The 144,179-nt window shown below is 40.4% G+C and overlaps 2 protein-coding genes and 1 non-coding gene across 8 annotated transcripts; 1 reads left to right on the forward strand and 2 right to left on the reverse strand.

Annotated features, from left to right (window-relative positions):
* Window positions 1–3,327: 3,327 nt before the first annotated feature.
* On the reverse strand, window positions 3,328–81,166 carry Pikfyve (phosphoinositide kinase, FYVE-type zinc finger containing). Of its 5 annotated transcripts, XM_045147386.1 has the most exons (43): window positions 81,092–81,166; window positions 76,271–76,451; window positions 73,608–73,757; window positions 73,326–73,361; window positions 69,898–70,016; window positions 68,662–68,833; window positions 67,491–67,698; window positions 65,962–66,051; window positions 63,951–64,089; window positions 60,649–60,806; window positions 58,761–58,872; window positions 56,669–56,816; window positions 55,973–56,140; window positions 51,674–51,733; window positions 49,164–49,293; window positions 48,573–48,753; window positions 47,878–47,952; window positions 46,399–46,506; window positions 41,064–41,204; window positions 39,748–39,874; window positions 38,365–39,521; window positions 34,855–34,955; window positions 33,280–33,351; window positions 32,328–32,499; window positions 29,508–29,686; window positions 27,632–27,745; window positions 27,172–27,280; window positions 26,922–27,076; window positions 25,680–25,770; window positions 24,681–24,741; window positions 22,979–23,116; window positions 22,112–22,232; window positions 19,382–19,477; window positions 15,678–15,761; window positions 14,782–14,876; window positions 12,958–13,122; window positions 11,268–11,327; window positions 9,819–9,995; window positions 8,592–8,695; window positions 7,565–7,693; window positions 5,818–6,079; window positions 5,223–5,297; window positions 3,328–4,191 (listed from the first exon to the last, which is right to left on the reverse strand). In XM_045147386.1, the coding sequence occupies exons 2-43, from the start codon at window positions 76,440–76,442 to the stop codon at window positions 4,076–4,078; spliced, it is 6,327 nt and encodes a 2,108-aa protein (XP_045003321.1). In that variant the 5' UTR covers window positions 76,443–76,451; window positions 81,092–81,166; the 3' UTR covers window positions 3,328–4,075. The 5 variants fall into 5 exon arrangements, with proteins under 5 accessions (XP_045003321.1, XP_045003322.1, XP_045003324.1 ...); XM_045147387.1 differs by lacking the exon at window positions 73,326–73,361; XM_045147389.1 differs by lacking the exon at window positions 55,973–56,140.
* LOC123460506 lies at window positions 64,927–65,007 on the reverse strand. Its single transcript, XR_006637055.1, has one exon.
* A 9,445-nt stretch (window positions 81,167–90,611) lies between the features above and the next one.
* Idh1 (isocitrate dehydrogenase (NADP(+)) 1) lies at window positions 90,612–111,592 on the forward strand. 2 transcript variants are annotated; one of them, XM_004653529.2, is made up of 10 exons: window positions 90,612–90,736; window positions 91,729–91,797; window positions 94,985–95,122; window positions 98,287–98,578; window positions 100,403–100,508; window positions 102,090–102,267; window positions 103,203–103,354; window positions 106,341–106,481; window positions 109,203–109,365; window positions 110,652–111,592. In XM_004653529.2, the coding sequence occupies exons 3-10, from the start codon at window positions 95,001–95,003 to the stop codon at window positions 110,740–110,742; spliced, it is 1,245 nt and encodes a 414-aa protein (XP_004653586.1). In that variant the 5' UTR covers window positions 90,612–90,736; window positions 91,729–91,797; window positions 94,985–95,000; the 3' UTR covers window positions 110,743–111,592. The 2 variants fall into 2 exon arrangements, with proteins under 2 accessions (XP_004653586.1, XP_045004167.1); XM_045148232.1 differs by lacking the exon at window positions 90,612–90,736 and adding an exon at window positions 91,403–91,540.
* The last annotated feature ends 32,587 nt before the right edge of the window (window positions 111,593–144,179 follow it).

The following is a 144,179-nucleotide window of genomic DNA, read 5'->3' on the forward strand; positions in this document are numbered from 1 at the left end:
CAGTCACCACTGGGGCACACCCAGCATGATCACACTCACCCATAGGACACACCCAACATCAGCACAGTCTTCACTGGGGCACAACCTGCATTAGCAGTCACCCCTGGGACACACGCAGCATCAGCACAGTCACCCCTGGGACACACACAGCATCAGCACAATCATCTTTAGGACACAACCAGCACCAGCTGTCACCCCTGGGGTACCCCCAGCATCAACACAATCACTCCTGGGACACACCCAACATCATCAGTCACCCATGGGACACACCCAGTATCGTAACAGTCAACCCTAGGTCACACCCAGCATCAGCACAATCATCTTTAGGTCACACCCAGCATCAGCACAATCACTTTTGAGACACACCCACCATCATCACTGTCACCCCTGGGGCCCATCTGGCATCAGCCCCTCCCCAGCCGCTGGCAGCTTTGTCCCTGAAGCCAAGCAATGGGGGCCTGTAGGACTCAGTGACAGTGAGATGGACCAGCTTCAGGAAATAAGTGGACTGATGGTCAACTGAACACCACCTACCCACAAATGCAGCCAATCTTGGGAAGGCCCTATTGCCTTGAATATTCCTTCAAGAAAATGAAAACCACAGGAAGAATGGGAAGGCAAAAACAGCCATGGCCACTTCTGGTGAAAATGAAAGATGTAATTTCCCATTAGAAACAGAAGGAGAAGAGTGAACTTTACCAACAGCCGGCAGCAGCAGACCAGGGACTTGTTTGTGCATCATACTTCCTTTCCTTTTGTAAATTTCCAGAAACAAATCCAAAACCAATTCCAGTTTATTGTTAAGTCCTCTTTATTTACAGTACAAGGGGTAGTTATCTTTTAAATAACATGTCAATCATATAAAACAGCAGGAACCAAAGTACAGAAATATATATATATGATAATACATGAAGTACTTCCAATATTGTTAAGTGAGGTTTTTCATATTAAATTAAGAGGCTATTATGTTTACATTGTTAGTTCTCTAGTTTAAAATTCAACTTTTCAAAAGATATTATGTACATTTTTTTACAAAACTGACCCAGCAATATTAACAAAACCACTCATGATTGTAATTTTCATTTTTTTCTATAATACATTGCACCTCTGTTACAAAAACAAACAAGCAAACAAAGGCATTGCACCAAAATGGTTTGAATACTGCATAAGCCAGTGCATTAACACTTTGGGAAGAACAAGCCACCTGTCCTGAATCAGCAGTGGGCTCCTTGCAGCAGCGTTCACACTTGGAGCAAAGCTGGCTTCCTACAGGCAGATACTCTCCTTGGCACAGTCATACAAGTCCATTGCTAGAGGCTAAAATGGCAAGAAGCTGATAGCCACAAGGCCATCACAAAAACTAGTGCCCATACAACCGATCCTACTATTTACAATAGACAATGAGTGCCAAAGACAGAAAACTACTGCTGAACCAAGAAAAAGCTTCTAAGACATTCCGTAGAAAACTGGGAATTATCTACCAGGTACTCAGTAAACTACAAAAGTGCTTGTAACAGCTATCTGTCCTTTTTTTTTTTTTTTTTCTTTCTCTCCTTATGCTGAGATAAGTAAAAAGTAAATCTTTTCTGGATTTAAAATAAGTTTTGACTTCATCAAAAACTTCACATTTACAAATAAGATTTTTCTACAAAGCAACATGTTGACATGATGTTCTCATGTTATAACATTTCTTTTCAGGATGCATATTGTATTCTAAGGAAGAATTTCCAAGTATGAAATTTCTTGTACAACCCCAACTTTTCAGCATTAATATTCTCGATGCCATGAGAGGGAGTTCAAGGCAAAAATAAACATTCAATGCACAGAATTTGAGACATTTTATATATATATTACTGTAGTGGCCAAAACAGAAGCAGCAAGAAGTCAGGCATATAGTTGTACCATTCAAAACAAATGGTTAAGTTGTGCGTTTCCCCTCCACTGATGCAGTCCAGACATTAACTCTGAAAGGAAAGATCAGCCTTTCAAAGCAGTGATTATTACTTCAGAATGTTTAGCCAATAAAAAAAACAGAGGCAGCGGTACTGTGCCAGGAGCAAAAAACTCAACATGTCACACTACAGTTGGGAGTTACTCCTATGGCACTCCAGCCAAGCACTTACACTGAAACTAAAAACAAAGAAACAACTTTATTATAGCTAGAGGAAAGGTGGTTTTCTATTCCTGTGGAAATGAACAGGATACATAACCCTTAGTATCATGGCCAGGAAAAAAAAAAAATGACAGAGACAAAACAGTGAAGGCATTTCAAATCAGACACAAAACCCTTTGTTCCTGGATGCATACAAGTTAACATACTTCCTTCGCCTCTGTACAGCTCTTTACTAGTCTTTGATATGAAAGCTCAAACCATCAGTGCCTGGTGTTTCTTCAAAAGGCACATGCACAAGTTTAATGATGGTGGGGGCTTGACGACAATCAATCAAAAGCCCTTGGTCTACTTGCTACCCGCTCAAAATTAGCAATGTTGTTAATAAGCACCAAAGCACTGCCTTCATACTCAAAGTAAACTTTCCAAAATGTCCCTGACTCATGTACATACTACCTTCTCTGAAACTAACTGCATCCAGCTCCTTTTTTTTTCCCTCTTCTAAATAATGTGCTATTAGGGGAAATCACAAAAGAATGGAATACTTAAAACTTTATAACCTCTAAATTCTCCTTGTTTGCAGAAAGAAGAGGAAATATTCCTGCATTTACAGTATTTCCTCAAAGTTCTGTACTTCTTCTGATCACTTTTTATAAACAGACAACATTAAACTGACCACTGAACAAGAAGTTCCATAACAAAGAATAACTATTTCTCAACAGAAGTAGTCACTGTGTAGAAAACTAGAAAATGGAATGTCCACACAGAAAATTTTATTTTATAGCTAGCACTTGCATTGCTGCTGGGTTGGATCTAATCTCTTTTTTACTATGAAATATCCTTCATTATTAATTCTTCCTCTAGGATTTAGTGGCTGCAGACTCATTCACTAATCACTATATTTTCTCTGAAAATGATAGTAAAATCTACACTATATGCAAAGAGTTGTTGTTTGGCATATTATGCAAAAGTTAAACAATCAGAGCCAGGCGTGTTGGTGCACGCCTTTAATCCCAGCACTCGGGAGGCAGAGGTAGGAGGATTGCTGTGAGTTTGAGGCCACCCTGAGAGTACATAGTGAATTCCATGTCAGCCTGGGCTATAGTGAGACCCTACTTCAACAAAAAAAAAAAAAAAAAAAAAAGAAAAGAAAGAAAGAAAGAAAAGGAAAGGAAAGGAAAGGAAAGGAAAGGAAAGGAAAGGAAAGGAAAGGAAAGGAAAGGAAAGGAAAGGAAAGGAAAGGAAAGGAAAGGAAAGGAAAGGAAAGGAAAGGAAAGGAAAGGAAAGGAAAGGAAAGGAAAGGAAAAAAAAGAAAGGAAGAAGAGTGAACAAAGGGCTGAAAGTTCATACTTCTGCACTCTTGTCACCCAGAGAAAACAGAAGGCTAATGCATCCAACATACTTGAAAGCAAGGAAGCTGGGAAGACACAATACACAGCAGGATGCCCAATTCAAGTCAAGTTCCTCAATACCAAGTGCCAATCTGTTTAAGTGGCCATTAATGAGATAAATCTGACTTGTCCTACATGTTTCATAAATTCTAATAATATAAACATTAAATTATTTTATATGAAACACAGCACTTCAGCAGCTGCGCAAATGCTTTCTAAGGAAAGACTTTCAAATGTGATGCCAGGATAGTCACAATCTATTAGTTTTCCTCTTCAATTAGTTAGCAAATATGACAGCTCAATTTCTCACCCTACCTACTCATCTCCAATCCCAGCCCTGTGTCAAAGATCTGATTTAGCTTCAGTGTAATTCCTCAATTGATAGACAGTCCATTTGCAGGCATCAAAGCCACAATGCATATCCACAGATTTTTACCCCTTCAGTCATGGACAACCCAAAGAGCTCTGTGTCCAGCAATAAAATCGATGGAAGAATTAAACAAAGTCATTTATTTTGGTTTCTTGCTCCTGTCCCCTTATCCTTCATGATCCATTTCAAATTCTCTGCTTGATTTCAGCAATTCAGATCCAACCCTGTCCAGTGATCTGGTACCATCAAGAAATACTTGTCCATGGCTTCACAAAATCTAGTCCTATACAACTCTGGGGAGACCACAGTTGGCATTTTACCTAAAAAAAAAAAAAAAAGACAAAAAGGAAAAATACATATTATATACATTGTGTGTGTGTGTGTGTGTGTGTGTGTGTGTTAAACTAATTGGGCCACTGACTTAATTAACTACAAACTACCATATATGTCAGAGTACATGAGAGAGGACATAGGGTTATTTGCTATGTCACCTGCCATGGGACAGGGCCCTTTTAAGAGACAAGCTCTTGCCTAGAACTTGTCTAAATTGACAAACATGGCTAAGAGTTCTTCTTAGAGAAATTAGAAGATAGCAGGTCTTAAACAAAAGATTCCTTCAGAATTTCTGGCTTGACTTTTTTTCTTTACTCAGAAAAACTCTGACATTTTAACATAAGTCTAAACCCAATAATTCCTCACCTACACAATTCTTCATACTGATTAGTCATTTTAGAAATGAAAAAAATCAGGGACAATCATGTTGTTTTTTGATTGTTGTTATTTGCTTGGTTTTGTTGTTGTTTTTGATTCAGGGTCTCATGTAACTCAGGCCGGCCTTGACCCTCCCACGTCAGCTCCTAAGCACTAAGATTATAGGCATGAGCCATCATGCCCAGCTACTATGTTTTTCAGAAGTTTTTTGTTTGTTTGTATGTTTGTTTTAAATAGGGGGCTGAGGAGATGGCTCAGTCAGTGAAGTGTTTGCCTTGCAAGCATGAGGACCTGAGTTCAATGCCCTGTACCCATATAAAATGACAGGCATGGTCACATACACTGGGGACACAAAGACAAGTGGATTCCTGAGGTTTACTGTCTAGCCAGTTTGGCTTAATTGGTGAATTGTTGGCCAATAAGAGACCTTGTCTCAAAAACAGGTACACAGCATCCCTGGGGATGTTACCTGAGTTGTCCTCTGGCCTCCAAATGTACAGGCATGCACATGCACCTGCACACACATGAGCCTATACATTTACAAACACTCAGACACATGCATACTGAAGCAAAAAAATATATATACTTTTAAGTCTTAATTATAAGGAACAGTTAAAAAATTAAAACAAAAATTTCTGACCTTGTCCTCCTAAAATTCCTGTTGATTTCACAACCATCTCGAGTTTCTTGTCCCACGTGAAAGTTCGGATATAATCTAAGGGAGGAAGGAGGTGGGAAACATGAGCAGTAAGACTGAAGCACATAAGCAAATGCAGCAGGCTTGATGACCATGGCCATTTCTTATTGAGTGCTTTCAATATGCCAGCAGCTGTTCAAAGGTCTTAGCCACATTACTTTGTATAATCCTCACAATGATACATTTTCCCCTCTTTTTTTAAAAAAAATCACTTGTTGATTTATTTGGGGAGAGATAAAAGTAATGAACATATAATCTCACCAGGGCCTCTTACCACTACAAACAAACTCCAGACGCATGTACCACTTTGTGCATCTGGCTTTACGTTATTACTGGGGAACCATACCTGGGCCAGAAAGCTTTTCAAGCAAGTGCCTTTAACTACTGTGTCATTTTCCCAGCCCCACAATGAGACATTATTTTAAAATGAACAAACCAAACAAAATGAACTATATACTATTTTTGAAATTATAATTGAGAGCTTCCAAAAACATTCAAGAAGACATTACTAAACCATATTGAACAGCAATTGACTTACCTATAATTCCAACTACTAGCTCATTGTTAGTATCATCTCGCCCAACCAGCAAAGAATAGTCTATAATGAGGTGGCTGGAAAGGAAATGGGAGTCGCTGTGGATGGAGGTTCTTAGTACAGCTTTGGAATGAGAGCGAATGTACAGGGGGTTGTCTCGAACCATTTTTAGGAGGTTTTCATCCAGCAGGACCACATCACAACTCTCTTTCCCAGTGTCAGTTTTTACATTTCGATTTCTAAGTGAACCCTTCAAGTCAAAAACCTAGCACAAAGAGAATTCTCTATTATTTATGTGTGAGTTGCCACAATGGTAATTATTTAAAGGGGAAGAAAGCTGCATTGTAGTTACTACCATTATACACACTTTTTAATCTAAGCACAAAATATATAATGGTATACTATATCCTATGAAATAATACTTGGGTCCTCAACTATTGAAACAGTTCAGAAATACTCTGGTCAGTTTAATCAATTTGAAGCTATATTAACAAGTAACTTCAAAAGTATGTATGTGGATCATCAAACACTATAGGAGGAAAACAGTCTTATGAAACAAAAGTTTTCATAACAAAATGCTATATAATAACTTTAGGCAGTGTTCTAATAAGGGCATAATTTTCTGAATATTTCAGTGGTAGGAAAGTTCAGAGAACCTGATGACTAGGACCAGCATGGACTAAAGGGTAGTCTACAGCCCAGTGCTATGCCAATACAAAGAGTAGATTAGATCAGCTAATGTTCCTATACGAAGGTGTTCTCCAGGAAGAAAGCAGTGCACTGAATTAAATGGAGGCACAAGCTTATATCATCATACTGGAAACAGTTCAAGGACTAGTACTTTGAAAGTAGCATTTAAAATATAGCCAACTTGAGCCGGGCGTGGTGGTACATGCCTTTAATCCCAGCACTCAGAAGACAGAGGTAGGAGTACTGCAGTGAGTTTGAAGACACCCTGACAGTACATAGTGAATTCCAGGTCAGCCTGAGCCAAAGCAAAACCCTACCTTGAAACACCAAAAAGGAAAAAAAATTATATATATATATAAAATACATTATAATATTAAATTAAATATATTAATTAAAATTAAATATATATTATAATAAATTACACACACACACACACACACATATATGGCCAACCTGAAATCTAAAAATGGCTATGTGATTTTGATACGGTACTTACTTTCTCTGGGCCTCAGCTAATTCATTTTTATAGTTAAGATAGTGGAAGTAGATCTGCTTTTTAAAATTTTTTTTAACTTAACTTTTTTTTATTTTTATTTATTTATTTGAGAGTGACAGAGAGAGAAAGAAATGGGCACACCAGGGCTTCCAGCCACTGCAAATGAACTCCAGATGCGTGTGCCCCCTTGTGCATCTGGCTAACGTGGGTCCTGGGGAATCGAGCCTCAAACCGAGGTCCTTAGGCTTCACAGGCAAACGCCTAACCGCTAAGCCATCTCTCCAGCCCTAGATCTGCTTTTTTTAAAATTATTTTTATTTATTTATTAGAGATGGAGAGGGAAAGACAGACATAAGAGAATGTTCAGATATAGGACAAATACATATCAATTTTTATTTATTCTTCTAACAAGTCAATAGTTAAATTTGGCCATTATGTACCAAAGTTAAATATGTACTATAAGTATGTTATTATTTAATATTTATTATGTTTAATATATCATATTCAATAACAGAAGTATTAAAAGCTCTCATAGTTAAATGTTCCATAATCCAACATCTTTACCTGTGCCATCTTCCGCCCATAGAAAAGATTTTCCATGACAAGAAGATCTAATTTCTTCTCAGTGTTGTTCTGAGAGTTCTTATAACCAATTCTGTAAACTCCAAGAATTTTGGCCAAGGCAGTGGGCCTCTAATGAAGAAAAGATCAAAATAAATGATTCTCAAAAAAAAAAAAAGATTATTTGTAATTCAATATTAGTACTGAAATTATTCACAATACTCAAGCATGATCTCCTAATAATATAAACAGGCAGAATATTTCCAACACTAGAATGTTAAGACTTGAGTACAATTAGCAATGACAATAAAAACAACAGATCCTCAAAATCACAAGAACAGTCCTTCAAAGCAGTTCAAATTCAAAAACTTTACTGTGACCTGGAATTCTCTTCAATACCATACAATAAACTATAGCTTATTAATAAGTATAGAAATCTCTGTAATTCCTTCATGAAATTTCATAGGGCAAGGGTAACTTTTAAGTAACAACTGACCAAACCTGGGTCATTGGCTTCTACTCATGTTAAAGAAGACATCTTCTTACCAACATATGCACCAAATGTTTTTCTCAACAAAATTACTAAATGTCAAGTTAATCCCATCCAATCTTAACATTTTAGGCTGACATACATACATACATACCACCTTTCAATAATAACTTGCAGCCAGGCATCATGGCACATGCCTTTAATTCCAGCACTTGGGAGGCAGAGGTAAAAGATCAGTGTCAGTTTAAGGACAGCCTGGGACTATAGAGTGAGTTTCAGGACAGCCTGGGCTAAAGTAAGATCCTACCTCAAAAAAAAAAAAAAAAAGTTTGCTGGAGGTCACTTGATTCCTCAACTGGCAGGGGTAGGAAAAATATATGAAAACTTGGAATCTATCACACCTCAATAGCATAACAGAGATCTCAGTCATGTCCTGCTCAAATTTTACCATCTTACCACAAAGAAAACTGTCATTAAGACTCACCCACAGGATGTGAAAAGGCCCAGTCTACTATGACTGCCAAGATTTAGAATTCCTACCTTTTGTTGAACAGCATTCGTAATATAATTGAAGTAGTGGGGTGCAAAGTCGAGGAAAGACTGGACTTCCAGACGAGGCATTTGCTTCAAAATAAACCTGTCATCTACAAGGCAAAAATCTCCCATTTATTCAATTATAATTTGTCTTCTGTGATAAATCATAAATAAAATCCCTATTTTTTTCCTGTTTTTAAGAGGCATTTTCTGATGTCCCTGCTAAAATTTTGGTCACAATAGAATTCTCTGGTGATTAAAAGGCTGGAAGAATACTTCGTTTCTGATTGATTTATATGAAGAACCTCTAGTTTTGATAGCACCAAATCTAAATGCAAAGCATGAATTCTTTCATTACTTTTTAAAGGTTATAAAAGAAATTTTACAAACTCCTTTGTTAATCCAGTAGCAAGAAAGTTATTGAAATTTTTATCAAGCAAGAAAACTGTTACATTTTTTTTTAAATTTTGCTGTCAGTGGGTATAGAGAATGAAATGCTAAATATAAATGGTCACATTACTATGTAAGCCCTTGTAGGCAAAGAACTGGGTCTTAGTATTTTCTGGTCAAATATTTCTAGTAATACCTTTCTCTCAACAATTCTGAGACACCCAGTTGAATTGTGTACAAACTCTCTGCTATGGTTTCATTCTGAAATTTGAAATTTGAAAACTCAGGCTCAGGTTTTGAAGCTTGTTCACTACCTGGTGATGCTATTTTGGAAGGTCATGGAACATTTGGTGGAGGTGGATAGAGAAAGTTATTCTCAGGCCCACTTCCTGATCTACTGTCTGCTAGGATATGAATAGATGTCCACCACATGCCTCTTTACCATTATGATCTGCTCAAGCACTTGGGACCAATCAGGCACTAAAACATGAGCCAAAATACATCTTTCCTCTCTTAAAGTGTTTCTATAATGTATTTTGGCCACAGAATCTCAAAAAATAACTCACATAGTTTCTACTTACAATTGGAGAGCTCAGAACTAGAAAGAGTTCAGTAAGGACTTGACCAATATCTGAGTCTCATTACAATCATGTTTCATTACAATCATAAACATCTACATTCTTTTAAGTATCTTATTACATCTTCTCTAGAAAGAAACTGGGAAACTTTGTTTGGCCATAGACAATACCACAGTACCAAAGTACTTCACTTCAAATGATGTATAAATTATGTAAAAGGAAAAGGACGGTGTATGCTCGATCAGCACACAACTGAATCACTCACCTTCTGTGGCGTAGAAAGCCGCTCCGGATTTGCCTCCCCGGGCCTGCCAGGGAGATGAGTGGGAAAGGGAACGAATGAAATCTTCCTCACCGCTGCCCAGAATCACCTCACGCATTTTATGGAATTCTCCCGCATAATATAGCCGGCAGTAAAACTTGGCATTCGCATCAGAAAATTCTACAAAGAGAGTGATTTTTTTTAAATTATTTTTCCCAGGTTTTTTTTTTTTGTGTGTGGGGGGAATCTTTTGTGATTTTTTTTTGAGGTATGAGGACTAAACCCAGGATCTACGGAGCTAAATCAACAACCCATAAAAAAGTTATTAAAGCAGAAAATACTAGTACCAAGTGCAACTATTTAAGTATGGTACAAGTATAAAACCCTGTTTATCACAATTTTTAAAAATAATCTTCAGAGAGACTAGAGAACATCCTATGACTAAACTTGTATATTTTCAAAATAATCAACCATAAGACTCAGTTCTAACTTAACACTGGCCATTGTACTTTCATCATTGTACTGCTATAGCAATCTTTAATAAATACCTTGTGTTTGTACAGTACCAGGGATTGAACCAGGGCCTCTCGAATGCTAGTCAAGCTCTCTGCCCGTGAGCTACATCTCATTTTTAATAAACATCTTAGTGGGCTGGAGAAATGGCTTAGTGGTTAAGGCATTTGCCTACAAAGCCAAAGGACCTAGGTTTGATTCCCTAGGATCCACGTAAGCCAGATGCACAAGGGGCACATGCATCTGGAGTTCATTTGTAGTGGCTACAGGCCCTGATGTGCCCACTCTCTCTCTCTCTGTCTTTCTTCTCTCTTTCTGTTTGCAAATAAAGAAGTAAAAATAAAAATAAATTATAAAAAATAAAATAAACATCTTAGTGTTTGTCAAGCTCTGTGTCTCTCAATTGCCTAATAGGAAAGATTTAAATAGCAAAAATTAAAGTACAAATTATAAATTTATTTATAAATTATTAATTATAGTTTTAATTAAACTTAGAAAATAAAAGTACATATTTCTTATACTGAGTAATGCATTAAATTAAATTTGTACCAAGACTTAACACTCTTTTGAAAAAAATCAGGATATTGGGCTGGAGAGATGGCTTAGCGGTTAAGCGCTTGCCTGTGAAGCCTAAGGACCCCGGTTCGAGGCTCCATTCCCCAGGACCCATGTTAGCCAGATGCACAAGGGGGCGCATGCGTCTGGAGTTCATTTGCAGTGGCTAGAAGCCCTGGCGCGCCCATTCTCTCTGTCTCTACCTGCCTCTTTATCTCTCTGTCACTTTCAAATAAATAAATAAAAATAATTTTAAAAAATGAAAGAGCAAGCTGAATATTTAAAAAAAAATCAGGACATTTATCTAAAATGGAATTAGAAATTTCAAGTAATAGTTATCAACTAGTCCCTCTCCCCAAAAGGACAATGTTACTTCATACTCACGAAGTTCCACATGAGGATTTGTAAGTTGCTTCTTTTGTGTATCTCCTCCATCTAGTTCATCTAAAAGGGTAAATGCCAGTAGTAAAAGCAAAGCATTAGTTACAAGTTCACTTTGTCTTTCTTTTTTCCCTGACATAACAACAAAAGTTAGCAAATCAATGATACATACACCCTAGTCATACCTACAAAGCAAACATTAGATAGACAAACTGTGAAAATGACAAAAAAGTATTTTTAAATTTCTATTATTTCAGATTTGATAATTTTTCTTAAACTGGATTTTGAGACAGCAACATAGTACCTCAGTCTTTATAAATCCTGTGACTTCTTTATTCATGCTTATGACCCAGTTCCAGGAATACATAGAATAATGCTTCTTCAATGTGTTAGATCCTACTAGGGGAGTTTTGTATTTGCCTGATAATTTGGCAAACCATCTGCCAGATTCACCTTGCTTACTACAAGATTTGAAATACACATTAATATCCAGAAGAACAAATCAACCCCTAAGTCTCACATTTCAGTCATTTCTTAAGCATCAAAGCTTTTCAAAAATCACATTATAAACACCTAAAGGTGAATAGCTACCTACAGATCCCTAAGTGGTTTTTCAGGCACTATTTTTGCTTTGTTTCAAGGCAGTATATTGCTATAAACTCGTAATCCTCCAGCTTAAGCCTCTGGGATTAGAGGCATGTACACCAAGCAAGCCATCTGCAGTTCCTACTTTTTACACTAGTAGCTGATGGTGTAACCTTGGGTCATCCAACAATTTCTCTGAAGAACTAGACAGGAAACGTTTTACTCAGCTGCAACTACCCAACTAGCTAATACACTGTGAAAGCAACCAGACAAGAGAAAATGAATGTATATGTTCCAATAAAACTTGATCTACAAACACAGGTCAAGTTGGTAGAGTCTGTCAAATCTGTCACACCCAGACATAATGAGGTAGACCTATTTTTTTAAATACCAAATGAAGATAGGCATCAACAGCATCCACCTTAGGGGAGCTGAAAAAGCAAGCACACATCTGGAAGGGGCAATGATGGAGTCAAAGGGCTGAATCCATACACAGAATTACATATATAGGCGCTTTACTTATGTAATGTTAGCCTTCAGTAAACCTCAGAAGACACTGTTTTCAACAATTTTTTTTTCTTTTCAACATCAAAGTATATTTCAAGCACTTCAGTGACAAAAGATTTAGTCTATTATTTTAGAGAGAGCAAGAAAGACAGAGAGAATTGGTGTGCCTGGGCCTCAGCCACTGCAATTAAACTCCAGATTCTTATGCCACCTACTGGGCATGTGTGATCTTGTGCTTGCTTCACCTTTGTGTGTCTGGCTTACATGGGATATAGACAGTAAAAAATGGGTCCTTAGGCTTTGCAGGCAAGCACCTTACCCACTAAGCCATCTCTTCAGCCCTGTTTTCAACTATTTAAAGCTATGGAAACTAGGGATTTCTGATTCTATCACACAGTAAGCAACAGCAGTAGCTGCTGAAGCCATATGGACTCTCCAAGTACCATGTTTCTGGTCTACTCCACTGAAGGGAAGGTGAGGACAGACAGAATGGCCTTGGCTGCAGCAAGAATTATCTCCTTCAACCTGTAAGAAATATGCAAAGCTAACTAAGATAAATTAATTAAATCCTAGAATAAGCACAACTGTTAACTTTGCACACCTTGAGGCTCGATGCCTTGATTCTCCGTCCCCTCCTTGCCAGTCTGCCCAACCTGGTAGTAAGCACTATCTGCTCCACGCAAGGTCTCCCTCTTCTGGGAAGAGAGATCAGGACTCTTTCCTGCTGTCCCTCTGAAGAAGGACAACATTCCAGAGGCTTTTTTGGCTAAAAGTAGAAGGTGGCATGTTAAGTATAGGCCAAAAAAAGCAGACAATGAAAGCTCAACCCTCTGTTAGCAGTAGCCGTGACACGAAGTTAGTGAAGCTGAGCTCTGCACAGCTGTTTTGTGCGTTGTTGCTTTGCCATGTCAAGCACCAGTACCATCGTAAATGAGAAAAATTCTCAGCTAAGCATGGTCAAGAATGTGAGAAATTCTCCTGAAAGTCTTTCGAACATGTCTTTCAGAAGCAGTCTTGTCTTAAACAGCAAGAGTGACTTATAGCTAACATCTTATACTATTACAATTTCACCAGTTGAAAGAATTCAGAGTAAAGGTGACATCTTTGAATCTTTGCGTTCTGTGTTTTATTTAGCACAGGAAAACTTTGTTTATAGCACAATTCAAAACCTAAGTATCACAGAAGGTCAAAAACTTATAAAAGCTTGCTCTTTTAAGTTTTTAGTCTCATTCATCATATTAGTACGAATGACTTGAATAATGTAAATTTTTAATCATCATAAATGTACTTAATACCTATTCTCACATTGATCCTTGCTAGCAAAACTCCAACTTTTTGTAGGGGTAGCCATGTGTAAAGAGCCAGCAATTGGACTGTAATCTGCAAAAGCCCTCCAGGAAAATGCTGCCCCTACTTTCTCCATCTCCTTGACATTAGGAGTGGCTGTTAAGAGTCATTTCTGTCCAAAGACCAAAGGGGAGGTCTAAATAATACAATTGTAAAAAGAGAACAGCTACACCTTCTACCAACCTTCTTTCTGCTTCAAAGGCAAGAAAACTTGGAATATTATTGTCTATAAGGAAAACTTAGAATAAAAGCGAAATTATCTCTGTATTATCATAAAAATGCAGAGTAAACCAATGCCAGCAACTGTCTCCTCCAGCAATGTTATTTTATAATTATTTTTTATTAAATAATGTTATTTTATTATTTGCTTAAGCCTCTGCAGTTCATTTTCAGTTACTTACAGCCAACTGTATTGCCAACTGAGAAAGTTAACAATACCTAAGTTCAAATCCCAGCTCAATCACTTTCTAACCTTGAGCAAATTAATTAACCTAACCTTAGCTTCTGTCCTAAAAATATAGAAATATATCAAATAATTCTAATGTGGTTATGGTGGAGATTAAAGGAGACATTATGAAATTTTATTTTAATAATGCCAATAATAATGTAGAAACTCAAAAACTTATAAATTTTTGTACATCATAAACTGAAATTATGAGAAAGCCCAAGGTGTTTTCTTTCTAAATCACACAAGAAGGGGCTCCTAAGAGTTTCAAATTCTATAATTTGAATCTACATTTCAGGTAAGAATCAAATAAAAAAAAAGTCATCTATTAAAGAAGAAATTAAAAATATTTAAATCAGCCAGGTGTGGGTGGTGCATGCCTTTAATCCCAGCACTTGGGAGGCAGGATCGCCATGATTTTGAGGCCACCCTGAGACTATATTGTAAATTCCAGGTCAGCCTGGACTAAAGAGAGACTCTGCCTTGAAAAAAACAAAAAAGTCTAAATCCGTATTTTCCAAAGCCCAGAAGTAGTAAATTATTGCTTGATGACATTTCTCATTGGTTGTATTTTCTTCTGTCAGTCATAATCACAAATAAAATAATTATAAACTTGTGTTTCTGTCATCTTACTTGGCTGTGGCTCTGCTTCTGCTGTGCGGTTGGTCTGTCCACTGATGTCAGGTAACCGAATAGGGCTATTACTCTTTGGTCTGTTATCTAGAGAGCTACATGAAAGACAACAAAGAAATTTGCTTTAAATTATTCAGAAAGAAAATAGCTAGTATCCTAATTCCTATATTAATCTACTTCTCACCTGACCCTACCCCCAATATCAGACAATGACACATAATTTGAATGAGTAAATAATCAACATAAAAGAAAAATTTGAATGATCTATTAGATTTAGGCAAGCAAATGCTATATAACTATAAAAATTTATAAAAACAAACTTTTATAGTAGTTTCTGCAAGTCCATTAGAAACATAAGTCAATTACAGACAATACCAATTTCAGTTTTCTAACTCTAGTCACAAATAGTAATTCAAATCAAATTTTATCAGATTAGTAAAACAGAAAAATTGACTCCCACAATAAGAAGCCCATGCCAATTTCTGCCAATACTGAACATGCTTAAGGCACTGATTAGAGTGGTTTTTAAATATAAAGATATTTAGTAGTATGGAAAATTCATAAGCACAATTATAAAGCCAAACAGCCACACACTAACTGCACAAGTGATCATCTTTAACTTTTAGTTTTTGTTTTAATTTTTGCAAAAATACTTCAAGCTTAAATCTGCAACATACACTAAATGATTATAACAACTGGCAGAAGCTATATCACAAGAAACTGTACAAGGTAACTACACTTGACTTTGTTGTCTCGATAAATGGCTGAAATGAATGGCACTATCTGGATCATAGATGTTCTACACTGGTAATATGCTGTGGAAGAACTGAAGCAAAAGGAGACAGAAAGTGATGACCCAGATGAAGGAAAATGGATGTTACTCCACCATGAATCACCTATTTGCTGGAAGCCCTTCTTCAGCAGTGCTCCACAAAGATGCTTTGGACAATTCCTCTAAGGCATTTCGGTATTCTTTACAACTTAGGGTAGAAATAGGTTGAAAAATGGTAAACATTAACCTCTTCTATAAAAGTACATCATAAGCTCTAGAATGTTTTACATTACAGAAACACAATTATTTAAGTGTCCATAATTAAACAAATACATTTGAGTTAACTAAGAAAAATCAAATAAAAGCTTCACGAGGAAGGTTGATGTCTTCACAGGCAAAAAAGACCTACCAACTCATCAGCTAGTATCAGTAACCTTAACAGTGATCCCAAAATCTTGTACAAGGGTGGGGATGTAGCCCAGTTGTAGAGCTCTTGCTCAGCACTGGCAAGGCCTTGGGTTCAAATCCCAGTACCACACAAAGGAAAAGAAAAACCTAGTTGTTAATTTTTAGATCATGAATAAGCAATTTAAAACCAAGAAACACTGAGGTTTAGTATAATAGAGAGCAAAGGAACATGAGAGCACTTTTCTAAACTTTAAAAAGAAAAAGATTAATGTGGGGGCTGGAGAGATGACTTAGCGGTTAGGATGCTAGCTTGCAAAGCCAAAGGACCTCGGTTCGACTCCCCAAAACCCACATAAGCCAGATGCACAAGGAGGCACATGCATCTGGAGTTCGTTTACAGGGCTGGAGGCCCTGGCAAGCCCATTCTTTCTTTCTCTATCCGCCTACTTCTGTACCTATCTCTTTCTCTCAAATAAGTAAATAAAAAATATTGTTTTAAAAAAGAAAAAGATTAATACTCTACTAGCCCCCCAAAATAAGTCTGATTCTTAGACCAGAAGCCTAGAAGTTGTGCTTTTAAAAAATCACATTTCAAGCCAGATGTGGTAGCACATGCCTTTAATCCCAGCACTTGGGAGGCAGAGGTTGGAGGATCAACTTAAGCTTGAGGCTCCAGACTACATAGTGAATTCCAGGTCAGCTTAGGCTAGAGTGAGACCCTACCTTGAGAAACAAAATAAATTTTAAAAATTAAAAATAAAAAATCACATTTCAAAATGACTGGAAAGATGGCTTAGCAGTTAAGGCACTTGCCTGCAAAGCCTAAGAACTCATGTTCAAATCTCAGGTCCCATGTAGCCAGAGTACAGTGATGCAAAGCATGCAATGTCACATATGCACACAAGAGGGCACATATGTCTAGAGTTTGTTCAGCAGCTTAAGGCCCTGGGGTACCCATTCTCATTCTCTTTCTCAAAAATAAATAAATAGGGGCTGGAGAGATGGCTTAGCAGTTAAGGCATTTGCCTGCAAAACCAAAGGACCCGGGTTCAATTCCCCAAGACCCACTTAAGCCAGATGCACAAGGGTACGCATGAGTCAGGAGTTGGTTTGCAGTGGCCGGGGGGTCTGATGTGCCCATTCTCTCCCACTGCCCCTGCCTTTCTCTCTCTCTCTCTCAAATAAATAAAAATAAAAATAAATATTTAAAAATAAATAATTTTTAAGTAAAAAATCAAATTTCATGGAGTAAAAGAAGCATGTCAGATTGCATTATTTTTCTTAAGACAATGAAAGATGAGCTCAACTAGAATACTTGCTTTCTATTTAGTCTCAGGGTGGCCTTAAACTCACAATGATCCTTTTATCTCTGCCTCCTGAGTGCTGCATTAAAGGCGTGTGCCACCCCACCCAGCTACTACTTGCTTCCTAATACTACAAAAGTTCCCACTTTGATACTTTTCTTATCTCTTGATGCATTATGAATATAAGGTGAAAAGCAAATATTCTATTCATAATGCTGGAGAGTACTGAAGGAAAAACTTTCCCAATACTTAATGTGTAGCCCTCACACACACAAAAAAAGAAAAAGAAATACTACATCTAGTTCCAGCAAAAGAAGGTGGGGAGGGAACGTTTCCACACCATGGTTCAAAAAAGCAGACTGACCACAAATTCGCCACAGGTAAAGGAAACAACTGGTGACAAAAGCTACTGGCCAGAGTGCACCCACTACTAGAGGGGTAAGGTAATATCATCGTTACCAATCTGGTATTGTTGCACTCCATGCAATTAGACACTAGAAAAGTCCCCTGAACTTCTGATTTGCAAGCTCTCCCTCCAGAAGAAATTGCTCAGGACTTCAAAACAGATCTGCATTTCCAACCTGTGCACTAGCAATGCCAAATGTAATAACTATGCCAAAATGATATTCAGCTAGGCACACATGAGAACGTGGTTAAAGTCCATTACGATGGAAAGCATTTCATTCCCTAAAGAAAAATAATTGTTTTTCTTCTTATCATTGGTAGTTCTGAATGTTAGACATTTTTGTCCTGTGGGGTTAAAAGGTACTTAGGTGTATGACTGTGAGTGGAAAACTAGGCAACAGAGATCAGGTACTGGCAGTTGTCTCATTTACAATTACTTGTGTGTGAACCTTTAATATAAATGTGGGATCTAAAACATTAATTCAAATCAAAATGTTTCAATGAGCAAGAGTCAGTATTTCAACTTTATAACAAAGATAATTAAACCAATCAATTAACTAAGGGTCTGCCTCGGCTGACCCTTGCATATCCAATGCCACATATAGCAAATTTTAGATTTAATCATACAGTTTTTCCATGAACAAGACATGTTGTAATGCCTTATATTGGAAAAAAAACATTAAACACCTCAGCTGCTACTTCAACTAAGTTTGACCACGACTTAGATACTTTTATTACTAAAATGATGGGTTTTAAATACAAATATTTTAAAAGTGCAATGCTTCTTTAACACAAATGATAATTGTGTAAATTTCAAATGGCGGGGAGTAGGGGTTGGAGATATAGTTCTGCAGTTAAAGCACTTGCCTGCAAAGTCAAAGGACCCAGGTTTGATTTCCCAGGATGCCCATGATTCAGATGCAAAAGGTGGTACAATGCATCTGGAGTTCATTTGCAGCAGCTGAAGGCCCTGGCATGCCCATTCTCTCCCTCTCTCTCTCTCTAATAAATAAATATTTTTTTAAAAAAATTCAAATATGGAAAAAAATTTAAAAATCCAAATATGGGGCTGGAGAAATGGCTCAGTGGTAAAGGCACTTGCTTATAAAGTCTAACAACCGGGGTTTGATTCCCCAATGCCCACATAAAGCCAAATGCACAAAGGAGCACATGCATCTGGAGTTCATTTGCAAGGGCTACAGGCCCCGGTGTGCCCATTCTTTCTATGTCTCTCTTCTCTCTCTCTCTTCTTGCAAATAAATAAAATAAATATTTTAAAAAATTAACTCAAACATGTCTATGAAGGATTCTCTAAGTAGGAAAATTTCAGCCAGTATGTGTGGGAAGTAGAGAGAAAATGATATTCAGATATTCAGATAATATAAGGCAGTATGTTTCAAGTATTATGTTAATAAGTAAACCAAATAAGGGTTACAAATTTTAACAGCAAGAATGGTTATCACATTTCAAGGATTAGGAAATTACTTTAGTTATTAGGAACCTACTTAGGAGTCATGCTATATCCCATTATTTGGGTAGAGGTTTTCAGTATATAAAGAAATGAGACTATATTCCTAAAAATAAATATACTTGCTTTTTACTTAATCATTTTCCTTTTCTTAATGAGAAATACTCAAGATAAAGTAATTAGCACACGTATATACATAAAAATATACAGCTAAAATAACAGAACAAGTCCCATGAATAATACCTGAGAGCGAAAGCAATGATGGAGCTGGGCTCTTTCTCACAAACTGCAATAGGCACCCGCTCATGTTCGTACATTAAGTAGTGTTTATCTGGATCACTGTAAAAAATTTTAAAATCAAGTAAATAAGAATAAAATTAAAAGTCAAGACTGGAAAGATGGCTTAACGGTTAAGGCACTTGCCTACCAAGCCAAAGAACCAACGTTTGATTCCCCAGGACCCACATAAGCCAGACGCACAAGGTAGTGCATGTGTATGGAGTTTGTTTGCAGTTGCTAAAGACCCTGGCATGCCCATTTTCTTTCTCTCTATGCCTCTCTCTCTCAAATAAATAAATAAAAATAAGACATTTTTTAAAAATTAGAAGTCAATCAAATACAAAATCCAAAGTAAATCCTGGAATAATTTTACGATAACTAAATACTGAGCAGTATGAATATAATTAAAGCTAAAATATATGTTGATGACGAAAAATTGAATCAAACAGACAAGAAAAGATAATAAAAAAGGGGTTAGGGAATGGCTCAGTGGTTAAAGGCACTTGCTTGCAAAGCCTGTTGGACTAGTGTTCAATTCCCCAGTACCCATGTAAAGCCAGACACACAAAGTGGTACGTATGTCTGGAGATAATTTGCAACAGTAAGAGGTCCTGACATGCCAACACACACACACACACACACACACACACACACACACACACACACACACACATTCACACACTCTCTCTCTCTCTTCCTCTCTCCCTTTCTCTCAAATAAATAAATACATAAAAAGTTTTTGAAAGACAACTTTTAGCCAACTGGAAAATTATCAAAGGCTTCAAATCAGAAGGTTCTTAACTAGTCCCTCCAACACTGATGTTGTCAAATACTGGTCATGTAGTCTCACAAAATAATTTGCAGTAAGTCTAAAATATTTTGCTTTTCAATAACCTTTACAGAAATGTCTTCTAGTAACTTCAGAAATCATACTACTCGCTCCACAATGAATACCACAACACTTTGTTTTCACCGCATAGAAACTCAATGGTAACTTCATTTCTACCCAAATTGCACTCTCCAACTTTTAAAAAATTTATTTAATTTATTTGAGAGAGAGAAAGAGGCAGATAGAGAGTGAGAATGGGTGCATTATGACCTTCAGTCACTGCAAATAAACTCCAGGTGCATTCACTACCTTGTGCATCTGGCTTTTGTGGATTCTGGGGAATCGAACTTGGGTCCTCTGGCTTTGTAAGCAAGTGCCTTAACTGCTAAGCCATCCCTCCAGCTCCCCATCTTCTACTCTAATTCTTCTAGGCACCACTCAATAGTCATTCATTTTACTTATTATTTATTTACTAAACACACAATGTGCTACGGAAAAGCTATTATTTAAGCATTTTATACATGTAATGTGCTAATAATACATGAGTGAGAAAAGCAAGCATGGTAGTGTGCAGTACAGAAGGGCAAAGAGACCACCACTCCATGTGAAAGCGCAAGAGAAAAAGGTCATGGGATAAACATTTGGATCCTTCCCTCCACAAAATGGTATGTTGACATCACAGCCCACAATACATTAGGAGTTAAGGCCTTTAGGTCATGAGGGTTCAGTCATCATCAGTGGAATTAGTGTCCTTATAAAAGGAACATACATGTGACCTCTCTTGCCATCATGTGAGGATACAGGGATGACAATCCACAACTGGGGAAGAATACCCGCATCAGCACTCAACTGCTGGCAACCTGATACTGAACTTCCAGCTCCAGAACTGTGAGGAATAATCTTTTATTGTTAAGAAGCCACTCAGCATATGGTAATTCATTTTAGCAGCCTGAACTAAGACAAGAATTATAAAAGCATATTAGAGACCTAGTATGATTGGGAGGGGTACAAGGAAAACAGGGTCCGCACTAATAAAGATTTATTCAGGAAAAAAAAAATTACTGATTAAGAAACAAGGTGAGAACATGAACAAAGGTAGTAAAATTTGAGGGATGAAAAGCACGGAAGAAAGAGAAATTCAGGCCTGACACAGAAAACGGACCACTCACAGACAACCAGCCTGCAGTGTGGCACACACTGGTCTGTGATTCTCTATTTGTCTCCTCTCCAAGATCAGCTTAAAGAGCAGTGACTTTCCTAGGGAATCATGTTCTACACTCAGGGGGTGGGAGGGTGGAGCAGGGAATACAATAGGCACTAAATAAAAATTTAAGTTGAAAAAATGCAAAAGTCACTTAAGAGAAAACAAAAGTCCTTATGAACACACGGTCACCTTTTGAATAAACTTATATGACCATAACAGGAACAATATTTGATGGCCATACAAGTCAATCAGGAGAAGACAAACAAGCTTTCAGAGCCAGGTTACATGCCTTCCCAGTCTGAGTGAGCCCAAAATAAAAAAGTTAATATGAAAACATGCTTGAATCATTTCATTCCTTATGACTTACCACTTCTACAACAGTGCCCTGTTCCAGTGAATTACTGGCCATCAAAAGCTACAACCAGTAATATTGAAATCAATGAATACAGCAGTATATGTAGCAAATGCTAATGCTTTCTTCATCCTTTCACTACAAAGTAACAATGATTAGACATTCTACAAATTTCATGTCAAAAGATATTTCTTCTACTATGATGACATGAAATTTCCACTTAAGAAACACGTATCTGCAGATAAACAGACCTAAATATGTAGGAACTATATACAGAGAGACAGAGCCACTGGATTGTAAAACACTTACAAAGGAAATGGAATAGGATTATAGCTGTTTCCTGGAAGCAAATTAGCAAAGATGGCTTTCATGGTTGACTTTTCCTTCACCTGGCTATCTGTGGATCCCAGCAAATGGCCATCAAACACATCTAGAATGAAAAGGAAGAATTAGAAACATCAGGAGGGTCTGAAGAGATGGCTCAGCAGTTAAGGTGCTTGGCTTGCCAGCAAAGCCAAATGACCTTGGTTTAATTTCCCAGGACACACGTTAAGCCGGATGCACAAGGTGGGCAAAGAGTCTAGAGCTTGTTTGCAGTGGTTGGAGACTCTAGTGTCCCCATTCTCTCTCTGTCTCTCTCAAATAAGTAAATAATAAATAATTTTCTTTCTTTTTTTTTTTTTGAGGTAGGGTCTCACTCTGGTCCAGGCTGACCTGGATTTAACTATGTAGTCTCAAGATGACATAAAACTCTGTGATCCTCCTACCTCTGCCTCCCAAGTGCTGGGATTAAAGGCATGCACCACCACGCCCGGCTTAATAAAAAATATTTATTTTAAAACAACAGCAATTTCTGTTTGCTTGCAAAGAAACAAACATACATTTTATGCAACTTAAGATAGGAAGACCCTCAAAAGCCTGAATGACATTTTATTACTGAAAAATTTATATACACACGCAAAGCATGTTAAATAGTGCAACTAACAGAAATGATAAAATGAAAAGCTGTATTTCAATATGCATTTTCAACTAAAATAAAAAAATTCTAAAGAATAAGAAAACATGATGTCAACAAATCAGCAGCATTTTTCTTTCTCAGTGACACATAAAAAGGAAAGAGTCATCTCAGTATTAGACTCAGTGAAAAACAGTAAAAAAAAGAGACCTAAACTATACCTTCAGAACCGCTGGCCGTATCTAGTTCAGAGGGCCCTCCCACTGACTGCTCAGCCAGGACCTCAGGAGGAGTAGGCAGCTGAAGATGGGTAGAACTGGTAGAGCTCTGGCTAGACAGGGTTGACAAGAAACGATCCTCTAAAGAAATATACATTCTCAAATTAGCCATTTAAAAACATTAAACCATGTCTATCTAATATTAATTTTTTGTTTTTGTTTTTGTTTTTCAAGGTAGGATCTCATTCTGTAGTCTCAGGGTGGCCTTGCATTTGTGGTGATCCTCCTACCTCTGCCTCCCAAGTGCTGGGATTAAAGGAGTGCGCCATCACGTCCAGCTTATAAATGCTTTTAAATGCTAACCCTTGGAGGCTGAGGAGATTGTGCAATCATGAAAGTCTGAAATCGTCAAAGTTAATTTCCCCAGCACATATGTGATAAACAACTAGGCATGACCACACACATCTGTAACCCCAGTTCTGTGGGAGCAGAGATGGAAGAATTGCTGGGAACTGTAAAAACATCAAGCTCCAGAATCACTGAGACTTGTCTCAAGGAAATATGCGGATGAGCAATGAAAGGGGAACATTGATGTTTCTGGGCCAACTCGATGCTTATGGAGTGTATCTATCTATACACACAGATGTAAACGCTACATGTTTTATACCATACATATATCAAAACCACACAGATTACAAACATTGATGTACAAATACACATACAAAATGTCACGGCCCATTTCAACTTTAAAACACAGATTTTTAGCTTTTTTAAAAATTATCAGCCAGGTGTGGTGGTACACTCCTTTAATCCCAGCACTTGGGAGGCAAAGGTAAGAGGATCACTGAGTTCAATGCCAACTTAAGACTACACAGTGAATTCTAGATCATCCCGAGTTAACTGTGAGACCCTACCTCAAAAATTTTTTTTAAAATATTATCTAGGTTAGCTCTTATCACAGAAAGACACAAAAAGCCATAAAGGCTATAGAACTTAAGCACAATCAAATCTTGGTGGTAGTCTTAATTGTCAACCAACTCTGACTTCTTTGAATATAGTATTAATTCTACTATAGCATAATGTCTACCTAAGTTTTATTCAGTTTGACAGCAAATGAAATTAGGACACATTGGGAAAAACTGCATGCTCATTTTGGGGGAGGAAAAAATCATTAAGTTATAATCATTATAGAAAAATTTCAAAAATGGTGAGTTCTTGTACAACAGACAGCCTATTTAAATTTCCCCGCAAAGTTTCCAAGATGACACCAATTTACTCAATGAAACACTACAAAAGACACCTTTAAACCAAGAAAATATTTCATTAACATAAAACGTAAATGGGGGGGGGGAATTTCCATGGGATATTTTTTTATAATCATGGAAAATGCTAATAAAAATTTAAAAAAAAATAAATGAAACATTCTAAATTTTTTGTAGTGAAGCAGGAGTTGACTTAGGAACAAGCAAACAGCAATACATTGTTTTCTGTCTTCTTCCCCATGTTTTATGTATTTCTATATCCTAAATTATCTTCTTAGGATATAATGCATAATACCAGCAAGTTATAAAGCTCTATAATAAAGAAAACTTGGCTATAAACAAATGAATCAGAAAAAAATGCTTGAAACTGGCACATAAAAACATCTTATGCAATGGGAAGTTCTTTAGTCCAATAGCGAGTATTAGTAAATTTAAAGACCAACCTTTTTCTCCATTTTGAAGCCCTGGAGAAATATTCCTTGGAGATGTGTCCATTGCACTTATCTGTGGGGACATCAATGTTGTTCCTCAGGATACAATAATATCACATTTTTGAAATAGTTTAACCCAGTGAATCTTGAAGGTTTTAGTATCAAGTCCTGTTTAAACTCAAAAATTACTAAAAACAAAACCCTCTTAATAATTTAAAGTACTTTTTATCTGATTAGTCCTTAAGCCTTTAAATATACATAAGAAAAATAAAACTATTTTTCAAATTTAAAGTACTGGTGAAAAGCATTTCACTAAGTATCTCCGATGTCTGGCAACCATAAGCATGCCAGAGTCAAGCCTGGCCTCCTCCTCCCACGTGGAGATGACTGCCATGATGATCATACTCTGAGTACAGACAGGCTGCTCATGAACAGGAATTGTAGGTGACCCTAAGGAATCTCTGAACCACACTTTGAGAGAATTGTTCTAGGGCTGTGGAGATTGCTCAGTGGTTAAAGGTGCTTGCTTACAAAGCCTGATGGCCTGGGTTCAATCCTTCAGTACCCATGTAAAGCCAGATATGCAAAGTGGTACATGCAGCTCGAGTTAGTTTGCAATGGCAAGAGATCCTGACATGCCCATACACTCCACTCTTTCATGCACGCTCTCTCTCACACACACACTTTCTCTCTCTCAAATAATTTTTTTATAGACACTACTGTTCTAAACAGCAGTTCATTTTGCCATGAAGGAATCTAGTAATACTTTTAAAAAGACTTAAATACTTAAAAAGTCCTGTGAGCCTAGTAATCTTTAGTTAAACATGAATGATTTTGATAAATATTTCAAATAAATATCATTTCAAGCTATGATATCAAAGCAATTGAGATAACATCTTCGTGAAGTCTCACAACTTTACCATGTATTAACTGGCCACTCTGTTGTGTGATACATGGAGATAACTGCATTTCTATCAAGGAAAGAACACAGACAAGACTATATTTTATTACCTTGCTTTCTTCCCCTTGTCTCAGTCTTCCAGGGCTCGGAGGAACTGAAGGCCTCTTTCTACCCTTTTCCTGTTGGAAAAGATCTTGCAACCTACAGCCAAAGGCAACAACAATACTGTTTTGTTTCTAGCATTCTGAATGGCATTTGTGTATTATTACATATACTTTTTTTTAAATTTTTTTTGTTCATTTTTTTTTAAATTTATTTATTTGAGAGCGACAGACATAGAAAGAAAGACAGATAGAGGGAGAGAGAGAGAATGGGCGTGCCAGGGCTTCCAGCCACTGCAAACGAATTCCAGACGCATGTGCCCCCTTGTGCATCTGGCTAACGTGGGACCTGGGGAACCGAGCCTTGAACTGGGGTCCTTAGGCTTCACAGGCAAGCGCTTAACCACTAAGCCATCTCTCCAGCCCTTATATATACTTTTATCCTTACAATCTAAAATTAAAACAGTGAATGTTTTTCAACTTGGGTTGCATCAGACTTTAAAGTCATTGTGCCTCTTCAACTACTACTCCTGATGCCTAGTCAACTGATGAGGAGCTGCTGTAATGGTATTACTACAATTACAAAGGAATAGCGAACTATTACATAAATACTTTAAGTAAATAATGAAAGAATGGTATAAGATAAACATGTTAATATATTTGGAAACTCATGTACCCAAACCAATTATCCCTGTGACATACTAATTCACTAAATTCCAATTAGCAGCACACACATTTGACACAATGAAGGCTGTTCCCATCTTTGTTATTATATCTTCACAAGCCATCTAAAGACTAGCATATAACTTGAAAGGATGAAAAGTAGACAAAGAAAAACTATTGTATGAGAAAAACGAAATATCTACAATTAACTGCTTTTTGAAAACATTTTTTATTTAATTTATTTGAGAGGGACAGAGAAAGACAGAATGTACACACCAGGGCCTCTAGATATTGCAAAGAACTGCAGACACATGGACCACCTCGTGCATCTGGCTTATTTGGGTACTGAGCAATCTGAACCTGGGTCCTTAGGCTTCACAGGCAAGTGCCTTAACCACTACTAAGCCATCTCTCCAGCCCAAATTAATAAATACTTTTAAGTTGAAAAATACTGCTTAGTTCCATCATAGAGCACTTGCCTACAGACCCTGGTTTAGTTTCTAGCACCAGAAATAAATAATTAACTAACTAATTTTGGAGTATCATGGCAGAGAAAATTTGGCCATAAAATCAGGACAACAGTCATACCTGTTATTCCAAGCTTGCAACACTTCACAGAGACTTTGCTTTTTAGCAATGAGAGACTCAAAGACTGACTGCAGCTGCTGTGGGGTGTCTACAGAGGAAGACATAAGTCTTGCTTGCATTTTCTCAATCCAGTTCTTGAACTCACCTTCTTCCATCTGAAAGGCAGCAAATACAATGAGGTATGCATCCAAAGAGATTTCTAACAAGTAAATAGTCAACTTTTAGATTTTCTATTAAAGAAATCAATTACCTCTTTTTGTGCAAAAATGTCTTCCATTTTTTCCTCTCTTGTTTTGCTAAATGTATCAGTTTTCAAAGATGCAAGTCTTTCGTCAACAGCTAGATATACCTGAGAAACTCTAAAAATGCAGAGAGAACATTAAACATGACAGAGGCACCAGAATCAAATGATCTATCTCAAATAAATACAGAAAATATGTCCTATGTAAAACTTCAATAGAAAAAGTTTTACCTAATTAAAAAGGTAGAAAAAAGACCTCCAAAATTGTAGTTCAAAGTTTTATTTGTTATGGCTGTTTTTCCCTGTATTTTTATATTTTTATTTTTCAAATTGAGGATACAATATATAATTAAAAAATAAAGTAATTTACATTTTATAATAAAGTTAAATGAACTTGGTAACTTAAAACTACTATAGGTTACCAGCACTATTATACAAAAACTGGATGATCTAAGAAACTGAAACTTACTTCTGAAAAAAATCCTTGAGATCCTGAAGGAGGGAGACTTTTAATGGGGCTTGGCGCTTGATGAATATTTTGGGAAGTGGAACACATACTTCAAGAAGCCGAATAGGAGAATAACTGAAAGAAGAAAATATAACAGAAGTGAAAAAATATTTTTAACTCTTTGTAGAGACATTCTATATTTAAGATATATATACAAATGGTCTATTAAATATTAATGAGGAATAAAGAAAATAAAGAGTTGTTTCAAACAATCATAAAGACATAAAACAGACTTCAATTATTTGAAATGTCTTCCCCAGCTCTTTTAAAATATAACTAACTTTATTTTCCCAATTATATATTGTATGCTCAGTTTGAAAAAGAAAAATGTAAAAAATATAGGAAGCTTTCCCCATTTGCTGTAAAACCAGAAATGACTTCAATGCAAACCTTTATAAGGGAGGAAAGGCACTCCCTCCAATGACTAACTTAAATAAAGTTATTCATTACCTTCCCAGCTCTTGATGGCTCTCCATGAGCCTTTAATTCCCTTCTACCTGAGTTGACAAGTAAATGCTATATCCCTCGACATCATAACTATATAGTTAAAAAGTCCTTGCCTTAAAAAGCAAATGTGCTATCATTAACAAATGGTTCCCCAGCATGTTGTATGCCAGACAGATTTAGATGTTTTAGATGCTGAGGCTATAGCAACAAAATTCCTGCTCTCATAACCAGAAGTAATGAAATCTGGGTGATAAACCAAACATATTATTTTAACCTCCACAATTATTTCCTTCTCAGGTACAATTTGCACGGAACATAAGAAATAATAAAGTAGCAGGCAGACATATGAGGAATGGGCAGCTGAGAGGAGGAACAAGCACCAGGGCCCTAGGCAGGAAACTAGCTGATATAGTTGAGGCCCAGCCAGGGGGCAGTGAGACTGCAGCGGGGCAAGCAAGGGGAGAGGAGCAGGGAAAGAGAGACCCTGGGTAGCCAAAGTACGTAAGAGCATATAGGCCAGACAAATGGATTTTGGTGTTGACTCAGGGTAAATCTACCTTTTGTAGTGTCTAGAGCAGAGGAATGACTTGATTTGCCTTTGGCCAGGATCACTGACTGGCGTGCTGAGAGCAGGCTGCAAGGACAAGCCAAAGCAAGACTGGCTGGATCTACTGCAATCATCTCCATAAAAGGTGAGAGAGGCTTAGACACACCAGCAGAGCTGAGGGAGGTGAAGTGTTCAGGATCTTAAGTTCTGAAAGTAGAGCCTGAAGGCTTTCTCAAATTATTTACTACCACAATAGTGATGACCTATTCTCTGAATTTGGAATTTAACTTTGTCAGAAGTATCTCATTATCTTTTTGATAATTAATGTCCTAGCAAAAGATAACAGACTTCAGGATGCCAAAACAATGAAGCAGGAGGCTTGCAATAGAAGACACATCAGGTTCAAAGATGTCTGCCATCACTTGTCAGCTCTATCAGTAAACAGACAACAGTATTATACTTATTTGGAACATCTGTTTTCTTTTCTTTTTTTTTTTTTTTTTGAGGTAGGGTCTCACTCTAGCCAAGGCTGACCTGGAATTCACTATGTAGTCTCAAGCTGGCCTTGAACTCACAGCAGTCCTCTTACCTCAGCCTCCCGAGTGCTGGGATTAAAGGTGTGCACTACCACACCCGGCTTATTTGGAACATCTATAATGCCTATGCATAAGGATAGTGATAATCCCTATTTCTGAGGATTGGGAATAATTAACACTGAAAGCTCTTAGGATCTAGCCATGCACATATGCAAGGATGGAGATAAAGAAAGACACATACAAATTCAATCTAGTAAGTATCACAAACTCAAGGAATGTGATAATGTACAAGATCCCTTCCTCTTACCTGAAAGATGCCACCATCTGATTATAGGAGAAATATTGGTAGTAATCATGGTGGATGGAATGACCACATGGCTCAGCATTAGCTCTGCGTGTGTACTGGTGCCCATAAAATCGAAGTTCAAGGTACTTAGCAAATGACATAGACCAGGATTCATTGGAAAGGGCAACAACTGGTGTTACCTGGAATTCAACCAAAATAATTCATCTAATCACAAAATGAGAATCTCATTCTTTTAAGCATATTCTCCGATACAAACAATGTATTTTGACTGAAGAAAACTAGGAAAAGAACAAAATCTTCAAAGGTGGTTAGAGTTGGGCAATCTCTCTAACAATTTCTCCAACAAGAACATGCCTACATTGTTTACTTTCTCTACAAATACTTTAATGGTCAAAAAAATGGACATAAATGCTGGGTACGGCGATGCATGCCTTTAATCCCAGCACTCAGGAGGCAGAGGCAGGATGATTGCCATGAGTTCGAGGTCACTCTGAGACTACATAGTGAATTTCAGGGCAGCCTGGGCTAGAGTGAGACCCTACCTCAAAAAAGCGAAAAACAAAAATAATTTAAGAAAAAGAGTGGACATATATTTAACCATTTCATGCTTATGAGCTTTTGAAACAGTTTGACCTTATTTGCATAATGCTTTGATGAACTATGTTACATGTCCATACTCAGAAATATGCATACTTATTTCCTTAGGATAAATCAATAAAGATGCACACTGACAAATCAAACAATAATGGCCTCTGACATTTTCTGCTATATTCCCTTCAAAACACTGGACCATTTCACACAAACTTCAACAATAGTAGTACTTCAGAATACCAACTTCCTTACTTTCTTGCCAATCCCAGGAATTACTCATCTTTGAAATATGATTCCTTTAAAAATAAATCTTAAGAAGCCATTTTACTTATTACTTAAATCACTAATTAAACTTACCTGCACAATGACTGGCCATTTGTAATGAATTTGCTTTATCAAGCTACTATGCCCATTTTTTCAGCTACTATTACTTATGGAAATTTAACATTAAGTATATTTGTTGGGTCCTACATGTTGTAACTTTTCTTACACTAACTGATTTAGTTTTTGTGTAATAAAACTCTTTTCCTGCCGGTTGTAGTGGCACACACCTTTAATCCCAGCACTTGGGAGGGAGAGGTAGGGGGATCGCCATGAGTTGGAGGCCACCCTGAGACTACATAGTGAATTCCAGGTCAGCCTGGACTACAGTGAGACCCTACCTTGAAAAACCAGCCAGACCCTGCCTCAAAAAACAAAAAACAACAACAAAAAAAATAAAAACCTCTTTTCCCTTCTGGAATAGCCTTCCAAAGCAGAAGATTCAGTTTTTAAAATGAAAAGAACATATGAAAGCATACCAGACACACAGATCAAATTTAAATCATTCACTTAATTCAACAGTTAATCTATGGAGATCACAACAAAATACTACCAGTGTCTACCTAGAACTGAAGTCCTACGAGTATGAGCATTTGTATAGCATGTGCAAGATCCTGATTGAATCGTCAGCATTCAATCACAAAGGGCATGAAGGACTGACAGTTCCTAGAAACCACTCAAGCTAGTATGCAGTGGGTGCACTGCTGCAGGAAGAACAAACTTTGACTGCCCTTTTCAGTTACTCTTGCTCTCTTTCTCTCTCCACATATGCATGTTTAAGATGGATATATACATGTATGCTTTTATTTTTAAGCAGGCAAGCTGTAAATCTTGGCAACTGCCAGGAGCAGAGAGACAGAGAAGAGAAAAAGAGAATCATGCCTTGTTGGTTAAGGTTAGCAATGGACGTCTGAAAGCACAGTTGAAAAAGGGTCTTCAAGACAGGCATGGTGGTGCACACCTTTAGTCCCAGCACTCGGGAGGCAGGTAGGAGGATCACCGTGAGTTCAAGGGCACTCTGACACTACATAGTGAATTTGAAAAACCAAAAAAAAAAAAAAAAAAAAAAAAGAGGGTCTACAGAAAAAGAGTAAGAATTCCAAAGGATCAGAGCAAGCATACTAGGACTATGGCTCTTCCAGAAGAACAGATAAAAGGGGGGAAAGGAAAAGTTGACACTTTTTGAATTAGAACTCAGGAAAGTGAGCAGGCTGATCAGTGCAAACATGCAAGCAACTGTCTCAATTATAATATTAATGTTGGTCACACTATTTTGTTATCTGTAATGCTCATATATGCCTTTCAAAAGAAGTCGATATAACAATAGAGTTAAATTTAGTGTACTTTCACTGCAGTTTCTACACAAAATTATAAACTAAAAAAGTTCCACAGTTAGGTAAGTAAAGATAGACACATGTAATAATAATAAAACATGCCCTTTTGTCAAGTATGCACATGAAAACCAGTATAGATCATCAACCAAGTCTCATCCATAGCTTTTCAGATAAACTTGTTGATATTGGCTCAAATTTACCAGGTAATCATTCTAACATATCATAGCTGTTGCTTTTATAAGTCTGTCTCCTCCCCAAGAGGATGGGAGCCATTTCTTCTGCTTTTTCCATTTCTAGACCACAGCACAGTACTTGGCACATAAATGATACTAAATGAAAAAAACATCAAGGAGAACTATCAAAATACAATCTCAATGTATTTTACTAGGCAAGGCATGTATTTTATTTAATGGCTTATATATTCCTCTAGCGGGATCTTCAGCACAGGAAAATAAAAAATTAGGAGCATAATGATGAATACAAAGTCTAGAGTACTGCTGACTACCCAACTCCCCACAAAAGAACTATACAAATAAAGAAGTGCCACACGAAATAGTAGAGTAACAAGGTATACTTGTTTGCAGATTCTGCACCAGGAATATGTGAGAATTGTATGCTGATATCCAGGCACTGGGGAATCCAACTCCTTCAGGATTATCTGCACACAGCCTTGGCCATGAACAAAGCGCCGAATGTGATGCACCATGGGGGTGTCACAGAACATGCTAGGACACTGGTAAGAAGGCCTGTGACAAACAAGAAAGTCCTTCTCACATTAAGCATGAAACAGAGGGGCCACACACAAACAAACACTTTAGTCAAGAAGGGCAGCCTCCTCCTGACAGTCTATACTGGCTGACTGTACTGAACTGCGGCTCAGCATCCCATCCAGCTACAGCACAGAGATACTGCTGTTTGTTAGGCACCGTCTATGGCCAAATAATTTCAAACCTTTCATTTACCCATTAAGACCTAGACATTTCTGAGGATTTCATTTCCTACCAAGGAGGCTAGTGAAGACACCACCACACGTTCTGTGTGCATGGTAGGAACAGTAAACTTTACAATGCATGTAGCTTCTCTTGCTTCTCATTGGAATCATTGTAAAAAGACACCTTGAACAATCTTAGGAATGCTGGGGGAATTGCACAGGCACACACATGGTATACTCTGATAGGTGAGATGAAAGTGAGGACAGAACAATACTTGACACGCAACCCATGATCCCACTTGAGCTTCAAAACCTCGGCTTCCATGGGCTGGAGAGAAGGCTTAGCGGTTAAGGCGCTTGCCTGCAAAGCCAAAGGACCTTGGTTCAATTCCCTAGGACCCACATAAGCCAGATGCACAAGATGGTGCATATATCTGGAGTTTGTTTGCAGAGTGGCTAGAAGGCCTGGCGCACCCATTCTCTTTCTCTCTGCCTCTTTCCCTCTCTCAAATAAATAAATAAAAATAAAATATTTACTTAAAAAAATCTCGGCTTCCAACTGCATAATGAATCATAAGAAAAAAATAGCTCTTACCTGAAACAGTATCTTTCTAAAAATATTCCCAATGTGAGATCATTCTTTCCATAAAATTCCATTGTTACAATCCTAAAAGAAGGGATAATTTCTGAGAAACAAGCACTACCACAAAGCAAAGCTATGTCAAGACAGCACTTATCTAATTGTTAAGTGTGCCTGCAGTGAAGCACTAAAACAGACGGTATTTGTTGCTGCAGAACAGGCTTTACTCCATCCCATCAAACAAGTGTAGACTAGCCACACCACAGCATCTTTTTCACTCCCAATCCACCAGTATCTTCTGAAACTATTTAATGAGGATGCATAAGCTATAGTATTAATTTCACAAAGCTAGTGTGCATTGGGAAGATTGTTATACAATAGTTTCCTTTATAAAGCCTCAAGACCAATCAAATGAAAAGATACCTATCTTGTTCTCTACTCCACACTTTACAGAGAATGGGGAATGCCAACACTTATTCTTCTAACAAGACAGCTCCTAATTTTTCATCTAACTTACAGCTGCCTACAAATAAAAGGCTGTGGCCACATGTCTGATGACCCCTGCATCTTATTCAAGTGGTAAACTAGGAGATCTACTACACTCCCAGAGAAAATTCCTATGGGTTTCCCCAATAGAGGTTTAAAGTCAACCTAAACTATACCACTTCTAAAAATCTGATCTCTGCTAGAAATAAGTGTTTTATCTGGAAACAGTGTTACAGAAAAGTATAGTTATATTCTATCCCAACTGCACATGAAGGCACATGAGTGCTGGGGATCAAACGTAAGACCTTGTACTTGCTAAACACACACTCTACCACCCAGTCCTGCACAATACTAAAGGTAACCGTGTAACATAAAGCTAGTGACTAGTATTTGAAATATTATAATAATGTTAAGTGTATTTGTTTGTACTGAGAAGTTTTAGAACATCTATTTAGCATGAAATTTGGGAGTAAAACTCAGTAATAAAAGGCTAGGATCAGCAGCAGAATGTATGTCTGACACGTTTTCAAAGCTCTGGGTTCAATCCTCAGTACCAAAAATAAGGTGAAAGGCAGACTGCTTTTATTAAAAAAAAAAAAAAAAAGGACACCAAAGAAAAACCTGCCTGAAGTGTACATGCTATCATCAAATATGCAGGGTTTGGTTTTTATAAACCAGCTTTTGTGGGTCAACTTTCTTACTTTTAAAGCAGAAATTTCTAATCACTCATTTTTTTAACTTTTACAATATTCTTACTTCTACTAATGAATAAAATTTTCAGTTACTTTACAAATTTAAAAGTTCTATGAGAACCTGGGTGTGGTGGCACAAACCTTTAATCCTAGCACTTGAGAGGTAGAGATAGGAGGATCACTGTGAGTTCACGGTCACCCTGAGACTAAAAAGTGAATTCCAGATCAGCTTGGGCTAGAGCAAGACCTTACCTCAAAGCAAACCTCCCCCGCCCCAACAAAAAAGGTTCTATGAATTTATGTATGACTAGCAATGTGTCCTGTACCTAAAAACAAATCCTAACATTTGCAGTATTTTTTAGTAGCTGAAATTTTGTTCTTAAGTGTGACAGCTTAGGGAGAAGCACCTTACCAAGGACTGACACAGGCACTGGGAGCGTTGCTGGACTGGGCAGATGAGCTGCTAAAGAGCACACAGAGCCGCTGGTGGTTAGCAGGATTCAGACAATCCACCTGGGGACAAGCAAGGGACACATGAGCAACAAGACACTGGAATACACCAGAATACAGTCCATTCTATTAGAAACTCTAGATTCAAAATGACAAAAAGCTAAATATAAGAAAGAAGAGAAAAGGTGTTTGACAAACACAGTAAACAAGAGTCTGAGTCAAGTAAAAATACAAAACAAGTAGACGGGGATAGACTGGCAGTAGCATCAGAGGTTGAAGATTATCAATTACAAGAGACCTTATCTCAAAAACCAAGCAAAAACATATTCCACATTTCTTGCTCACTAACATCTACCCCATGTATGTATGTATGTATGTATGTATGTATGTATGTGTGTGTGTGTGTATGTGTGTGCGTGTATATGTATATATATGTATATATATATATACATATACACGCACACACATACATACATATATATATGTCCTAGTGATTTTGTGTTAGTAAAAATAAGATAGTTATACAATATATTAAAACATACCTTGTTTAACTGTTAAAAATTTATCTTGCACACAATACATACATATACACAAACATATATACATACACACAAATATACAAGAAAAAGAACATACAATAGGCACTATCTAGATTATTATATGAAACCCAATTCATCCTTTGAGGTTTATGTACTGAAGACTTTCCCCCTAGCTGATAGTGCTATTTTCGGTGGTTCTGGAAATTTCAGGACGTTTGGCCTTGCTGGAGTAACTAGGTCACTGGGGCATAACCTTGACAACCCTTCTACTTCTCTCTCGGCTTCCCTCCACTACGGTGTTGCAGCTTCTCCCAAATGCTTATCACCATGATGATGTTTTGCCTCACCATGGGCCCATAAGTAATCAAGACAAGGACTATAGACAGAAAACTACGAAATCACGAGCTAAAATAAATCCTTCCTGCCTTGTTTGTTTATGTCAAGTATTCAGTCACATCAACAAGCAAGTAACACATCCTGGGCTGGGGAGATGGCTCAGTAGTTAAAAGAGCTTTCTGTGCAAGCCTGATGACTAGAGATGAATCCCCATGATCCCTGTAATCCCAACATGTCTATGGCAAAGGGAGGTAGAATCAAGAGAATCCCAAATTCTGTGAGCCAGCTAGCCAGGGGTTCATAATGGCAAACAAGAAAGGACCAACACGCTGAAGTTGTCCTCTCTGACCTCCACATGCACATACATATATACACATCTCACACAAACACAAAGTAACACATTCTTGTAATACAAACAAGTAAGCACAACACACATAAATGTCCATGTACACACATTCTTTAAAAATACAAGCATTCTTACACTAGTATGTTTAATTAGCTCTACAAAAACAGAGAAGTCAGGTGTGGTGGCACACACCTTTAATCTCAGCACTTGGGAGGCAGAGGTAGGAGGATCACTATAAATTCAAGGTCACCCTGAGACTACATAGTGTGAATTCCAGGTCAGACTGGGCTAGAGTGAGACCCTACCTCGAGGGGAAAAAAAGAAGACATGAGAGGAGTCCTAAGTCAGTTATATAAATACACATAAATTAAAAGAAATTCCATTATCACTTTTTAAATTTATACAAATGTGTATGAAGTTTTTGAGAGGTAATTCTGTGTCTCTCATAAAAAAAAATTATCTAGCACCATTTACCACTTCCTTTACTAATAAAACTGTCTTTTGTTACAAAATCTTATTACTTCACCTAAACATAGATTTCAGGGGCTGGAGAGATAGCTCAGTGATTAAAGCACTTGCTTGTAAACCCTGAAGGTCCAGGTTCAATTCCCCAGCACCCACATAAAACCAGATGCACAAAGTACCACATGCATCTGAAGTTCATTTACAGAGACATGAGGCTCTGGTATGCCCATTCTCTCTCCTTCTCTCTCTCTCTCTCTCTCTCAAATAAATAAGTAATGATAAGTCTTGTTAGGTTTATTATTGTCATTATCAATAAATTTATTCATAAATAATTTTTTCTTAAAATTTCTACCTAAGAAATAAAATTTCTACAAGTTAAGTGACAGTGTATAGTTTTTTATGAGTAAAATAGTTAATAAGTATTTTTTTTCTTTTTTTTTCTTTTTGTTTATTTATTTGAAAGCGGCAGACAGAGAAAGAGGTAGAGAGAGAGAGAGAGAGAGAGAGAGAGAGAGAGAGAGAGAGAAAGAGAATGGGCACGCCAGGGCTTCCAGCCACTGCAGACGAATTCCAGATGTGTGCGCCCCCTTGTGCATCTGGCTAACGTGGGTACTGGGGAGTGGAGCCTCGAACCGGGGTCCTTAGGCTTCACAGGCAAGCGCTTAACCACTAAGCCATCTCTCCAGCCCATTAATAAGTATTTTAAATATGCCCATTTCCTACATTAAGTTTCTCCATCTCTCACTCAGTCTATCACAACAACAGACCAGGGCTGGGGAGACAGCTTAAGGACAAAGCATTGCCACATAGGCATGAGAACCTCAGCTCAGACATTCTCTAATCCCAGCAATGGGGTGGCAGAGGACAGGGACTCACTGGCCAGCTACTACAGCTGAATCCATGAGTTCCAGGCTTAAGAAAAGATTCTATCACAAAAAGTAAATTGAAAGGGCAGTGGAGGTGGTACAGCAGTCAAAGGCACTTGCTTGCAGAGCCTGCTATCCTCTGCTCAATTTCCAAGCACCCATGCAAAGCCAGACATATAAAAAGTGACACAGGCACCTGGTATTCATTTGCAGGGGCAAGAGGCCCTGAAACACAGCACTCACACACAAATGGAACAACAGCAAGAGCTCTTAGAATCCCATTTATCGAGAGACTGCCTAAGGCAAAGGACCACTGACTCTGAAGTCATCCTGGGCTACATGCTGAGAGCAGTCTCAAAGATGACAGAAGACAGAGAAAGCAAGGGCAGGGAAGAAGAAGGGGAGAGGGACGTAGGAAAGAAGGAAGGGATAACACCACAGACAAGCCATAGTGACAGAAACGGCAAACAGCTGAATACTTCCCATTAATTCAGAACTCTTCCTACTTCACTGTGAGTGCATATTAAAATCTCAAATCCCAGTATAGTTACCCTATGACTCTACTACACATGTTTACAAGCCAGGAGAGTCAAGGAGGAAGGAACAAAAGAGAAGAAATATTTAATGAATATGCATGCAATTTGTCATATTGATTTTTTAAACTTTATTTTTATTTATTAGAGAGAGAGAAAAAAAAAAATGGGCACACCAGGGCCTCTAGCCACTATAAACAAACTCCTGGTGAGTGCACCACCTCATACATCTGGCTTACTTGCATTCTGGGAAATCAAACCTGGGTCCTCAGACTGCATAGGCAGTGTCTTAGCCGCTAAACCATTTCTCCAGCCCATGTCATACTGGTTATTTATTCAACAAATGAAAACTCTGAAGTTATACAACTCAGGAGTGATCTATCTTACCTTTGCTGACCATGCTGCATCACTTGGCATCAACCCTCTCTCTTCATCACCCTCAGCTCTGATTCCTGCTTTGCCACTTGTGGTACATGATGTATCTTTGGAGTGAACAAAAGGGTCTAAATGTTTGGACTGAATTCTTCCTCCCCTGGCTCGATAATCAGCCAGCATCCTTCCCAAGCTCTGGCTATCCCCCAGATGCTCAGCAATCCTAGTGCTCACTAGCTCATGTGAGGGCAAGACGTGAATGGACTTGGCCTGAACACTTCCGTTCATGCCCTGCAGTCCTGAGAGGTCCCTGAGCAGCTGCCTCTTCCTCCTGCTCTCCAGCTCTTTCATTTCTTTATTGAGGAGAGGAGACCAGTAAATTTGCTCTGGAAAGTAATCACGAGTTGAGCACCTCATCCCCTTCTCAGTTAAAAGGAAAGGTTCCCGGAATGTGATGACTGGAGAGATACAGAGGATCACATCTTTTAATTCCTGTTTAAATACCAAAGAGTAAGTCTTTCGCTTATCTTCAGAGGAGGTAACTTCCTCAGTTACATACAGTCCAGTGTCATCCTGGAGAGGGTCTCTAAAAGCTCTCATCTGGCTTTTGGGATCCTGTTGCTCATCTGTTTGCTGCAAAGTTTCTGGGTGTTCAATGCCTACAGCATCCTCTTGGTCCACATGGAGTGGCAACAATGATTCTGGTACCAATTCAAAGAGAGCACAGGGGATACCTGCTGGGCAGGTGGGTGTGGCATATTCTTGATGCTTCAAAGTGGCAACTGCCGGAGGAACACTTTTAATTTCTTGCTCACCCTTCTCACACACAATTCTTGATTCTGGCAAAGTGCTACCATCAGAGGACAGAGACTCAGGAGGGCAGTCAGGATCCCGGGTGAGGGAGCTGCTGCCAAACTGCTCCTGCGCAGCTACCTCTTCAGCCTGTCCCTCAATCAGAGAATGGAATGACGGGCTTTGCATTAATGTAGGAGGCATAGCAAACTCATCCATGAGGAAGGAGATTTCTAGCTGAGAATGATAAGCTACACAGACCATAAATATCAGGATCTCTTTAACTCGAGCCAGCTCATAATCTGAGCCTCCTCTGAGCTTAATTGTACAGCCCAAGTGTTGTGGACAGCCTTCAAAAAACATCAGTGTTTTTGTTTGTTCTACAAATAAAGAAACAAAAAGTTAAGAGGCTAAGGTGACAATCCAAAAGTCTAGACAGAATGAATTCACTCTTAATGTCAACAGACCTCAGTAACCCACCCTCACTCAACCACTGCTAACAGATATCGGTATTTAATACTAAGTAACACTGCCATGTTTAATTAGGAGCTCTTTCATTTCCTGAGATCCCCAATTTCAAGTGAATCTATAGTAAAGATGACTCACCATTAGGCAACTGAAATATCTGCATATAAAATTTGTGACAAGTGCCTAGGTGGGGTTTCGTGAGCAGCTGGTCCATTGACACCACTAAATCACCTTGTGTCATCCTACTGATCCGTTCCAAAACTTGCTAAAACATAGTAAAACACTGTAGTTTAGTTAGATGTGAATAAAATCATAGTAAATTTAACCTCGAAAAGTGAAAGCAAATTTTTAAAGGCTCACAATGAACTTCCGTATTTTTAATAACTAGCTAACAAATTTTTGTATTCCAGTTTATTCTACCCTTTCTTGCTAAGTAGTCAACATGCAGTCACAAAAACAAACTATGCTCACAGTAATCTTATCGAAAGGCAGGCTGGGCCCAGTTGTGTGCACTTGGGAGGCACACGCAAAGAGAACTAGTGCAAGTTTGAAGCCAGTATGGTCTATATAGCAAGTTGCAGGCCAAAGTTCAGCTAATGCATTAGAAAAAAGCATAACCCCAAGAACTGGCTCTATTCTGCAGAGTAAGCTTTTCAAGGAAAAGTAAAGAACCAGATAATATTTGCTCATTAACTAATGGCTATTCCAACTTGGGTTTTGCAGACACGAATAACTGGGTGGTTTGAATGTAAAATGTCTTCCATAACCTCATGTGTTTGTGAGTAAGCCTCACACTTAATCCCCAGCTGATAGTCTTTGGGAGTTAGACCTTGCTGGAAGAGGATGGGCTCTGGAGTGCTGCAGCCCAAACCCGCTTGCCTCACCTGCCGCAAGCTCTCTATTTCCTCCATGCGGCTGTAGAAATGTGACACCCAGCTAGCTGCTCCTGCTATGCTTTCTCAACATGAAGAAAATTCCCCTCAAAACTAAACTCTTTCCAAGCAGGAGTGATGGCTTATCAGTTGAGGCACTTGCCTATAAAGCCTAAGGACTCAGGTTTGATTCTCTAGTACCCAAGTAAGCCAGATGCACAAGGTGGTACATGTATCTGAAGTTCATTTGCAATGGCTTGCGGCCCTGGCATGTCAATACTCTATCTGCGACCCCCTCCCACACACACACATAAATAAATAAATATTTTAAAAAAAAATCTTTCCTTCTAGAAGCTGATGTTTTCCCCCAACAAAGAGAAGGTAACTAGTACAATAATTACATTTTCTCCCAGTGTAAAATTCTGCAATTCTAGTAATAAAGTAGCCACCATGACTTTTACTTCTTTCAATATGTGTGGTACAGAAAGAAATAAAGACCGTGGGATATGTACATACCAAACATGCATATTATCTAAAAACTGTGATTTTTTAAAATAAAAATAGAAAAACAAAAACACTTACTGACTTTACATTAATGACCAGGGTAATTCCATGTTCCAGTAACAAATCCTGTGCAATTCGAGACACTGTTTTCTCAACCAGAACCAACGTGGGTCGAACATCAACTATTCGCTGAACATAATTCTTCAAGAATTCCCTTTCCTAAGTGAGATAAATCAGAGATATCACATCTGGTACAATTCAGGTCTAGACAAATTACAATATCATTATAGCTTGTCTATAACCTGAATTCTCAACCTAAACTTTTTTATTAACAAATAACTTTGCAAAAGAATTTAAGTTATAATTCTAAGTATTCATTATACTAAAGAGAGTTTCAGGAAATTCCATTCTCCAACTAATTCTACTTTGAAAGATTTTTAATCCTTAATAAGATAATATGCTAGGAACATAACTTAGTGGTATAATACTTATCATTCATGCTCAAGGTCCTGGGTTTAATACCTAGCAATGTGCAAACAAGCCAACAAACAAAAAGTGTGTGTGTGTAAAATAAAAACCAATAATCCAATTAGTTACATACATCAAGGGATTTTATAAGTAGATTTTCAAGCAACAAAGAAACCTAATTTGACAACTGCCATAATGAAAGCCCTTTCTAAATATTTTTATTGTTTATTTACATATTTTTATTTACTTATGATAGAGGGTGTGTGTGTGTGCACACCAGGACCTCTTGATGCTGCAAACAAACTACAGATGTATATGCCACTTCATGTATTTGGCCTTGTGTGAATATTGGAAAACTGAACCATGGCCCAACAAGCTCTTTTAATCACTAAACCATCTCCCTACCCCTCATGAAAGCAATTTCTCAGTGTTATTAATATGATTAAATATCTTCTCATTTCCATTCTGGAACTTCCCAGAAAAATTCCTCTTCTGGGTATCAGCACAAGTAATTCTCCACCAGATCCTACTTCAGCCACTTCCTAACTCTGGTCTCACCCAGAGCAGCTATACCAAGTGTTCTCAAACAAAATGCTGAGATGGAGAGATGGCTCAGAGATAAGGTGCTTGCCTACAAAGCCTAACGACCAGGGATCGATTCCACAGTACTCATGTAAAGCCAGATGGACAAAATGGTACATGCATCTGGAGCTCATCTACAGTGGCTAGAACTTGCATGCTCATTCATTCATTCATTCATTCTCCCACCCTCCCTCCCTCCCTTCTTCTCGCTCTCCTTGGAAATAAAGTATAAAACATACTGTTTAATATAATTATGCCACAAAAAGGGCTTCATTTCAAAGCAAATGGACAATGTAAACAACCAGAGTTAAGCTAATACAAATCACTGTTTCATAAACTACTGGACTCCAGATAAGAACAGAAGTGAGCATTATTTCCACTAAGTGCCCAAAATGCTTAAGCAAAATTAAATTAATGTTCACAACCACAAGTTAATGACCTACACTAAACTGCCCAAATATTAAGCACTTTTCTACTAGCCTTTCTCTCTTTTACTGATAAAAATTAAGCACTTTTGCCTGCATAGTGGCATGTCTGTATCTAACACTCCAGAGACTGAAGCAGGATGATCATGTGGTGATTTGAATGTGAAATGTCTCATATAGCATCATGTATTTTGAATACTTGGTATTCAGCTGGTGGCAATTTGGGAGGTGGAGTCTTGCTTGTGGGTCACTAGGGGCAAAAGTTGAGGTTATTAACCCAGCTCAAAGTTCAATACTTGAGACTACTTCCACCCAGATATGTGACACGATGAGAGCCAGCTTTGTGTTCATGCCATGCTTCACATCACTGATGAAGGTTCCCCTCAAAACTGTAAGGTGAGGCTGGGCATGGTGACACACGCCTTTAATCCCAGCACATGGGAGGCAGAGGTAGTAGGAATGCCAAGAGTTCGAGGACACCCTGAGACTACATAGTTAACTCCAGGCCGGCCTGGGCTAGAGCAAGACCCTACCTCAAAAAACAACAACAACAACAAAAAAAAAAAACCTGTAAGCTGAAACAAACCTTTTCCTCCATTAACTGCTTCTGGTCAATGTTTTGTTCCAGCAATGAGAACGTAACTGCAACAACAAACCCAGGCTACATGACAAGACCCTGTCTCAAAACTAATAGAAAATAAAACTTCTGGGCTGGAGAGATGGCTTAGCGGTTAAGCATTTGCCTGTGAAGCCTAAGGACCCTGGTTCGAGGCTGAATTCCCCAGGACCCACGTTAGCCAGATGCACAAGGGGGCACACGCGTCTGGAGTTCGTTTGCAGTGGCTGGAAACCCTGGCGCCCCCATTCTCTCTCTCTCTCTCTCTCTCTCTCTCTCTGCCTCTTTCTCTCTCTCTCTCTCTCTCTCTGTTGCTCTCAAATAAATAAAACAAAAAAAAATTTTTAAAAATAAGAAAATAAAACTTCTGAAGCTAGGGAGATGCTCAGTAGGTAGGAGCATTTGCTGTGCAAGCATGAGGACCTGAGTTTGTTCCTCAGTACTCACATAAAAAGCGAGAAGTGGCCACACGTGCCTCAAACCCCAGTGCTAGGGCTGGGGAGGCAGAAACAGGAGAAGCACAGGAGCTCAACTATCAGCCAGTCTATCTAAAAAACAGGAGGTATAGCCTCAGTGAGAGATTCTGTCTCAAATAAGGCAGAAGAAAGCAACAGAGAAATGCTCTCCTCTGGCTTCCTCCATACAAGTATACATGGGGCATACATGTCTTCACTATACCATTCACACCATATACATAACAAAAAGTGAGCTGGGAGTGGTAGCACACACCTTTAATCCCAGCACTAGGGAGGCAGAAGTAGGAGGACTGCCATGAGTTTGAGGCCACCCTGAGACTCCACAGTGAATTACAGGTCAGCCTGGGCTAGAGTGAGACCCTACCTCAAACAGCCAAAATAAATAAATAAATAAAAAGTGAAATAGAACTCCTACATTCTCAAATTCTTTTTTATTAATAAGATAGAATTTTTTCTGAGATGTATCAATTTCCTGCTTTGCTTACTAAATTTTAATATCATTAAAATATTTTGATTAGTGCAGTTCCAATAAAATAAAATACAGCTAAACATGCTAGCATACACCTGTAATTCTACCACCTAGAAAAGGGTGAAGAAGGATCCCAAGTTCTGTGCTAGCCTGGGCTCAACAAGACTTTGTCTCAAAAAAATGAAATAAACAAATTTCTGCCTGTAATATAGGATTGGCAAACAAACTTCCTCAGTTCCAAACACATTCATTTACTATAACTGTACATAAAACACCATGTTTCAAAAAAAAGCAGGTCTAGTTTTTTTTAAGAGGAAATGGGCCAGCAGGACAGATGGAGCACAGCAGACCAGCAGATCAGAGGGTCCAGTCCTGTGAAGATGGTGGAAAGTCACAACCTTACCATCTCCTGCTCCCTGCTTCTCATCCTCCTTTATCTGACTACCTGTTTCCTCTCTGATTAGTCACTAGTTTTGAGACTGGGTGGAAGGAGGGAGAAAAAGAGAGGAGGGACAGAAGGAAGAAGGGATATTTTCTATCAGTTCAAACTAAAAAGTATAACATATCAGAGCTAAAGATATCATAAAACCATGTTTGAATGCATTAATGAACAAAATGATGTATAATAGCAGGATTAAACCATGTTTATCATTATAAGATCTACCCAGAGCATAACTAATATGAATAGACTTTAGGCTTGTTAACCAGATTCTAAGGATAGAATAATAATTGTAAGTAAATTTAACTATAGCATTTTCATAAGTGATATCTGTAGATTTCAGTTACCCAGTTCAAATACTGGATATAATTGTATACATTTAACAATTCCAAAACAACCATACCTCTTATATTCACTGTGCTTGTGACTGGATCCTACATTAATCTGCTGAAATCACTGGTGAGATCAGCAAACCCTAGCACAGGGGCCGGGCATGCAGATCAGTGGCAATGTGAAAGGCAAATGCTAGATACTGAGTTCATCCCTAGCACCAATAATAAAACACAAAAACTTGCTGGGTATGGTGACACATACCTTTAGCCCCAGCACTTGGGAGGCAGAAGTTGGAGGACCACTAAGAATTAGAGACCACCCCAAGACTACATAGTGAAATCCAGGTTAGCCTGGGATACAGTGAAACCCTACCTCGAAAAAACAAACAAAAAATCTTGGCATCAAAGTAGCCTAGGTTATGTAAGCAACAATTGTGTTTCTTTTCATTCCTTATAAGCTCTTCAATGAATAGTCAAACTACATCAAAGCTGAAAAGGATGGCATAAATCTAATCAAAACCTTTCCATTTTATTGATAGTAACTGAATTCCAAGGAGACAGAGCTCCAGGAAATGGACTTAAGGAATCAGTCAGTTTCACAAAGCACTTTGCCTTTAACCACAAGTCAGCTTTGCTTGGTGGTACCTAAGAATTCAATTCACACATGATTCCACTCTTAGAAAAATGTATGAATTTTCAAGTTGATTTTCCCAGATATTCCTAGAACTGGGTATTAAGAGTTTCCCTATTATATAATAGTTACATTCCTGAAAACTTCCCATGTTTGAATGCCCAAAACCAAAAATTTATGAGAAAAGGGTTGGGACACAAAACTTAAAACTTATGTAACTTCATAGCCACCCAATTAACAAAATTAACACTTGGTACCTTAACAAAGAAGCTGGAAAGCACTGGGAGATAGTTCAGCAAGACCAGAGGCTGCCTTGAGGGACCTTAAATGCACACAACCAGTTTCAACTGGACAAGGTGAAATGGCACTCTGTGCAGCAGAACTCCCAGAAGCCAGCCTGAGCTGTAGGGATGTTCCTCTGGATAGAACCATACAAGGAGATGCTCCCCTCATTTGGTAAAAGGCAACTAAAAGGATTCCTGCTGAGTAGAGGCTATTTTCCTTTCCACGTGGGGGTTATAATCTTACTGCAGCTACCCTGGGACCCTCTGCTTAGGACAAATCAGAAGTAAAACAATCCAACTTCCTTCTAGATTCTAGGATTATTACATCTTCCAACTACACAGAAGCTGTATACAGGTTTAAAATGGTATCCAGTGAAAGGTCTGTGTACTATCTATAGTTTAACAAAACATGCAAAGTTTCCCAATAAATCAAAGGCCAAGTGGGAAAGAGAATCAAACCAGTACCAGGATTCTCATCCTGTCTTCAATATATTCCCAGTTAACTGTTCCCTTTAAAACTTTAAACGTGAGTGTGAAAGGTTTTGAAAAACCACTTCTAACATGTAATGCATCAAAGTGTCTTAATAATAAATTCTGAAATTAGACCAAGTTCCTTTTCAAAAACTTAAGAGATGGCAAAATATACAGTATACAAGTATCTTCAAATTCTTACTTTCAGAAAAGTTCTTACCTGAAGCACAATAGGATCAATGCATGTAAACTTTGTTTCTTCTCTGTAGAGATACTCAATAGAACACTTCAACAGAAGAATTTTGGGGTTTTTAATACAAGAATTCATCTACAAAAAGTGAACAATTTGTTAAAGGTTTGCCCTTTATAGGCCACGTTTAATTATAATCTAAATTCACAGTTGATAATTCCTAATTTAAGTACTTATTATGTTAGTATTATCATCATATTCTTTAGTCCTTTATATATTTATTCTCATATTTTTCAAAGCAAATAATTTATTGAGACTCATGTAAAATTTTTCCAAGCTTGTTTCTGTTTTTGAATATATTTATTTATGAGAGAGAGAGAGACAAAGGGAAAGGTGTCGGTACACCAGTGCCTCTTGCCACTGCAAATGAAGTCCACATACATAGACGTCTTTATGCATCTGGCTTTATGTGAATACAAGGAAGTCAAACCCAGGCCATAAGGCTTTGCAAGCAAGTATCTTTAACCACTGAGCCACCCCCGGCCCAAAGCTTGTTTTTTATTTTTTAAATTTTAGACTCTGTAATGCCTACTTTAAAGGCAATTCCACTCTTAACCCCCTCTCTACATTCTCCCACTCATTTAAACCTACTGAGTGAAAATGTCTAGGGGAGCTTAGGAATCTACCTATTCAACAAGGTCCACAAGTGAACCTGATGTATACTCTACTCTGAAAATCAGTCCTTAGAAGCTCAAGATCCCTAGTGGAATAGGAAGTGCCTGCTTCTTCCAGCCTCATCTGCCATTCCCCATTTTATACCCCAGGGGCACAGAGATTCCCTAACACCCAAAGTTATGTAATATTATACCTTTGTGCTACTAGAAAGAGGCTTTAGGGCTGAGGGTAGAGTTATAATAGATGAAAAACACAAGAGATTAATAGTGACAGTTTGTAGACAAGGAAGACCAGTTTTATAAAGCTAGTAAGTCATGTGAAGTATGAAGTACCCCCATCCTCCCTAGAAGCCCTCCTCCTTGGCAGGATCTGAGGAGAAAGACTACCAGAAGTATCCCGTCAGTCCTACTGATGTGCAAACTCCAACCCTCCCCTTTCCTCTTTCTGTCCAGTGAATTCCCATTATTCAAATTCCACCCATAAAAGCCAGGCATGCTGGGTATGGTGACACACGCCTTTAATCCCACCCAGCACTTGGGAGGCAGAAGTAGGATTGCCGTGAGTTCAAGACCACCCTGAGACTACATTGTGAATTCCTGGTCGGCCTGGGCTAGAGTGAAACTACCTCAAAAACAATCTAAAAAGCCGGGTGTGGTGGCATACGCCTTTAATCCCAGCACTTGGGAGGCAGAAGTAGGAGGATCACTGAGTTCAAAGCCAGTCTGGGACCACAGAGTGAGTTCCATGTCAGCCTGGGCTACACAGCAAGACCCAACCTTGGGAAAAAAAAAAAAATCCATCCATAAGTCATATGCTATGGGAAACTGTCCTTACCTTTTTATGTGCAATGTTCTTGGTACAAACAAAGCCATTGACAACCACAGAATCAAATTTCTTCCCACCTGGGATCTAATGAAACAATTAAGAAAACAATAAAATAACTTAGTGGCAAATCTTTCATTTCTAATCAAATGGATATTATCAATACTACTATTTACATCTTTTAAGTGTATTATAGTCAAATAAGGGCCAAAAGTTCCAGGATTTAGTTCTTTATTACAACGAATAATTGACAGCATCTCCAGTCTCTAATGTGTATCTGGTACTCAATCTCACTGGCTAACCTATGGGTACCTATGGAAAATGAAAGCACTATTTTTAATATTAAATACTCAAGTGAAAAAAAAAACACAGGACTCTAGTACTATCTACTTTAAGCAATCCTCAAAAACAGTGACAGCAATCTGTGAGAATAGTCTTTCTCATAATTGGTTAAGGAGAAGCAATAAGAAAGAAACTGCATTTGTTTGGGTTACCACCTTAACATGCACCCAACTCACCACTTCCAGCTACTTCTCACTTTCTGAAAGGCTCCCAACACATCTAACTGAACTGCTGACAGAGCAGAGAGCAAAACCTCCCACGTCTTACCTAGCAACCCGCAAGGCAATGGCTCCTTCTGGATTACTAGTAAGAAACAAATGATTATTGGGTCTTGCCTAATCTATTCATAGCTGAGCAGAGCTCACCTTCTTGATGTGGACAAACTGGCGAATATCCATGTCATCATCCTGGTTCTTAACATCAGGTCGGACTGTCTGAACAACCTGGCACACTAGTGACACAATGATGTCTCTCCAAGATGGTGACAATGAGTCATTGTGGAGTAACTGTTGGAGCAGTGCCATCATGTGGTTATGATTTGCTGAACTATAAAAATGTTACAAAAACAAGTTTGCACAGTTGATGTAATTGACGCTAAAGACAGCAAGCAGTCTACAAAGAAATAGGCATTCCAATTATGGCTCACAGATGTCTTCTATATCAATGTTTCAGTACATCTTCACTTTTATGATTTTGCATATAAATAAAATTTGTGATTATTTTCAACTAAGAAATCCCTTTAAATTGCTGAATTAAATTTAACACTAAATTAAAATGGAGAAAGACAAGCAGTTTGGAACTGTTGATAAGAAATTTCATCAGAATCAGTATACTTTATCTTAATACTTTTATCCTAGAACTTTTAACTTAAAAAGAAAGAGGATATCTGCATAAGCCTAAGTCATTGAAGATTATAAAATGAAAGCGAGAATTTAAAAACAACTGTATTGACTTACAGCAACCTCTCCATGGCTTGCTTCTCCCCATTCTCCTCCCGCAGGAGCTCCAGGTTGTTGTGATGCCACCCCAAAGGAGTGAAAGGTAGCTCTTTGGACTTTTCCTCTACTCGACGATTAAATAAGGACTCTAAATGCAAAATAAGAAGTTATTATTTCATTACCATGTTTTACACAATCAACTCATATACTTAGAAACTACAAATTTCTTATTGGCCAATATTCACTGCTATAAAATGGCAAATGTCTGTATCAACATATAATTATACTAACAAAATACGTAAGACAGAAAAAATACAAAAACAAGGGCTAAGGCTATAGCACTTGCCTAGAAGGTTTAAGACTCAGCATAGGACAGGGGGAAAAAAATGGAATAAACCAAAGTCTGAGATGGAACTATGAAAAGCAATCAACAAAGACTGAAGCCAATAGTACGAAGATGGCTTTAGAAATGCAAATAAAATGGTGTTTTTGAACTGTGTTTATATTTACTTTGGAGCATGAGTATTAACTTTCCCTACAAAATCGAAATTGCATTCAAATAAATCTGAATGGTGACGGAACAATGATAGTATGGGTGGTGAACTTTCAAGAAAATTCATTCTGACAGCCGGGCATGATGGCACATGCCTTTAAACCCAGCAATAGGGGATGATCGCCATGAGTTCGAGGCCACCCTGAGACTAGAGTGAATTCCAGGTCAGCCTGGGCTACATTGAGAACCTACCTCAAAAAGCCAAAAAAATAAAATAAAAGAAAGCTCATTCTGGCACTGGAAAGATGGCTCAGCAGTTCAATGTGCTTGCTTGCAAAGCCTGCCAAGGGCAGGTTCGGTTCCCAGTACCCACACAAAGCCACATGCACAAAGCAGTGCATGTGTCTGGAATTTGTCTGCAGTGGCAAGAAGTCCTGGCACAACCATATACTTACCTTTCTCTCATAAATGAATAAAAATATTTTTAAAAAAATAAATAAAAGTAAGTTCTATTTGGATAGCCCAAAGCCTATGTGACAATGTACAAAATCTATTCACATCATCTTTCGGTATTTCTTTTAAAATACTGGCACAGGCACTTTTAAATAAAATTTTATTGAAATAGACTCAAAATAACTGGTAAATATTAAAACATGATAAAAAGCAATTTATATAAAATTTTTCAATAAGAGCAAAACAGATAACAAAAAATTTTAATGGGGCTGGAGAGATGGCTTAGCGGTTAAGCGCTTGCCTATGAAGCCTAAGGACCCCGGTTCAAGACTCGGTTCCCCAGGTCCCACGTTAGCCAGATGCACAAGGGGGCGCACGTGTCTGGAGTTCGTTTGCAGAGGCTGAAGCCCTGGCGCACCCATTCTCTCTCTCTCCCTCTATCTGTCTTTCTCCCTGTGTCTGTCGCTCTCAAATAAATAAATAAAAAATGAACAAAAAAAAAATTTAAAAAAATTTTAATGAAGTGTTTTGTAAAATAGATGCTCACTAAGTGATTACTGAATAATATGACAAGAAATAGGAAGAAAAAAGGTAGGAAATGCTTACAAAAAATTCTCTAATCTTTGCTTAAACCAAACCAACAAAAAACTTCCATTACACTATCCAGCAGGCAACACAGTAAAATACATGGCAGGGGGTATGAGGTACAAAACTGGCACTTTTTAGTTATGTAAATAGCCAGGCTATAAACTAGTAGTTAAACCATATGTTTGTTTAAAGGTTAATTCAGGACTGCCAAGTTAAAAGATCAGCTGAAATTGGCCTTCCTTGTTCCAACCTATCCCACTATCTCTTTTTATGTGAAACCCCCAGAAAAGACCCTAGGAAAGGTACTTTTCTCCCTTGATGAAACCTAGGCAATGGAATGTCAAGACTAGCTAGATATATCTACATTGCACAGTAAGCTAAGGAAAGTACAGAAAGATTTGTACTTTTTGGTCCCAAAGACACTTATTAGTAGATTCAGGCCTTTGCTCTCTTCTACCTATGTCTCTTCCCAACTCTGTAAGCTCAAGTAGCATCCTCAAGAGATATGACTTGCTTATGGACTTTCTAACATAATAATTCTTGATGATACACGCTTCAATAGTTACTGTTATATCCATGATGTAGTAAAGTACAAACTATCAGTGACTTTATAGCATAAAATCCAAATGCTATTTAAAACTTGCAAGTAATTTTTTTTTTTTTAGATATTCTTGGCTTTCTTTTCTTTTCTCTTTCTTTTTTTAAATTTTTTTACTTTTCAAGGTAGGGTCTCACTCTAGCTCAGGCTGACCTGGAACTCACTATGTAGTCTCAGGGTGGCATCGAACTCAAAGTGATCCTCCTACCTCTGCCTCCCGAGTGCTGGGATTAAAGGCTTGTGCCACCAAGCTGGCTTATTCTTGGTTTTTCAACATTCTCACAAATCATTATCTATATTTAAACATATAGTCCTTCAAATCTGCTTTCAGCATCTCCTCTGTGTCAATATGCTAAACCACAAGCAAACCCACATGAAACAAAGAGATAATATTACCTTTGATGAATGCGTCACCTATAGAGAGCTGTTGTCCTCCAGTGTCAGAAATCAAATACTCTGCAAACCAGAAAGAGAACAGAGAGGAGGACAGAAAGACATGTGACTTCAATATGCCAGTAAAATTACATAGAACACACCAACACACTACAGTATATTACTCATACTAAACTTTTTACTCCCTAGCAAACTCAAGAAACTTTTCAAGCTTTTTTATACTTATTCTATATACTTCAGCCTAAACTATTTTTGACAACCTTAAATTGGTAATCCACAAATCCATTAAACAGATCATCTTGGTTCAAATGTCAGATAACTTTAGTAGGTCATTTATTTCCAAATAGTAAATGTTCAGTTACCAAAACCAAGCATGACTGAAAAAACAACTTTTTAGTAATTTACATGTCAGGCATAAAGTATACTATTTCCCTCATGTATACCTGCAATATATGATAAATACACAAGGTAGTTCACAGAGAATTCACCTGAGAAGACATTAAGTTTTTAATTTCAGAATATATATAACAGAATTAGTTAATATGACAGTGATAATGGTAAAAACTAAAAATATAACTCATTAGGATTTTTTTGGCTGTAACTTGTTTTTTTGTTTTTTAAGAATTTTAACCAAACACTGCCAAATTTTGCTACATGGTAACTGCTAAACACATTCTATGCTTATACTTTTCTTACAAGTGAAACTTACTCTACTTCCCCTTGACCTTTCTTCTACATAGGAAACTCAAATGGAGTCTTTGCACTATGCAAATTAAACCACAGTGCATTTGAACCCCTACATGGTGACTATTCTACACATTTTTTTCTAAGTTCACTTATAAACAAATGTCCATAAGCCAACATCCTTCCAGGCAGAGAAAGTATTTTATTTAAAAAGTTGAAGTGCCCTATACAATCTATAATACAATCAGGTCTGTGAAAAGATAGATATTATAATAGTTCCATATTTCTCTCATATAAATGGATACTGCTAAATCCTGATAGTTCAACTAACATGTTCTTTACAAGCCTTACACCTCATACTAAAGCTTACATGAAATTCCAGAAATAATGTTTTCCTCAACATTTTAGTTTGAAAGTGTCAAACCCACAGAAAATGTGGTATACTGTCTGCTTAAATTCAACAATTACTAAAGATTTGCTGTGTCTGCTCTCCAACATATGTATGTGTTATTTTCCCTAGGACCATTTGAAGTTATACATATATCATAACACTACCACTAACACAACATGCTCTTCTATAGTCATCATACCACTTACATACTTAAGAAAATGGAAAATACATAACCATATAGAATTGATTCATACTGAAATTTATCCAACTGGCTACAAAATGCCTTTAATAGGCACGGTCATCAAAACTGGATCAGACAAAAAGTCATCACTAAGATCTGTTGCTGTGTCTTTTCATTCTTTCATCCAGAAAAGTTCTCCTATCTTTTTTCTTTTCATTTTAGTGACATTCAAGAGAACCCAAGCCAAATACCCCATGCAATGCCCCACATTCTGGATCTGGCCAACTGTTTTGCATGGTGTGCTTAACCTGCTCTTGGACTCCATGTTTTCCTACACATGGTGCAATGAGATCATGTGGTGTAAGCCATGATTCTCACTTTCATCTCTAGGTTCTACATGATAACTTTCAAAGACTGGTTCAGAATCCTTCCTGTTACACAAAATATATTTTAATTACACAAGTCTCCAAGACCAAAAGTTAAAATTAATCAAACTAGGCACAACACTATTGTTTTATCAGCTTTTGAAAATAAGGAGCTTTCATACATAAGATACAAAGATTTTTCAAATAGAGTTCAATAATTTTAAATTTTCACAGCCATGTAAAGCCATAAGAGAAGATTTAAGGGCTGGAGAGATGGCTCAGTGGCTAAGGCACTTGCCTGCACAGCCTAATGACCCTGGTTCAATTCCTCAGTACCCACGTAAAGCCAGATGCACAAAGTAGTGCAGGCTTCTGGAGTTCATTTGCAGCAGCTGGAGGCCCTAGGGTACCCATTCTCTCCATCCCTCCCTCCCTCCCTCCCTCCCTCCCTCCCTTCCTCCCTCCCTCCCTCTCTCTCTCTCTGTCTCCTTTTTGACTCTCTTTCTGCTTGCAAATAAATAAATAAAGAGCTTGCTGTGCAATCATGAGTACTTAAGTTCAGATCCTCAAAATCCGTAAGAAACCCACTGATATAGTGGGTGTCTGTAATAACACAGTGCCTAATAGTGACACTGAAGGTATAGATAAGAGTACTTCCTGGAAGCATGTAAGCCAACTGACATGGTGAAGGCAGTGATGAAGAACCAGAGCCTGCTTCAAATGGAAGGTGAGGACTGACATCTGAAGTTGTCCTCTGACCTCCACACATGGACCATGGCACAAACATATGTATGTGCATGTGCATGCAAACACACACAGGTTTAATAAGGATTGCCTTTTGATCCAATGGAAACATGAAAACCAATCATTCCTATTTGTATTTATCTAAAGGTAAATAAATAACCAGAGGTGGAAGAATTCTACTCCTTCACAGAACTCTTAGGTCACTGTTACTTTCTGGTAATCAGTGCTATCTTAACTACAACACAAAGCAAAGTATTTCACTGTATTTCAACTACATAAGAAAAACAGAAAAGTACTTCTTGATAGTATGAATTCTATGACAGGCCATTTTTTCCAAATTTTCCAAAGCTTCCTTAACCTTCCAAGAGGTGAAATCATTAGCAAGTCACAATTTTATACTGTTTTCAGCAAAATAAAATTGCTAACAGGCTGTTCAGAGAAGAGACATCCTATCTCTGACTCACATCTGTAATTTATATTCAGATATGTAATATCCTCCATGGAACTGCAGTCAACAGTTATCACTGTCCTTCTCAACACCACACCGTCCTTTCATTCACATCCCTTGATCTCCATCATTTTTCCAGTTTCTGTATTGAGGATTCCTATTACAATGTGTATCTTATGTTCACTGCTACCCAAACTTCCTTCCCCACACACTTGCTAAATTTCTAATTTGTGTGTGTGGTTTTTCAAGGTAGGGTCTCGCTCTAGCCCAGGCTGACCTGGAATTCACTATGTAGTCTCAGGGTGGTCTCAACTCATGGTGATCCTCCTACATATCGCCTCCCTAGTGTTGGGATTAAAGGTGTGCACTACCACACCTGGCCTTAACTTTCTAATTTTTAAGTAAAAGACACCTTTTTGTCGCAACTATTGACATTTGATCACAGCTTGATAACAGCTGAGTTACGAGAAATTGACTGACAACATGATAATGTTTCAAATTATTTTATTATAGATTGTTAAGTTCTAAATCTTGTTTTTTTATGTTTCAAAGTAGAGAGTAACACAAAATTAGGTAAGCACTTCAAATTTAAATGAAAAGACAGCTCAACCTTAGAGAGTTAAATACTTCAAACGAAACTGTCAGTAAAACCATGGAATTAAGTGCTTCACCTTTATAATACAGCTTTTTCACTACTATGTCCCATAATTACTAATTTACTTATTTTTATTTAATTTGAAAAAAATGTCACATTAGAGTTATAATTTAAAAGTTGGCTTCTAATTATATCCAGTAGCATGAACTGCATCATCCATGCTTAAAAATAGACAATTCTTAAGTACTGTTAGATTATAGTTCAGAAATGGTTTCCTTTCTTTCCTTTTACCTCCAATGCTTTCTTTTAAATATGACTATTATTTAAGCAACTATACTAAAGCATCAAATAAGAAGGCTAGAAATAAAGAATGAATTCAGCATTTAATAGAGAAGAATTTTTAAAACAAAAGTAGCATATATACAGTGGGCTACTGAAAAAATGCTTTGAAATGTGAATACTTTCCCCAATCTAAGTTCAAACACTTGAACAGGTATACAGAAATCACTGCAAAAAAACAGCAAAGGCAAATAAGCTTTATAATGTTAAATGAAGAAAGAGAAAATAATAGAGCAGAACATCCATGTTATAAATGCAAAGAAACACCACCTTGGAAGTTGCACATTATGGGAAGAGAAGTCAGATGTAATTCCTTTGTAAGACTATAAGCTTTAAACTGGGCATGGGGGACTGAGGGAGAAAACAAGAAATAAAAGGAACCAACCAAAAAAGGTGTGGGGAGGAAGTGCCGGGAAAAATGAGAAAGGGTGGAACAAAACCCACTCCAAATCCCCTCAGCCTTATGGGACAGAGGAAGGCAAAAGGACAGGTGGAATGAGATCCTACAGCCCAGTTCTCCAGGCTGTTTGGATTCCACATGGTGACTACTCCTACCTTTTTGGTCAGCAGGGTGAGGGGGCACATGTGGGTACTTGGAGGGCTTCTTGATATGGAAGTTCACGTTGTCCAGCTCCACGTTCAGGCTGATAGAAGCGGCTGAGTCACTGTCCACTGTGGACTGGAAACTGCTGACTGAGGTGCGCTTGCTAGGACTGGCAGAATCTTTTAGTGTTGGGAAGGGGAAAGAAATATAGGGAGAGGAGGGGAGTAAAAATGGGTTTCATCAGGGTATTGGAGGAAAGGAGAAAAATGGTTTTTTTAATACACAGCCTAATGTGCAATACCAAAATGGATACAGTATTTTCATGTGTGTCTGGGTAGTCTTAATGAAATTTAAGCATGTTTAAATTTAAAGTCAGTTTTTAAGATGAGGAAATAAATTGGAGGTTCTGCACAGAGAAAGTCTGATACCATAGTGAAGAAGTGAGAAAGTTGTCTGCTGCGATATTAGCTCAGAGTTATTTTTAAGCTGCTGCAAACTGGAGACTACTGCAAAATCTGAAAATATCAGTTGTCTACCAAGCTGGTTTTTAAGAAAATACTGTATCTAAGGCAGAGAATGTTAACAGATGTTTACAATAAGTGGGAGCTATAAGTTGTAAAGTTGTTTCAACAAAACAAGCAATTCATTTTATCATACCAACACAGTGATAATCCAGAACAACTAAAACATTAAAAAGTCAAACTCACTAGCCAAATTATCGTCACCTTCTTCTGCAATCTGTTCTGTGTCACTATCATCAAACTTGATATCTTTAAACCAGGACGGCTCCGAGTGTCCTTCCACAGAGTTCACCGAATCACTGTCTGGAGAAGGCGTCTCAGAGAATTCTGTACTCTGAAAGGATCAACACAAGCCAGTCACTGACCTTCAGTGACAAGTGTCACACTGCCAATAAGTTGTAGCTCAATATTCTATAAATCTAACAAATGAATGCATCTATATAAAAAATAAGACAGAGCTATAAAACAGCATCATATTATAATTTCATTCTTTCTTTCTTTATTTTTTGAGAGAGAGCAAGAGGGAGAGACCAAGAGAGGAGAGAGAATTGGCTAAACTCCAGATGTTTGCACCACCTCATAGGCATGTGTGACCTCAAACTTGCCTCACTTTTGTGCATCTGGCTTATGTGGGATCTAGAGAGAAGAACATGGATTCTTAGGCTTTGCAGGCAAGTGCCTTGATCACTAAGCCATTTCTCCAGCCCTGTGATTTCACTCTTAACATTATTTCTTTTCACTAACAACAAGGCTTGTATAGCATTTTAAGTTTCTTTAATATGGATTTTATAAGGTTTCACTTTATCCTGTAGCCCTGAGTGAAGATAGCATAGAATTTAGAGTAACTCTGCCAACCTTAATATCCTACAAAGCAAGTTCAGTCTTAACAAAGTATACCACATCAGTCTTGAGTTATTTCTATTTCCAACTACTGGGTTTCTAATTTTAACTCACAAGCTTATTACAGTCTCATCATGTGTGTGTATATCTCATAAACAAAGAGTTAAAGAATTATGTATGTAAGCCAGGCGTGGTGGCGCACACCTTTAATCCCTGCACTCAGGAGGCTGAGGTAGGAGGATCGCCGTGAGTTCAAGACCACCCTGAGACTCCATAGTGAATTCCAAGTCAGACTGGGCTAGAGTGAGACCCTACCTCGAAAAACCACACACAAAAAAAGTATGTATGTGTGCATGTGTTAAAGATGCACACGTGCACAGACACATACACAATTTTAAAGTTCTATCTCTAAGTAAATTCTATTGCTCTGAAATAAAAGACATTTGGCATTTTGCCATTATATACAGTTTAATAATGCTAAAGTCAAAACCTATCTCAATAAAAAACATTAAATTTTCCATTATCTTATTATATACACTTACTCTTTAATTCAGAAAACAGACACAGTAAAGTAAAAACCATTAAAATGAAATGACAAGTAATCAAATACCACAAAGCCAAGGTTAAGCAAAGCCACATCAAATGAATAAGGACTTAATTCTAAGAGCAGATTTTCATTATTGCTACCTACTTAATAAAAAATGCCTATAGGGAGCCAGGCAGGTGGCACACACCTTTAATCCCAGCACTTGGGAGCCAGAGGTAGGAGGATCACCGTGAGTTTGAGGCCACCCTGAGACTACATAGTAAATTCCAAGAGAGCCTGAGCTAGAGTGAAACCCTACCTCAAAAAACCAAAAAAATAAAACCAGCAACAACAACAACAACAAAATGCCTATACGGGCTGGAGAGATGGCTCAGCAGTTACGGTACTTACCCGCAAAGCCTAATGACTCAAGTTCAATTCCCTAGTACCCATGTAAAGTTAGATGCACAAGGTGGTGCATGCATTTGCAGCAGCTAGAGGCCCTGACACAACCATTCACTCATGCCCTCCCCACGCTCCCCGCCAGGCGTGGTGGCACAAGGCTTTAATCCCATCCCTTGGGAGTCAAGGGTAGGAAGATGCCATGGGTTCAATGCCGGTCTGGGACTACAGAGTGAGTTCTAGGTCAGCCTGGGCTAGAGTGAGACCCTACCTGGGGGGGGGGGGGGGGAGCTTACAATGAGGTTAAAAAACAGCATTACAGCTAGAGATGTAGTTCAGTGGTAGAACATTTGACCAGCAAGGGCAAAGTCCTCAGTGTGAAAAACCTAAAAAGTTTCTACATCCCTCCAGTAGTAGGGAAAACACTTTTTATTCCCATAATCAAGAAAGAAAGAAAGATTCAAAAACAAGCATATTACAGTCTCACCAACAATAAACACTAAAAATTACCTGGAGTGGTCTGTACAGTGCATACTCATCCCTGAAAAGTTGGTCATGATGACTCACACAATCCAGCCAACGTCCATCCACCATTGCCTGCCCAATTGCAATAGCTTGTGCCCTAAATCAAAATCAAAAACTTTGAAATATTTTAAAAGGCTGACAAAAATACCTGTGTATGGATGCAATAAGATAGGACTTCAATTTCTTTTTTCATTTCTAATCAGAGATGGAATTTCAAACAGTCTTTGGATCAGTAAGGGATAAAATAAGAGATATCTGAAGTAAATTTAAATACTCTTTAAGTTACCACAGTAAAGGAGAACCTACTGTAAGGTAATCCTTAAAAATAAAAAAACAAACCTAATATAAGGGCTAGAGAGGGCTTAGTGGTTAAGACACTTGCCCACAAAGCCCAAATACCCAGGTTCAATTCCTCAGTTCCCATGTAAGCCACATGCACAAGGTGGCACATGTGTCCGGAGTTTACAGTGGCTGGAGACCCTGGCATGCCCATTCTCTCTATCTGCCTCTTTCTCTCTCTCCAATAAATAAATAAATAAAATTATTTTTTAGCTAGGCATGGTGGTGCACACCTTTAATCCCAGCACTTGAGAGGCAGAGGCAGGAGGATCACCAAGAGTTAGAGGCCACATCTGCATCTACAGAGTGTAGTCTACATAGTAAGACTACATCTACATAGTGAATTCCAGGTCAGCCTGGACTAGAGTGAAACCCTACTTCAAAAAAAAAAAAAGGAATCACAGAACTTGAGTAAACAATGCAATCCTTAATACAAGAGTAGAAATGCTGAGAATGCTATGGCTACTTCACAAGAAAACCTCACATTCTCAATCAGAAGACAACGCCATAGATATAAAGTTAACATATGGATGAAATAAACTCAGTATGTTAGATTGTGTGACATTTCAAATATTGATAAAACACCTAGCCAACATTATTTTTTTTCTATCCCTATAGCTTATTTATAATACCTAATATTTCTCCCACACTGAATCTAAGGGATACATCAGAGAATGAATAATTTGACTAAAGACAGAAAACTGAAAAAAAAATAGCCAAAACTGAAACACAGAGGTTCACTGTTTAAAGCTGCATCTTTCCTTACTTGTTATACAGGCTTCTTCCCATGAGAGAAGCAGCAGCTGGTATGAACAAGTGAGAAAGCTAGAAGATATGTTAACGTGAAAGGCGACAAGTTTCATCTATCTGTCACTCCTTGTTAACAAATGATTTGGGACAGGCTAGGACCTATAGACATGGCTTATGGCTCCAATCCTCAACACAGGCTGTGATGTTTAGATTAGGGAACAGTATCAGGAAATACTTTGGCCTTGAATGTAGCCTACTTTACTAGCGGTTCTGTTGGAGAATTATGGTAATGCTTCTGTTCTTAACATAGCAAATTATAGTCCCCATTGACTTTTGGAACTATTCCCTGTGGTTAAAACCCAGAAGGGAGGGCTGGAGAGATGGCTTAGTGGTTAAGCGCTTGCCTGTGAAGCCTAAGGACCCTGGTTCGAGGCTCGGTTCCCCAGGTCCCATGTTAGCCAGATGCACAAGGGGGCGCATGCATCTGGAGTTCGTTTGCAGAGGCTGGAAGCCCTGGCACGCCCATTCCTCCCTCTATCTGTCTTTCTCTCTGTGTCTGTCACTCTCAAATAAATAAATAAATAAATAAATAAATAAATAAATAAATAAATATACCTATTCATCTATATTAAAAAAAAAAAAAACCCAGAAGGGAGTTGACTGGTTCTCCCAAACCATCAAATACCTAAAACAGCACTTTAACTCACAAGGATATGTGTCACACTTGTATCTTCAAATGTATAGCCTAATGGAAAATGAAACCTCTTTCTTGAGATCACAATACCTTGTAGCAATGTGTCCATTTCGTATTAGCCAATTGACTAACTCCTTTCCTACAATGCAATTGGGATGAGTTCTCAGCCAGTAGCGGTGATCCTGAAATTCCATTCCACTACTGTGGTGGCAGATTTTTTTCCACAGATCCTTTAACTGAACACTGTCCTGAAATCACATGAAGAGCATGAAATTATCCCTGAGAAGGATGCTAGATACCTTTGCAGATGCTGTCCCATGATTGTGAGGCTCATCAAGTAACTGGATTGATTCACAATAGCTAACTTCAATGACTAAATATGAATGGTGTGTATGTGGAGAACAGTTTGAACGTGACCTAATAAAATGAGTTTAAGTTTTTCTCTTTAAAGCCAACTATCCTGGGCTGGAGAGATGGCTTAGCAGTTATGGTGCTTGCCTGCAAAGCCTAAGGACCTGGGTTCAATTCCCCAGTACCCACAAATATACAAAGTGGCACATGCATCCAGAATTTGTTTGTAGTGGCTAAAGGCCCTGGTATGCCCATTCTCTCTCTCACTCTATCCCACCTCTATCCCAAGTATACCTTTTTCAGTCAACTGCACAAATTACCAGCTCCCAGTTTCATCCAACACATCTTTTTCTTGGATTTTCGAGATAGGGTCTCACTTTAGCCCAGGCTGACCTGGAATTCACTATGTAGTCTCAGGTTGACCTTGAACTCATCAATCCTCCTACCTCTGCCTGCCAAGTGCTGGGACTAAAGGGGTACACCACCACACCTAGCTCAAAACATTTTGTTTAGAGATGGCAGAAGGTAGATAAGAGACAGTAATCAATCACACTAGTATAACTGTTCATAGTAGCCTTCACGCTACAGATTCTAAACATCCTCACCTACTCTACCCAGTGAACTTTTCTAAATAAAGCCTTCAGTGAATTACTTCCTGCTCAAGAAAGCTGTCAATAATGCTCACAAGTACAGGATCAAATCCAAAACCATAAACTGAAATTAAATCTGCAGCCTTCCACTGGTTAGATGCAAATAACTTCAAATTCTCATTGACCATAGACTCCAAACTCAAACTGTCCCAATTAAAAAATTCTACTTCAGGGCTGGAGAGATGGCTTAGCGGTTAAGCGCTCGCCTGTGAAGCCTATGGACCCCGGTTCAAGGCTCGGTTCCCCAGGTCCCACGTTAGCCAGATGCACAAGGGGGCGCACGCGTCTGGAGTTCGTTTGCAGTGGCTGGAAGCCCTGGCGCGCCCATTCTCTCTCTCTCCCTCTATCTGTCTTTCTCTCTGTGTCTGTTGCTCTCAAATAAATAAATAAAAAATGAACAAAAAAAAAAAATTCTACTTCAGTCCATGGAAAAAAATTACTTGCTTAGTTGTAACTTCATAACTTTGTAACCCCTTTAAATAAGATTCATATTCCCAAGCATGGTGACACACACCTTTAATCCCAGCACTGGGGAGGCAGAGGTAGAAGACTGTCATGAGTTTGAGGCCACCCTGAAACTACATAGTGAATTCCAGGTTAGCCTGGGCTCAAGTGAGACCCTATCTCAAAAAATCCAAAGGGAGCCAGGCGTGGTGGTGCACACCTTTAATCCCAGCACTCGGAAGGCAGAGGTAGGAGGATCGCCATGAGTTCGAGGCCACCCTGAGACTCCATAGTGAATTCCAGGTCAGCCTGAGCTAGAGTGAAACCCTACCTCAAAAAAAAAAAAAAAAATTAAAAAAACAAACAACAACAACAAAAAAAAACCAAAGGAGGGGGAGGAGATTCACATTCCTTTCTACCTATCCAAACCTATTCCACCCTTCAACACCCAGCTCTAGCCCACTGCTTTAAAGGCTGTCCTGACTCCTTCACTACTAGTGCAGTGCTTAAAGCTTTTTGACATATAGCTATACATTTTATTATTAAAATATTACTTCTTTCATTTATTATCTTCCCACTGATCTCATTTCTACCTTCTGAATTGCAAATTTAAAAAAAGGACTTAGTTTTAATTTTTCTGAGTCACACTTAGGATTAAACACAGTATTTCACATATACATAAACTGAAGAAACAATTATCTCCTATGAGACTAAATGCTTGAAAAGTTTCACATGTGTGAGAAGCATGTTTCAACACTTAAACTAGAAGCTGGAATCTAGCCACAAGTAAGCACTCCTACTACTTAACATGGTCATTTGAGCATGAAATGTCCCCCATAACCTCATGTGTTTTGACTACTGGGTCCCGAGTTTGTAGCAACTTGGGAAAGTTGTGAAGCCTTTGGAGGTGGTCTTGTTGGAGGAGGTGTCTACTGGGGACAGACCCTGAGGTGTATTAGTCCAGCCCAATGGGTGTTCACAGCTAGCTCACTGAGACTAATTTCTTCCCACTGATGTGGAAATGTAACCCATACTTCCTCCTCAAGCCTGTCAAGTTTTCTCCACCATGAGACTTCCCCTTAAGAGTATAAGCTGAAATAAACCCTTCCATAATCTACTTTTTGTTGACTGTTTTATCTCAGCAACAAGGTAAGACCTACATATATACTACTGAATTTTGATCCCATCAAATGAAAAGGACAAAGGAAATATTAATTCAATGAATGCAGAAAGAAAACTACCAATATTGATAGACTGACTTTTTTTAGACAGGGTTTCATTGTGTAGCCCAGGCTGGTCTCCCCAGTGCTAGGGTTATAGGCATACCTGGCAATTTCATGAATATGTTATTTAAAAAAAAAAATCAGCATTCTGGGACTGGAGAGATGGTTCAGTGGTTAAAGGCACTTGCAGGAGGTCCTGGCATGCCCAAATTCATTCATTCATTCTCTCTCTCTCTCAAATAAATATATTTTTAAATGAGCATTCTTTTTTTAAATATATATTTTTATTTATTATTTGAGATAAAGAGGCTGAGAGAGAAAGGGAGAGTATGGGTGTGTCAGGGCCTCTAGCCACCACAGACGAACTCCAGATGCATGCACCCTTTTGTGCATCTGGCTTATGTGGGTCCTGGAGAGTTGAACCAGGATCCTCTGGCTTTGCAGGCGAATGCCTTAACCATTAAGCCATCTCTCCAGGGCCCCCCCCTCGCCCAAAAAAATGAGTATACATGCTTTCCAGGTGTGATGGCACATGCCTTTAATCCTAGCCCTTGGAAGACAGAGGTAGATGAATCACTGTGAGTTCAAGGCCAGCCTGAGACTACATATGAACTCCAGGTCAGCCTGGGCTAGAGAGAGAACCTATCTCAAAAAAATTAAAAAAAGAACATTCTGTATGGTCAAAACCAGCAAGAGATGACAGATAATTAGACTGGACTGGTACCAGAAGAATTTTGCGTTCATCCTCAGTGGTCTCTGTCCTAACATATGTCCGGTTAGCCTGGGGACTAACAGATGTTTCATATGAAGATACCATAGGAGAACCAGATCGATCCAGGGACAGATTAGTAATGCTGGCTGATCTGGAAATAAGAACAGAAAGTAAAATCACAATACTAAATTAATTCTTCATCGCTATAGTTATAGTGAAAATCCATAGCCTAAATAAATGCTTATATGACATTGCTAAGGATATTCATAAAGAATCTTTTTTTGTTGTTTATTTTTATTTATTTATTTGAGAGTGACAAAGAGAGGAGAGAGAGAGAGAATGGGCGTGCCAGGGCTTCCAGCCACTGCAAACGAACTCCAGATGCGTTCGCCCCCATGGGCATCTGGCTAACATGCGTCCTGGAGAATTGAGCCTCGAACCACGGTCCTTAGGCTTCACAAACAAGCGCTTAACCACTAAGCCATCTCTCCAGCCCATAAGGATATTCCTTAAAGTAGTTACGAGCTGGAGAGATGACTCAGTGTTGTGAGTTCATGTGTTCAAATCCCCAGAACTAACATAGAGCTGTACACTAGTGCTAGCGTCTGCAATCTCAGGGTCAGAAGTGAGGCAGAGGTAAGAGAAGGGCTCAGAAGCACACCGGCCAGCTGGCCTGGAGTCTTAAGAGGTGAACAACAGACCCTGCCTCAAACAAGGTAGACGATAAGGAACAAGACCCACTTCCAAACACACATCCACACTCACACAAACAAGCACTTATATACTTACATACACACACACAGTAGTTATGATGGTGCCTAGTACCTGATACTGAACTTGCAATCTCTATGAGCCTAAAATTATTTGGAAATAAGTTTCAAAGAAAGTAGTTATGAAAAGATTATGCAGTTCATGTATTTATTGGTAATATGTCAAAGGAAACAAATACAAACTCTTCTTGTTAAAATAATGGATATTAATTTTTTTTCAGCCTTAGTCTGTGCTCGGCCATCTCCACCACCTGCTTCCCAGGACTGAGATTGCACAGTGGTCATGTCATCATCTGCAGGGCTCACAGTGGGTAGCCAAGGCATCTCTAAACCTCCCTCCATCCCTGTCTCACCTGTCCCTCACCCCTTCTTTCCCCACTCCACATCCCTGGTCCCATGTCACCTGCCACATTTTCATAATCTTCTCAGGCTCTACACTAGCCACAGAGGGCCTGATCATACAAGGAAAAGAGCGTGGGCTCACTGGGTACTCATGAGCATCCTGCTCTACTACTTCCAGAACATCCCTTCAAGACACCCCAGCTACCCAGAGCAGAACCTCAAGCCCAGCCCTCTGCCAGGATATCAGTTTTTGTTATCAAAAAAATATAAAAGAACAACTTGCATACAGAAATCAGCTTGTGCATCAGAGTCAAAAAACTGTTCCATGGGCCAAATCCAGCCTGCCTCTTGTTTTTGTATAGCCCAGGAACTAAGAACTATTTTTTTGTTTCATTTTGTTTTTCAAGGTAGGGTCTCACTCTAGCCCAGACTGACCTAGAATTCACTATGTAGTCTCAGGGTGGCTGGCCTTGAGCTCATGGCAATCCTCCTACCTCTGCCTCCTGAGTCCTGGGATTAAAGGTGTATGCCACCACACCTGGCACAAGAATTATTTTTATACTGGACATCTTGCAATGAATATAATGGTAACAGTAATTTTAGCCCCAAGTAAGTAAACTATTATGTCACAAAAAATAATTTCATTTTTCTCATTAATAAGCTTATATTTATAATACTGTCTTCAAATATTTTATTCCTATTTCAACCAGTAAAAAAAAAAAAAAAAAAAAAAATGGTGGAAATTTGCTTTCTCTCCTAGTACTTACTTATATCTTTAATTTTGCCTCTGGACAAAGTTACCAGAACAAAGAAATTGTGACCAGAAATCTCACTTTGTTTTATATTTGTTCCCATAAATATGAGCAAAATTAAACCAGGCACATAATAAAGAATTTTTATTGGAGGCTTACCTGTTTCGAGCAGGAGACTTCCCAGCATCCTCTTGAACAGATACAAGTCTTGTAGAAAGAGTAGTATTTGAGGAGTCTGGATGAATCAAACTATAAATATAAATAATATAAATATAAGTATAAATATAAATATGTGTGTGTGTGTGTGTGTGTGTGTGTGTGTGTGTATGAAAATACTAAGACTATTTTGGACAGCAAGAAGCCTTACCAAAGAGGTACTCTAACATTTGAAAGCAAATTAGCTCTTTTTCCCTGCAACAATGAGATTAGGGGTTACTTAATTCTTCCTTGAAGGTAAAAACTGCATAATTTTTATCTTAAATATATTAAATGCCAGGCTGGAGAAGATGGCTTAGCAGTTAAGACATCTGCCTGCAAAGCCAAAGGACCCCAGTTCAATTCCCCACATAAGTCAGATGCACAAGGATGCACATGCATCTGGAGTTTGTTTGCAGGGGTTGGAGGCCCTGGCACACCCATTCTCTCTCTCTCTCTTTTTCCCCCATTTCTCTCTCTCTTAAATGACAAAAGAATGATAAGCTTTTCAAGTGTATGGCCTATCAATCAATAAAGCAATAATTTTGGTTGGATGGGGGGGGCTTACAAAAGTCTCTCCATATTATACACACAAGATGAAAACAACGTAAGAAAGAAACCTTGAGTTCCAAAATTACACTCTCAGTGCCCACAACCACTGGAATAGCACCACACAGCATCAGACAAACCTATGTCCAAGTATAGTCTCTACATCTATATCATCAGAAAACATGAGTTAAAAACTTTAAGCTCAGCCAGGTGTGGTGGTGTACGCCTTTAATCCCAGCACTGGGAAAGCAGAGGTAGGAGGATCACCGTTGAGTTCAAGGCCATCCTGAGACTACATAGTGAATTCCAGGTCAGCCTGAACTAGAGTGAGACCCTACTTGGGGGTGGGGGGATAAAAAAACTCTAAGCTCTCTAATAGAGCATATTTGGTATTATGCTTAAGAAAATTAGTTGAAGAAAAAAATGCAAAAACTGATCAAGCTAGGATTCTAATTCAAAAAATTCTTCCATGGAAGAGTTTGCAACATTATCTACTACCAGTCAGTACAATATATTTGGTCATAAACATATAAAATATTCCTTTGGAAGACAAGAGATCTAATTGCATGTGGCAACAAACATACATTACATACACCCTCTTTCTCAACGAAGACTACATTAAGAATTATTAATGACTTTTGTTGCCTAAGCGACAAACAGTCATCAAGACCATGCACATGACATGCACCGTTCTTGGTACCAACAGTAGAAAAGTGAATAAGAAAGACATAAAGTCTTTCATCCATGGCAATTATATTCTAGTCACTTAATTTTACTATCCATAAACATCTGTGACCATTCTGGAAGTGAGCCAAGCAGAAAGGAGAAAACAGAGATTTGGCAAGTAACAATCCAACAAAGACAAATGTTAACAAAAAACACAGGCCACAGGACTCAGACTGTCTCATGCATGTTTAAATAAAGCTATATTCAATTGACAGTACCTTTGCCAAGCTAGGTCGTCTTCTAAGAATATGTTACGGCTGGCTTTTCTGCTGCCAACAGGTGTTCTGGGTTCACCGGGGTCAAGTACAGACACAGAACACGCAGAATCTGAAAGTGCATTCAAGTCTTCTCCAATGGAATTGCTATCCGTAGAATGAGCATAACTTAAGGCTATTTTTCTACAGTATGTGCAAGCTCGGAGGTCCCCTAGGAGGAGAAAACATAGGGAAAAGGTAACCATGATAAGTTACTTAACAAAATATTTTAAATCTTTGTATTAATAAGTACTCTAGTAGCAGGAAATATCTTCACATTAAGAGTACCCCCCCTAAAAAAAAAGGACTTGAAGAAGTATAATACTTTGGTTGGCTCCGTTGCACATTTTGCTGAATTCATCCAGTTACCAAATTTTTCAAGGTTTTTTTTGTTTTGTTTTTTGTTTTAAGATAGGGCCTAACTCCAGGCCAGGATGACCTGGAATCTACTATGTAGTCTCAAGCTGGCCTCATATTCACAGCACTCCTCCTACCTCTGCCTCCCAGTGCTGGGATTAAAGGTGTGAACCACCATACCTGGCCTACCTCAAATATCTGTTGTAACAAGAAAATGTGACCCAGTAATAATACTAGAAAATTCTGCTCATAAGAGTATTTTCTCAAAATTTTAATAGTAAAATAAGGGTTTCAGCAGAGGTAGGATTTCAAACAGGAAAAAAACCAACACAATCAAAACACATTCTCCCTAGGAAACATGAAAGAAAGAAACTAGTATTAAGGGCTCAAGTATTTGGAAGCCCTGAAAAATAGCCTCCAGGAGTTCACTATGTAGTCTCAGGGTGGCCTTGAACTCACAGTGATCCTCCTACCTCTGCCTCCCATGTGCTGGGATTAAAGGTGTGTGCCACCACACCTGGGTCTTCTAATCAACTTGTGTACATATTTTTAATTGTTATACCTTTATTTTTCTACTTTAGTTATTTATGACCATCTCCACCTATTTCATTTTTCAACTATAAAGGTCTAAAAAGCAAAGCTGTGTCTCCCTCACTATTCTATCCCATTGTCATAAGCATAAAGCCCAAAATAAAAACTGGCTTACTACAGGCTTTGTATGTAACTATTTCATAGTTATACCTTTAAAAATTGTTATACATCACTGAAATGTATTTACCTGTATAGCCCATAAATTTTCCAGGGATTTCTTGATTACAACAACGACTGCAGAAAATCTGACCACAGAGTCGGCAGTGGTGTCTGCGCCTAAAGGTTGTAAATTTTTCACTGCAGTCATAGCACTCTTTACACTGGCTATCTGGCATCCAGTATTGCTTCAGGTCACTATCCTGTAACAATAAAAATGTGTGAAAGCATCTGGAAAATACTACTTATTCTGGAAAGATGAGTGAAATTTTAAAAGGTTCTTTTTGCAGATTATGACAAGAAAATTCTAAAATTCAAATGGGGTGCAAAAGACCAAAATGACCAAGCCAATTTTAAAGAAGGAAATAAAACTGAAAGGCTTTTACCAGCCATCAACACTTATTCTAAAGCTATGATAACTTTAGACCAGGATAGGAAAATAAAATGGCACTATGGAATAGAAAAGTGTGTTCTGGTAGATTCTCATACACATATTATGGACTTAGAAGACTCATAATGCACTCACTGAAGGTGAAGGAGTTTTTTTTTTTGTTTGTCTGTCTTTTCACATACGATAGTGTGAGATCCAACTGGATATCCGTGAGGATAAAAGGACACTTGAACACTATTTTCAAAAGTAAAAAAGCTGGTGGAAGAAGCCACAGCAGAATATCTACTGATTTTGACCTAATAAGCACTCAAATATTAAAAAAAAAATAAATCAAGCATAAAACGGGAAAGTCAGGCTGGAGGGATGGCTTAGCAGTTAAGGCACTTGCCTGCAAAGTCAGAGGACCCACATTAGCCATATGCACAAGGAGGCACATGCATCTGGAGTTCGTTTGCAGTGGCTGGAAGCCCTTACATGCCCATTCTCTCTCACTCTCCCCCTTTCTCTCTGACTCTAATAAATAAATATTTTTTTAAAAAAAAGGGGGGGAAGAGTCAATGAGTTAGGCAACACTAAAATCAATTAAGGCCTTATGTACAAAAAATACGGTGCTCACCAGTGTCACAAGTACACAATGTTGCACATGCGAACAAGGAGGTGCATGCATCTGAAGTTGTTCCCAATGGCTGAAGGCCCTGGTGTGCCCATCTTCTCTCTCTCTCTCTCTCAATAAATAAATAAAAATTAGAAAAAAAATGTGCTCACAACTGGAGGAAGTAATGAACTTTCTCCTAAGTCATATTAACCCATTTTCAGTGGGGTGACAAAACCTCATAAGCACTTCATCAGAAATTTCCCAATACCTCCAGATAGTACCTGGCTTTTCCCCTCCATGATTTCCTTGAGGCGTTTCAATACTGTGCTCAGACTTCGCAGCTGAACAGCTGTACGAGGGTCATGACCTCCAAAGACAGGGTCTGCTTTCCTTCTTGTGTCTGAATCAGATTCAAAACATAAAAAAGTAATCTCATAAACAGTTCCTGCTATCTATATCCAACATGGTCATTGTATATATGATACTAAGTGTCCCCAACTGTTAGTTAGCATATCCTATGTTCTCCCAGGCAGTAATGTGGACTGAAAACTAAAACTGTTCTTCAAAAGGATAAGAGGTTGCTGAAAGTATATGATGTTATCCTGTAAAAAACTCCTTCACAAACAAGTGCCACTTAAGAACTCTCTGAAATGTCTGATGGTTTGAGAACCAAGATGGAAGTATCACTTACATGACCCTTCATTAATGATTTCTTGAACGCTATACCTGGCATACATTTAGCAAAAGAAAAAGCAATTCCAGAGAGTTAGCCTAGTTTGTTCTCAAAATTTACATAGTATCAAACAGTTCAGTTCTGCAGATCATCAGACAGAATCTGAACAGAACCGCTCCCAAAGAGTTTACTAGACTTCAGAACATCCAAGATGCCCAATTCTGCACGGAAAAATATAACCAATGTCCAAGCACAATGTGTGCCAGAACACTGCCAGAACTCCCATCTTTCCCCTCCTATCACCTCAGTTCTGCAGCTCTAAACTGGAAGGGATGACTCCCACTTGAAACAGCAAAATGAAAGCAAATCTATCAGTACACAGTCCACACTCCAGCTTTATGGACAGAGTGGAATATGCTGTTCACCAAAGCTGTCATCTATTGTTTCCTTATGATAGGCCAAAATTATAACTGAAGTTTCTACCTATTCCTGACTCCAGCAGTTTCAAAACCGAGGGCAAAATGAAGAAGAGTTGACAAAAAATGAACACAAACTGGAGAGATGGTTTAGCACTTAAGGCTCTTGCCTGCAAATCCAAAGAACCCAGGTTCAATTAGCCAAGACCCACATAAGCCAGATAAACAAGGTGGCTCACCGTGTCTGTAGTTCAGTTACGGCAGTGACTAGAGGCCCCGGCACACCCATACTTTCTATCTGCCCCCCCCCCAATAAATAGATAAGTAAATGAAAATATTTGTTAAAAAAAAAAAACAAAAAGATGAACATCCTATGAGCTTAAACACATTAACCTATGAAGTCTCCTAACCTATACAGTTCTTCTTTATCTCTACATTCACTTTCCAAGGTTTCAGTTACCCAAACTCAAAGAAAACATTTATACTTGTCTCTACACAAGAGAAGCAGATTCACATAACTTTTATTATATTATATTGTAAAACTGTTCTAGTTTAGTATTACTGTTGTTAGTCTCTTTGCCTAATTTGTAATCTAAACTTTATTACAGTTTGAATGTAAAGGGGAAAAATTTATATATATGGTTTGATGTTATGATTTCAGGCATTTTCTAGGGGTCTTAAAAGGTATCCCCTACAGACAAGGAGAACTACTGTAAAATAGAAAATACCCCACGCTGGAACTGCTTCAAACTCATAATTTGCTAGCTTTCCATTAGGTGTTTTGTTCTGGCTGAGTGGGAAAGAAAGGCTCATAAAGCAATGAGAGTTGATATATATAATTCATAAAGAATTTCTTAGACAATTTAATAACTAACATTATATTTCAACTAAAATAATACTTTATCTAAATTACACTGTTTTTAAAACTTTGAAAAATTTTCTACAGTTACATTTAGTTTATACCTTTTATTTAATCATATACCCTGATGTTGTTACTAATATGTATTACAAGGATCAAGCTTTACTCGAGGCTCAAACAATAAAGCAACTCACCATGATTTGCAAGCTGGAAAAAAAAATAAATGAAACTGGGATACACAGTGCTCTCTGGCAGGGCCAACAACAGGCTATAAAGCCAACTGCCGGAAAAAGGATAAGCAGGGAGACCCTTCCTGAAACCATGAGAGTCAGTACCTTCAATGAAGGTTAAGAGGTCCTAAGAAAACAATCTGGTCTAGCTCTCTGCCTTTAGGCAGATAACCTTAGCTGCTACTTCTACAAAATGGGTCCTAGAAAACAAAGCAACACTCCCAGGAGGGTATGGAACTAGTAAATTGTACAATCTCAGTGACAAGAAAAGAAGCCTGCTTGGCCAAACCATCTACAGCTTCTGAAGCTCAAATGCCTCCAGGGGAGAGCCTAAGAACCAAGTGGACTCTGGACTGAACACACAGTAAGGAACAGGCAGCTGCAGTGAAGGAGACAATTTAAGCTGACTACAGACATTTAAGTTCAAATTTAACCTAACACCAAAGGCAAAGTTTGGCAAGCTGCTTCTCTATGACCACTAAGACTGGCTCCTAGTCCAATCCCTTAGCTTTTCTCCATGGAAAAGAAAAACTTGGCAGTACTTGACAAACTAAGAGTTCAGCAAACCAAAGACAATACTTGAAATTTTTCAGACACTAATCTCTAATGCAGTATGGGATTTAATCTAAAAAGCTCCCTCAACTAAGCAGTGTGGCCATGGGTCAGGTTTTTGGGCTTTTTGTTTGTTTTTGTTTTTGTTTTTATCCTGAGGCAAGATTGCACTGTGTAGCCCAGACTGGCCTCAAACTTGCTTATAACCCACCGTGGCCCTCAAACTTACAGATCCTTCTGCCTTAGCTTCTCCACCCATGAGTCAGGGTTAAGAGCTAAGGAGAGTTTATTAAGGTTAAGGTTAAAATGGAGATAAACTGAAATAAAAGCAGAATTTCTCCCCACCTCTTCCATCAAAGTGCTGGGCTTAGGCTCACTGCACCAGAAAACCTGTGTAGGTGAGACAGCCAGTTCTGCTCCAGTCCTTCAGCAAAAAACCCCTCTTCTGCTCGGCTTCTCCTTCTTCCATAGGAAAGTCTCAGCAAGCAACTTGTCAATCACCATTACTCATAACTACTTTTCACTCAAGGATGTCGTGGGGTAAGTAGCCAAAAGGGATAGGTGTGGAATTCAGGGACATTTTGTCCCCAGTGCTGTAGCTTTTCCCCTCTAGCATGCCATGACTGTGGCCCTTCTATCACCTTGAGATGAGCAAGCCACTCCAAGGAGTTTAACAATCTAACAGGAACAGCACAAACCACCTTCTCCCTTCAGACAGTGGTCCCCAGCCTACACCCATCAGAGCAGCATGAGATGAATGAGATGACTGCATAGTAAACTGAGATGGAGAACAAGCAGGCAAGAGAAGCTCAGCGTAGCCAGCCGCAGCGACACTGTATACCCCAACAAGGACAGAGGACAAGAGCAAGTAGCAGCCCATCGATGGAGTTGACAGAGTTCTGCAGCCAGAGGCATGCACATCACACTTCATTAGCATACAACGATAGGTACAGAATCCAGTCACAAAGGTGGAACTAACCTGTGTTCTCCTGGGAATGTGACAAACTGTTCTCTGCTGAAACCCAAGCAAGTAATTAATCAAAATTCAGTCAAGAGATCTGTGTTTTGCCTAAATCAAAATTTAGTCAGGTTTAGGAATTTGTTTTCAAGTATTAAACATTATGTTACTACGTAGATAACTGTTTTATTTATTCTGAGGAGTACTTGATTATTCCAAACATGAAAGTTAAGTCAATAAACAACCTGGAAAACACCGTGAGAGAGAAAATCTGAGCGAGGAGAATAAAGCCACAGTGTTTACCTAACACTGAAGAGCGTCGCTGGAGTTCCTCATTGAGCTGCTTTTTATATGGTATAGGTGACCTCACAGACTGCGCCCTAGAAGAGAGCTGCGGGCTGGACCAACTTCCACTTGGAGACTGCTGCTCTCCTTGACTCCCTTCTCCTCTCTCTGCAGCAAAGGGAGGCTCGGCATTATTTGAAAGCAAAGATTCAGAACCCACCAAAGAGAAGGTAATGGAAAAAATATGTGTTAACTGTAAAAATTGTAGCTTTTCAAGAAAGAAACTGAAAAATACAAAACTATATTCAAATTTTGATACTTTTTGTATACATGATCTTTGGTGTTTTACATTTTATTTGAAATTTCTTGTGCATATTAAAAGAAACAGAACACAAGCTTTACACAAAGGCTTGGCCTTTTTGATGCCTAATGGGAGGGGTCTCTCTGTACTACAAATGTGGTGTACAGCACAGTAAATGATCTTTAAAAAAAAAAAAAAGATGATTTAACTGGACCTGATGGCACACGCCTTTAATCCCAGCAGTAGGAAGGCTGAGGTAGGAGGAACGCAGTAAGTTTGAGGTCACCCTGAGACAACAGAGTGAATTCCAGATCAGTCTAGGCTAGAGGGAGAGCCTACCTCAAAAAACAAACAAAACAAAACAAAAATGAAGCTTTTAAAAAAAATGCTTATTTATTTGAGAGCGATAGAGAGAAAAACAGGCGGCGGGGGGGATGGGTGCGCCAGGGCCTCCAGCCATTGCAAATGAATTCCAGATGCATGTGCTCCCTTGTGCATCTGGTTAATGTGGGTCCTAGGGAATCAAGCTTCAAATCAGGGTCCTTAGGCTTCACAGGCAAGCGCTTAACCGCTAAGCCATCTCTCCAGCCCCTTTTTCTTTTTTTTTCTTTTTTTTTTTTTTCGTCAAAAAAGCTTTAATTTTTTGGTCTGGAGAGATGGCTTAGTGGTTAAGCGCTTGCCTGTGAAGCCTAAGGACCCCAGTTCGAGGCTCGGTTCCCCAGGTCCCACGATAGCCAGATGCACAAGGGGGCGCACATGTCTGGAGTTCCTTTGCAGAGGCTGGAAGCCCTGGCGCGCCCATTCTCTCTCTCTCCCTCTATCTGTCTTTCTCTCTGTGTCTGTCGCTCTCAAATAAATAAATAAATAAATAATTTTTAAAAAAATGATCTGAGATCGCTCAGTGATTAAGGCCCTTGCCTACAGAGCTTAAAAACCAGAGTTTGACTCCCCAATACCCATGTAAAGCCAGATGTACAGAGTGGCCCATGCATCTGAAGTCATTTGCAGCAGCTAAAGGCCCTGGCATGCCCCTTCTTTCTCTCTCCCCCACCCAATCTCCTTGAAAATAAATAAAAATTATTTATTTATTTATTTACTTACTTATTTGAGAGAGAGAAAGAAGCCAAAGAGGGAGAGAGAGAATGGGCGTGCCAGGGTCTCCAGCTACTGCAAATGAACTCCAGAAGCATGTGGCCCCTTGTGCAGCTGGCTTACATGGGTCCTGAGGAGTTGAAGCAGGGTGCTTTGGTTTTGCAAGCAAATGCCTTACTTGCTAAGCCATCTCTCCAGTCCAATAAAAATTATTTTTAAAATGTGGCAACAGTGTTTATAGTACTCTAAAATAACCACTAGTAAGATTCACTTAGTATGATTAAAATGTCTACTAAACTGTCAACCACCTCCACCAAATTCCTTAAAACAAGGATTATCATCTAACACATCTCAAATAATTAATATGAATTATCCAGGCATGGTGGTCCATAACTACAACCCCTCTCATAGGCAGATGGATTGCTGGATTTTCTTTTTAAATATTTTATTTTTATTTATTTATTTGACAGAGAAAGAGAGAGGGAGGGGGAGAGAGAGAGAGAGAGAATGAGTGTGTCAGGGCTTCCAGCCACTGCAATCGAACTCCAGACACATGCGCCCCCTTGTGCATCTGGCTTACATGGGTCCTGGGGAATCGAACCTGGCTCCTTTGGCTTTGCAGGCAAGCACCGTAACCACTAAGCCATCCGTCCAGCCTAGATTGCTGGATTTTCAAGGCCAACCTGGTCTGCATAGTGAGTTTGTGGCCAGCCTAAACAGAATAAGTTCTTGTCTCAAAAAAAATAAATAAATAAAGAGGACAAAGTAAAGGCAAAACACATGCGCCTTAAAAAAATTCAGATAAAAAATTACTTAAGGAAGGCTCATTTTAAAATTATATTTTCATTTGATATCAAGTGCCCTTTAATCTAATGGGCTTAGGTCATAACAGGCCTACTAACAGCTTCAAATTTTTGAAAACTATAAATTACGTCTGCTCTGTATAATCTCACTGTTTTAATTAGAACCTTTTGGCTATTACCTCCTCCCCCAAAGTCCATTCTGTGAGCTTGAGAATGTTACACTACATTAATAAAAAAATGTGAAAAACAAAAAGCAAATACTTTCTCTTTAAACATACAAACAATCCTTTAACATTTCTTTTCAATTCAGATAACTAATGAGATTCCAGCAAAAGTGCTACCTTCTTCTTGGGCAGGAAGACCTGGTGACCATGGTTAAAGCAGCCACCTTGTTAATAGTTCACTCTCTCACAGACTCAGCATGAACACTGAATAAGGGACATGGGGAGAATCAAAACTGTCTTTCTGATCTCTGAGAGTCTTACCTTTGTTAAATCGAAAAAGATTTACAAAAGAACTATATGCTGACTTAAAAGGGGGCTCATCTTGATCAGGAGTCAAAGGTTTAAAGTGGGTGAGATGAGAAGGACTAGTCGGGGAGCGAGGCAAATCACTGGCAGAGTCCAACGCTGGCACACTCTTTTCATCTGTGGCCATCTCATGAGTCTGAAAAGCAAAAGAAAGGAAAAGTCTTCAAAATCCACACCAAACAACATGCGAACATCTGGAAAATCCAACTGTACGACAAACTCTTCTCTATGAAAACAAAGAGAAAGAAAACCTACTTCACAAATGGAAATCAAGGCTGAAGGACACCACCACACAGAAGAAAAGAAAGCCTCAACACCTAAAGTTAAAATCAATAGGGCTGGTCTAATTTTAAATAATGCTACTCAAATTAAAAACTTAAAGTTAACTTAAAATTTGTAGGTAAGGCCTAAAATGAACAGACAGAAAGAGAAAAAAAATTCCTAAGCATTTGTTGTTGTTTTGTTTTTCATCTCACTCTAGTCTAGGCTGACCTGGAATTCACTGTATAGTCTCAGCGTGGCCTTGAACTCTTGACAATCCTCCTACCTCTGCCTCCCAAGTGCTGGGATTAAAGGCACGGGCCACCACACCCGGCTACAGCATTTTTGAAAAAAATACACAGTAAACAGCTTTCTTGTTAATTACAGGGGAAAACTAGTTTTTACAAAAGCATATAAATTCCTCAGCCTTATTTTACATATTTCAACTTTTCCTTTAAGACTAACATAATTATGAGCCAGGTGTGGTGGTACATGCCTTTAATCCTAGCACGTGAGAGGCAGATTAGAAGGATCTCCATGAGTTCAAGGCCACCTGGAGACTACAAAGTGAATTCCAGGTCAGTCTGGGCGAGTGAAACCCTACCCCAAAAAGCCAAAAATAAATAAATAACATAATTATATATCTCAAGAAAAGAAACATCAAGCTGGCCATAGTGACATATGCTTTTAATCCCAGCATTTGCGAGGCAGAGGTAGGGGGATCGCTGTGAATTCGAGGCCAGCCTGAGACCACACAGTGAATTCCACTCAGCCTGGGCTACAGTGAGATCCTACATTAAAAAAATGAAAAAAAAAAAGTCATTCTTTACTTAATAGGTTGGTTTTGTATATATGTAAGTAGAATGATTGAGATGGGGAATATTTTTCCCCTTTCAGCCTAAACAGAAAAAGAAATTATGATCATGACCTTCTTTTAATCTTTTTAATAACTAAGAACACATAATTTAGACAAAGCAATAAGTCTAATTACCAGATAAAAGTTGCAAAAAAGGCTTATTTTTTATCCTGCATAAAGATAAGAACCATGTGGAACTCCAGTCATTAAGACACTACCATATATAATCTCTTCTACACATTACAAAGAGGACATTATACTCTCCTAAAATGCTTTTCTCATTCAAAGTCACTACCAGATCATTCTATTTTCACCACAATCCTCAAAGGCACATAAAGTACTCCTTATTGTGACATTTTACCTATGAAGCAACCAAGGTACAAAGAACACAATTTTCTTAGAGGGCATCAAAGAGACAGCAGACTTATGACTAGACTCCAAGTCTTACCACAAAATTCCTCTACAGATGAACTTTGTAGTTCTTTACAAACTTCCAATTCCAGCCTGTGGGCATTCACTAGACCTCAACACTGCCAGACTAGTGATTCATTAATAAATTAAATCAGAATTGAAACCACTGACAGACAAGTTTTTGACAAACATTTATTGGGAGGGATGGGGCCAAAACCAGAAAAGTGGAAGGGGCTGGAGAGATGGCTTAGCAGTTAAGGCATTTGTCTGCAAAGCCAAAGGACCCAGGTTCGATTCCTCAGGAGCCACGTTTGCCAGATGCAGAAGGGGGCACATGCATCTGGAGTTCATTTGCAGTGGCTAGAGCCCCAGCACACCCATTCTCTTTCTCTCTATCTTTCCCTCAGTCTAATAAATAAATAAAAATAAAATATTTTTTAAAAGTGGAAGAGGGGCCAGGCGTGGTGGCACACGCCTTTAATCCCAGCACTCGGGAGGCAGAGGTAGGAGGATTGCCCTGAGTTCAAGGCCACCTTGAGACTCCATATGGAATTCCAGGTCAGCCTGCGCTAGAGTGAGAACCTACCTCGAAACCCCCTACCCCCCAAAAAAGTGGAAGAGGGGCTGGGAAGATGGCTCAGCAGGTTAAAGGCACTGGTTTGCAAAGCCTGTAGCCCTGAGTTCAATTCCCCAATACCCACATAAAGCCAGATGCACAAAATGGCACATACACCTGGAGTTCATTTGTACTGGCAAGAAGCTTTAGCGTACCCATTCTCTCACTCTTCACAAACAACTCAATTATTTAAAAATAAAATTAAAAGGAAAAGGAATGGGGGAAGAAGAGGACAGTCATGAAGGGCAGGTCTCTAATATTACCTATTGGGGAGATGATAAGTGTCATGACAATCTATATTGCAGCATAAAGGGCTAGAAATAAGATAGCAAATTTGTTTTGTTTGATTTTGTTTTTGTTAAAGAGCACTGGAGAAAGATGTGATGGCAATACAACTTAAGAATATAAAAGTGGGCTGGAGGGATGGCTTAGCAGTTAAGGCGTTTGCCTCCAAAACCAAAGGACTGAGGTTCGATTCCCCAGGACCCACATTAGTCAGATGCACAAGGTGGCGCATGCTTCTGGAGTTCATTTGCAATAGCTAGAGGCCCTGGAGGGCCTGTTCTTTCTCTCTCTCTCTCTCTTCCCTCTCCCTCTTTCTCTCTGTCAAATAAATAAATTTAAAATATTTATTTAAAAAGGACACAAAAGTACTAACATAAGTAGAGCTACCAATCTACTTAAAGTGTCTTAAAATTACTTCTACAGGTCATTCAGGAAAAAAAAAAAACAACTTTGATTAGGTTTGGAGATATGAAGTTAAAATTTACCACTAAAAAATATTAAGGATAATCTCTAAACAAATATAATCATATAGGATTAATCATCATGACAGCAACATCCTAAAAAAGTTACATTACAACTCTCATTTTTGACATCATAATTACTGTTTGTTATAGACTATGTCTGTTTCCTCACAGGTAATTAGCAATATTAACCTACTTATCTTAGGACCTCTGATGTGTCACCAACACTGTAACAGCTTCACAGTATATTGTTAAAGCTAATCAGAAGGGTAACCAGGTATTAAATTATAGAAAATAGATAATTTATCAGCTCATATCAAAATTTTTGGTGAAGGGCTGGAGAGGTTCTATTCTCCAGGTCCTACCTAAGGCAGGTGCAAATGGAGGCATATGCATCTGGAATTTGTTTGCAGTGGCTGGAGGCCCTGGTGCACTCATTCTCTCTTTCTCTCTGTCTCTGATAAATAAATAAAACATAAATAAATCTTTTTTTAAAAAAATAGCTGAAAATCCAAATATCAGCTGGTCATTTCTAGGGACAGAAAATTTTTTTTTCTCTTAAATACTAAACTTTTATTCAATGATGCAGAACAGCTGAATACAGTAACTGCTCCCATCATAAAACGGTTTTTCGGGGGTAGGAGAGAGGGCTCAGCGGTTAAGACAGTTGCCTGCAAAGTCTAAGGACCAAGGTTGGACACCCCAGTACCCAGGACAAGTCAGATTTACAAGGTGGCACACGCATCTGAGTACGATTGCAGTGACTAGAGGCCCTGGTACATATTTCTCTCTCTCTCTCATAAATATATATATAAAATATTTACAAAAAATAGCAGTGGTTTCTTACTGGGGCCTATAGCCTCCTCAGTCACATGTTTGTTTGTTTTAAAGGGTTTTGTTATTCCCCTTTTGACCCATGCACCGACAAAACACTAAAGAAAAACCACAACAGGATCCCTATTCCTCTTCTGAGAAGTGACAAACACAGAGGACCTAGGAAAATAAGACTTGCTTCTCAAAAGCAAGAAGCTTAAACTGTGTGCAAGCTTTGTCACAAGACCAAGTCCAAGAGTGTGAAACTAAGAATGCGTGTGTGTGTGTGTGTGTGTGTGTGTGTGTGTGTAAAACTAACAATAGAATGGAAGTACTAGAGTGACAAGTAGCAGAAAGGCCAAACCAAGACAGTGCAATTCTAGGGAGACTCACCACCAATTTCACATCACAGGACAGTCAACCCCTGACCATGTCACACATAAACATACATCAGATACAAGGAAATAACTTGTTTTATACAGAATTCTCATCTTTCCTGAACGCCTTAAGATTTATAAGTTGGACAGAGACCCCCAAATTCCTAACAGCATCCACCACGTTCCATCTTCATCCTACGTCCACAGCAAAACGGAAGCACTACTTGGGAAATCGACTTTCCACCACAAAAGACTGAAATAAAGCTCCAATGCAACAGCCTCGAGAACGGCTGAGCAAGCATTTCCTAGGAGCTGGGAAGATATCTGAGCCCCCGAGGTCGGTATCCGGTCCGCAGCCCGAGAACGTTCTTCCCCAGGCTAAGGGGATGCGTGCACCTGTGACAGCCTCGGCCCCTGCCCTCGGAGGGCATAAGTTGGTGCCCAGCGGAAGACGCGGAGAGTGGGTGCAGAGAACTTCTCCCGCCGTGTTTCTTCAAGACGCGCTTCCCCTCCACCCGGGCAGCAGGGCTGGCGGCTGCAGGCCGGAGGGGGCTGCCTCTGGAGACAGCTCCCCGGCCCAGGCTCGGCCGCGGCGGCCTCCGGCCCTCCCCCAGCGCGAACTTGGCCCCGAGCGCCCCAAGCCGGCCTTCTCTCCCCCGGCCAGCCGGCTGCCGGCCGCCGCCCGCCTCCTCTCACCTGCGCCTCCCGCCCCGGCCCCCGAGGGCTTCGCTCCACCGCAGACGCCGCTCGGTCCCGCTCAGGTGCCGGGAGCCCGCGGGGGGTGCGCAGCGACCGCTCCCCAAGCCGCCGGCGGTTGCGCCAAGGAAATGTAGCTGTGGACTAGGTGGAGGAGGCGTCCTCTCGCTGGCCTCCCACCTCCTCAGGCTCCGCCCCCCGTTCCTCCTTCGCACCAATCCGCAAGCGGGCCCGCAGACAGGCTCCGCCCCCTCGCCTTCCCGCCCGCCCGACGTTCGCATCAGATGCTCAGGCAGAAGGAATCGAACCCAGAGAGGATCGTGCTGGGCTCGATGGAACGCAGGCCTCACTCAGCCTTCCTGGAGGAAGCCTGGAGCCCCGGTGCGCGCAGGCATCACGCGTGCGGGTCACCGGATGGGTGCTTCGAAGGATCCTGGCCACCGCACGTGGGCGGCTGGGCCGAGTTTGTTAAGGGAGAAGAGGCTGATAGCTGTCTTGCAAGACTCAACCCCAAACCCAGTTATACCTTAAAGACAAATTGGCTAATTTTTTTTGGGGGGGGGCTCAAACCTCTGGTATGTAAAATGGGCTCCAATAATAGAATTATTCACGTGGTGCACCCTCTTTTGAATATTAAATTTTAAAATGCACGGTAAAATAATTGGTAGAAGGCCTGACCCGAAATGAGGTGGGCTCTTTCATCTCTTTGTTTGGGTTTTGTGTTGCAAACAAAGTTACCAAACCCACACTTGTTCAGACTGGCTAGCATGGTCCGTTATATTTTGTCCAGCTAAGAAGGCTGTGCTCGTAAGTATAAAAATTTGCTCACTTAAGTTATGGGGCATGGCGGAAAGGAAAACAATCTAAAGGGAGGTATTATTTTAATTCAATTCTGCAGGTCCTTTTCATCAAGAACCCTGCCCAGTTTTCCTTGAGTTGGTCATTTCCACACTGAAGAGTACCACCCACACCTGAAGGTGATAGCACTGCAGGTCCTGGTCGCCATTCTCGACTGGCTCTTCAGTCATTCTAGGATCTGTATTCAATTCCTGTTGGTTTCCATGACAGCTTAGTCATGTCATGTTGCACTGTCTTGACCAGCACTTTCCCCAAAGAATCTCATCTGTGTGAGTGAAAAAGCCGGGGTGTGGTGGCGCACACCCTTATAATATTTTTTTGTTTACTTATTTGTATTTGAGAGCGACAGGGAGAGAAAGAGGCAGATAGAGAGAAAATGGGCGCCCCTGGGCCTCCAGCCACTGCAAATGGACTCCAGACGTGTGCGTTCCCTTGTGCATCTGGCTATCGTGGGTCCTGGGGAATCGAACTGGGATCCTTAGGCTTCACAGGCAAGCGCTTAACCGCTAAACCATCTCTCCAGCCCGGCACACACCTGTAATCCCAGCACTCAAGAGACAGAGGTAGGAGGATCACTGTGAGTTCGAGGGCAGCCTGAGGCTACGATAGTGAATTCCGGGTCAGCCTGGACTAAAGCAAGACCCTACCTGGGGGTGGGGGGAGTTTGATTTACCTTGTGTGTAGTCTTTATCTAATCACCCAGCACAGCATTTAATTCCATCCACCTCTGCCTGCCTGGCTGCCTCTTCCTTCATAAATGGGAGAACCAGATCTCTTCTTTCCCAGGTTAATCTGTCCCTACTCACAGTTCCTAGGAGTTAGCACTGTCTCTTCAATTCTTTCCTAGTAACTTCTTCCTCAGCCCATAAGCATTTTCAAATATCTGCCTTTAAAATAAAATTTAAAAAAATTTAAAAAACCCACAAATTCTGGGTTGGAAGATGACTCACTGGTTAATGGCACTTGCTTGCAAAGCCTAACAGCCAGGGTTCCCTGGTTCAATACCCTTAGCTGCCCACTTAAACTGGATCAAAAAGTGGTACAACTGTCTGGTGGTAGCTAGTTTGCAAGAGGATAATATTTTTTAATGTTTTATTTTTATTTATTTATTTGAGAGAGAAAGAAAGAGGCAGACTTAGAGAGAGAGAAAAAATGGGTGCACCAGGGCCTCTAGACAATGTAAACGAACTCCAAACACATTCACCACCTTGTGCATCTGGCTTATGTGGGTCCTGGAGAATTGAACCTAGGTCCTTTGGCTTTTCAGACAAGCACCTTAACCTCTAAGCCATCTCTCCAGCTCGTATTTTTTTTAAGATATTTTTTATTATTATTTGAGAGAGAGAGAGAGATACATAGAGAATGGGCACACCAGGACCTATAGTCGCTCCAAACAAACTCCAGATGCATGTACCACCTTGTGCAGCTGGCTTATGTGGGTCCTGGGGAATCAAACCTGGATCCTTTGGCTTTGCAGGCAAGGGCTTTAACCAGTAAGCCATCTCCCCAGCCAGCTCGTATTTTTTAATATTTTTATTTATTAATTTGAGAGAGAGATACCGAATAGGCAAGTAGAGAGAGAGAAAAAAAGTGGGTGTGCCAGGGCCCCTAGCCACTGCAAACAAACTCCAGATGCCTGCTCCCCCTTGTGCATCTGGCTTACGTGGGTCCTGGGAAGTAGAACCTGGGTCCTTTGGCTTTGCAAGCAAGTGCCTTAACTGCTAAGCCATCTCTCCAGCTCCCATCCAGCTCAGATTTTTTAAACCCTTTCTTAAATTAACCTAACAGATGTTAATATTATATGAACCTGCTAAGTATAAAATAGGCCAAGATATCATATAAACAGAATAGATAATTAACTGAGAAGACTATAAAGTGAATAGAAATTGCATATGGGTGGCATAGGCCTTTAATCTCAGCACTGAGGAGGCAGAGGGAGGAGTTCAAGGCCAGCCTGGGACTATACAGTGAGTTCCCAGTCAGGTTGGAGTAGAATGAGATCCTACAAAAACAGAGACAGAGAATGGCCCTGCAGTAATTTATAACCATTCCGCTTTCTAATTCTATGATTCAACTTTTTTAATTTTTTTTTTTTTGAGAGACAGAGAGAATGGACACACCAGGGCCCCACTGCAAACAAACTCCAGACTCATGAGAAACCTTATGCATCTGGTTTATGTGTTTACTGGGGAACTGAACCTGGGTCCTTAGGCTTCACAAGCAAGAGCCTTAACCACTAAGCAATTTCTCCAGGCCTGATTCAACTTTTTTAGGTTCCATATTGTAATGGAAAAAACTTCCTTGGGGTGACACAAAAACACATTTATTCACCCTAGATAGGGCCCAGAGGACAGACCAAAGTACAATTGCAACAAAACCAGTTTTGGTGAACCAATGTGTTTATTGGGGTTACTTACAGAGCTCAGGCAAGGGGTTGTTTAAAGGAGCATGGATGTCCCAAGGACAGCTCCATCGCCACAAAGTCTCACCCCATCCTGGATGGCCAACTCATGGAAACTACATAGCAGAGCCCCACATCTAGTTAACGTTTTACCTCCTATATAATCTAGCTTTTTCCCAACATCACTTGCCAGTAGGTGCAGGGTAAGTGGGAACAATGACTGCAACTTCAAGTGAGGGTCCTGTGACCCTTCCTCCATCTACAAGGAAGTTGTCAGTAGCTCCATTATCATTACTATACACCTTGTATCACAGTGTTCTGCTCCAAAGTTGCCATTGCCACCTGGCCAAAGCATTCTGTACCTCAAGATGGCTTCTTGTTGCTGGGCATGGTAGTGCATGCCTTTAATCTCAGCACTTCAGAGGCTTAGATAAGAGGATCGCTATGAGTTCGAGGCCAGCCTGAGACTAATTCCAGGTCAGCCTGTCAGCCTGGCCTCAAGCAAGACCTTACCAGAAAATGTATTCATGATATACACAGAGAAGAAAACACTGTACAACAACATGGGGATATGCAGAATTTATCTTTCTGTGCCTGTCTTATTTCACTTAATATCTACCAGGTTCATTTACAAACCACAAATGACAACAATGCCTTCAGTTTTGAGATTGAATAATGGGGAAAAAAACCTTTTTCTTTTTCTTTTTCCATTCCTTCAGTGATTGTTACTTGGGTTAATGACATAGTTTTCATATCTTGGCTATTGTGAACAATGCTGCAGTAAGCAAACATGTGCAGACTTCTCTTTAAAGATTTCACTTCCCTTGTTCACATGCTCAAAACTGGAATCACAGAGTCACATTATGATAGTTCTTTTAATTTATTTAGAAACTTCTATACTATTTTCCATATGACTGTAGCATTTACATTCCTACTAACAGGACAAAAGGTTTCCCTTTTTTCCACATTGCTAATACTTGTTAACTCTACTCAAGCTCTGTAATTCCAAGATGGCATGGAAATCAAGCCTCTGCCTCCAGAGTGCTGGGATTAAAGCTTGTGCCACCTTGCCCACCTAATTTATGTCTTTTTCATAATAGCCATTCTAACACATGTGAGGCGCTATATCTGGTGTGCTTTGTTGTTGTTTCTTTTGTTTTGTTTTTAAGGAGAGAGAGAGAGAGAGAGAGAGAGAGAGAGAGAGAGAGAGAGAGAGAGAGAGATTGGGCATGCCAGGACAAATGAACTCAAAATGCATGCACTGCCTTGTGCATCTGTCTTTATATGGGTACTGGGGAATTGAACCCAGGCTGTCAGGCTTTGCAAACAAGCACCTAAACTGCTGAGCCATCTCTCCAGCTCCCCTCTGTGGCTTTAATTTACATTTTCCTCATAGTGGTGGTCAACATTTTTTTTTTTCTATCTGCAGACCATTTGCCAATTCCTGCCCATCACTCATTTTGTACTTAGATTGTTTAATTTTTTATTTAATTTGTATTATTATTTAATTTTTCTTACTGTAGAGGTTTTTATATGTTTTGATAATAGTCCCATATCACATGTATGGTTTGCAAATATTTCCTACAGCATTATAGGTTGTACCATCATTGTGTAGATTGTTTCCCTAGCTTTCCAGAAGCTTTTTTTTTTAAATAAAATTTTTTTGTTCATTTTTATTTATTTATTTGAGAGTGACAGAGAGAGAGAGAGAAAGAGGCAGATAGAAAGAGAGAGAATGGGCATGCCAGGGCTTCCAGCCACTGCAAACAAACTCCAGATGCTTGCGCCCCCTTGTGCATCTGGCTAACGTGGGTCCTGGGGAATTGAGCCTTGAACCGGGGTCCTTAGGCTTTACAGGCAAGCATTTAACTGCTAAGCCATCTCTCCAGCCCCAGAAGCTTTTTATTGCACTGTAATCACATTTCTCTATTTGGCTTTTATTTATTTATTTATTTTGCTTTTCCAACATAGGGTCTCCCTCTAGCCCAGACTGACCTGGAATTTACTATGCAGTCTCAGGCTGGCTTCAAACTCATAGCAGTCACCAACCTCAGCCTTCTGGGTCCTGGGATTAAAGGCATGTGCCACCATGCCTAGCAATTTGGCTTTTTTCCCAGAGCTTTTACATCCTACCCAAGAACTTGTGTCGGCTTGCATTGCATAGAATTGGACTGGTATGAGTAAGAGGTATATGGCACAGAAATGAAATCTATGGGGCAAAACTGCTGCCCATTCAGCTGCAATTATATGAGAGATTATAACCATTGGGATTAGGTCATCTGACCTGCATTGGGACAACAGGAAAAAATGCAAAGTCTTTTTAAAGGAGTCTAAATACTGAAGGAGTGTCCTTTTCTTCAAAGTCTGCTTTATTCCCATGGATTAACAAATTGGCAGCCCACCTGGAATTATAGAATATAAGAAATGCAGGAAAGAGAGAGTTGTTGAATTTGCAATATAGGTTTGTATTTTGGAAACGGCCATGGGCAGTGTGAAGCAGGCTTGTTGGAGTACCTGCATGGAGCCATAAGAGGATGAATTATGGGTTGCAGTGGAGACCCAGTGGAGATGCCAGGACTGTGAGATGTCTGCCAAGGAGAGCTGCCAGCACCAAATGAAGTTTTCCAGGACTGTGAGTAGCCTTGTTAGAGGGGTGGAATTGGAACTCCAGAGACTTGTCAGTGGTTAGAATTATCAGACTTGGAGACTTGTCATTGACTAGAGTTGTTGGACTTGGAGCTGCAGAGTTTGATGTTTGCCTTGTCTAAATCTTGTATTGGTTGAATATTTCTTTGCTATGCCCAATGCCATCATTTGCAGCATGAGTGTTTATTGTGTGCCATTATGGGCTTTTTGGTTTTTCTAGTATTATGGATCAGTTGAAAGGTCTTGGACTACAGGGACATTTGAACATTATTCTGATTGATTAAACAAACAACAACAACAAAAAAACTATGAGGACTTTTAAAATTGATGAATGTATTTGTATTTTACATCATGTATGGTTATTAGCTTATGGGGGCCAGGGGCAGAATGTGGTGGTTTGATATAGGTATCCCCCATAAACCTAAGTGTTCTGAATGTCTCCAGCTGTTGGCAATTTGGGACTTAAAACCTCCTAGAGGCAGTGTAATGTGGGCCTATGGGTGTTATAGCCAGCTTCCTCTTGCCAGTGTTTGGCACACTCTCCTGTTGCTATCATCCACCTTATGTTAACCAGGAGGTGATGTCCACTCTCTGCTCATGCCATCATTTTTCCCTGCCATCATGGAGCTTCCTCTCAAGTCTGTAAACCAGAATAAACCTTTTCTCCCAAAAGCTGCTCTTGGTCAGGTGTTTCTTGCCAGCACTGCGAACCTGACTGAAACATCAACCCTAGAGCTCTTTATTTCCAACTTGAGTGGCCTTTTACTCCCATCTTTGCCTACTTGTGCTGGCTGTGACATGTGCTACTTGTGCTGGCTGTGATGTGTAGTGCTATGCTGAGTAGAAATAGCAAGACTAGGCATCCTTGCCTAATCATATGGAAAAGACTCAATTTTCTATCATTAAGTGCAATGTTAGCTATTGATTTACTGAGGTACATTCATGCTAAACCCAACTTATTAAAAGCATTCCTTTGAGGGTGAAGAGATTGCTTAGTGGTTAAGGCACTAGCCTGCAAAGCCAAAGGACCCAGGTTCAACTCCTCAGTCCCTATGTAAGCCAGATGCACAAGAGGGCACATACATCTGGAGTTCTTTAGCAGTGGTTGGAGGTCCTGGCACACCCATTCTCTTTCTCTCTTTCCCTGCCTATTTCTCTCTCTCAAATAAATAAAGAAAAATAAAAAAAAATATTAAAAGCAATCCTTTATTCTCTGGCCCAGCAGGCTTATCTTGAATGTTCCCTGTTTAATGCCTATCGCAATCACACGTAAGAAGCTCTGATTTCCTTCAGCAGATAATGCAAAGATGTTTTTAAAGACTGATTTCCAGCCGGGCATGGTGGTGAATGCCTTTAATGCAAGCACTTGGGAGGTAGAGGTAGGAGGAGCACCTTGAGTTCAAGGCCATCCTGAAACTACATAGTAAATTTTAGGTCAGGCTGGAATAGAGTGTGAGACTCTACCTCAAAAAAATATATTTTTTTTTTAGTTCAATCCCAGCTAGAAGGCAGCCTAATTATCCCTCTTTTATACTGCATGTGGAAACATAAATTGGTATATCAAAATGATTGACAGATTTACCAAAAATATTTTTTAACTTTATTTTTATTTATTTATCTGAGAGAGAGAGGGAAAGAGGCAGAGAGGGGGAGAGAGAATGGGAATGCCAGGACCTCCAGCCACTGAAAATGAACTCCAGACTCATCCCTCCCCTTGTGCAACTGGCTTATGTGGGTCCTTGGGAATCGAACTGAGGTCCTTTAGCCTTAACCGCTAAGCCATCTCTCTAGCCCCCCAAAATCTTTTAAATGCTTATACTCCTTGAACCAGTAAATCCAGTTCTAGAAGTCTATCCCAAAGAAGTGATTCAGTGTTTTATTTTATGTGTGTGTGCACACGCACGCATGCGGGAGGGGTACTGTATGCATGTGTGTGTGCAGATGCATACGCCTTGCGTACATATGAGGAGGCCAGAGGAGAACTCTGAGTGTCCTCTTTCCCCTCATCTGTATGTTTTCTTGAGATGGAATCTCTCTCTGAACCAGGAGCTCTGGGTTTTCTTTTTTAGTCAGACTGGATGACCAAAACCACACTATTTTGCCTTAGCTCACCACAGGCATGCATGGCAAGCCCAGCTAGTTATGAGGGTGTAGGGAATCACACTCAGGACATGTACTTTTGCCTTCTCTTGCCTGCTGAGCCGTCTCCCCAGCCCAATGGTCAACATGTCTTGTTATGTCACATTTTATATATCTTAAAGGATACCTTGAGGCTGGGCGTGGTGGTGCGCACCTTTGATCCTAGCATTTGGGAGGCTGAAGTAGGAGGATCACCATGAATTCAAGGCAACCCTGAGACTACAGAGTGAATTCCAGGTCAGCCTGGGCTACAGGGAGACCCTACCTAGAAAAATAAACAAAACAACAACAAAAAGGATGCCTTGAATTCTTTCTAAAACAAGAATGGGTGTGAACGTTTAATTTTAGTAGTAAGCAAGGAACCAGATATGATAAAGAGTAAAATTTACACTCTCACATGACTTAAGAGTACGAGGTTTGAGATGGAAACATAAGCTCATACACCTCTAATAATTTCTCAGGAATAAATGGAAGTGGCTGCAAATGTCCCTTTAATCCACATTGAAATTGGCACCATGTGTGCTTTCTTCTCCTTAGGAAAAAAATGACACTGCCCCCTAGCGACCAAAATGCACCTTGAAATTGCTCGGCACTTCAGTTCATGTTCAAAGATAACATCGCAGTCCAATGCTGGAAATTTAAAAATGAACTTTAGGGCTTTGAATATTGTGCAATTGGAGATTTGCTGTCCTATGAAACATTCATTTTTTTCATGCTTTCAAGGCTAATGAATACAAACAAACCAGAAATCGCTGGAATAAACAGGAATTGTGTTAAACCCACTGTTTTCTAAGACTTGCCATCTTCATTGAAACCCAGATAATAATCTCCTTTATTGTCCTGAATGCAGAAGACGAATATGGCTTTATCTTTCATGCAAATGAACGGAGCTTTTTAATAGCAATGATTGTAAATGCAGATACTGAGGCCCTAAAGACTAAGTCATCGGTGGCGGCGGCATTTATTCACTGAGGCCTGGCTGCCTGTTCCATCCTTTGCATTGCAGCAGTGTACTTGGGTACAACCCCCCCCTTAGCGATCCCAACCTTGAGACCCTCAAACGCTCATTCTTCCTCCAAAGGCACAGTCCAGTCGAAGGCACATCCGGGAACTCCAAGAAGGGTCTGTCAAAAGTCCAGTCTAGGGCGTTCTGTCTCCGGTTTGCATTTACTGCTTACACTCTGGGGAGTCCTAGCTTGGTTACAAAGCCCAGGTGGCGGGTTCCTCGCGCGCTCCGCTCTGCGGCCTACAGGTGGCACCGCACGTTCCTCGGCGCCTGGGAGTCCCCGCCGAATCCCCGCGGCGTGGCAGCCCCCGGATCCCCCACACCCCAGCGACCCCCGGGCTGCAAGCTGTGGACTCCGCCCCCACGTGGCGCCCCGCCCACAGGCCCATGGCCCCGCCCACCCCGACGTAGTCGGCGGGCAGCGATTGGCCACGGTGAGGGGGCGTGGCTTCGGGAGGTGGACTGAGTGGGTGGGGCTCGGGAGGGGACAAAAGCCGGGAAGAGGAAAAGCCCTGCTCCTCTGCAGAGGTGCTGTCTGGGGCTGAGCCGGCTGCGGTCCAGTAGTGCCTGAGTGTGCAAGTGTGCGTGTGCACCGGTGAGTAACTGGTGGGGGGGGGGTCCTTCCCGTGCGGATTACTTGTAGCCCCAGGCGGAGCTGCTGGGGGAGAGGCTCCACTTCCACTGCCAGTCGGGAATGGGGGAAAAAGAAGCAAACTGAGATCTGGGGTGGGTGTGGAGGGATGAGCCTAGTGGCGGGGCCTGGGTGTCCGCGCGGAGCAGGTGCAGTGTTGCGTGGATGGGGAGGAGAGGCGGGCTGCGGGTCTGGATGTGGAACCGGGCGGCGAGGACGTCGCCTGCGGTGACTAGCGGCTGGCCAGATCGGCCCGCGGGGAGGAAAGTCGAGCTGTGGGAGGCGGCCGGAATGCACCGAGGGCTCAGTCTGGTGCGCCAGGGCGTGCACGGGAGAGCGCGGCTGCCGAGGGGCTGTAAGGGAAGGACGGGGCGTGCACGCAGACATCGGGCGGGGAGGCGAGGCGAGCTCGAGCGGTGAGGCCGGCGGCCGCCGGGGGGCGTGAGAGCGACGCGCCCGGCTCCTCCCGAGGCGTGAGTGTCCGCGGGCCACCCGGGGGCGCCCTGGGGCCGCGGCCCGCTCCCCCTCCCCTCCCCTCCCCCGCCTCTCCGGTCCCTCCTGTTCGGGGGAGGGGCGTTCCCGGGCCTGGTCGGGAACCCCAGATTAAAGGTCCCGGCGCGGCCGACGGGATCTGGAAGGCGAGTCCGGCCATCTGGGGTTGCAGAGCTGTTGCACAACGTCACAAGGACATCTGCAGACTCACCCGGGACGTGCCAGCCCCGAGCTGCCAGCACGCCCTGGGACTCTCCCTCCGAGGGGTGCACGCAGATATCTGGACTCCCCGCACCTTTATTTAGCAGGCGCCTGCAGACCTGAACCCGCCCTGGGCCCCTCCAGGACTGGAAACCAGATAAAACTAGGCTGGCTGGCTGGTCGGTCTTCAGAACAGCTAAGTCCTCCTGGAGAGGGTGTTTTATGTTAAGACTTTTCTATTCTCGATTTTTGCTTTGTTTTAGGAGATAAACTGCATTCCGTTGAGTCTGCAAAATTGAGAGGAGTTGGGGTGACTAGGAATCGAGCCACAGGTAAGAATTAGCCATTTCCCCACCAATGTGCTTTTCTTTGATGTGGTAATACTGCAGTTAATTTGGTGTTGAGATCAACCTGTACTGCCCCTCTCATTCCCCACTCCCCCCCCCCCCCGCCCCAAGATTGGGACAGAGATATTTCAACAGTACATTGTAAGTGCTTCCTTGCTTATCTTAATACAGCCTCCTCTGCCAGAGTTGAACTCAGCTGGGGAAAAAAATGCGTGGAGGAAGCACGAGACTGCTGAAAGTAAAATTAAATAGGGCAAAGGGTGCTTGTTGCTTAAGCTACTCTGTATTATTATTACAGATTCATTTTCTGTAATTACACACAAGCATTTCAGGAGATTGGAATAAAGCTGCCTTTGGACTAAATAAATGAACTGGTGGATGTTTGGCTTGGAACCCTTCTTCCTTCAGAAGTTCAGGTTGGGTGGACAAAACATCTGAGACACTCATACAAAGGAATCCACTGAGACTTAAAGCCCATTCCTTAGAAATCAAATCCAGAAGAAATACAATGCGCTACCTATGTTGTAGTCAGAATATATCTTTACTTTCTTAGCTAAAGGATGGTTAAAAATTAATGAATTAGTAATACAAGGAAAAGCAACAAGTGTTCCAGTTCTTTGTCATGAGATGCAGAAAGGTTTTGGCATAATATGTTTGTGCTTAACAAGGAGGAAGTAATAAACTAAAAAAAAAAAAATACTGCTACTCACTTTTGACATTTTAGGCAATATGATTGTCTATTAGCTGAATTTGCCATCAAGGGAAAATAGCTAAGTCATAACTGTTGCATAATACTAAGTATGAAAGTGGCCATGAGAATGTAGGGCCCAAACCAAGATGAGTTCACTGCCCCTTTTCTTGTTTTGTTTCAGTTTGTTTTGTTTTAAAGCAAAGTTAGGTGTGATAATGGAATTAAAACTTTGTTACCCTGTAAGGTGTTTTGGAAATTAATCACTGGAAGTAATTATTTCATCCATATCAGTTCATACATTTCTTTTAATTGAGTTCCAGAAAGATTCCCAATAAGATACTGGGGTACTTCCTCAGCACTAGGAAGCAGAATTCTAGAATTTCAAATGTGAGAAGTGAAAATGGAGACTTGTGAATATGCCCTGGCTTGTCACAAGGAACTGAGGCTTTCTGTCTAATAATAATTATTATATTCTTAAAAAAGTTAAAGTTGGATTAGTCTAACAAGACTTTTCAGAGAGTAAACTGCTTTAGATATGTAACAATTGTGCCAAAGGCCTCTCGACATTGCCATTCCTCAGTGGTAGCTGAAGGGGCTGAAAGCAGTCTGCATTTGTTCCAGAACTGGGGCATGAGAAGGACATGGCTCAGGGTCCTGTCCCATCCTGGGCAACACGCATGATCTTTAAAGCCTCACAGTTACTCTCACTCCAAACAGTTCACCGTGGCCCCTTCTTGGAATAAGATTATTTAATTGTTTGTTTGTTTTTTGAGGTAGGATCTCACTCTGGTTTAGGCTGACCTGGATTTCACCATGTAGTCTCAGATTGGCCTTGAACTCATGTCAATCCTCCTACCTCTGCCTCCCGAGTCCTGAGATCATAGGTGTGCACCACTACGCTCAGCTACTTAATATTACTGTTTTTAAAGTAACAGGTCTCCTCAGAACTCCCTGGCAGTCCGCTCTTGCCCTGAACAGTCAAAAGGAGCAGTGCAAAATGTAGGATACCAAGGAACATAACAGGGATCTGCTTAAGACCGAGGCCGTGCCCCTTTTGTGTGTAGAGTTCTCTGAGAAGTCAGTTTGTATATAGCTCCACATATCTAATGACTGTGTTATCTCCTGCAAAGCATAATTCCACCAGGAATTCTTCAACTTTCGCTTTTTAAAGTTTTCCTGACTATGGGAAGCTGAGACTTCTCATGAGTATTGTTTTAACCAAAACAGCCATAGGGGAAATACCGTGACTCCTTATTCCACTCAACATCTGGGCCTAGTAAATGAGGGGTTAGATAGAAGTGTTCAAACAACATAACGTAGCGCTCTTCTTTGTAAGACAGCCATAGTTGAGAAAAAGCATTGTATTATTATGGGGACATTGCAGAGTTAGGACACGCTTTAGCCAGGTGACCTGGGCAAAGCTATTTTTCTCTTAAAGTAGGAAAAGAATTTCTTTTTTTAGATGTATTTTATTTATTTATGAGGGGCAGAGTGAATGGGCATGTCAGGGTCTCTAGCCACTGCAAACAAGCTCCAGATGCATGTGTCACTTTGTGTATCTGGCTTACATGGGTACTAGGGAGTCAAACTTGGATCTGTAGGCTCTTCAGGTAAGTGCTTTAACCACTGAGATATCTCCCCAGTCTGAAAACAATTTCTTAGAGGTTTGTCTTACATTGTAGACTGAAAACCACATGTGAAGCACATTGCACAGTGCCTTCGACAGAGAAAGTGTTAGTTCCACTGGCAAATGGAATTGTACTGGCTTTTTTTTTTTTTTTTTTGAAACAAGCCCAACAGATGAACTTTTTTAATTGTGTGTGTGTGTGAGAGAGAGAGAGAATTGGTGTGCCAGGGCCTCCAGCCACTGCAATCGAACTTCAGATGCATGTGCCTCTTGTGCACATGTGCGACCTTGCACACGTAGATCATTTTTGTGTCTGGCTTACGTGGGATCTGGAGAGTCAGACATGGGTCCTTAGGCTTCGTAGCCAAGCATCTTAACTGCTACACTATCTCTCCAGCCCAATACTGGCTTTTTAAAAAAATTTATTTGAGAGAGAGTGGGCATGCCAGGGCCTCTAGCCACTGGAAATGAACTCCAGACACATGTGCCGTCTTGTGCATCTTTGTTACATGGGTCCTGGGGAATCAAACCTGGGTCCTTTGGCTTTGTAGGCAAGTGCATTAACCACTAAGCCGTCTCCCCAGCCCTGTACTAGTTTTTTATATAACTGTGCTATTATGAGTTGTTCTTTTAGAAGTCACCAAATTGTTGATCCTTTCTACTTTTTTTTTTTGTTTTTGTTTTTTGTTTTTGGAGGTAGGGTCTCACTCTAGCTCAGGCTGACCTGGAACTCAACTATGTAGTCTCAGGCTGGTCTCGAACTCACCGCAATCCTCCTACCTCTGCCTCCCATGTGCTGGGATTAAAGGCATGCGCCACCACACCCATCTTATTCCTTTCTACTTTTGTTTCAGGTTTACTGAAGTAAAAATGTCCAGAAAAATCAATGGCGGTTCTGTGGTAGAGATGCAAGGAGATGAAATGACACGGATCATTTGGGAATTAATTAAAGAAAAGCTCATTTTTCCCTTTGTAGAATTGGATCTGCACAGGTAAATGAATTACCCCTCCATGTAACTAGTACACTCAAAAACATAACCTAAGTTATTTCTAGGTGTCCAGCATTTTTTTTTTCATATATGGCTGTCCTTGAACTCACAGTAATGCTACTGCCTCAGCCCCCCAAAGGCTGGGATTATTTATAGTCATACCACCACACTCAACCCAAGTCTTTTTTTCCCCAAAATATATATTTTGATAATCTTCTATTTGAACATACTGCTAGAAAAGTGGATTTGTCATTACTTAGAAGACAAGAATTATTATGAAAACTGTATTTTCAGGTATTTCTATTTCCTGATCTTCCATCACCAGTCAGGTGGATGGGCTTCTTTTTCCTGTGTTTTGTTTTTTGAGGTAGGGTCTCCCTCTAGCCCAGGCTGACCTAGAACTCACTATGGAGTGTCAGGATGGCCTCAAATCCTTGGTGATTCTCCTACCTCTGCCTCCCGAGGGCTGGGATTAAAGGGTGCACCACCACACCCAGCTTTTTTTTTCTTTTCATTCCTCAATTTTTGTCCTTTTCATACTGCAGCTCAGAAAGATCCCTTGCAGTCATTCATGAGAACACCCACCTTTCAGAAACAGCTTCCTGCAGTAACCCACAACCTTTGCCCTCTTTGCAGGGTTTAGAGGGAGATGAGCAAGTATGCCGTTCTCTCGTTTTCCCTGTGTACGTCATAGGCTTGCCTCTCGCTCTTGGTATGTGTGAACTCTTTTAAAAGGGTGAAATGGCCAGAGACAGGCATGGTATAATGTTGAGCAATAAATTTCAGACAGAGTGTTGGCAACTGCAAGCGTTGTTTGCCTTGACCCGGAATTACTCAGAACATGTCTTGATGTTACTTAGTTGGTTGTAGGCTTTTAGCTCACGTTGTATGGTGAAACACCCTTTTTGATTATTTTTAAACCTAAGCTTATAATGTCTGTTCATATTAAAACCAAAATTAAAGTGAAAATACTGTACTTACAGATGCCCTCCAAATAAGAAAGACAGCATAAAGAAAACAGCTTCCAAGCAAGGCAAAGCAGCATTTTGTAAACTCACCTGTTCAGGACATTGTGTGACAGTGGGTCGGCTCAAGAGCTCTTTATTGTTTGTTTGTTTGAGGTCAGGTCTCACTCTAGCCCAGGCTGACCTGGAATTCACTAGGTAGTCTCAGGGTGGCCTCGAACTCATGGTGATCCTCCTACCTCTGCCTCCCAAGTGCTGGGATTAAAGGCGTGTGTCACCATGCCAGGCTTCGTTATATATATATATAATATATATATAATTTATAATATATAATTATAATTTATAATATATAATTTATATATATATATATATATAAATAAAATGAGGGCTACACAGTGGCCTAAAGTATTTTTTTCTTTCTTTCTCTTAGAAATGTTAAGGCAAATGCCAGGCATGGTGGCACACACCTTTTTTTTTTTTTAATTATTTTTTTTTAAATTTTTTATTTATTTATTTGAGAGTGATAGACACAGAGAGAAAGACAGATAGAGGGAGAGAGAGAGAATGGGCACGCCAGGGCTTCCAGCCTCTGCAAACGAACTCCAGACGCGTGCGCCCCCTTGTGCATCTGGCTAACGTGGGACCTGGGGAACTGAGCCTCGAACCGGGGTCCTTAGGCTTCACAGGCAAGCGCTTAACCGCTAAGCCATCTCTCCAGCCTGGCACACACCTTTAATCCCAGCACTTGGGAGGCAGAGGTAGGAGGATCACCATGAGTTCGAGGCCACCCTGAGACTACCTAGTGAATTCCAGGTCAGCCTGGGCTAGAGTGAGACCCTATCTTGAAAAAGAAAAAAAAAATAAATGTTAAGGAGAAAGGCAAAAATAGCCATCAGTTTGCTAGTAGAGTCTTCTGAGAACTAGTTCCTTGCACATGAAAATTGTTAGCCATATTTCCTGTGGAGCATGGGTCAGACGTTTGTAGATATCCAGCATTTCCTAGGCAAAAAGATAAAGTGTATGGCTTTGTTCCATTTATATGAATTATGTTAAGACTGAAGCCATTAAAGATGTCTATTTTGTGTTTGCATCAGTACTTAGGAAAGAAAACCACAAAAGGAGAAAGCTAGAGATTTAAAGGGCTAGCCGTTTTTGGTTTTTGCTTGCTAGTTTTTTTAAATCCTTTTTGTTGTTGTTTTGTTTTGTTTTTGTTTTTGAGGTAGGATCTCACTCTAGCCCAGGCTGACCTGGAATTCACTAGGTAGTCTCAGGCTGGCCTCGAACTCACAGTGATCCTCCTACCTCTGCCTCCCAAGAGCTGGGATTAAAAGTGTGCCCTACCACGCCCGCCTGCTCTTTGTTTTTGAGAGCTGAAAGCTTTCTGTAGCGTTGAGAACAAAATAAATGAGCACCAAGTTATTTTGTTCTTATTCCTGTCAACAAACTATCTGATATCTACAGCTTCCCAGTCATTTTGTGTGGTGCAGGTATCACCCGCATTCACTCAGCTCTGAAGCATGTGCAGTGTGGGAGCTGATGTGTGTGAAGCTGAAACTTCCAGCATATAAAAGACCACTGATGGATTCCACTACTGAGCCAATAAACTGCAGGCTTGTTTCCAGAGCAAAGAGACTTTCCCAAGAAGTAGGGAAAGGTTCACCATAAGACTACCTGGCATTAACAGGAGTCATTAGCTCTTTGGGCATTGCTCACTTAGCGATACTGCCCATCACTTTAATGCGCATGTACGTGCGTGCACACACAATTCTTTAAGCCTGCTACCTCTACACCTCTTTATTTATAAAGTACAAAATTTACCAAGGGGAAGGAAATCAGGTAGTGCTTAGGGTTAGTTTGTATACCAATTATGTGGAAAGAAACTGGGCCAGACGGTTGTTGTCACTGTCTACATATGGTGAAAAACAGGAGGCAGTTTGGCAGAGTTCCTTGGTTTCCATCCACTTTTCTGGTAGACACCTTCCCACTACAGTACAGGAAGCCACGGCTCAGCCTTCCAAACCTCCTTCAGCTCCTTTGTAACTAGGCAGGTGTCTTGTTTTAGGGTACCCTTGTGCTAAAAGTTGACAGTTGTAGATGTGTTTAGGCCTTCACTTTCTGCTCAGTGAGCCCTGCGTGCCTTCATGTAGGGTACGTCTACCAGTCGGTCTGAAAACCTGTGCTAACGCCTTTTCCCCTCCCTAGCTATGACTTAGGCATAGAGAACCGAGATGCCACCAATGACCAGGTCACCAAGGATGCTGCAGAAGCTATAAAGAAGTACAACGTTGGCATCAAGTGTGCTACTATCACTCCCGACGAGAAGAGGGTTGAGGAGTTCAAGTTGAAGCAGATGTGGAAATCTCCAAATGGCACCATCCGAAATATTCTGGGTGGCACTGTCTTCCGGGAAGCTATTATCTGCAAAAATATCCCCCGACTGGTGACCAGCTGGGTTAAACCCATCATCATAGGTCGTCATGCTTATGGGGACCAAGTAAGTCATTTGGGCAGAATCTGATTCCCCACGTTTGGTTTTCATGGCCTTGTAGTTCTGGTTTGTATGTCTTGTTCTTCTGGTGTCTGTGCCCTTAAGCAAGGCACAGCACTGAGAAGTGCAGATATTTATGTGTAATATTTACATGCATTTAGGAAAAAGCAAATAGAAAAATAAACCCATCTCAACACAGGATTTTTCCCAAATGTGCTTTTCTTTATCATTTTGTTAAGTGATTCAAGATAATATTACCATTGTGTGTTGGGAAGTCCATAGGCTCCCAAACCAGTGGTTTTCAAGGCTGGCTGTGCAATAGGGTCCTCTGGGGAGTGCGCTTTGTTTATTTATTTGATGGTTTCATTTCATTGTCTTGCTGCTTTTGTTTGTTTCATTCGAATACTGTAGCAGCTGAAATCTGAATTCTGTGGGGTTCAGCTTTGTTAAAGCTCACCAGCTGATGCTAATGTGCAGGTGGGGTTGAGGACCACCAGAGAGTCTATTAAAGCTGGTCACTTTGTGACTTGAAGGGAAAATGCACTCAGTATCTGAACACAGTCTGGTGACGGCATTCTGTCCCACCTGGAAGACAAGAATTGCTACACTCTCTACGAGTCGGCCCCTGGCCAGGTGAAACAGAAAAGCTGCCAATTAAACAAATTCCATGTTGAAACTGAGGTTTCAGATTTTCATAGAAAGTAGCTTGTGTCACAAAAGAAAAAAGTAGCTTATGTCTTAGAAGAACCGTAAGAACCGGAGTCCACGCTGTTGAGTCCACGGGCTGCGCGGTCATCCTTGCAAATGACGCGGTCTTGGTGGATCTCTGCTCCTGGGCCAAAGTCCCCAGCTCGCTCCAAGAGCAGTCAGTGTTGACCTTGTTCCAGCCTGTACTTGGAGCCCTCCCTTCGTCCTGGTGACCCTCCACAAGTAGCTCCCAGAGGCCTGAGCAGGGAACCTCAATGGAGGACTACGTACTAACCCCTAATCCTGGGAACACTCACTCGTTAGGTTCTTTACCCATTCAGTCTTGTTTTCCTCTCATCCTTTTTTTGTAAAACTATTTTATTTATCTATTTGAGAGAGAAAGAGGCAGATATAGAGAAAATGGTCATGCCAGGGCCTCTAGTCACTGCAAAGAAACTCCATATGCATGCACCAACTTGTGCATCTGGCTTTATGTGGATCCTGAGGAATTGAACCTGGTCCTTTGGCTTTGCTGGAAAGCGCCTTCACTTGTAAGCCATCTCTCCAGCCCCCCTCATCCTTTTTGATGTTTCAGATGTTTTGTGGCATCAGTCATTGGTAAGAAGGGCCAATCTGCTAAGTGCAGGTTGAAAGTTTCAAACATCATCAAGTCAATGTTTAAATGTACATTAACCTATATAAAGCATTTGTGTTGCCTTGATGCCTCAGTTTCTCCTTTTGAGAAAGGGGAATAAATTACAACTGTCATAAAAGATTCTATGTGTGAGGAGTATTTAGTCCTCTTTTTTATCTGACTGCTTGTTTACCTACTGCTGTCAGGATTACTGTAAAGCAAGAGGTGTGGCTGGCACCTGCTGGTCACCTCCAAGTCACTGAGTAGACCAGGCCACTGAAGAACAAGGCCTGAGACTCCAGAGTGAATTCCAGGTCAGCCTGAGCTAGGCGAGATCCTACCTAAAGAGAGAGAGAGAGAGAGAGAGAGAGAGAGAGAGAGAGAGAGAGAGAGGGAGAGAGAGAACATCTAGTTACAGTGTCCTGTTGTTTGTCTGGCTCAATAATCTATTTTTTTTTTCCTTATAACTCCTAGTAAGGTGTTCTTAATATATTTTTCCCCCTGCACAGTACAGAGCAACTGATTTTGTTGTTCCTGGTCCTGGAAAAGTAGAAATATCCTACACACCAAGTGATGGAACTCAAAAGGTGACATATGTGGTACATAATTTTGAAGGTAGGTGTACATCTACATTTTAACCAACGATTCAGGCAGTCTGAACTTTTTAAAATTTTTTGTTTATTTTTATTTATTTGAGAGCGGCAGACAGAGAAAGAGGAAGAGAGGGGCGGGGGAGAGAACGGGCGCACCAGGGCCTCCAGCCACTGCAAACGAACTCCAGATGCATGTGCCCCCTTGTGCATCTGGCTAACGTGTGTCCTGGGGAACGGAGCCTTGAACCAGGGTCCTAGGCTTCACAGGCAAGTGCTTAACCACTTAGCCATCTCTCCAGCTCTTGCTGACTTTTAAAACTGAACTGTGCCTGCCTAAAGATACAACCCTCATCTATAACATTTCTGTAGAACCCCAAGTCTAAAATACAAAAGTAATTGGCTCCGATGCTTTCCTCTGGCATGGATAAAGAAAGACAGAGGTTAGCTGCTTGCCTGCGAATGATCATGGGCAAAGACAAGGACATAATAAATGCATTTATTTTAAAACAGAAGGAAGATGGGCAGGAATCTGTTTTCAGCAAATTTTATAAATAAAACCTTAAAGGCTACAAATTTCCTGTCATGTACCCTTGCCCATTGTTCTGGTAAGGCTTGTAGTTATGATTGTTTTTGTTCTTTGCTAAAATTTTCTTCTTGCCCTTAGGAGAATCTGTCCTGTGAATCATTTATTTTTACCTTTCTCCTTCAGCTGCTTCACAGATCCATCAGTGGGGATGGAAGTTGGGCTCAGTAGCAGAGCCAAGCTTCAGCACTGGTCATACATATGCATTCACACAGAGACTCCCAAACATTTCAACACCTCAAGGTTGCTCGGGAAATAAGAGCTGGGAGCAGAATGCATGAGGGCAAATCCCATCCAAAAGTGTGACAGCACTCACAAGTTTAGAAAACCCAGTTCCTGCCTAGTTGTTTTGTTGTTGTTGTTGTTTGTTTGGTTTTGTTTTTTGCCTCCTCTCCATATCATTTTAATGGAATCCAGTTTCACAGGTTTCAGTGGTTTCCACTTTCAGAACCGGGTTAGCCCTGGGCGTTGGCATGGATTCAAGTTCTAACTTAAGTACTAATAAAGGTCAACTAATAGGTGTCGTGAAACACCCGTGATTACATATAACATGATTATTTCTACCAGTTACCATAGGCATGTTCAGTATCCTCCAGGAAACTAGAGGATGTCCATTGAGTACTTAAACTGCAGATTTTGTTCATTAAGCACACCCCTAAGTTGAAAATGCATTTTGGACATTTTCTGAGTATGCTTCTAGTTCACATCAATAGTGATTTTTTTTATTTTTATTTTTATTTTTAAGTACCTTCAGAGACCTAAAGACCATATGCTCTCCTTAATGGTGTATTTTTTCCAAAACATGTGAGAGTGTCCTTACCCAGAACTGACTTTTGTCCCATGCTGTGCAGGGGGGTCATAGCTTATTCAGTTTGCAAGTCTGCCTGGAACGTTCATAGTCTGGGCTTTGCCATGGCAGCTGAGAATTGGTCCTTTGGTTATGGCGAACGGTTTCAGCCTTGTTACAACGCAACTACACTTACCTTTCTGCTCTTTTCTCTTGGTGGTTTCCTCCTACAGACGGTGGTGGTGTCGCCATGGGCATGTACAACCAAGATAAATCAATTGAAGATTTTGCACACAGTTCCTTCCAAATGGCTCTGTCTAAGGGCTGGCCTTTGTATCTGAGCACCAAGAACACTATTCTGAAGAAATATGATGGACGTTTTAAGGACATTTTTCAGGAGATCTATGACAAGTAACTATAACTCTTTTATTCCTCCCTCTCTGTGTCTTTTTTTTTTTTTTTTTTTTTTCCAAGCTAGCACTTCAGGAATGGAGTTTGATCCTGGGACAAACTGAGTGAGCATTTGTATTAACTCTTAGATGAGAGCAAATTTGAGACATAGCAAGGCTGACATAAACCACTCTGCGTTACTCTGAGAAAGTGTGTTCTTACAGAAAGGCTCCACATTAATTTTGGTGGTGGTTATTTAAATGTTTCATTAAAACCACCCTGCCAAGTGATAGAAAGAACTCATTTTTCGAGTGTGTGAGTTTGAGTCAGATTTGTTTCCGCTCTTTCTAAAGACTATTGTGATTGAAAAGTCTGCTTTATGCTGTCATTTGAACCTAAGTCTAAGTTTATAACAGCTTTCAGCTCAAGCACACCTGAGGCGAGTGTGTGCTGCCTTTTAGCATGGCAGAGGTTGCGTGAGGAACCTTTGTTGAGGCGTTGTGATTCAGGTCGGAGCTGAGTGGATGCGTGAGAGACCTTTGCTGAGGCGTTGTGATTCCTCCTCTTGCTGCCTGTCTGCACCAGGAGAGGACAGTGTCCTGTAGCTACCTAATTCCTCAAAGATATCAAACAATAGTTTCCTCATTATACTTTTAAAATAAGCTAACTCTTGGAATGTGATCAGTATATTGAAAACTATGGAAAGTAAATTAGAAATTGGGACACTAATATCTCACTTCTCACACCTTCCTTTGAGGTAGGAGGTAACACTGTTAAGGACGGCCATATTGGGGTTCACTAATATAATATAATTGAGCAGAGATTTGAGCCTATGTATACCAAATTCCTGATTTTGTATTGTTTCTACTGAAAAATACTGCTTCCAGACCCTTTTGGGAAAAGCAGGCAATATCCTTAACAAAATTATTATTATTATTTTCTCTCACTTTTTTTAGGCAGTACAAATCCAAGTTTGAAGCCCAGAAGATCTGGTATGAGCACAGGCTCATCGATGACATGGTGGCCCAGGCTATGAAATCCGAGGGCGGCTTCATCTGGGCCTGTAAAAACTATGATGGCGATGTGCAGTCAGACTCCGTGGCCCAAGGTAAACTGCCTGAGGACTAAAGGATAGGAGCACCTGGCTGATTGTCAGTGACTTGATTACATGAAGTTCTCAAGTTTGGGAAGGGGATTTTATGGACTTTAATTGTTAGATGGTGAAATTTCAGCAAGGGGTTAAGGATAAGGAATTAAGCTGTGACTGGGAAAGTGGCTTTATCCAAAGTCACACAGTGAATTGACAGTCCCAGCTCTAGTCTTCCATGTTAACACATGTCACTTGAAGGTTTAAAACCTTCACTGGATAGCCACCTACCTGGTCTGAAAAATTCATCCTTCTCCCTGCCCTCATGTCCTTCTGATGAGAGTATAAGAAACCCGGATACTCCAGCAAGGAAGAGTAAAGTGAGGCCCTGGTTATCTAACATCCCAGGACAGGGTCTCCAAGAGCTCAGCCATCTTGTGACAGGTCCGAGTTGTTCTTCTTCTGCCATTCTAGAAGGCTCTTCTGGTATTCTATGAAACTGAGGATGGTTTAGCAGTTAATGTGTTTGTCTGCAAAGCCAAAGGACCTAAGTTTGATTCCCCAGGACCCACATTAGCCAGATGCACAAGGGGTGCACGTGTCTGGAGTTCGTTTGCAGTGGTGGGAGGCCCTGGCACACCCATTATCTTTCTCTCTCTCTTTCTCCTTTTTCTCTGTCCAAAAAATGAAAATAATACACTGGGAAGCCCGGTGTGGTGGTGCATGCCTTTAATCCCAGCACTTGGGAGGCAGAGGTAGGAGGATCACCGTGAGTTCGAGGCCACCCTGAGACTACATAGTGAGTTCCAGGTCAGCCTCAAAAAACCAAAAAAAGAGTGGGGGGGGGGGTTCACTGCTCAGCTTCCAACACAAAAGAAGTGAGCCTTTGTCCAGGGCAGCTCACAGAAACCCCATGAGCCAGGTGCTTTGTGTCAAGGGTAAGGCCAGATCCACAGAAATTCTCCCTTGTTTCCTCCATGCCAAATTGCTCTTGAGTTTCAGCTATCCACAGGGTAGTTCTGTGATCTTATATCTCCCTGGGTGAATGTTTGTGTTAGCTTAAATTCTGTTTGCTTTTTTGCAGGAAGTACTGCTTTTTCTCTTATGAAAGCCAAGTAGCTTTAATCAGTTTGAAAGTCAGTAAACAAACCCAGCTACAAAAAATTTTAATGTACAATTTCTGTCCCCTCCTTTCATTTCTCTAAAATCTCACAGGCATTACAGAATGGACAGAAGAAGAATTGATGATTTGTGATGGCTCCATAGTGGATAAGGAGAGAAAGTCCCTTCTTGTCATCAGAATTTAGAGCTACTCAAAGTTGTTCGCCTTCTCAGTGCTGGGGGGGTCAAAGCCAGGGCCTTGCACATGTTACACAGGTGCTCTACCACTGAGCTAATTCCCCAGTTTCACTGTTTTTAAATGCCCTTATGGCCACAAGAAGAAGGCATCTAGAGAAATGTTATGATTTCTGAAGTGGGTGAGCCCTGAAAACAAATCTACCCAGGAACTCTGTGTTTGTCTATAGGTCAAGTGATCTCAGAGAGCTGAACAGATTACAAAGTGGCAGGGCTCATTCATTCTTCTCCAGAGGTGTGAACTATCTTCATCTTGACAGCGGCAGCTAGTGACTTTATAGGTAAAAACAAACGCACCATACTACAGTCCTGGGCTCTTAATAACTGTCTGGGAAGCCTCAGGGAAGTGCAGTAGCGTGACATGAAATAAGAGGAACATGAACTTGTGACCCACAGAGATAGAGTCTTCCTTTTGCTCTCTCTTTTATTATTATTATTTAACCTTTACTTACCAGATTTCAAAATAGTGAATTGATCTATCTCTTGGTCAGACTGTTTTCCAATTTTTGTTTTGTTTTGTTTTTAGGTAGGTTCTCATGCTAGCCCAGTCTGTCCTGGAATTCACCATGTAGTCTCAGGCTGGTCTTGAACTCACAGTGATCCTCCTACCTCTGCCTCCTGAGTGATAGGATTAAAAGTGTATGCCATCACACCTGACATATTTTGTTGTTGTTGTTTTAGGCAGGGTCTCTCCCTAACTCACTCAGGCTGACCTGAAATTCACTCTGTGGTCTCAGGCTAGCCTTAAACTCATGGACTCCCCGTACCTCTGCTTCCCATCAGTCATCTGGCTACAGGGCCTAATTGTTCTCCTTGGGGTGACTGCTAAGATTAAAGGTGTGTGCCACCATGCCAGGCCAGACTTTTTTTAAATGGAGTGTGTGTGTGTGTGTGTGTGTACATGTGCATGTAGGTTTGTAGAGGTCAAAGGACAACCTCAGATGTTGGTACTTCCTTGTTTGAGATAAAGTCTTTGGTTGTTCACTACTGCATTTACCAGGCCAGTTGGCCCACAGGATACTCTCCTGTGGGTTGTAAGGTTCATGGATCCAACCCATCTTATCTTTGACCTGCCTTTTCTTTCTGTTCCTAGTCTATGAGTAACTTGAAGGCAGTGGACAACTCTCTTTAACCTTTATTAACCTAAAATAAAAAAAAATACACTCTTCTGTACATTATAACAATATACTAAGCTTTTGCTTGATGATAGGTTTAATCTAAGGAATATAAATATATATGTATACATAATTGCTTCATACATATCCATGAGGATGCATATATACCTTTAATCCCTCAGTGAAGTAGAGGCTTTTATTATTCCCATTTTATAGATAGGAAAGCTGTTTCATAAGAGCCAGGAGGCCACAGAAGTATGGTGGCATACAAGCTAAACCCTAACCCCTGACCCCTCCCCATCACAGAGCAGATTCAACTAAGATGAGTGAAGGAGGAGGGCATCTTTTCCAGACCCTGTGACTCTGAGACCTGGACCAGAACTCTGCTTTCTGAAGCTCAAAAGAGTTATTGATGCCATGTGCTTGTTCATGTCTACTTTGTCAACACCGTGTCAGTCACTTACCATCAGCCCTGACACCAGTGTCCTCCATACAGTGCTTCATACACCCAGTATTTCATGCTCTGCCACTAACAGGTTATGGCTCTCTTGGCATGATGACCAGTGTGCTGATTTGTCCAGATGGCAAGACAGTAGAGGCAGAGGCTGCCCATGGGACAGTGACACGTCACTACCGCATGTACCAGAAAGGACAAGAGACATCTACAAATCCCATTGGTAAGGTGGCATCTATTTCATTCCAACCAGAGGACTTTTTAGAAGTGATCTGCAGAGGACTTAAAGTCAAGCCTTTGGCTGCTTAGTGGTTTGTGAGCGAAAAATCGCTAGCTAGCTGATCCATTAGTTCTGTAGTAGCTTTTGTTTGGCTTGGTTTTTTGGTGAGTGGAGAGGTATTAAGACAAGTATGTCTGTAGCCATGCCTGATCTGGAACTTGCTATGAAGCACGGACTAGCCTTTAATGTGTGGTAACCCTCCTGCATCTGTTGCCCAAGTGCGAGAATTACAAGTGTGTGCCACTGTGCCCAGCTAATTATTAGTAAGTATTTTAATGTTTTCTATTTTGTGGGAGAGTATAAATTACAGAGAGCTGTGTTCTTCAAGCATGCTCCTACCTTTTGGTGTAATGAAATGTCACTTAAGACCACAAATCTACAAGACACATAGATAGATCCTTGTAATAGGACACTAAGTACAACACTTAAAAAAAAAAAAAAAAGATTACATGAGAAAATAAATGAAAATAAAAGATGCTAAGAGAAATAGAGACCTTTTCTGTCTTAGCATATGTTGTAGTCAGCTCCACACTGCTGGGATGACCCTCCAAAACAGACACAGTTTATGGAAGGAATGGGATTTATTTCAGGCTTACAGATCCAGGGGAAGTTCCATAATGACAGAAGAAGCTGCCTCCCTTGATACAGATTTAAAGAAACACAACAACCCACCAGCACAAAGCAAGCAAACTCGGGCCATAAACAGCAGGGAGCTGCAGGTAGAGCTCAAGCACCCTGCATACCTTGAGGCTTGAAATCCAGGTCTGCCCACAGTGATGTGCACCCCCTGTAACAGGAGCCTGCTAGGGGCAGAAGCGGCAAACTCAATTTTAATAACACCTGACTCTACTGGGGACATACAGACTATCACATGCTGTACCCTGGCCCCCAGTAGACTCATGACTATCTCACATGGTAAATGGTATTCAGTCCAACTTCAAAGGTCTCTTAGTCTTTGTTAACCTAAGATTGTTTCAAAGTCCCAAGTCTCAATGGAGATTCAAAACTGTCTCAATTGTAAGTCCTGTAAAATCAAAAGTTAATATTCCTCCAACATATAATGGCACAGAGTAAACATTTCCACTGCTATAAGGCATAACAAGGAGACACTGAACCAATGCAAACATCAAACATTTGCAGTTCCAAGTCTGATATACATAACCAGTGACTGACAGTCTCTGGACTTTGCATTTCCATCCCTCCATCTGGCCTAAGTAGCCAGGGAGAACTTCCATCACCAGGCAACAGTGTTCCATTGTGGCCTTTGCGGAGTCCTGGTATATCCAAAACATCTTCGGGTCTCCATGCAAACCATGATCCATCTAGAGTAGCTTTATTTACTAGCCTCTTTATCAGGGTCATAGCACCCTGCCTCACTTGCTGCACCTCAGCAGTGGCTCCTGGAACCATGTCATGACCCCCTCCATGCACTTTTCATGCTTCTGAAACCAGTGGTGTGCAGGACACAGTCATGTTTATTCAGGGATGAAATAAATCATGATCTCGAAGAGCAGGCTCCTTCCTATCAGTCAGCTCCTTTCAAAATAGTTTTCATTTTTATTATTCAGTCTTTCCTCTGGCATCCTTTCCATTGTTTCCGCGTAGACCATTTGGGTCATCTTCCTTAAGATTGCTAGTGTATATGACAGTGATAGCTTCAGTGACTGAAAACCAGTCTCTGTACCTATCAATTTTAAACTTGTTTGAATTTCTCCAATTTTAAATCTTATATCTCTTGGTTCCATATTTTTAGCCAAGCACATCAGTCCATCACAAACTTAACCTTGATCAAACTCACTGAGTGTGGGCAGCAGAACACAGCCAGCCCTTATGCCAATAGCCCAGTTCCAGCAAAAGTCTGTAGCGTATTTCCTTCTCCTTTGAAAATTCATAAGCAAAGTCTCCAAATACAATTCTCTCTGCACTTAGCATTTTCAAACTCTCATCAGAATAGTCCATAAAACTTGGCTTATTCCTCTGGAAGGCATCTTAAGTTTCAAGTACCAATTCCATGACCATTCCTCCAAAACAAAAGTTCCAAAAGACCAAAGAAATCCACATGGTCAGACTGATTGCAGCAATATCACCCCCACTTCTCTCAGTACCAATTTCTGTTGTACTCAACTCCATGCTGCTGGGATGAACCTCCAAACCATACATGGTTCATGAGAGGAACAGGATTTATTTCAGGCTTAATATTCAGGGGAAGTTTCACAATGGTGGAAGAAAACCAGCACCACAAAGCAAGGGAGCACACTTAGGTCACAAACAGCAAGGAGCCCAAGGCAGAGCTCAAGCACACTGCAGGCTGGAAATCCAGATCCACCCCCAGTGACACGTCCCCCCTCCCCCTCCCCACTTTCAATAGGAGTCTGCCTGCTGGGGGTGGGAGGGGAGCTGCAAACTCAACTTTAATGACACCTGGGTCTACTGGAGACATACATTTGAGCTTGAAGTAGTATATCACACTAAGAAAAAAAAAATGCTTGTTTTTAAATTTCTATTCAATAAAATATCTCCAACCTCCTAAGATTTCTAGCCTTGATTCATAACATCTAATGAGACGATAAATAGAAACCTGCTCTGTTCCAGAACACTTGAGAATCCATCCCTGTAACTAGAGTGATCAAAATACAGATTTTTGTTATTGTTTCTCTTCCTCAGCTTCCATTTTTGCCTGGACTAGAGGGTTAGCCCACAGAGCAAAGCTTGATAACAATACTGAGCTTAGCTTCTTTGCCAAGACTTTGGAAGAAGTTTGCATTGAGACCATTGAGGCCGGCTTCATGACTAAGGATCTGGCTGCTTGTATTAAAGGTTTACCCAAGTAAGTATGAGGTGCTCTGAAGTCTGGTTGGATGACCACGTATCCTCATTGAACCGAAAACACCAGTCGTCTTTGGAAAATATGATTTGTTGGGGGTCAGCTCACAGTGCATTGTCAGATAGTCAACCTGTTCAACTTTGTGTGGCCTGTAGTCTTTTTGTAACTATTCAACTTCACATCTGGCATTGTACCAGGAAACTGGTCATAGGTAATACAGAGATACATGGATACCCAGCATGCCAATCAGACTTCAGTGTACAAAACTAGCTGCAAGCTACACCTGGTCCATGGGTTGGGCTATTATCTGCTGACATCTGACCTAGTTGACAATCACTGAATGAAAAGCTTCTATTTAATTTAAAAAAGAAAATGATACACACTCAGAAACAGAAGGAGTGAAGAGACTAGATTACCCTTTTTATTTCCTTAATTTACAAATGAGCAAAGCAAGGAGCACAAGCATTAAGATGTCCAGTTGCTGTAGTCTCTTTCTGAAGTATCCATTGCCATCAGTCTAATACCCCAGGGTAAATGAGCTGCTCAGGGATTTTCTGAGGATTTGGGCTCCAGTGTCCCAGCTGGACTGACTGTTGTTAATGGGAATCTTCTCAAAGCCCAAGTCTCACTTCAGAAAATTCCACTGAACAGAAATAACCATGTCCCCAGCAGTGTATCCTCAGAGACCTCAGTCAAGGTCAGGACTACCCAGAAAAGGGCTTAGACTCGGTCACTCTGCGTTTCCAAACTTCACACAACCGGTTTCAAGTGTTCTTACCAGGATGGTGTTTGTATAGCCTGTTTATTAGGCTGATGTCATCCAGTCCTTTGCTTTTGTTTCGATTGAGTAACACCCTCTGAAAGTAGAAACATCAAAGCTTTTGTTAAGGACGTGAAACAGTATGTGGGAATGTAGATAAAGGCATGCCCCTCACTGGATGGATTTTATTATATTTCTGAGACTGAAAAATAAGAAGTGGGATGATTGCAATTATGTGTGTTTTAGCTTCAATTGAAGTAGTTTCAGCTTCAAAAGTACACAGCAAGAACTGCTGGGAATGTGTGAGAGAGACCACACTGCAGTCTGCGCAGAACCTGGTCCTCAGCCTGGCCACCCCTGAAGCCTTGACAGCCATTGTCCATAGACTTGTAGCCTGTTAGCATTAATCAGTTTTCTTCTTGAGACTCATAGGATACTACTTTAAATAACATCGCTAGGAGTTTTCTCATTATTTCTTATCGTTCCAGAGAGGAACTAAATTTTTCCCTTCTTCCCTTTCCTCCACTAGTGTGCAACGCTCTGACTACTTGAATACGTTTGAGTTCATGGACAAACTTGGAGAAAACTTGAAGATAAAACTAGCTCAGGCCAAACTTTGAGGTTCATGCCTGGACTTAGGAGGACAAGTGCTTTTTGGTAACTAGGTCCACAGTTTACATTTTTTTATATATATATATAACACTCAAGGGTAAAGACAAAATCAGTTTTGTAATTTGTTTAGAAGACAGAGTTGATCTTTTCTATACGTTTACAGCCTTTTATTCTTTTTCATACTGTTATTGCCACCTTCGTGAATGTGGCAGGGAACTTTTTTGAAATTGTTTTATTTTCTAGTAGCAGCCAAGGAATTACTCAAATCTATTCATATTCACTTTCGCTTTTCCTCTTGTCCTAATATCAGTGACCAAAATCAGAAGTGCTTGAAAGGGTAAACAACAGTCACAGTATTGTTCCCTCAAGCCTGTTTTAAGAACAAACTCCCTCACTTTCCCTGCTGTCCTTGAGCATGGGCACTGGGATGTGTGGGTATGACAGACGTCTCATGTGTGAGGTCGTACTGTCCCCTGGGCTTGCTCATGACTGGAATAGAGAGAATGGACCTGACTAAGCTTGCTGAGACACTGCAGTAGCCTTTGCAACAAGCTTATTAAATGTGCCCAATATTCTAAATCTGTCTGAGGCCACTGGAAAGTTCAAAATCTAGAAGAAATTTGGCCTGGAAGTGTATGTCTCTTCCTCCTCAAGCCTAGCTTGAGTATTGTTTTACCCTCAACAACTCATTTCATCCATGTGCAATAATGTCCCTCTGCACCTTTTCTTTAGGACTTCTGCTGGTCCATTTCATTTCTTTGATATAAATGTGACTTTTCAGAAGTTGGTATTAAACACTATTCTAGTCCTGGTCTTCATCTAAACTGTTAATTTTAATTAAAATTAAGTACTAATGACTCTCCTGAGTGTCTGTTTATTATATGTGATTAGATGCCACACACCAGACTCCATCTTAGGAATGTAGGATGGCTGTCTCTTGGTTACTTTCCATTCTGCCTTCCTGGCAAACTTGCAGTTAAGCCCTAGGTACTACCTAGATACAAATCCCTCTGCAGCCACGGAAACATGGGGCCCGTGGGAGCTGGAATGTGGAATATCCTCCAGAAGTCTCACACGTTGTGAATGTGTGGTCCCCGGATGGGGCAGTTCGGGAGGCAGAGCCTTGCTGGAGGAAGTGTGTTGCTGGAGGCAGGCTTTGGGTGTTACAGTCCCGCTTCTCCCTTGCCTGTGAGCAGCTCAATCTTGCTGCTTTCTGCCAGTTGCTGTGGAAAGAAGTGATGTCCAGCCTCTGCTCAACCATGCTTTCCCTGCCAGGATGAATCTTCCTTCCCCTCAAGACTATGAACCAAAATAAACCCTTCCTTCCATCAGCTGCTATTGGTTGGGTGTTTCCTCCCAGCCACGAGAAGCTAACCACAACAGGGCCCTTCAAAATCTCATCAAGTAGCATGATGAGGATGCCAGCTTGACCTAGTCCCTCGGTGGCACCCTCTAGATGAACTCCAGTCTCGGTCCATGGTCCTTAACCAGCCCCTTCACCGCGAGAAGCACATGGAGCAGAAGAGGCCCTTCTGGCTTGGCCAGTTTGTTCTAGACCAGATGTGTTGGACACCGACGCGCATGAGCTCTTCTAATGGTCGGGGAAATGGATTAATCCTCCGTCTTTCCCATGTGATCCACCAGGTCACTGGGAACACGGAAGAAAAGCATTGTTTCCAGTTAAAACTAGTAAGAAAACCATAAGCTGGGTGTGGTGTCTCATGCCTTTAGTCCCAGCACTCTAGAGGCTGACGGATCACTGAGTCCCAGGCCAGCCTGCAGAGTTAGTTGCAAGTCAGCCTGGGCAAGAGCAAGACCCTGCCAAACCAAAAGACATGGAAATAAGATGGAGATTAATGAGGGAGAAAGAAGAAGGATGTTAATGGGAAGGAGCAGTGATGGGAGGGTAGTTGGGATAAGATTAAAACGCGTTACATACATGCCGGAAGATGTCTAAACTAAAGACCAGGCTGAAGGTTGATGGAGAAGAGCACCCATGGTTCCACTTCCACCTTCCCCAGGTGAGCAACCCCCACTGCAGGCGGGGCTGCCGCAAGGGCACGTACACATTCATACGCCGCACTGCGTACGTCACACAAAGAAAACGTCGAGACAGGCAGTAAATATATTCATCTATATACGATTTGGGGATATATTTTTTTTCAAGGTAGGGTTTCACTCTACTCCAGGCTGACCCGGAACTCACTGTATAGTCTCAGGGTGGCCTCAAACTCACAGTGATCCTCCAACCTCTGCCTCACTAGTGGTGGGATTAAAGATGAACGCCACCACGCCCGGCTCTGGAGATATTTTTCATATCAGATGATATAGCTCAGACCACCTGTATGCAGGTTTGTCTCAAAGTGCTGATCTTCCTTCCTTACTCTTCCAAAGTAGCGGGGCGTGTAGCACCATACCTGGACCTCAGAATGGTTTAGATTTTTTTGTTTGTTTGTTTTTTATTTATTTTGGTTGTCTGAGGTAGGATCTTGCTCTAGCTTAGAGCTGACCAGGAATTCACTATGCAGTCTCACGGTGGCCTCAAACTCAGGGCAATCCTCCTACCTCTGCCTTCTGAGTGCTGGGATTAAAGGCGTGTGCCACCACGCCCAGCCTTAGATTTAAATTTTATATCCAGAAGATATTTGTTACCGGGCATGATGGTGCCTGTGATCACAGCTACTCAGGTTGGAGATTGCTTGAGCCTGACAGTTCAGAAGCAACTTGGACAACACAGAAACACCATTTCTTTAAAAAAAAATAATAAAGTGTTTGCATTCACTTTGCCTAAACATTACCCTCTGTTTAGACTTTTGACCTCTAGTAATGTTTGATAGGGCTTGGATTAAAGGGCATCAGTACTGAAAATATAGCTCTGTAGAGCACCTGCCTAGCACAGAGGAAGTCCAAAGTTCCATTCCCAGGACTGCAGAAAACCGGGCATGGTGGTACATACCTATAATCCCAGCACTCTAAAGGTGAAGGCATTAAGATCAGAAGTTCAAGGCCATCTTTGGCTACAAAGCAAGTCTGAGGATGAGCTATATGAGACCCTATCTAATAAAATAAAAATTAAGCTTTTTTTTTTTTTAGCCCCCACTGGCCCCGTGCTTTATAGCAGCCTATAGGGTAGGTAGCAACTGTCACTAACAATGTGGTGTAGAAAAGGAAATGAGGGCACTGAGGTGATGTAATATGCCGGTGGGCATTTTGAACTAGCCATCAGGAATCCTTAAGCTGAGTGAGGTCTTGTTCCACCCTCCCTGCATATTTCAGGTTTGGACAGAAGACAGCATCTTGAGGAATACAACAGGAGCACTGAACCAGATGATCCTCAAGCCCCGCCTGCTCTCACACGTCCTGGGGGTTGCCCGGGTGAGTGCCACCACAGTGTGAGCTAGGATCAGTATCTGGCCAGGAAACAGTTAATGTTCTGAAACAGCCAGCAGATAGGCAGGCGCTGACTACTACTTCACAGGCTAAATGATCATTTTTTGAGCTGGAGGAAAAGCCAAAGGACTCAAATTCGATTCCCCAGGACCCACATTAGCCAGATGCACAAGGTGATACATGTTTCTGGAGTTCATTTGCAATGGCTAAAGGCCCTGGTGTGCCCATTCTCTCTCTCTCACAAATAAAATAAATTTTTTTTTAAAATATTTTATTTATTTATTTATTTATGAGAGAGAGGAAGAGGCTGAGGGGAAGACAGAATGGGTGTGCCAGGGCCTCCAGTCACTGCAAAAGAACTCCAGACACATACGCCCCCTTGTGCATCTGGCTTACGTGGGTCCTGGGGAATTGAACGGGGGTCCTTAGGCTTCACAGGCAAACACCTTAACCACTAAGCCATTTCCCCAGCCAGCCCAAAATAAAAATTTTTTAAGCTTCATCTTGTGACAAATAGCTAGATAGTATTGATGTCCAAAATGACTCTTGCCAAACAGAAGGCCAGGGGCCAGGGACACAGCAGAAAATAATTCCAGTTGTCAAAATTCTCTCAATTTCACAGACACTATTTAAGACGATTTTTTTTTCTTAAATATTTTCATTTATTTACTGAGAGACAGAAAAAGTGGGTGCATCAGGGCCTCTTGCTGGTGCAAACAAACTTCAGATGCATATGCCAATTTGTGCATCTGGCTTTTTATGGGTGCTGGGGAATCAAACCCAGGCCAGCAGACTTTGCAAGCTTGTCGGGGGGGGGGGATGATTTTTATTGTTGTTTATTTATTTGCAAACAGAGAAAGAATGTGTGGGGGGAGGATGGGAACTCCAAGACCTCTTGCCATTGCAAACACTCCAGACACATGCCACCTTGTGCATCTAGCCTATGTGGATACTGGGGAATCAAACCCAGGCCATCAGGCTTTATAAGCAAGCACCTTTAACCACTGAGCAATCTCTCCAGCTTCTAAAGAGAATTTTAAGCTGCAAATATTTTTAAAATATTCTATTTATTTATTTGCAAGCAGAGAGAGATAGAGATACATAAGAGAGAGCGTATGGGTGCACCAGGGCCTCCAGCCACTGGAAACAAACTTCAGATGCATGCACCACTTTATGCATCTGGCTTTATGTTGGTACTGAGGAATCAAACCCAAGTGGTTAGGCTTTTTAGGCAAGTGCATTAACTACTGACCCATCTCTCTAGCCGTAGCTGAAAATATTTAAGGTTAATCTTTTTCTTTTCCCTTTTTTTTGGGGGGGGGTTGAGGTAAGGTCTTGCTGTAGCCCAGGCTGACCTGGAATTCACTATGTAGTCTCAGGGTGGCCTTGAACACACAATGATCATTCTACCTCTACCTCCGGAGTGCTGGGATTAAAGGTGTGTGTCACCATGCCCAGCTTTGCTAACCATTTTATAAACAGCACACTCATACAGAGATAGCCATGTATAAATCATACTAAAATTCCAAAGATGAGGTGTTCCTTTTGCATTGCTGATGATGCCACTCTCAGAGCTTTGCAATATAAGCAACTGTCTCTTGTTTCTGCATAGATCTCTCAGTTTGTGGCACAGCCTGTACTTTTGACCAGGTTTGAATAGGACAATGGCCACTTGGCCAGGTAGTAACAGACAGAGCGTTTGAGTTCATGTGTTGCACCACTCCGGAAGTCTCTCCTGCAAAAGTGCCAAGTGGACGGACTCCTTGTCTATAACTCTTTCCTTTTTCTCTTTTGATTTTTCAAGGTAGGGTCCCTCTGTAGCCCAGGCTGACTTGTAATTCAGCATGTAGTCTCAGGATGACTGCTGAGTGCTGGGATAAAAGACATGCATCACCACACCTGTCTTATAATTTCTACTTGATATGGACACTTGTTGTATTCCTCCAATGCCTGTGCAGACACTACATCAAGTTCTGTTGTGTCTCTTCTAACATTTCCAGATTTTTTATCATGACCTTCGGTCATTCATACTCCGGTGCAGGGGCTGGCTGACTATATCTGTCACGTGGGGGAGGTATTCTCTTCTTTTTTATTTAAAATGCAAACATTGAAGTCTGACTGCAAATGTGTACGTGGATATACTCTCCTTCCAAAGACACTGTGTGGGTCTCAATTCCCTCCCCTGTGCTCTGAATCAGGAGTTTGTGGGGCAGAAGCAGAAGCCTTCCCAGTAACTGCCACAGGAAATGCACCACATTACGCAGCATTGTTCCACTGAACCCTGAGCTCATCCCGCTGGGGGAAAGGTCATGGGCTAAAGCACGATTAGCCCAGCTAGCCACAGTGCTTATCTGGCCGCAGCTACAGGACATTTGAAGAATGCATTCTTGAAACCCGAGAAACAAATTAACTCCAAATGAATTATGAAAGGTGTTCCTGTTATAATAGTAAAGAAATCACACTAAAATTCTGGAATAAATTCAAAACCCAAATTGTTTGATAGTCAGAAGTCCCAAAATTGGAGAGCCTGGTATAGTCTGATCTGCAAGATAAGGCCTTGCTGTAGAGCTTGTGGCTTCTGAGTGACTCTGATTTCTCAAAAGTATCAGGAACAAAAGATGTATTGAGACCCGTCTGTTGGGTGAATCAGGTTCAAATACATAAGGAAGGAAAAATCCTCCTTTAAAGATGGAAAAATCAGACTCAAAACTGGCTGAGATCCAAGTTGCAAGTCTTCATGGAATAGTACAGAAGTGTGGCAGCTAGTTTACAGGAATAAAACAAATCACCAACACCCAGGCTCTCAAACACTACAAGTAGTAATTCCATCAAACAAAACATAAATGCACTGAGTAGCTGAGTAACTCAAGCAAAGAGGGCAACTGTCACCAGATAATATGTGACTCTTAAAAACAAAACAAATTACACACACACACACACACCATATATATATATATATATATATATATATATATGCACACACACACACACATATATATATCTTTTTTGAGGTAGGGTCTCACTCTAGCTCAGGCTGACCTGGAATTCACTATGTAGTCTTAGGGTGGCCTTGAGCTCACAGTGATCCTCCTACCTCTGCCTCCCAAGTGCTGGGATTAAAGGTGTGTGCCACCATGCCTAGCCAAATTTTTTTTATTTACTTAATTTTGTGTGTGTGCATGGTATGTGCACATGTATGGACCCTTGTGGCATCGCATTCTCTCACCTGCAGGGGAGTGCTCTTCCCTTCAGCTAGAGCTGGAACCTTTTATTTCTAGTTTTATTATATGTATATAATTATATAGGTTGTAGTCTTATCTCCTGGCCCCTGCTCGCATTTCCCTGGGGGCCCTCCTCAGTGGGGTTATGGGATTCACTGTGGGATCATGAAGGCCTCAGTGGGTCCCTGTGAGGTGGGGGAGGGGCCTGCCTCAAGGCATTCCTACTCCTTCTGTGTGAGCTGGAACCTTCCTGATCCTGGAGCTTGCTGTTTTTTCATGAATTCCAACAATTTCTGTGACTCTGCTCCCCTATAGGATACAGGTTACAGGTGTGTGTGGCCAGGTGTTTATGTAAATTCTGGAGATTCAATCTGGGGCAGTCTCATGCCCTCTCAGGCCCTCGTGCTTGTGCAAGAGGCACACTTAGCCACTGAGCCATCTCTCCGCCTTATTCGTTTATTATATATGTATGAAAGAGTCTTTGCTATGTATCGCAGTGTTGCAGTCCAGTTCACATTGCTGGTAGAAGTCACCCAACTAAGAGCAGCTTGTGGAAAAAAGAGGCTTATTTTGGCTTACAGGCTCGAGGGGAAGCTCCACGATGGCAGGGGAAAATGATTGCATGAGCAGAGGGTGGACATCACCCCCTGGCCAACATAAGGTAGACAATAGCAACAGGAGAGTGTGCCAAATACTGGTATGAGGACATTGGCTATAACACCCGTAAGCCCACCCCCCAAAATGCACTCCCTTCAGGAGGTGTTAATTCCCAAATCTCCATCAGCTGGGAACCTATCATTCAGAACACCTAAGTTTATGGGGGACACCTGAATCAAACCACCACACCCAGGTTGGCCTCAAACTCACAATCCTTCTGCCTCAGTTTCCCAAGTGCTGTGATTACAGGCAAACTCACCATGCCCAGTTCACTTGTAATTGTTAATAATCATGTTCCTAAAAGCATCCTAAGATATTTAAAGATTTTTACTATTTGGCTGAAGCTTAACATAACAGTCTCATCTCTTAAACTGATTTTCTTCATTATCTACAATTAGGAATCCCCTTGAACAAAGACAGCAAACTATCGACCAAAGGACAACATTCAGGGTTCACAAAAACAATTGCACAAGCTGCTAAGAGAAATTCAGCTGCTGCTGGAAGTAGGCATTTCACCAGCAGAAGTTCTTGGGGCTCAGTGTGTGGGAGGCACTCCAGTTAGTGAAGACACTGGGCTGAGTCAGACGTGGCTTCTGCCCTGCAGAAGCTTGACACCGTGTCAGTTACATCCCACCAAAAAGAGACAGGGACGGACAAGGCCAGGTATCATTCTAGATCAGCATTTAGGGCCCACAGATACAAAATATGCAGGCAATGTTTATAAAGCAAATGTAAACCCACTTTTATAATATTTATTCCACTGTTCGTGGAAGATCCAGGAACATTATTTATTGAGTAGGAGCTTTGTTTTTTTTTTTTTTTTTGTGGTTGTTTTTTTGAGATAGCGTCTCACTCTGCCCAGGCTGACCTGGAACTCACTTTGTAGTCCCATGCTGGCCTCAAACTCACAGCGATCCTCCTACCCCTGCCTACTGAATGCTGGGATTAAAGGCACGTGTCTAGCACTTTGTATGTTTCAGATTTCAATTGGCAGTAACTTAAAGTTGTTTTCTTCGTCTAATCTATATGAACCCTAAGGAAACATCAGTGTCCTCACAATGTTTTCTTAATCTGATTGGCATGAATCTTATAGGAAATAACTCACAATATGAAGGGAATAAATAAATATAAAGAAATGGGAAGAATGAAAAAGAGTTCTCTTGACTGTCTGCAAACCCATAGTCTTCCTGTCTCAGCTTCCCAAGTGCTGTTCTTCAGTGGACAGCCCAGGGATGGTGAGGGAGTGTCAAACTTAAGACACATATGCTGGGCGTGGTGGCACACACCTTTAATTCCAGCATTCAGAAGGCAGAGGTAGGAGGATTGTTGTGAGTTCAAGGACAGCCTGGGCTAGAGTGAGACCTTACCTCAGGGGGAAAGAAAAGACACATATTTGATTATTTGGGTTAGAGAAGAGGAATCATGCCAAGCAAAATGGAATAAAAACTCAATTCCACGCAGAATAATAAGGCTAGCATTTATGCTGACAGTGTGTACCATTAGAGAGTTAACTGGACAAATAGTTTTCTATAAATAAGATTAACTTTAAACTAGTCTAAAGTGCAAGCATGCAAATAAACTGCTTCCAGAGTTTGGATAATGCATTTGATTGATTTCACAAGTTCCTTGAGAAGCAGTATAACAAGTCTTCAATCTGTAACTAGGGCAAAAGTTGAGAAAACTCATATTTGGGTATGTGTTACTTTACAGAAATTTCCATTTAGTTACTACCACACCCAGCCACTGCAATTCTTTACAAAGAAGCATTCTGAGGTCCAGAAGACAGATGTGATTTGGTTGAGGTCACCCAGTAAGTAGTGGGGCAGAGCCCCATCCTCTGTGATCAAGACAAAGGTTTCTGAAAATATGAACCTAGGGCCCCTCCATGAGTCCTGGACTCCTCCTAGTGAACCTGAGTCTAAAGTTGGAACTCTGGGAATCTTCAGTTTTAAAAACTCCTCCTCAAATGGTATTTTTGAAAGCTAAAGTTTGAAAACCATAACAGGGTGGTTAGGGGATGCAGAGATAGCTTTGTACTTAAGGCACTTGCCTGCAAAACCTAACGACCCACATTCAACTCCCAAGAACCCACGTAAGCCAGATGCACAAGGTATCCATCTTTTCTCTCTCTCTCTCTCTCTCTCTCTCTCTCTCTCTCTCTCTCTCTCTGCCTCTGTCTTCTCTCTTAAGTAAATAAATGAATAAAATGTTTTTTAAAGGGAAGGTAGGTAAACCAGGTGTGGCAACTTTGCCCAAAATCTTGATTGGATAATATCAGCCATTTTATAGTTTTTTTAATATTTTATTTATTTATTTGACAGAGAAAGAGGAAGAGAGAGAGAATGGGTGTGCCAGGGCCTCCAGCCACTGCAAAGGAACTCTAGATGTGTGCACGCCCTTGTGCATCTGGCTAATGTGGGTCCTGGGGAATCAAACCTGGGTCCTTTAGCTTTGCAGGCAAATGCCTTAGCCACTAAGCCATCCCCCCAGCCCCATTTTATAGTTTTTATTTTTAGTTATTTATTTGCTAGAAAAAGGCAGAGAGAGAATTGGGTGCATCAGGGCCTCCAGTCACTGCAAACAAACTCCAGATGCATGTGGTCCCAAGGACCTTGGCTTTGCTTGCTAATACCTTAACTGCTAAGCCAACTCCCCAGCCCCAATATCAGCCATTTAAAAAAGAGTGGAATGCTAAATTAATTAATCTCCAATGTATACAATTTAAGGCAGAACAATAAATTCTGTTATTTATCCATCCATTGCTGGCATCAGCAATATTTTGTTTGTATAAGTTATTCCCTGAGGTCCACTATTCCAAGCCTTTTTAAATTTGGAATTAATTATAGATTGTAAAGAAGTCTGCTGGACCCTTCACTAAGCTCCCCCGAAAGTGAGATCTTCTATACCTGAGATTAATACCAGCACCAGGAGACTGTACAACACTGCTAACCAGTCTCCTGGTTCAGTGCTCTTGCCACTGCTATCAAATTCAAGATGCATAAGCCATATTGTGCATCTGGCTTTACGTGGGCACTGAGAAATCTAGCCCAGGCCTGCAGTCTTTGCAACAAGTGCCTTTAATTGCTGAGCAATAGTCCCAGCCCAAGTATTTCACCTTTATCCTGCCTGTGTCTTCTTTCTTCTTCAAAGACAGTTATTAATTAGCCACCCCATTGATCCTGGGTGATTCCATCCTTTACTGAAGTCCATCTGCAAAGAACATTTGTCACTAAGTCCCTTTCACAGGTACCAGAGGTTAGAACTCAGACATACATTTTTGGCGATTATTCAGCCAACTATAATCCTCTTAGCAGACAAATCCCCTGAGTCAAGGGGGACCCAAAGCAGGGTAGAAACCACACAAAGCATCAGAGCAGGCCTGGCCCTGCTAAGGGAACTGAATGCCATTTAATCACCGAGGAAGTACGCATTTTAGGGGGGAGTTCATTTGATGGACTGCCGTAGTTAGCTTTGTGTTGCTGGCAGAAAACACGCGACCCCAAACTCCTTTTGGAGGAAAGGGTTTATTTTGTTTTATAGACTCTAGGGGAAGCTCTATGATAGCAGGGAAAATGATGGCATGAGCAGAGGGTGGGCATCACCTCCTGGGCAACATCAGGTGGACAACAGTAGCAGGAGAGTGAATGAATATATATTAAGGGGAGACTTACTGAATTAGCTTACAAAACATGGGCTGGGCACACATGAGAATCAAGAGGTCCAGTAGCTACTCAGTCCACGTGGATGAATGGAGGCCAGAGAACTGAATAATCCAGTAGCTGCTCAATCCGTGAAGTGGGATGCAGATTGGGTTCCAATGTCCTCAGAGAATAAGCAAATGGGAGACACGCACACCAGTGAGTAGCATGGACTGCCAGACAAAAGAAAGGCTCTGTATTCTCCTGGAGCTTCTGCACATCCACCACCCCCCCCCACTAGAAGTGCCACCTACTCTTAGGAAGGACCTTCTTACCAATCCTTCCTGGAAATACCCTGATTTGATTCCTAATCTGATTAAGCTGACAACAGAACTTAACTGCCTCAAGTCGATCCCTTGTCAACTTGACATCAAACCACAACCTTTTACATCATGTTTGACTTCCAAATGAAGACAATAAAAAGATCATAATCCCATGAAGCATGATGTAACTGTCCCACATATAAGCACAAATACGCTCTTCTAGATGGTAAGACCCTGTTGCTGAAAACTCCACATACTTGGGCTGCAAGATCACTGAGAAATCCTGCTGGAACTGAGCTGAAAACCTCCTCCATGTAGACCCAGCTGACAGAAAGCTGGGAAAAGTCACACTGCATGCAGCTCAATGGGAGAGAGAGCAATCAACAGTGAAGATACTCCACAGTGGACACTGCAAGCCTTATATTTGGCCAAACAGGTTAAATGAGCCAACTGGTACAATAGTGGCACATCTGTTGGGGGAAACCCACTGCCCTCTAACTTGACTGGAGGCCGCTCCATAGGAGAGAATACAACCCTGTTACTGAAAACCTACAACAGGGGTAGTCCTGAGCCCTAGGGGTATAACGTGTGCTGCTGTCTGGCTAAATGTATATACTATGCTCATCAAACTGCCCAGTAAGCACTGCTCTTAATGTTCATACCCATATATTAATGCTACTCTCACTTTTTCATTAGAGAATTTTCTCTTTTCAGATGGCAGTGACCTTGGGATGACTCAGAAGGCATCATTGTAGTGAGGAGAAGTGACAGGAGTGCTCAGCACTACAACATCTCTTTCACACCTTCCAAGGCTCAGGGTCTATTGTGGAAGAGGTGGCGGAAAGAATTTAAGAGCCGAAGGAACAGTAGGACTCCTTACATCATACTCCTCCAGACACAAAATAGCCTGGATACCCATGACCTCACAGTGTCTACACAAGACCATCATAATAGGAGGAAAAGATGATGACATCAAAATAAAAGAGACTGATTGAAAGTGGAGGCGATATGATGGAGAGTGGAGTTTCAAAGAGGAAAGTGGGGGGAGGGAGGGAATTATCATGGGATATTGTTTACAATCATGGAAGTTGTTAATTATAATTTTTTAAATGAGAAAACAGAAAAAAAGAAATACACTTTTTGTTCCTCCTAACTACATGATGAAGTCCTTTGAGGAAAGCTTAGTCTCTAGTATCCAGTAACCTCAATGTAGGTTTAATAACACTGTACTAATGTTATCTTAACTGAGAAATAGAGGAAAGAAACAAGGTATTTTTATATTTGTGTACATATGCATAAACACTCTTAACAAATAGAGCAGATAACTGGTAGAAAATAAGATTTTCCTTTCTGTAATGGTCATCTTTTTGAGGAAGGGTAAGAGAAAGATTAATATGGAACATTTTGGAATTGTAAAAGGGTCCTTCCTCAAGGGCACCTGTCTCCTCTTCATTTAGAAGTTATGGGTCCATAAACTGGATCAAGTCTGGACATTGGTTAAGAGGCCATGGCTCTTTGTTGCTATGATTCAAAGTAGCCTTTTGTTCCATTACTCTGCTTATACAGATTGAGCAAGAATTTAGTAGGATTCCTACCTATTTCATTTCTGGGAACATCAGTGAGTTCCAAAGGTCTATATGGTTATGAACAATGTTTTGCCTGTGCTATCCACTGCAGTAAATATGGTCCATATCACCTTTGGCAATTCAGTGTTGCCACTTGGTCCTTGTTACACTGGGATCCAGTTAGATCCATTGTATATACATCATCTAATTAAGAAACCTTGGCTCCCACTATAAGGTCCTTCTTACATACTTGAGCTTTTCTTATGTGCTTGTACACCTCTCACATATCTGTTCTCTAGTCTAAGTGAGGGGCACGTTTCTGAACTATGTCATTGTGGAGGATAACGTTTTACATGGCAAATCCACTCTAGTCTTATAATTACCCCTGAGTCCTTTAATCCCTTCATCAACATTACACTAAGGGATATTAGGCAGCTCCAGCTCATTCACAATCAATACTTTGGCCGAACAATCAAATAAACTCTTGGCACCTTTTTAACAGTGAGAGTTTCATTACTAAACCTGCCATCTCTGCTCAATGGCCCATATTGGTAAAAGCCTGATGTAGTTTTATGGTCTATCCCATGACCATGCATTTCTAGGTGTCTGCTCTAAAAGTTAGAAGATGCATGAAGTTCTTCAGAGGTGTATCATACCTCTTCATGGGTCATAATTTCTGCCTCGCCTGTTAGCCTTAAGTCTGGTTATAGACCTAGATAAGATAGATGGGCACTGAAGACCATTAGCATCATCTTTATTGGCATCTCCTCTAGGAGAAGTCATCGCCAGTTCTACAGAAAATACAGGATTAATTCCCTTAGGTATGAAGGAGGCAATACTTTGGGTGTTAGAGCTTGGGACTAATGGTGGGAAGGCTACTTTCTTGGCAAAATAAGCCCATCATAATCCAAGAGTTCAATACCCTCAGTATTACCAGAGTCTTGCTACACATCTCTATACCAAGTGACAGGATCCCAACCTTTCGAACTAGTTCCCTCACTTTAGTTATGTTGACACCTGTCGAAGCTAGCACTTGAACCTATATTTTAAGTTGATCAGTAATAAAATGAGGGCTTGAGTTTGTATTTTCTGCAACTTGAGTCTTATGGCTGCTGTAGAGAAAAGTCTCTTCCAGGGCTTACTTAGAAAACTTCAAATTATTGACACATTTTGAGCTGGGGAATTTCAACTCTGAGATTATCCTTTTTCCTTGTCTCTTTATCCAGAGGTGCTAGAAGCAACTGGCCAGCACCATTATGTTTTTTACTTTTCCACAAACACTCAAATTTTACATAGTCATTAGATTCATTGTTCATCACAAGAGGTGAATCACAATCATAAATACATCTTTAGAAGATGTGCCCCTCACTAAAAGTATAAGAATAGTTCTTTAAAATGTTCAAAAATAGGGCTGAAGAGATGGCTTAGAGGTTAAGACACTTGCCTGCAAAGCCAAAAGAGGCAGGTGTGATTCCCCACCACATAAGCCAGATGCACAAGGTGGCACATGCATCTGGAGTTGGTTTGCAGGGGATGGAGGCCCTGGCACTCCCATTCTCTCTCTCTCTCTTTCTCTCGTACTGCCTCTTTCTCTCTCATAAATAAATAAACAAACCAATAAAATTTTATTTTATTTTATTAATTAAGAACATACTTTGAGGGCTGGAGGAGTGGCTTAGAAGTTAAGGCACTTGCCTGCAAAGTCAAAGGACCTAGGTTCAATTCTCTAGGACCCACATTAGCCAGATACACAAGGGGTCACACATGTCTGGAGTTCCTTTGCAGTGGCTGGAGGCCCTGGCATGCCCATTCTCTCTCTCTTTCTCTGTCAAATAAATAAATAAAAATAAAATATGTTTTTTAAAAAAGAACATACTTTGAGTCAGGTGTGGCAGCACATGCCTTTAATCTCAGCGCTCAGATTACATAGTGAATTCCAGGTCAGCCTAGACTAGAGTGAGACACACTACCTTGGGAAAAAAAGAACATACTTTGTATGGCTATATTATGTATTGATACCATCTTTTCCCTCCTCCCTACCCCAGATCCACTGGGGGCCATCCTCAGTGGGGTTTCTGGTATTCCCAATGGGGTTGTGGGTTATGCATTGTTGGCGCAGCGGTCAGTTATTGGGGGGAGGCAATGCTTCTGGGTGTGGTGACCCAACCTGTGTCTCTCACAGTCTTTATGCCCCCTATTTCACAAAATTCCCTGAGCCTTGGTGGGTGGGTTTTAAGTCTACTTCAGTGATGAACTCTTAGGAATCTCTGGATTTATGCTTTGGTGTGTGTTGAGTATCCTCCGCATCTTTTAAATTTTTTAGATTTTAATTTACTTATTTTTTTCACTATCAACAACTTCCATAATGATAGGCAATAATCCATGATAATTCCTCCCCTCATTTGCCCTTTCATGACACCACTATCCATCATACACCCTCCCCTGTCAGTAGTCTTTCTTTTATTTTGATGTCATCATCTTTTCCTCCCATTATGATGATAGTGTAGGTAATTCCAGGCACTGTGAGGTCATTAATACCCAAACCATTTTGTGTCTGGAAGATTGCATTGTAAGCAGTCCTACCCTTCCTTTGGCTCTTACATTCTTTCTGCCACCTCTTCCATAATGGACCCAGAGCAGTGGGAGTTACAGTAGAGATGGCTTAACACTGAGCCCTCCTCTGTCACTTCTTCTCAGTACTATGGTGCCCTTTGAGTCATTCCAGGGGTCACTGCCATCTGAAAAGAGAAGCTTCTCTAACCAAAAGTGAAAGTAGAATTAATATATGGGTATGAGCATTAAGAGAAGTGCTTACTGGGCAGTTTGATGAGCATAACATATGCATTTAGTAGACACCAGTAGGTATTACACTGCTATGGCTCATGGCTTCCCCTGTCATAGGTTTTCAGTATCAGGCATGCATTCCTTCCCATGCAGCGGGCCTCCAGTCCAATTAGAGAGTGGTTGGTTTTCCTCATAACAGACATATCACTATTGCACCCATTGGCTCATTTGGCCTGGCTGGCCAGACTTAAGGCTTAAAGTGTCCACTGTTCTTTAACTCCTCTGATGACTTTTCTCTCTCCATGGAGCTGAATGCAGTGTAACTTTTTCTAGCTTTCAGTTAGCTGGTCTACATGGACACAGTTTTCAGCTCCGCTCCAGGAAGTTTTCTCAGTGACCTTTGAGTCCAAGCATGTGGGTCTTCAGCAGTAGGCTCTTACCTTCCATTCCTGGTTGGGAATCAAGCCTTGGCAAATGCCTGAAAAAAATGGGGGGAGGGGCATCAGGGACCTCCCTGGCCAACAATTCACTAGAAGGTATCCCTTTCCTGGCCTTGAAAATTTTCTAGTAACAATCTATGGCTTTTGTGAGCATCATTGTCCAAAAAAGTAGGTTCCCATATAACTTATTCATATCCTCTTAGATTATGACTAACCGCCCCACCTTCCTTTCCTCAGTCTCTTCCCCTGACCTTACTTAGGTCTTTCCACTCCCAGTTATATGTTCTTCTACTTAGGTATATACAATGCCATCCCCTTAAGTTCTCCCCTCTCCTTCCTCGCTTATAGCTCCTTTCTAGCTTACTGACCTCTGCTACTGAGTTTTATTCCAACTCACATACAAGTACAAACATTTGTAGCTAGGATCCACATATGAATGAAAATGTGTGCCACATGGCTTTCTGGGCCTGGGTTACCTCACAAAGTATAATCTTTTTTTGTTCTTTTTTTCTTCTTTTCCAGGTCCATTCATTTCCCTGCAAATTTCATATTCTTTACTGCTGAATAGAACACCATTGTATAAATGTACCACATCTTCATTATCATCAGTAGAGGGACATCTAGGCTGTTTCCATTTCCTAGCTATTGTGAATAGAGAGGCAATAAACATGTATGCAAGTATCTCTAACATAGAGTGATAAGTCCATAGGATATATGCCTAGGAGTAGTATAGCTGGTTTATATGGTAAATCTATTTTTAACTGTCTCGGGGACCTCCACATTGATTTCCACAATGGCTGTACCAGATTACATCCCCAGCAAGAGTGTGAAAGAATTCCTTTTTCTGTATCCTTGCCAGCATTTATTGTCATTTGTTTTCTTGATAGTAGCATTCTGACAGGAGTGAGATGGAATCTCAAAGTAGTTTTAATTTTCATTTCCCTGATAACTAAGGACACTTTTTGGCTTGGAAGTCCATAATCCAGGTGTAGGCTGAGCTGGTGTCTGGTAACACATAGCTGGCATCTTCCTGGGTGACCTCACAGGGCGGAAGGTGCTGTCTGCTCTCTGCAACCTCCATTATAAAACCAGTAATCCTAGTCAACTCTATGCCTCAAGGAATTAATGACCGAAGAGTAAATGAGCCCTAAATTTAGTAGAAAGAATGACATTAGAAGATCAGAAAAGGGATAAGAAAAATGGAGCTCTTTCTATTGTTTTTTGTTTTGTTTTGTTTTGTTTTCCAAGGTGGGGTCCCACTGTAGCTCAGGCTGACCTGGAATTCACCACAAAGTCTCAGGGTGGCCTCCAACTCATGGTGAACCTCCTACCTCTGCCTCCAGAGTGCTGGGATTAAAGGTGTGAGCCACCACACCCAGTTTTTCTTTTTCTATTGTTTTTATAGCTCTATTTCACTTATCTTTTCTCTGATCTTAAAAAAAAAATAAACATAAGCTTGGGCTGGAAATATGGGTCAGTGGCTAAGGCCTTTGCCTGCAAAGCATGACAACTGGGGATTAAATCCCCTCATACCTACATAAAGCCAGATGCAAGGAGTGGTGCATGGATCTGGAGTTCGTTGGCAGTGGCTAGATGCCCTGGCATACTCATTCTTTCTCTCACTCTCTCTCTCTTTCTCTTTCTCTCACTCTATGTTGTTCATGTACATGTGTCTTCTGTCTCTCTCTGCTTGCAAACTAATAAATATATAAAACATTAAAATCTAAAATAAACTGGGCATGGTGGCTCATATTTTTAATCCCAGAACTCCGGAGGCAGAGGTAGGGGGATTGCTGTGAGTTAAAGGCCAGCCTGAGTCTGAGACTACACAGTGAGTTTCAGATCAGCCTGGGCTAGTAGCCTGGGCTAGAGTGAGATCCTACGTTAAAAAAAAAAAAAAAAAAAAAAGCAAAGCCAGATGTCCAAGGTGGCACATGTGTCTGGAGTTCATTTGCAGTGGCCAGAGGCCCTGACATGCCCATTCTCAATCTCTCTCTCAAATAAATAAATAAAATATTTTAAAAATAAACACAAAGTTACTGAGGTAGGAAAATTGGCTTGAAATAATTATGATAAAATACAGAATTATGAAGGATAACTCACAGGCAAGAGAGAAAATACCTCAGGACCAGTGTGCTCACAGAGCGTGCTTCGTCTCATTCTTATCGCAATCTGCAACATAGGAGCTGGACAACTAGTTCCAGGAAGATTCAAGGAAGGTATTCTTAAAATGTGGCCATAATCACTCCTTGGCTGCTAGAGCAAAATCCTGTTGACCCCCATTGTGTAGAGACAACCAGCTAATACCCATGGCAATTGCACTTGCCATTCTAGCACCTTCTATCTAAATTCATTCATCCCTTGATTCAGCAATTCTGACACAAGAAATTTATTATGTCAGCTTTGCTGAGCAGGTAAAAATATCCAAGGTTAGTTCAAGGATCCAATAAAACCAACTAAAAAGGAGAAAAGGGTTATTGTGAGTATAGTAGTCTGTCAACCCGTTTTGTTAAGTTTTGCAGGTAAGCTCTTTAACCACTGAGTCTTCTCTCCAGCCCAGACTTCTCTTTTATAACAAAACTTTGGAGAGAGAAGGCTATTTAAAACATTACCAGAATCAGTGAATCACCAAGTACAAACAAATGCCAGAAAGTACCAACATCTTACAAGAGGAGTGAGCCCAAGATGGGAAGGGTTTCTACATATCTGAGATAGATGACTTCCAAAAGACTTGTCCACAAGATGGTGTTAAAGTTTGGTCTGGTCTCAAGAAGCTGAGCGTGAACAAGTCCTAAGCTATGTGAACCGATGACAATGGAGGTGAAATAGACAACCATAAGTGGGAGAACAAAACCAGGCAGGATGGCCAGAGCTTCAGGGGAGAGTCTGTGGTAATCTTAGCCTTCTTCAACTCTGTGGTAAAGACAGAGGAAAGTAGATCACCACAAAAAGAATCATGGTGTATGCCTCAAATACATACCACACCTTTTAAAATTTCTCAATCATACATCAGTAAAGCTAGGAGTTAAGGAAGTTCCATGTTAAAAAAAAATTGAAAAACAACAGCTGAAATTGGGGACTGTGTGCAGAGAACAATTGCATATCTAAATAATTTTGAAAGTTCATGTGTTTTATGTTTATGTGTGCCAAGAGTAAATGGAAAATGTGCTGGTAATACGTTAACAGCTCAACGGTTCTAACGCCAATGTGAACAATGAACTCTTTAGATCATGTGTAGGAAGTTTCTGAGTTGGAATGGAGCCGAAGCCCATAGAATGCTTGCTGAAGTAAGACAGAAGTCGTCTTGATGGCTGTTTATAGGTTCCCTCAAATAAATTCACAATTTCACAGTATAAACAAAAAGCAGGAGTATATTTGTGCTGCTTATTAGTATTACCTAAATATTATTTTAACCTCTTCCCAGCCTGACCTGGCTATGTACAGCCAGGTTGCATGGAAAATCCAGCCTGCCTTGGAAGCCTTTCTGGAATCTTTGATCTGGTCCATGGACAGGTAATAAACTACATCTTGAGTAAGAGGGAGGGACAGAAGTGACCAATTACTAGGGGGTCTAAAATAAAATGAGGAAGAAAACAATTCTTTTACTCTATAGCTCTCAGGTTGACTTCATCCATTGTCCCATGGAGCTAAAAAAGGAGGGGCATGCTCTGTTTGTAGGGTTCACTATACAACAGTTAGTTAGGTTGGTGATTTTGCACTGAAGGTAAAGGGGAAGGAGAGAGTGGCAGCAAGGAGGAAGAGGTGGAATTGTTTGGAAAAAGCATGTTTTATGTTGTATTCTAATTTAATTTTAGGGAGTAGTGTGAGAACTTTGTTGTCAGGATATAAACATTTGAGGAAGAGGAGATGGATGAATTTACTAGAATATGTGGTAGACAAAAAAAAAAAACAAGGGTGAGAACACAAAGTTCAGTGTTACTTTTGTTTATGGCTCAGCTGCTTTGATAGTCTTTGTTAATTTTTATCAAGTACCAAGAACGGTGTGCTAAGTTGATTATTTTCTTTCATCTGGGTCAAGCTGGACTTTATCTAAGGACAACTACTCAACATTTATAAAACAATGCTTGTACTACTTCCTGATTTCAAGATACCTGTTTAGATATGTTCTCTCTCTCTCTCTCTCTCTGTGTGTGCACAAATGTGCATGCACATGTGTTTGTAGGTGGGTGTTGTGTGTGTGTGGGTTGTTTTGCTTGGCTTGGTTTTTGGTTCAGCTTTGGGGGCAATGTTTTGTTGTGTTTTTGTTTTTTTTTTAGTGTTTGTTATTGTTGTTTGAGACAGGGTCTCATGTCACCCAGGCTAACATTAAATTCCTTCCTTAAGCTTCTATCTCAGATTCTTTGGTTGAAGGTATGTATACCACCAAGTCTGGCTTCTAAATTATCTGTTTAAAAAGGCAACAAAGGGGGCTGGAGAGATGACTTAGTGGTTAAGGCACTTGCCTGCGAAGCATAAGAACCTATGTTCAATTCCCCAGTACTCATGAAAACCAGATGCTCAAGGGGGTACATGTGTCTGGAGTTTATTTTCAGTGGCTGGAGTCCCTGGCACACCCATTCTATCTCTCTATCTCCCTCTTTCTCTCTCTCTTTTAAATAAATGAATGAATGAATGAAATATTTTTTTAAGCTGGGCATGGTGGCGCATGCCTTTAACCCCAGCACTCAGGAGGCAGAGGTAGGAGGATTGCTGTGAGTTCGAGGCCACCCTGAGACTCCATAGTGAATTCCAGGTCAGCCTGGGCTAGAGTGAGACCCTACCTTGAAAAACCACAAAAAAGAAAAAAATTTTTTTTAAAGGCAACAAGGGACTCACAGATTAGCTGTGGCACCTTTATACAGTGAAACATTTGGCAATCACATAAGCATATCTATAAACATGAAAAGACACACATGGTATTTGGTGGAGTAAAGTAAAGGTAGGATCCTCCACTCTAGGATGGTATTGTGTCAGTTAAGATACAAATCACAGCCACCATTGACGAATGCCGTGGACGCACTGGATGCTATTTTAAGTTGTACACGCAGGTGAACCCAGTTTGCCTAACAGCCTTATGAAGCAGGTGGCACTGTGATCTTCCCTTCAGGCTTGGAGTGGTGGCATGTACATATGCCTCAGCTGTGAGGAGGGCTGACCGCAGGGGCTGTCACAAGATTGAGGGTAGCCTAGGAAAACTAGCAGGATCCTGCCTCAAAAAACAAACAAGTAAACAAGCTTCTTTCTCCCTTTCACACAAGGAAAAACGACAAAAAGAAAGTCAAAAGTCAAAGCAGCTTAAGTCACACAGCTGATTTTCATATACAGCAAGAATTTTAGAGGACCCCTAAGTAAAATCTGCTCTTTGCCCAAATACAGAAACATTAAGCCAGGTGTGGTGGCACACACCTTTACTCCCAGCACTCAGGAGGCAGAGGTAGGAGGATCTCTCTGAGTTCAGGCCAGCCTGAGGATCCATAGTGAATTCCAGGTCAGCCTGGGCTACAGTAAGACCCTACCTCAAACAAACAAACAACAAAAAACATTAGACACATTGAGAGATAAACACAGAAGACAGACAAAGACAATATTAATTTGAAGATAAATGAAGCTGATATTGAAGGGTGGTTTGACCCCTGGATCTTAGAGATACCTACTTCACAAAGCTGTTACATGAAATTTGTTTATAATTTAAAATATCATCTGACACATTAAATGTTGGATATAGTTTATATTGTTTTACTTTTTGGGTTTTTTTTTTTTTTTTTTTTTTTTGGAGGTAGAATCTTGCTTTAGCCCAGGCTGACCTGGAATTCACTATGTACTCTCAGGCTGGCCTTGAATTCATGGTGATCCTCCTACCTCTTGCTTCCCAAGATTAAAGGCATGAGCCACTATGTCTGGATACTTTATTTATGTTGGGGGATTGTGTGCATGCACGTGTGTGTGCATATGCATGCTCATGTGTGTGAGTGCAAGCACATGTGGCCCACAGTGCACTTGCTGAGGTAAGAGGACAGCTTTTGAATAAAGTAAGTTATCTCCTTCCATCTTGGTTAAAACAGGGTTTCTCATTAAAAAAAAATTATTTATGTGTGTGTGTGTGTGTGTGTGTGTGTGTGTGTGTGCACATGCACACCAGGATCTCTTGCTGCTGCAAACAAATGCCCATCTAACTTTATAAAGATAGCTGAGAAATTGAATCTTGGCTGGCAGTCTTTGCAAGCAAGTACCTTCCCCCCACCAGCCATCTCCCTAGTGCCCGCTCCCTCATTCTTTTTTGTTCAAATATTTTATTTATTTATTTTTAATTTTTTAATTTTTATTAACATATTCCATGATTATAAAAAAATCCCATGGTAATTCCCTCCCTCCCCGCCTATACTTTCCCCTTTGACATTCCATTCTCCATCATATGACCTCCCCATCTGAATCATCATACCTATATATATACAATATCAACCTATTAAGTACCCTCCTCCTTCCTTTCTCTTCCCCTTATATCTCCATTTTAACTTACTGGCCTCTGCTACTAAGTATTTTCCTTCTCACACAGAAGCCCAATCATCTGTAGCTAGGATCCACATATGAGGGAGAACATGTGGCGCTTGGCTTTCTGGGCTTGGGTTACCTCACTTAGTATAATCCTTTCCAGGTCCATCCATTTTTCTGCAAATTTCATAACTTCATTTTTCTTTACTGCTGAGTAGAACTCCATTGTATAAATGTGCCACATCTTCATTATCTACTCATCATTTGAGGGACATCTAGGCTGGTTCCATTTCCCAGCTATTATAAATTGAGCAGCAATAAACATGGTTGAGCACGTACTTCTAAGGAAATGAAATGATTCTTTCGGATATATGCCTAGGAGTGCTATAGCTGGGTCATATGGTAGATCAATCTTTAGCTGTTTTAGAAACCTCTACTCTGATTTCCACAATGGCTGGACCACATTTGCATTCCCACCAGCAGTGCAGAAGGGTTCCTTTTTTTCCACATCCCCGCCAACATTTATGATCATTTGTTTTCATGATGGTGGCCAATCTGACAGGAGTGAGATGGAATCTCAATGTAGTTTTAATCTGCATTTCCCTAATGACTAGTGATGTAGAACATTTTTTAGATGCTTATATGCCATTTGTATTTCTTCCTTTGAGAATGCTCTATTTGGCTCCATACCCATTTTTTGATTGGATTGTTTGATTCCTTATTATTTAACTTTTTGAGTTCTTTGTATCTCCTAGATATTAATCCTCTATCAGATATACAGCTGGTGAAGATTTTTTTCCCATTCTGTAGGTTGCCTCTGCTTTTTTCACTGTGCAAAATCTTTGTAATTTCATGAGTTCCCAGTGATTAATCTGTGGTTTTATTGCCTGAGCAATTGGGGTTGTATTCAGAAAGTCTTTGCCAAGACCAATATGTTGAAGGGTTTCCCCTACCTTTTCCTCTAGCAGTTTCAGAGTTTCCGGTCTGATGTTAAGGTCTTTAATCCATTTGGACTTAATTCTTGTGCATGGCAAGAGAGAAGAATCTATTTTGATCCTTCTGCAGATATTTATCCAGTTTTCCCAACACCATTTGCTGAAGAGGCCATCTTTTCTCCAATGAGTATTTTTGGCATTTTTATCAAATATCAGGTGGCTATAGCTACTTGGGCTTACATCTGGGTCCTCTATTCTGTTCCACTGATCTACATGTCTGTTTTTGTGCCAGTACCATGTTGTTTTTGTTACTATGGCTCTGTAGTATAGGTTAAAATCAGGTATGGTGATACCACCAGCCTTATTTTTGGTGCTCAGTGTTATTGTAGATATTCAAGTTTTTTTGTGATTCCAAATGAATTTTTGGATTGTTTTTTCTATTTCCATGAAGAATGCCTTTGGAATTTTGATAGGGATTGCATTAAAAGTGTAGATTGCTTTTGGTAAGATTGCCATTTTCACAATATTGATTCTTCCAATCTAGGAACAAGGGATGTTTCTTCACTTTCTAGTGTCTTCTGCAATTTCTCGCTTGAGTGTTTTAAAGTTCTCATTGTAGATATTCTTTACTTCATTCGTTAGGTTTATTCCAAGGTACTTTATTTTTTTTTTTGATGCAATTGTGAATGGGAGTGATTCTCTGATTTCATCCTCTGTGTGTTTGTTGTTAGCATATATGAAGGCTACTGATTTCTGTGTATTTATTTTGTATCCTGCTACATGGCTGTAGGTTTTGATCAGCTCTAACAGTTTGCTAGTAGAGTCTTTAGGGTCCTTTATGTATAAAATCATGTCATCTGCAAATAATGATAACTTGATCTCTTCCTTTCCAATTTGTATCCCTTTCATGTGTGTCTCTTGCCTTATTGCAATGGCTAAGACTTCCAAAACTATATTAAATAAAAGTGGGGACACTCTTGTCTTGTTCCTGATTTTAGTGGGAAAGCTTCCAGTTTTTCCCCATTTTGTAATATGCTGGCTGTAGGCTTTTCATAAATAGCTTTTATTATATTGAGATATGTTCCTTCTATTCCCAGTCTCTGTAGGACTTTTATCATGAAGGGATGTTGGATTTTGTCAAATGCTTTCTCTGCATCTAATGAGATGATCATGTGATTTTTGTCCTTCAACCCATTTATATAATGTATTATTACATTTATAGATTTGTGTATATTGAACTATCCCTGCATCTCTGGGATAAAGCCTACTTTGTCAGGATGAATGATCTTTTTGATATACTCTTGTATTCCGTTTGCCAATATTTTGTTGAGAATTTTTGCATCTATGTTCATGAAGGATATTGGTCTGTCATTTTCTTTTTTTGTTCTATCTTTGCCTGGTTTTGGTATCAGGGTGATGCTTGCCTCATAGAAGGACTTTGGTAGAATTCCTTCTTTTTCTATTTCCTGGAAAAGCTTAAGAAGTGGGCTGGAGAGATGGCTTAGTGGTTAAGTGCTTGCCTGTGAAGCCTAAGGACCCCAGTTCGAGGCTCGGTTCCCCAGGTCCCACGTTAGCCAGATTCACAAGGGGGCGCACGCATCTGGAGTTCGTTTGCAGAGGCTGGAAGCCCTGGTGCGCCCATTCTCTCTCTCCCCCTCTATCTGTCTTTCTCTCTGTGTCTGTCGCTCTCAAATAAATAAATAAAAATTAAAAAAAAAAAAACTTAAGAAGCAATGGTGTTAGCTCTTCCTTAAAGGTCTGGTAAAATTCAGCAGTGAATCCATCTGGGCCTGGGCTGTTTTTAGTTCGGAGATTATTGATAACTCTTCAGATCTCCATGTTTGTTATAGGTCAATTTAGGTGATTAATCTCATTTTGATTTAATTTAGGTAGGTCATATAAATCAAGGAAATCATCCATTTCTTTCAGATTTTCATACTTTGTGGAGTATATACTTTTATAGTATGTCCCTATCATTTTTTGAATTTCTCTGGAATCTGTTGTGATGTTACTCTTTCATCTCTGATTTTATTAATTTGTGTCTCTTCTCTCTTTCTTTTGGTCAGATTTGCTAAGGGTTTATCAATCTTGTTTAGCCTTTCAAAGAACCAACTCTTTGTTTCATTAATTCTTTGGATTTTTTTTTTTGTTGTTGTTTGTTTCTATTTCATTATTTTCTGCCCTACTGATTTTTGGTTTGCCTTGTTCTTGTTTTTTCAAGGCTTTAAGGTGAAGTATTAGGTCATTTACTTGCAACCTTACTAATTTCTTAATATAAGCAGTTAAGGCTATAAATTTACCTCTTAGAACTGTCTTCATTGTGTCCCAGAGATTTCGGTATGTTGTGTTCTCATTATTGTTTGACTCTATAAATTTTTTTATTTCCTTCTTGATTTCTTCATTGACCCATTCATCATTTAGTAGTGTATTGTTTAGTTTCCATGATTTTGTGTATGCTCTATAGCCTTTCTTGCTACTGATTTGTAGTTTAATTCCATTGTGGTCAGATAGAATGCAAGGAATTATTTCAATTTTCCTGAATCTGTTAAGATTTGCTTTGTGTCCTCATATATGGTCTATTTTAGAGAATGTTCCATGTGCTGCTGAAAAGAATGTATATTCTGCAGCATCTGGATGAAATGTCCTGTATATATCTGTTAGGTCCATTCCTTCTATGGCCTCATTTAGTCCAGATGCCTCTCTGTTTATTTTTTCCCAGGATGACCTGTCAATTGATGAGAGTGGGGTGTTAAAGTCACCCACCACCACTGTGTTTGGTGTTATCTGTGACCTTAGTTCTAATAGTGTTTGTTTGATGAATTTGGGAGCCACCATGTTAGGTGCATATATGTTTAGGATTGTAATGCCCTCCTGTTGGAGTGTGCCCTTAATCAATATAAAGTGACCTTCCTTATCTTTCCTGACTAACATTGGACTAAAGTCTACCATGTCAGATATTAGAATAGCAACTCTTGCTTGTTTTCTAGGCCCATTTGCTTGAAACGCCATTTTCCAACCTTTCACCCTAAGATAATGTCTATCCTTTGTAGAAAGGTGAGTTTCTTGGAGACAACAAATTGTAGGATCCTGCTTTTTAAGCCAGTCTGCAAACCTATGTCTTTTCATTGGGGCATTGAGGCCGTTGATATTAAGAGATATTATTGAAAGGTGTGTATTTATGTTTGCCATTTTTTTAATTAATTAATTTATTTATTTGAGAGCGACAGACAGAGAGAAAGACAGATAGAGGGAGAGAGAGAGAATGGGTGCGCCAGGGCTTCCAGCCTTTGCAAATGAACTCCAGACGCGTGCACCCCCTTGTGCATCTGGCTAACGTGAGACCTCGGGAACTGAGCCTCGAGCTGGGGTCCATAGGCTTCACAGGCAAGTGCTTAACCGCTAAGCCATCTCTCCAGCCCGCCATTTTTTTTTGTTTTTGTGGTTCCGGTTCTACCTGTGCTTTCTTGTGTTAACTAGTATTTGAGTATTGCTTGTTTTTTCTAGGTACCTTATATGTGTGCTTTTCGTTTTCTTTAGCATGGAGGATTCTATCAAGTATTTTCTGTAGAGCTGGTTTTGTCTTCAAATACTCCTTTAACCTGCTTTTGTCATGGAATGTCCTTATATCTCTGTCTATTTGAATGGATAGCTTTGCAGGATAAAGTAACCTTGGTTGACAGTTGTTATCTTTCAGAACTTGGAATACATCACACCAAGCCCTTCTGGCTTTTAAAGTTTGTGTTGAATAATCTGCTGTAATCCTGATGGGCTTGCCTTTGTAGGTAATTTGATTTTTCTCTCTAACTGCTTTCAATATTTTTTCTTTGGTTTGTGTCTTTGGAAGTTTGATTATAATATGACGAGAAGAGGTTCTTTCCAGGTTTTGTCTGGCTGGGGTTCTAAAGGCTTCCTGTATTTGCTTTGGCACCTCTTTCCCAATTTGGGGGAAATTTTCTTCTATGATTTTGTTGAAGATGCCTACTATGCCTTTGGAGTGGAATTCTTCTCCCTCTACTATGCCCTCAATTTTTATATTTGATCTTTTCATAATGTCCAGAATATCTTGAAATCCCCACTCATACTTTTACATAAGTTTGTCTTTCTCTTTGTTGGCCTGTATTAGATCTGCCACCTGGTCTTCTAGCTTAGATATTCTGTCCTCTCCTTCATCCATTCTACTGGTGAGATTTTCTACAGTTTTTTATTTCATTAACTGTGTTCTTCATTGCTAGTAATTATGACTGGTTTTTCTTTATTATTTCTATTTCCTTATTTATGTCTTGTATTGCCTTCTTTATTTCATTAAATTGGTGTCCTGCATCTTCTTGATTTCCTCTTTGATTCCTTTGATTTCCTCTTTGATTTCTTCTTTGATTCCTTTGATTTGTTCTTTGGCCTCTTTGAACATATTTACAATCATTCTTTTGAAATTTTTCTCAGGCATTTCCTTTAACTCATTCTCACTGGAGGACATTTCTGATGCATTAATACTTTTAGGTGGATTTATATTGTCTTGCTTTTTAGTGTTTCTTGTGTTATAATGTATATATTTTTGCATCTTGGATTAAGTTAATGCTTGGATTTTCTAGCTAGCTGGGTATTCTTAGCTGTATCAATTGATTTTATGTTATATATTTTCAGGGTAGAAGCTTAAGGTGTTAGGTGTGGATTTTAAGACTCTCAGAGTATCTACAAAGGTGTTCCTAGGGGTTGAGTTTCCCCGCTATGGGGGTATTCAAGTAGGCTGAGTAGAATAAAATACATGTAGATTCTAAAATTTAACTAAACACTGTACACATTCAATCAATAACAGCCCCAAGTATGTAAGCAAGAGTAGTTATTATAACAACAAGGTCCTCTATCAACAAAGAGGTTAAGATTTCTGGTCTGTTGAAGGATCCAAGTCAGCTTGTGACCAAGTGAGACCCTTCCCTGGTGCAATCCCAGTTACCTTGGATGATTTTGGTCTCAGTCAAGTTGTTGCCTGGGTCATCGGGCTGCTGTTCTGATTTCTGGAGCTGGGCACTGGCTTTTCCTGCGGGGCAAACCGGGCCTGGCAAGTGTGGCCCTGCAGATCAGCACCCCTGCTGCTGGAACTGCTGCTGCTAAAGATGCCGCTGCTGTGTCTGTTGCCGCTGCTACTGAAGCTGCTGCTGCTGCTGCTGCTGGGTCCACTGCTGCTGCTGCCTCTGCTGCTGCTGCTGTAGCTGCCACTGCTGGAGCCACCGCTGCTGCTGAAGTTGCTGATGCTGGGTCCACCGCCGCTCTGCCACTGAAGCTGCTTCTGCTCAGTCTGCCACTGCTGCCACTACTGGATCTGCTGTTGTTGGGGCCGCTGTTACTGGTGCTGGAGCCACTGATGTTGCTGCCGGACTCTGCTCTTGCTGGGGTCCCACTGTCGGCTCAAGTTGGTGTGGCCAGGTCCTGGATCGCTGCTCTGTTTGCTGGAGCTGGGCTCAGGTGGTGGGGGAGGGAGGAGCCGCAGCTGCTCTGGTTCTCTTGCTGTTCCATGTGTTCTTCTACCTCGTGATCTGCTCCTCCGTTGCTCACTGCCACTCGCCCTTCACATTTCCTGAGTTGTGGAGAGCATGGTGTGAGGGAAAGCTCCTGCACCTGGCTTTTTCTGTGTCTTAAGCTGAGCCTGGCAGCTTTCTGGTGTGCTGCTGCTGCCATGGTTGTCGGAGCTGCTGGAGCCGCTTTTACTGGCCTGTGCAGGCTCTGGATGCTCTGGATCACTTCTACTTCTCCACTGCTGCTTCAATTTCCTATACACCTCACTTTTTAGTAAAAGTGTGTATTTTGGTGAGGTTTTTTTTGGTCCTTTTCCCCCCTAGGATGCTTTGGCGTGGTACCTATGCCGCCATCTTCCTGCTCCCTCATTCTTGCTGCTCACTGCTGTGTTCACCATCCTAGCTGGTCCATAAGCTTCCAGGAAATTCTCTTGCCTCTTCCTCTCATCTTGTCCAAGCATCCTGGCATTACAGAAGCCTGCCATGGCATCTGGGGGCAGGGACATCTGACCTCAGGGACTCAGGCTTGTGACAAGTGCTTCACCCCCTTACCCACCTCTCCTGCTCATAATTACTGCTTTCACCAAAATAATGTAATACAACTGTGTAGCACTCCTATTGAGGCCAACTTACCCACCCAGACACAGCACTGCTATGTGCCTCAGGCTTCCCAATGCCGTGCTGCCATGCTGGAGCTAGAAGGAAGAAATTCCAAATTTACCTCATCAACCCAGTGCGGGGGTCGGGATATTCTCCAACATTCATACACAGGTATGTATATATATATATACACCAAAGAGGAATTGTCATTACTCCGTTACAGTTCGAGATCTATAATGTTTCTTAAGAAGTTGGCTTCGAAAAATATTTTTTTCGAAAGAGCAAATAACTTTAATCAAAACATAAGTCCAACCAGATGCTTAAATAATTTTCTGACAGTTATTAAGACTATATCAGGGGACTTTTGGTTAAGATGGTGGCATAGGAACCATTCCAAAGTAGCCTAGGGGGCTAGGGGAGAAAAACAAACAAACAAACAAAAAATACACTCTTCTACCAAAAAGTAAAGGTGTATAAGAAATTATCCACTACAGCAGATAAGTAGGAGAGATCTGGAGACCATAGAAGCAGGCAGAAGCTGCTCCAGCAGTGATGGCACCAGGTCCATGTGGCCATAGCTGCAAGGCTTGGCCTGAGCCACGGGAAAAGACAGGTAAGGGAATATTCCACTCACACCAGCCTCTTCCAAAACTCAAGAAATGTAAAGGGGAGGATGGCAGGAATAGCATCGGCTCATGAGGGAGAGGATTGCAAGAACCAGTAGGATAACTTCAGCCACCATCCACTGCCTCCCCTCCCCCCACTGCCAGTACAAACACCAGCAAGCACCAGAGACATGGGAATGGGAATTCACCTACACAGCACCCAGCACAGGCTATCAGAGCAGTGACCCACTGACCCAGCCAACCTACCTGAGCCCATAGCACAGCAAAGAGGGAACCAAGCACAGAATAGCAGAGACCAAAGCAATCCAAAAAGGTAACTGGGATTATACCAGGTCAGTACCTGCCAAAAAAGCCTGGTATATGGGCTTGCATTGGAAGTGCTAATTGCAACTTCCATGTCAGGGTAAGTTATGTGTTAAATCTGATGGATAATTGGATTTGCCATTTGTAAATTATCTATATTTTGGGTTTGCCATTTGTTGCTTCCTGATTTATAGTGCCTTTGTCTCCTCTTCTGTCATTTCTTGGGGCAGGGTCTCATTTGGTCATGAGCTGACCTTAAAACCCTCTACAGACCAGAAATCTAAGCCTCCCAGTTGACAGGATTAAGGGTGTGGGGCAACATACATCCTTAGTGACTGTGACTTTGTTAGAGGATCTGTTTGTCATAATACCTACTCTTGCATAAATACTCTGCTGGTTTTCATTGCGTGTGTACATTGTTTAGTTAAATTTTAGAATTTCTTATATTTTCTTCCACCCAGCCTACTAGAATACTCTCATAGCAGGCCCAACACATAGGGTCACTTTTATGGGTACTCTGAGAGTCTTAAGAGCCACACCTAGCACCTCAAGCTCCTCCCCTGAAGATATATAATGTCAGATTGATTGATGCATCTAATAAACTGAAGATAATTAGAAAACCAACTATTAAGTTAATCCAAGATGCAAAAATCTCTACATTATAATACAAGAAACACAAAAGCTCAAGATAACATAAATCTACCAAAAATTATAAAACCATAAGAAATTACCTCCAGTGAAACTAATTTAGAGGAAATGCCTGAGAAAGATTTCAAAAGAATGATTATAAATATGCTCAAAGAATCAAAGAGGGAATAAATGGAATCAAAGATGACACAGGAAACCAATTTGATGAAATAAGGAGGTCAATATAAGACATGAATAAGGAAATCGAAATAAAGAAAAACCAGTCAGAAATACTAGCAATGAAAAATACAGTAAGTCCAATAAAAAACTGTAGAAAATCTCACTGGTAGAATGGATGATGGAGAGGACAGAATATCTAAACCAGAAGACCAGGTGGAAGATCTAATACAGTCCAACAAAGAGAAAGACAAACTAATGATAAGGTATGAATGGGAATTTCAAGATAACTGGGACACTATGAAAAGATAAAACATAAAAATTCAGGGTATAATAGAAGAAGAATTTCACTCCAAAGGCATAGTAGGCATTTTCAACAAAATCATAGAAGAAAACTTCCCCCAAATTGAGAAATCGATGGCAGTGCAGATACTGGAAGCCTTTAGCACACAAAACAGACAAAACCTGGAAAGAACCTCTCCTCACCATATTATAATTAAACTACCAAACACACAAACCAAAGAAAATATGTTGAAAGCAGTTAGAGAGAAAAATCAAGTCACATACAAAGGCAAGTCTATCAGGATAACAGCAGATTACTCAACCCAAACTTTAAAGTCAGAAGGGCTTGGAATGATGCATTTCAATTTCTGAAAGATAACAACTGTCAACCAAGGTTACTTTATTCTGCAAAGCTATCCATTCAAATAGACAGAGAAATAAGGACATTCTATAACAAAAGCAGGCTAAAAGAGTATTTGAAGACAAAACCAGCTCTACAGAAAATACCCTCCATGATAAAGAGAAAAAAAAGCACACATATAAGGAACCTGGAAAAAACAAACCATAATCAAATACTAGTTAATATAAGAGAGCAAAGATAAAACCAAAAGAAATATAAAACAAGAAAAATGGCAAAAATAAATACACACCTTTCAATAATAACTCTTAATATCAACAGCCTCAATGCACCAACCAAAAAACACAGGTTTTCCAACAGGGTTAAAAAGCAGGATTCTTCAATTTGTTGCCTCCAAGAAACTCACCTTTCAACAAAAGATGGATACTATCTTAGGGTGAAAGGTTGGAAAACAGTGTTTCAAGCAAATGGGCCTAGAAAACAAGCAGCCACCCCAACCAGGTAGGCTTTATCCCAAGGATGCAGGGATGGTTCAATGTACACAAATCAATAAATGTAATACAGTAAATAAATGAATTGAAGGACAAAAATCACATGATCATCTCATTACATGCAAAAAAGATCATTTGATAAAATCCAGCATCCCTTCATGATAAAAGTCCTACAGGAATTGGAAATAGAAGGAACATATCTCAACATAATAAAGGCTACTTATGACAAACCTACAGCCAACATAATACAAAATAGAGAAAACCTTGAAGCTTTTCCACTAAAATCAGGAACAAGACAAGGGAGTCCAGTGTCCCCACTTTTAGTTAATATATCACTGGAAGTCTTAGCCATAGCAATATGGCAAGAGACACACATAAAATGGATACAAATTGTAAAGGAAGAGAACAAGTTATTATTTGCAGATGATATGATTCTGTACATAAAGGATCCTAAAAACTCCACCAGAAAACTGTTAGAGCTGATAAATACTTATAGCCATGTAGCAGGATACAAAATAAACGCACAGAAACCAGTAGCCTTCCTGGAAACTAACAACAAACATGCTGAAGATGAAATCAGGGAATCACTCCCATTCACAATTGCATAAAAAAATTAAGTGCCTTTGAATAAACCTAACCAAGGAAGTAAAGGATCTCTACAATGAAGATTTTAAAACACTCAAGCGAGAAATTGGAGAACTAGGAAATGGAAAGACATCCCTTGTTTTTGAATTAGAGGAATGAATATTGGAAAATGGCAATCTTACTAAAAGCAATCTACACATTTAATGCAATGCCCATTAAAATTCCAATGGAATTCTTCATGGAAATATAAAAAAAAACAAAAATTCATTTGGCAGCACAAAAAACTTCGAATATCTAAAACAATTTTGAGCAGCAAAAATAAGGGTAGAAGTGTAGGACTCCTTACAATGGGCTCCTCCAGACACAAAATTGCCTGGATGTCCATTGCCTGACCCTACCTAAACAAGACCATCATATTAGGAAGAAAAAATGATGACATCAAAA

This window comes from Jaculus jaculus, chromosome 4 (genome assembly GCF_020740685.1).
Source record: "Jaculus jaculus isolate mJacJac1 chromosome 4, mJacJac1.mat.Y.cur, whole genome shotgun sequence".
NCBI classification, from domain to species: Eukaryota; Metazoa; Chordata; class Mammalia; order Rodentia; family Dipodidae; genus Jaculus; species Jaculus jaculus.

Bases quoted from the DNA above. Each gene is read 5' to 3' on its own strand.
- Pikfyve (XM_045147386.1), bottom strand. From the start codon at position 76,442: ATGGCCACAGATGAAAAGAGTGTGCCAGCGTTGGACTCTGCCAGTGAT. The intron at 73,758-76,270 runs GTAAGACTCTCA...CCTTTGCTGCAG, and splicing joins TCTTTTTCGATTTAACAAAG to AGAGAGGAGAAGGGAGTCAA. The intron at 27,281-27,631 runs GTAAGTTTCAGT...CTGCATTTTTAG, and splicing joins CTCAAGGATTTTTTTCAGAA to AGTTTCTCAGGTATATCTAG.
- Idh1 (XM_004653529.2), top strand. From the start codon at position 95,001: ATGTCCAGAAAAATCAATGGCGGTTCTGTGGTAGAGATGCAAGGAGAT. The intron at 95,123-98,286 runs GTAAATGAATTA...TCCCCTCCCTAG, and splicing joins GTAGAATTGGATCTGCACAG to CTATGACTTAGGCATAGAGA. The intron at 98,579-100,402 runs GTAAGTCATTTG...CCCCCTGCACAG, and splicing joins GTCATGCTTATGGGGACCAA to TACAGAGCAACTGATTTTGT.